This window comes from Microcaecilia unicolor, chromosome 3 (genome assembly GCF_901765095.1).
Source record: "Microcaecilia unicolor chromosome 3, aMicUni1.1, whole genome shotgun sequence".
In the NCBI taxonomy this organism is placed as follows: Eukaryota; Metazoa; Chordata; class Amphibia; order Gymnophiona; family Siphonopidae; genus Microcaecilia; species Microcaecilia unicolor.
Window position 1 is genome coordinate 255,839,948 of NC_044033.1, and position 116,708 is coordinate 255,956,655.

General features: G+C 46.9%; 2 protein-coding genes across 4 annotated transcripts; both read left to right on the top strand.

The window, feature by feature from the left end:
• Positions 1–5,581: 5,581 nt before the first annotated feature.
• POLD1 (DNA polymerase delta 1, catalytic subunit) lies at positions 5,582–88,616 on the top strand. 3 transcript variants are annotated; one of them, XM_030197967.1, is made up of 27 exons: positions 5,582–5,652; positions 18,303–18,508; positions 18,627–18,740; positions 19,973–20,113; positions 20,704–20,829; positions 21,918–22,086; positions 22,750–22,864; positions 23,440–23,569; positions 23,726–23,892; positions 24,119–24,223; positions 24,378–24,518; positions 25,382–25,492; positions 27,054–27,245; positions 27,744–27,832; positions 31,700–31,816; positions 32,012–32,125; positions 32,453–32,600; positions 36,715–36,810; positions 41,242–41,379; positions 68,912–69,087; positions 71,017–71,169; positions 73,063–73,165; positions 79,740–79,872; positions 86,127–86,240; positions 86,865–86,917; positions 87,149–87,246; positions 88,034–88,616. In XM_030197967.1, the coding sequence occupies exons 2-27, from the start codon at positions 18,316–18,318 to the stop codon at positions 88,128–88,130; spliced, it is 3,333 nt and encodes a 1,110-aa protein (XP_030053827.1). In that variant the 5' UTR covers positions 5,582–5,652; positions 18,303–18,315; the 3' UTR covers positions 88,131–88,616. The 3 variants fall into 3 exon arrangements, with proteins under 3 accessions (XP_030053827.1, XP_030053828.1, XP_030053826.1); XM_030197966.1 differs by lacking the exon at positions 5,582–5,652 and adding an exon at positions 5,803–5,943; XM_030197968.1 differs by lacking the exons at positions 5,582–5,652; positions 79,740–79,872; positions 86,865–86,917; positions 87,149–87,246; positions 88,034–88,616 and adding an exon at positions 5,787–5,943 and having other exon boundaries at positions 86,127–86,237.
• Positions 88,617–95,174: 6,558 nt separating this feature from the next.
• Positions 95,175–100,439, top strand: SPIB (Spi-B transcription factor). Its single transcript, XM_030197969.1, has 6 exons — positions 95,175–95,257; positions 95,947–95,974; positions 96,329–96,416; positions 98,093–98,295; positions 99,117–99,282; positions 99,383–100,439. Exons 1-6 carry the CDS (start codon positions 95,235–95,237, stop codon positions 99,700–99,702), a joined length of 828 nt encoding a protein of 275 aa, XP_030053829.1. The 5' UTR covers positions 95,175–95,234; the 3' UTR covers positions 99,703–100,439.
• The last annotated feature ends 16,269 nt before the right edge of the window (positions 100,440–116,708 follow it).

Here is a 116,708-nt window from a genome sequence, read left to right on the forward strand (position 1 = left end):
TTGGCATTATTCCTAAGTCAACCCTTTCTGCAACCTCAACTCCTGTCCTCTATTACCAAATAGGTAAGTGAAGTATCTAGAAATTGCCACCCTTCTAGCAGGTAAAAGTTTACACAGATGGTTACCTCTCCTGTAATAAAAATACACACACACATACTTTGAGGGAAAATCCAGAGTGAAAATCCCCCAAGTCTGTCCCATATTTATCCTGCTAGTTATAAAGGGTTTGCTCTGATAATGTTCTTTTGTTCAGGAGGGGAAAGGAGAAATTAGCGAGTGCAGTCACAGATGGACAGTTCAGCAATGTTGGAGACTTAAGGAAGGTATTAAGGTCATCTCACCCAACAATGGGACTGTCAAAGCTTGTAAATTCTGCCCCTAGGGCAATAAGCCCACCGCAAAGCTTTTAAAGTCCTGACCTTGGAAAATCCACAGAATTAACTTCACCACCAGAGTTTTAAAAGGAAGACTCCACCCCCTCCCCCCCCCCCCCCCCCCAGAGCTTGCTGGTATTCCACCGCATCTTACATCTTATCCCTGCCATTGAGGCAGATGTCACCCAAGTTGTTCTGGCCCTGCTGGTGTATTAATCCAAAATGTCGTCATCAGTGCAGGCAATGTTCCTTGGTGTGTAGGGTAAGCTTGTGCAATTGGAAGGCAGGGACCACAGCTCATGGCATGAGTCCTTTGTGCTGGGGGGAAGTGAAAGGGGCAGCCACACGAATAGTTTGCTTATTGGGGGTGGGGAGTGGGACAGATTCAACATTAGCACCCACAACATAGTTTGTTCTTGACATATTTGGAAAAACGAAATATGAAAGCGCAAAACCCCTTAGAGAAAAACTACACTGGCTCCCACTAAAAGAACGAATAGCGTTTAAAAGTTGCACCCTGGTCCATAAAATTATTCACGGAGAGGCCCCGGCCTCCATGTCAGACCTTATAGACTTACCAGCCAGTAACTCAAAAGGACAGCATGCACATTTTTAAATCTCCACTATCCCAGTTGCAAAGGAATTAAATATAAATCAACATATGCATCCAGCTTTTCCTATATAAGCACTCAATTATGGAACGCACTACCAAATGCCATAAAAACAATGCACAACCTAACAATTTTCCGAAAACTACTGAAAACCAACCTGTTCAAAAAGGCATAACACAATGATCCATCCTAAATATTAGACAACGAAACCTTTACCAAAACTAGACAAAACCAAACTCTTTACACTTGACTGCGTCAAATGAACGCTAACGCACTACCACTTAATTTCTCTTGCTGAAATGAACTTTTATATTTGACTAACTTTATTAGATATGAACTTTAATACTAGACTGTCTAGACCCAGACCCTGGAATATACCCAGCAGATAGGACTCAGACTGAATTTGAGATATTATCAGAAGATCCAAATCTCACTGCAAATTAGATATGTGCCCAAATGACCTTATGAAATCAGCCCCCCCCCCAACACTTTATAACAGATCTAATGAAATATGTGAATTTTATGCTACAAAATGGACTCTTCCCAAAGGAGAAAGGAAACATTTTACTCACTCCTATACCCAAAGATGCAAAGAAAAATGCGAGTGAATTAACAAATTATAGACCAGTAGCATCCATTCCCTTAATAACCAAAATAACAGAAGGAATGGTAACCAAACAACTCACAGACTATCTAAACAAGTTCTCAATACTACACGACTCCCAGTAAGGATTTCGTTCTAATCACAGTACTGAAACAGTACTAGTTACACTCATGACAAAATTCAAACAAACGATAGCAACCGGAAAGAATATATTACTTCTACAATTTGACATGTCAAGCGCCTTTGACATGGTTGATCATGGAATCCTACTACACATCCTTGAATACTTCGGTATCGGAGGAAATGTTCTTAAGTGGTTTAAAGGATTCCTAACCACACGCTCATACCAAGTGACATCAAATTCGATTACATCAGCTGCATGGACACCTGAATGTGGAGTTCCACAGGGATCTCCCCTCTCACCGACTATATTCAAGCTAATGATGACACCCTTGGCCAAACTACTATCAAACCAAAACCTCAACCCATACATTTACGCTGATGATGTAACGATCTACATCCCATTCAAACAAGACCTAAAAGAAATTTCAAACAACATCAACCAAAGCCTACATATCATACACTCCTGGGCAGATGCCTTTCATTTAAAACTCAACACAGAAAAAACCCAATGCCTAATATTCACCTCTGAACACAACACGAGCAAGTTTACCACCATCAACACACCAAAACTAAATCTACCAATTTCGGAAACCCTGAAAATTCTTGGAGTTACCATTGATCGGCACCTAACACTTGAGAATCACGTGAAAAACACAACCAAAAAGATGTTCCACTCAATGTGGAAATTAAAAAGAGTAAGACCATTCTTCACAAGGACCATCTTCCGTAATCTAGTACAATCATTAGTACTCAGTCATCTAGATTACTGCAATTCACTCTACGCTGGCTGCAAAGAGCAAATACTCAAAAAACTCCAAACAGCACAGAACACGGCAGCCAGACTCATATTTGGAAAATCAAAATATGAAAGTGCAAAACCCTTACGAGAGAAGCTACTCTGGCTCCCACTCAAAGAACGCATCACGTTCAAAGTATGTACCCTAGTACATAAAATCATCCATGGCGATGCCCCAGCCTACATTCCTGATAGACCTACCATCCAGGAATGCTAAAAAATCATCTCGCACATTCCTTAATCTTCATTTCCCTAACTGTAAAGGTCTAAAATACAAATTAATGCACGCATCAACCTTTTCCTATATGAGCACGCAATTCTGGAATGCACTGTCACGTAACCTAAAAGCGACGTATGAACTGACCAACTTCCATAAACTACTAAAGACCCATCTCTTCGACAAGATATACCACAAAGACCAAAACATGTGAAACTCCCACATATATCCAGAAATGTCAATAATGCCTTCTATTATACTAGCCGTTCAGCCCGTAAAAACGGGCTGGTAAAGGAAGGGGGGAGGGTTGAAAGGCCCCCCCCGGATAGGTTGCCGCCACCCCTCCACCCGGGCCGTGTACCTGGCTTCACTATTCAAACCGCCGGAACGCAGCACACAGCTCATCTGAGCTGCCGTCGGCCTTCCTTCTGCTCTGCGTGTGTTCCGCTTCTCTGCGTGTGTTCCGCCCTCGTGTGACGTAACGTCGGCGAGGGCGGGACACAGGCAGGTAAGGAAGGCCAACGGCAGCTCAGATGAGCTGTGTGCTGCGTTCCGGCGGTTTGAATAGTGAAGCCAGGTACCCGAGCCGGGTGGAGGGTGGGTGGCGGCGGCGACTCCTGGTGGGTGGGGGTAGCGGCAACCCTGGGGGGGGGTAGCGGTGGCGACGGCGGTTCCCTCACTCGCAGGTGCGCAGGTTCCCTCTCTGTCACGCCCCTGTCATCACGTATTGACGCGGGGGCGGGACAGAGAGGGTCTCTACTGCGCATTTGCGAGTGAGTACACCTCTTGCCATTTATATGTTTGATTACTATCATGTATTCCATTACCATGCAACCCCAAATCCTTCTGTAACACCAAATGTCTATTCTCGTCTCATTTCCACTATTCATGTTGTATTGTAAGCCACATTGAGCCTGCAAAGAGGTGGGAAATTGTGGGATACAAATGCAATAAATAAAATACAACACTACTCTGTATTTCTCATCCCGGAAATGGTGATCGCCACAACGGCATAATGTAAGCCACATTGAGCCTGCAACTAGGTGGGGAAATGTGGGATACAAATGCAACGAATAAATAAATAAATACTGTGCCAAAAACTGAAAACTCATCTATCTGGTCGATAATAAAAGGAGCTCATTGTGAACACTATCCACCCTGAAGACACATCTCTTCAATAGAGCCTACAAGAAGAACCCTTAAAGACACAAATCACCTCCTAAACTATCCTATCTAATACCATCTTCTCTAATTCCTCATCCATCTTCTGCGCACTTTTGATTGTATCCAATATCCTGTCATGATTTTGTCATAACAACACTCTGTAAGCCACATTGAGCCTGCAAATAGGTGGGAAAATGTGGGGTACAAATGCAATCAAACATATAGACGGCGAGTGACCGTACTCACTCGCAAATGCGCAGTAGAGACCTCTGCCCCGCCCCCACGTCAATACGTGATGACGGGGGGGGGGGGGGCGGAACACAGAGGGTCTGTACTGCGCATTGCTGAGGGAGGGACACCGTCGTCTAACGCTCCCCCCACCCGAGTCGCCGCCGCCACCCACCTTCTACCCGGTCGGGCCCTCGCTCCACTATTGAAACAGCGAGGGTCCGGGAACGCAGCACTGAGCTCTGCCGACGTCGGCCTTCGTTCTTCTTCTCTGCCTCTGTCCCGCCCTCGACGACGTTACGTCACACGAGGGCGGGACAGGTAGAGAAGAACGAAGGCTGACGTCGGCAGCTCAGCAGAGCTCAGTGCTGCGTTCCCGGACCCTCGCTGTTTCAATAGCGGAGCGAGGGCCCAGCCGGGTGGAAGGTGACGGCTCGGTGGGGGCAGCGGCGAACTCGGCGGTGGGGGCGGGCCTTTCAACCCCCCCCCTTCCTATAATAGCCCGTTTTTACGGGCTCAAAGTCTAGTAAATAAATAAATAAACACTATCCACCCTAAAAGGTTGTGATATCGAGTAAATAAGTGTATGTTTTTGTTTCTAATCATGCATCCAAAGGTTATATCATCCTTTCAAGAAATCTAGTTAATAATTTAACTTATTAGTGGAACGTAACCACGAGGCATGTTATGGTCACATTTTCAATATGGTAATACTAGGGCCCAGCTAAGGAACAGGTTATTTTGAGTTAGTCTTTACTGGACCAAACTTGCTTTCATTGTGCCATCATCATCAGGCTGGATAGGCAGTGTCTTAAAAGTTGGAGGATAAAGGATATATATGTATTTTTTTTTACATTTATATCCCACATTACCCCAAACAAACTCAGGTTCAATGTGGCTTACATTTGAAAATACAGTGAGACAATAATCGAATTCAGTTATATCATGGGAGCAAATAGATGGATATGTCTGAAACATTTAACAAAATAGAGATTAGCATATATATACCCAACTGGGCATTTAAAAGTCTGCCCTTTAATGATGCTGCAGGTTCAGAAATCTTTGTCCTAAGTATAGACAGTTATTCAAACATTATCACATGCATACACCACAACAGGCATCCAGACACACATTGTGAAAATAAAATTTGCATGAATTCAGGGAATAATCATCCCCTCCAGCTGACACAATGATTTACAACTTAGCCAATAAAACCAATTCTTCCTCCGTGTACATTAAATGTCACCAGCTATAAAGAACAACAAGGTGGACAGAGCAGCTGGTAGATTTGCTTGTTTTGTTTTGAGTGAACAGGGATGACGGCTGCGCGGAGGAGGGGGAAAGGGAGACTAACCTAATTGGTTTCAGCTTTTTGATGTCATCCCGGCCCCTACTGTCTAACCTCCCTGCTTGGAATATATGTTGACTGAGGGAAGCTATTGGAGCACCAGAATGAGGCTTGAAAGGAATATATCTTCGGAGAAGCTATTGGAAAACAAGAACGAGGCTTGGAATCCAGACAGAGAAGCTGAGAGGTAGGCTATCGGAGCACCGAAAGCAGATTTCAAATGGTTAAAGAGACGCTGGGAGAAAATTACAAAGGAATCACTGGCCGCAAATTGCTCGGGAGATTGGGGAAACAGTTGCCGCCGGCTGTTGTTGCGCTCCTCCTCCTGTGGCACGTAAGGCGGCGGTCCGACCCGACCTTGGAGACCAATCAGCGTGGCGTTGCCGTGGGAACGGGGGCGGGACGGGAAGAGCGCTCGCGCTCGCCTTGGCGGGAGAGTGGAAGGTGGCTGGAACTGGAAGTGAGGAAGGAGCTGGGGGTGAGTAGCAGAAAGTGATAAAGATGCAACATGATAGGAACGAGGAGAATTGTATTATATATTAAATATACACAAACGTACAAACACAGGGTGAGGCTATGAAACACACTGCGTGAGGGGGGATATGAGACACATAGATACAGCGTGGGTGATATGAGACGCACAGACACACACGCACAGGGTCCGGGGGATATAAGAACATAAGAGTAGCCATACTGAGTCAGACCAGTATCCTGTTTTTCCAAACAGTGGCCAAGCCAGGTCACAAGTACTTGGCAGAAACCCAAATCGTGGCAACATTCCATGTAGAACCCCAAAGAATGTATAATAATCCAAAACAGCGAAGATGACACAAAAGATCAAAAGGATGAAAAAAATGGGGAAAAGGGAGAAAAATGAAGAGCAACAAAAAAATGTGAAAGGCAGGAAAATAAAAAACAAAAACAAAAAATGAAGATATAACGAAAATAAAAAACAAAAAAAGGGGGGGACGACACAAGTAAGATAAAAATGGTTATATATTTATTGAGGTGATATGACTCGACACAGCTGTGTTTCGGCCCAACCGGCCTGCGTCAGGAGTCTGTTGCACCATATATGTATTCTCTGACAATATAAGTTCTTATAGAATATTCAATAAGGTTTAATTCAATGAACACTCTGCCTTTAAAAAGGCTGTGTGCGTGATGTAGCGATAATCGTTATAGAGAATACTAGTTCGAAAATTGTAACTCTATCTCGTTGAACAAAGTACCAAAGCTACTGGCGTTCGCTGGCAATCCTAAAGAGTGACGATTCCATTCAGAATGTCAAGAGTAGCAACATTCCATACTACAAATCCCAGGGCAAGCAGTTGCTTCCCCAAGTCTGTCTCAATAGCAGACTATGGACTTTTCCTCCAGGAATTTGTCCAAACCTTTTTTAAAACCAGATATGCTAACCGCTGTTACCTCATCCTCCGGCAAAGCGTTCCAGAGCTTAACTATTCGTTGAGTGAAAAAATATTTCCTCAGGGTGAGGGGGATATGAGACAATCACACCAGGGGTGTAGCCAGACAACACATTTTAGGTGGGCCTAGGCAAGAAGTGGGTGGGCACCAAGTGTTCTTCCTCCCCCAACCACCACCCAAAAAAATTTCAGCTGGTGGGAAAACGCTTCTTTCCATCTTGGCAGTCACCAACCTACTTAACACCGTCACTCCTACTATCGCTCCTACTATCAGATATGATCAGATACCGCATACAGTTCAAGCTTCTCCTACTAACCTACAAATGCACTCGATCTGCAGCCCCTCCTTACCTCTCTACCCTCATCTCCCCTTACGTCCCTACCCGTAACCTCCGCTCTCTAGACAAATCCCTCCTTTCAGTACCCTTCTCCACCACCGCCAACTCTAGGCTCCGCCCTTTCTGCCTCGCCTCACCCCATGCTTGGAACAAACTCCCTGAGCCCATACGCCAGGCCCCCTCCCTACCCATCTTCAAATCATTGCTCAAAGCCCACCTCTTCAATGTCGCTTTCGGCACCTAATCACAACACCTCTACTCAGGAAATCTAGACTACCCCTACTTGACATTTCGTCCTTTAGATTGTAAGCTCATTTGAGTAGGGACCGTCCTTAGTTGTTAATTTGTACAGCACTGCGTAACCCTAGTAGCGCTCTAGAAATGTTAAGTAGTAGTAGTCAGCAGCAGGCATGAGCTGAAAACTGAGCATGTGCAGGTGCTGGTATCATGGAGAGTAGAGTTTTCATTACCATCAGGGAGAAGTCTTTAGCTGGCAGAGCTTGGGATCCCCACCAGCTACCGCTAAACATGTGCTACTGTAGGGTGGGCCTGAGCCCCAAGTGGGTGGGCCCACCTGTGGCTATGCCACTTAGTCACACAGGGTGAGGGAGATATGAGACACAGACACATACACACAGGGTGAGGGGATTTGAGACACACGTATTTTCGGGGAGGGGATTATGAGTGCCTGTGGGTTTGTTTGTGTGGAGTCGTGAGCGGATATGAATAGGTATTGTTCATTCTGGAGGAGACAATCCACAAATGCATCTTTAATTACGAACAATTGGAAGAAAATTTAGAAGACAGGAATAGACTCACTCTCATCTGAGATCCTAAAAGAGCAATATTAGGGTTTTGAAGCTGTTCATCATCCTGGTTCTGAGAATCCTTAAACCCCAAATGCTGCAGATATACTGAAACAAAGATGATCCCAAGAAGCAACAAGGCAAACGACCCGCAAACTCCCTATGTGGAAAGAAACAAAGCAGATCAGTGGTAAATCCAAACAAATCTTTATTGCAGAATCTCATTCTAATAAAATGCCTGACACAGGCCATGTTTTGCCCAAAGGGGCTGCGTTAGGGGCTATACTGTAGTCTTTATCACCAAAATAACTAAATGTGTATTCAATGATTCCCACCATACACAACAGGGAACCAATTGAGTATGGTGCTAAGGCAGATTAAAAAACCCAGCACAATCTATTTCAAAGTGAAAGGATGGAAATTATTGAATACACCATTTAGTTATTTTGCTGATGAAGGTTACAGTATAACCTCTGACCCAGCCCCTTTAGGCAAAACACGGCCTGTGTCGGGCATTTTATAGATGAGATACTGCAATAAAGATTTATTTGGCTTTACCACTGATCTGCTTTGTTTATTTGAGCTGGCGGTAAGGGCTCCCGTGCTAACCCTACTACTACTTATCATTTCTAAAGCGCTACTAGACGTACGGAGCGCTGTACACTTGAACATGAAGAGACAGTCCCTGCTCGACAGAGTTTACAATCTAATTAGGACAGACAAACAGGACAAACAAGAGATAAGGGAATATTAAAGCAAGGATGATAAAATAAGGGTTCTGAACAAGTGAATAAGGGTTAGGAGTTAAAAGCAGCATCAAAAGGTGGGCTTTTAGCTTAGATTTGAAGACTGTCAGACATGGAGCTTGATGTACCAGCTCAGGAAGTCTATTCCAGGCATATGGTGCAGCAAGATAAAAGGAACGGAGTCTGGAGTTAGCAGTGGAGGAGAAGGTGCAGATAAGAGAGATTTACCCAGTGAACGGAGTTCCCGGGGAGGAATGTAGGGAGAGATGAGAGTGGAAAGGTACTGAGGAGCTGCAGAGTGAATGCACTTATAGGTCAATAAGAGAAGTTTGACATTGGCGGAATATTAGTCGTGTAGCAGAATTTTGAACAGATTGAAGAGGAGAGAGATGGCTAAGTGGGAGACCTGTGAGGAGCAAATTGCAATAGTCTAAGCGAGAGGTGATAAGAGTGTGGATGAGGGTTCTGGTAGTGTGCTCAGAAAGGAAAAGGCGAATTTTGGTGCTATTATAGAGAAAGAAATGACAGGTTTTAGCAGTCTGTTGAATATGTGCAGAGAAGGAGAGGAAGGAGTCGAAGATGACCCCAAGGTTACGACAGGAAGGATGAGCGTGTTATCCACAGAAATAGAGAATGGGGGAGGAGGAGAGGTTGGTTTAGGTGCGGCTCTGCCTGATTACCACCAGTTACAGTCCAGCACTACAAAAATTAATTTCTGTAGGGCCGAAAATGACGGCGCGGTATTGATGGGAAGTACCACTGGGCTGCTGTGGTAGCCTGGTGGTACTTCCGTTATAGCGAGCGGTAAGCCCTTACTTAGACATTCGTCTTGCTTTTTTTAATTATTTTTTTTCAGGATCTACTAGAAATCAAATTTTATTAAAGTTTCCTTTATTTCGCCATGTAAAGGCAAAGAGGATTTTTCAGTCCACTTTTCTGTATCAGGCTGCACACTTTGATTATCTTCCTTCTTTTCTTTAAGGATTTGTGGTTATCTTCAGCTTAGGAAGGCTCTTAAGAAATTTATTTTTAAAAAATTGTATTAATTTGTGGTAACAGGTTTTTTGTTTTTTTTTTAAAGTATTGTATAATCTGGTTTAAACATTGTAATTCTTGATGTTCAGTTTTTTTCTGCGAATTTAGGGCCCTGTTTACTAAGGTGCGTTAGAGTATTTAGCGCACACTAACTATGTAGGTGCCTATAGATATATTGTAGGCACCAGGGGCATAGCTACATGGGGCCACGGGGGCGTGGGCCCCCATAGAGTTGGCCCTGCCCCCCCCTGCCGCCAATCCCTTTGACCCCACCCTCCCGCCACCAACCCTCCCCCGCCACCGTCGGGTACCTTTGCTGGCGGGGGTCCCCAACCCCCGCCAGCCGAAGCCCTCCTCTCCGTACAACATGCAGGACATCACTCACAGAAACAGAAGCCTGCCCTTGCAGATCAGCAACAGGGCCGCGCCGGAGAAGAGGACTTCGGCTGGTGGGGGGTTGGGGACCCCCGCCAGCAAAGGTACCTGACGGCAGGGGAGTGGTGGCGGCGGCAGGAAGAGAGGGTCGAAAGGGTTGGCGCGGGGGGGGGGGGGTCAAAGGTGGTGGTGGCGGCAGGGAGGTAAAAAATGGTGGGGGGGTCGGCGGTGCCGGGTGGGGGGCTAAACCTCTGGTTCTGGACCCCCTTCCCGCCGAAGTCTGGCTACGCCTCTGGTAGGCACATACATGGTAACGCGTAAAAAACGTTAACGCGCCTATGACGCTGCTTTGTAAACAGGGTTGTTAGTTTTTTGTAGGTTATAAGACTGTAGTAAAAATTTTAGGAGTGATTATTATTATTATATCTCCCATTTTAATCTGTATTAAATCTGATTTAGAATTTTCTATCCATAAGTTAGTTTAAACTGGATTAATTTTCAAGTGATTAAAAGATATGCGTTTATAAATTCTATCAAAAGTCTCAGACAATTAACATCATTCAAATCGGAAAAAAAATCGGAAATAATAAGACAGTATCATCAGCATATGAAAAATATTTTATTGATATGATTTTAATTCTTATAGACCGCTAATTTCCCATAATCAGAGTTTCCTGCAATGTACATAGTAAACAAAACATAATTTACAAAAACATATTCTACAACCATAATTACAAAAAAATGAAAAATACTAAGTTGCACATAACCCCCCCCCCCCCTTTTTTTTTACAAAGCCGCATTCCATATCATCAAGCTGATCAATCCATAGACTGGTGGGTTGTGTCCATCTACCAGCAGGTGGAGATAGAGAGCAAACTTTTGCCTCCCTATATGTGGTCATGTGCTGCCGGAAACTCCTCAGTATGTTCTCTATCTCAGCAGGTGGTGGTCACACACAGCAGCAGCAGCTCTGGCTAGGCCTCCAAGCCTAATTTTTAGGTTTTGTTGAGTGCCTGGGGTTGAGGGCTCTTTTGAGCAAGTGCAAACCTGGTGGTGCCAGGTCCCTCCTTTTCTCCCCCCTCCCGCTGGCTCCGTTGAAAAAAAAAAAAAAAAAAAAAAATTTAAACGTCTTTAAAGGCGTTTATTTCGACGTTTATTTAAGCGTCTATTGCAGCTACTCACTGGGACACCAGGTCGTTACAACTCGGAGCGGACAGCAGGTAATTTTTACCTTTTTATAGCGGGCGGGGGTTCCCCGATTCTTCTCCTCGTGGCACATGGCGTCGGAGGGCGAGGGCGCAAAGGGTCGCTCCCCGGGTCGCTTGAGCGCTTCTAGAGGGGATGCGGGGGTCTTAAAGCCTGATTCGCCCTTGTTGGGTGGCAGTTTCGTGACCGATGAATGTCCCGGTCCTTCCTCCGGCGTGGCGGTTTTTCCCGCCATAAACGCCCATCCCCCGCTCCTCGCCTCCACCATTTTGGCCGGCCACGCGGCTCGGACGGCTTCTTCTTGGGCCGCCCTTGAGGTTGGAGACATTAATGCCATGAACGCCCTTAATTTGGGCGACGGCACAGAAGCGGCTAAAGTTAAGAGCCGTTCTTCCCGCGCGGCTCCTTCGCGGAGTTTCGCGCCGGACGCCATTTTGGATGCGCAGCAGGCCTCTCCCCCGCTGTTGCGAGCGCCGGTTGAGAGTGCGCCTAGGGCTGTTGCCCAGGCTGCGGAAGTGCACAGTCTGGGGGGTTTCTCCCCCGAGTTTGTTTTGCTGCTGCATCAGGCCTTCCTCATGCACAACGCTGCCCCCGCTCCCTCGTCTGGTAAAGAGGTTGAGGTTCCCAGAGGTAAACGCCCTCGGGTTGATTCCCAGGCCTTGGAGGAATTTGTCTCCTCCGATGTAGATGAGGGCAGCGTGTCTGAGGTCTCCCAACGGTCCTTTGCGGATTCCTTGGAGGAGACGGATCCCCGCTCGGATGGAGCGGATGACCCCTCTGCAGCGCGGCTTTTTCGCCCAGAGGATTTGCCCAACCTGTTGTTACAGGCCATGGACACTTTGAAGATTTCCTCTCCGGAGGACGTCTCTCCCTCAGCCCCTGTTGGCTCTGCCATTATGCTGGGGACGAAGCGCCCGCCTAGAACCTTCCACGTGCATGATGCCATGCACACCTTAATTTCGGCTCAATGGGATGTCCCAGAAGCGAGCCTTAAAGTGGCTAGGGCTATGTCCCGCCTCTATCCTTTGGCTGTGAGTGAACGTGAGGCCTATCTGTGGCCTACCGTGGATTCTTTAATCACTGCGGTGACTAAGAAAACGGCATTGCCGGTGGAAGGTGGCACGGCCCTAAAGGACGCCCAAGACAGGAGATTGGAGGCGGCCTTAAGGTCGTCCTTTGAGGCGGCTGCTTTAAGTTTGCAGGCCTCAGTTTGCGGCTCCTATGTGGCCAGGGCGTGCCTGACTATGGTGCAGCGGGCTTTCCCCTCGGATCATTCCTTGAGGGATGATTGGCCAGCCCTGGAATCGGGCTTAGCCTATTTGGCAGACTTGCTGTATGATGTCTTGAGAGCCTCAGCTAAAGGCATGGCTCAGACAGTCTCTGCGCGGCGGTGGCTTTGGCTGAAACATTGGTCTGCTGACCACGCCTCTAAATCCCGCCTGGCTAGGTTGCCTTTTAAAGGCAAGCTGCTCTTTGGGGTCGAGCTGGACAAAATCGTGACCGATCTCGGCACGTCTAAGGGCAAGAAGTTACCAGAGGTCAGGGCTCGGGCTAGTGCTCGTCCCGGTACCTCCAGAGGACGGTTTCAGGAAGCCCGTCGGTACCGCCCGGGCAGGTCGGGTTCTTCTGCCCCCTCTTCCTTTAAGAGGCATTTCTCCCCCAAGCAGCGTTCCTTTCGCAGAGACCGCCGTCCCGGAGGTGCTCCCTCCGGTCCTCCCCCAGGGTCTCGTACCCAATGACGGGGTCTTGGTCCACGCCCCAGTGCAGATTGGAGGACGGCTGTCCTCGTTTCTGGGCGAGTGGACCACAATAACTTCAGACGCTTGGGTGCTGGAAGTCATCAGAGACGGCTACAAGCTAGAGTTCTGCCGACCCTTAAGAGACGGGTTTGTACTCTCTCCCTGCAAGTCTCCGGTCAAAGCTGTGGCAGTGCAGCAGACTTTGGACAATCTGATCCGCCTGGGTGCGGTCGTTCCGGTGCCAGAAAGTCAGCTTGGCAAGGGGCGTTACTCCATTTACTTTGTGGTACCAAAGAAAGGAGGTTCTGTCCGGCCTATCCTCGACCTCAAAGGGGTCAATCGGGCCTTGAAAGTGCGGCACTTTCGCATGGAGACTCTCCGCTCTGTTATAGCGGCAGTGAAGGCAGGGGAGTACCTGGCATCCTTGGACATCAAGGAAGCGTACCTGCATATTCCCATCTGGCCTCCTCATCAACGCTTTCTGCGTTTTGCAGTCCTGGGACGACACTTCCAGTTCAGAGCCCTCCCGTTCGGGTTGGCTACTGCTCCGCGGACCTTTTCCAAAGTAATGGTGGTCATAGCGGCCTTCCTGCGAAAGGAAGGAGTACAAGTCCATCCTTATCTGGACGACTGGTTGATCCGAGCCCCCTCTTATGCAGAGTGCGGCAAAGCTGTGGACCGGGTAGTTGCTCTTTTGAGCTCCCTGGGATGGATCATCAACTGGGAGAAGAGCCAGCTGCGCCCGACTCAGTCCCTGGAGTATCTGGGAGTTCGATTCGACACCCAAGTGGGCAGAGTGTTCCTGCCAGACAATCGGATTGTCAAGCTTCAGGCTCAGGTGGACCAGTTCCTGGTAGCCTCTCCTCTTCGGGCTTGGGACTATGTGCAGCTGTTGGGCTCTATGACGGCCACGATGGAAGTAGTGCCCTGGGCCAGGGCTCATATGAGACCACTACAACACTCTCTGCTGCAGCGCTGGACTCCGATGTCGGAGGATTATGCGGTGCGTCTTCCCTTGGATCCAGCAGTGCGCAAGGCGCTGAGCTGGTGGATGCAGACAGACAAGTTGTCTGCGGGAATGCCTCTGGTGGCCCCAGAGTGGATTGTCGTCACGACGGACGCCTCATTGTCGGGCTGGGGAGCCCACTGCTTGGGAAGGACAGCGCAGGGGCTCTGGTCTCCTGCAGAGGCGAAGTGGTCTATCAACCTCCTGGAACTCAGAGCCATTCGGTTGGCGCTTTTGGAGTTCATCCCGGTACTGGTGCTGAAGCCTGTACGGGTACTGTCGGACAATGCCACGGCTGTGGCCTATGTCAACCGCCAGGGAGGTACCAAGAGCGCCCCTCTAGCCAAGGAGGCTATGAGTCTATGCCAGTGGGCGGAAGCGAACCTGGAACAGCTGTCAGCGGCCCACATTGCCGGAGTCATGAATGTCAAGGCGGACTTTCTCAGTCGCCATACCTTGGAGCCCGGAGAGTGGCAGCTATCTGCTTAGGCGTTCTTGGACATCACGAAGCGCTGGGGCCAGCCGAGCCTGGATTTGATGGCGTCATCGGCCAATTGCCAAGTGCCGCGCTTCTTCAGCAGAGGACGGGACCCTCGATCCCTGGGAGTAGATGCTCTTCTCCAACAATGGCCGACACAAGAGCTTCTCTATGTGTTCCCACCCTGGCCCATGTTGGACAGGGTCCTAGACCGGGTGGCAAAGCATCCCGGCAGGATAATCCTGGTGGGTCCGGATTGGCCCAGACGTCCCTGGTATGCGGACTTGATCAGGCTCTCAGTCGACGATCCTCTGCGGCTGCCAGTGGAGCAGGGCCTGTTACATCAGGGTCCCGTGGTGATGGAGGATCCCTCCCCCTTTGGTCTTACGGCCTGGCTATTGAGCGGCAGCGTCTGAGGAAGAAGGGCTTCTCAGACAAGGTCATCGCCACTATGCTGAGAGCGAGGAAACGCTCTACTTCTACTGCTTACGCCAGGGTTTGGCGTATCTTTGCAGCGTGGTGTGAAGCAGGCTCACTTTCTCCCTTCACTGCTCCAATTTCTTCAGTGTTGGCGTTCCTGCAAGAAGGTCTGGACAAAGGCCTGTCGCTCAGTTCCCTTAAGGTCCAGGTAGCGGCTCTGGCTTGCTTCAGGGGCCGCCTGAAGGGTGCTTCCCTGGCTTCCCAGCCAGATGTGGTGCGCTTTCTCAAGGGAGTTAATCACCTGCGCCCTCCTCTGCACTCAGTGGTGCCTGCGTGGAATCTCAACCTGGTGCTAAGAGCATTGCAGAAGCCGCCGTTCGAACCCTTGTCGAGGGCATCTCTGAAAGACCTGACGTTGAAAGCAGTCTTTTTGGTGGCTATCACTTCAGCCAAAAGAGTTTCCGAGCTCCAGGCGCTCTCATGTCGAGAGCCTTTTCTGCAGTTCACTGAGGCAGGAGTGACTATTCGCACAGTGCCTTCCTTTCTGCCCAAGATTGTTTCTCGCTTCCATGTGAATCAGCAGCTCTGTCTCCCTTCCTTTCGTAGGGAGGACTACCCAGAGGAGTACTCTGCTCTTAAATATCTGGATGTGAGACGAGTCATCATCAGATACTTGGAAGTGACCAATGATTTCCGGAAATCGGATCATCTGTTTGTCCTGTTTGCAGGTCCTCGTAGGGGTCTGCAGGCTGCTAAGCCTACAGTGGCAAGATGGGTCAAGGAAGCCATTGCAGCGGCTTATGTGGCCGCAGGGAAGGTGCCGCCTATCCAGCTGAAGGCTCACTCCACAAGAGCTCAGGCGGCCTCGATGGCAGAGGCCGGTTCCGTCTCCTTGGAAGAGATATGCAAGGCGGCAACTTGGGCTTCGGCCCATACATTCTCCAAGCATTACCGCTTGACTGTGGCTGCTCGGGCGGAGGCCCGGTTTGGAGCTTCAGTGTTGCGGTCAGGGATTTCTAGGTCCCGCCCTGGGTGAGTACTGCTTCGGTACATCCCACCAGTCTATGGATTGATCAGCTTGATGATATGGAAGGTAAAATTATGTATAATCATACCTGATAATTTTCTTTCCATTAATCATAGCTGATCAATCCATAGCCCCTCCCAGATATCTGTATTGTTTTATTCTGGTTGCATTTCAGGTTCAAGTTTACTCTTCAGTTACTTCAGAAAGACTTCGTGTTCAAGTTTTTTCACTTGGATTCTTCAAGAGTTAAGACGAGTTTGTGTTACAGTGAGCTGCTGCATTCCTCTCCCCTCCGTTTTACGGGGCTGGATTGAGACTTATAATTCTGCCGGCACTCCCTCCCGCTTCGTGCGGCTGTAGGGCAGTTTTGTACCCCTCCCGCTTCGGCGGTGTTCGGGTCAGTCAGCTCCTCCCGCGGTTGCGGTTGCAGGATAAGCCAGATCCCCCCGCATCGGCGGGTGTGGTGTCCCTCCCCCGCTCCGCGGGGATGAGCTGGACGGATTCCCCTCCCCCACTTGTGTGGGGATGAGCTGGGTTAATTCCCCTCCCCCGTTTCGGCGGTGGTGAGCTGGGCAGAGTGTCCCTTCGTGGGTGTAATTCTCTAAGTGCTGAGTCCTGCGGATGGAGCTTTGATATCGACATACTGAGGAGTTTCCGGCAGCACATGACCACATATAGGGAGGCAAAAGTTTGCTCTCTATCTCCACCTGCTGGTAGATGGACACAACCCACCAGTCTATGGATTGATCAGCTATGATTAATGGAAAGAAAATTATCAGGTATGATTATACATAATTTTACCTTAGCGGCTACTGGTGCGGTTATGACGATGTGGCCCATTCAAAGTGAATAGGCTGTGTCGGCATTACAACGCAGCTTTGTAAAAGGCGTGGGAAATTGAACATAGAACTACTGTAACTCAAAAAAAATATTACAGAATAAACAATTGTAATATTAAATTGCAAAAAAGAAGATTACAATTTTTTTTTAAATTTCAAATTAAATTGCAACATCTTACTAATCAAAATAATTACAGAAAATTACAAAAACACCTCAGGATTGTTAATCACACTTTTACGAAATAACAGATAATTGCTCACACTGGGAGGCCATTCCACGTACCCACCACCCTTTTCGTAAATAAATATTTCCTTAGATTATTCCTGAGTCTTTCCTCTTTCACCCTCATCTTCGTTCCAGAGCTTCCTTTCACTTGAATGAAGCCTACCTCCTATAGGTTTATACTTCAGAGATATTTTAATAATCTTGATGAATCCATCAAAGATGCTTTACACTAGTAACATGGTAACATAGTCAATGTCGGCAGATAAAGACCTGCACAACCCAACAAGAGTTGAATCTGGCACTTTTCACATGTTCCACTTCTTCACTGGCATATATGATCTCTAGCTCTCCCTGCTAATTTTGGAGCACAGATCATAGAATTCTGCCCGGCACCAGGTCCTACTTCTCAACTACTGGATTTGCCATTGAAGCCTATTCTAACCCCAATTCTGTCTGCCCAGCATTGGTCTTACTTCCCAACCTTTGGAACTGCCATCAAAGCTCACGCCAGCTATGAGGTCATTTAAATTTTGCCCCATCCTTGACCATCTTTAAATCTAGATTGAAAGCCCACCTCTTTAACATTGCTTTTGACTCGTAACCACTTGTATCCACTCGCCTCCACCTACCCTCCTCTCTTCTTTCCTCTACACATTAATTGATTTGTTTGCTTTATTTTTTTGTCTACTAGATTGTAAGCTCTTTGAGCAGGGACTGTCTTTCTTCTATGTTTGTGCCGCGCTGCGTACGCTTTGTAGCGCTGTAGAAATGCTAAATAGTAGTAGTAGTGCTCTAATTGGATTCCATCCTTTTTCTATATAATGATCCTCTGTGTTTACCCCACGCATTCTTGAGTTTCTTTTTGTCTTCACAACCTCCCTTGGGAGAGAATTCCAGGCATCCACCAGCCTTTCTTTAAAAAACTGTTTCCTGATGTTGCTCGAACTCTACCATCCTGCAACCTCAACTCATGACCTCCAGTTCTTCTGCTTTCCTGTCTCTGAAAATAATTAGTTTGCATATTAATACCTTTTTAAGTATTTAAAAGTTTTTTCATATCAAACCCTAAAATGCATTTAGGGTGGCACATCTGACTTGCTGGTAGCTTCTGCCTGAGTAAAGTCAGATTATGAATGTTGCACTCACAGCTGGGAATTGCATGTTTACAGACAGAGGACTTTGATGGATGAAAAGAGAAAGAAACTTGGCGGTGCTGGGGGGCCTCTAGCATCCCAGGTGAAGCGGCCCCGGGGGGACTGGGATGACGATGACGGGCCCTCTCAGTTTGAGGAGGAGCTGGCATTCCTGGATGAGGTTGAGGCAGAGATGGCCATGGAGCTGGAAGTGCAGCCGGCTCAGGAGGCGCTGCCTGTCAGTAAGTATGTATGGATGGCCTTTTGTGTGGTGTTTGCATACGTTCGTGACTGGATGCATCAAGGTTGCAACGACATAGCAATTATGCCAGCCCTTCCAGTTTTCTTCTTTGCCTCCAGGAAAACTCTTTTCACCTGCGTTGAATCCCAAGTGGCCAAGACCAACGCCTCCAACAATTGACCTGGACACAACTCCACTCTGCTTCCAGCAGCTTGAACTGGACCATTACATAGGTGAGTGCTGGTGTCTCTCCTTCTACCATGGGATGGCACCTGCGTTCGCTTTCTAACTGGACGTCATCTGGAGCGAGAGAGTGACATCCATAGAAAAAGTCAATGTCTCCTTCCCTGTTTGCAGGAACATATGCTGAAAACTGCCACAGAAGCAGGGATGAATTTAAGCCAGATTTAGACAGCGCCCAAAAACTAGAGTCCCATGTGTTGCTCAAGTCAGAGGAGACACCCCCCTCCCCCTCACAGTTCTCTTCCTGTTAGTGTCATAATCTTAAATCTCACCCTGGTCATCCATCTTCAGAAGTACCTAAACATCCCATGATATTCAGTACATCTAATAAAATTTGAACTTAACACAACCCAAAACTCCCGAGGGCAAATAGTGCAGCCTTATCTACAGTGTTTATTGATCCTGAAACAAGGCAGACTATTCTATGGGGATGGACCGCTGCCAGCTCCCTCTGTCCCCAAGAGGAGGAAGTAGATGCCGGCATGCTTGGAGAAGGGACGGGGTAGAGGGATGTGGAGCTGTGGCATAGATCCTGCAGGTGAGACTCCTGAGAAGGGCTTGCACGTGATGTAAGAAGTTGTGGGGGTAAGCAGGTAGATGGCACACAGAGGCAGGGCACGTGAAACATTTTTGGTTGGGGGAGTGGGCAGGATTTCATGGTTTCTGTCCTAGATGAGGTGTAGAACATTTTGAGGAACATTACTAGGATATCATGGTTCTATTTTAACAGAGTTTTTGTTACATTTGTACCCCGCGCTTTTCCACTTATGGCAGGCTCAATGCGGCTTACATGGGGCAATGGAGGGTTAAGTGACTTGCCCAGAGTCACAAGGAGCTGCCTGTGCCTGAAGTGGGAATCGAACTCAGTTCCCCAGGACCAAAGTCCACCACCCTAACCACTAGGCCACTCCTCCACCAGAGGGCATATGAAGCACTTTTTTTTGGGTGGGGGGGGATCTAATGATTTTGTTGTAGAATATTTGGAGGGACAGTGCTACAGTCTCATGGTTTTGTCTTATGACAGACAGTTGCAGTGAGTTTGCTTTAAACGCTGACTGCTTCTCTACCAGGGAGCAGTGTTAAGAGGCCTGATTGCATGCATGTACCACCAAGCTGTCATTTTCTCTGCTCTTCAGTAGGGGATGCATGCGTGTCACTGGCTCGGGGCAGTGCCAAGAGCTCATGTATATATCTCACAACTCATCTTCTGTCGTCCCTGCAGGATCTCATGTCCGTGGAATGCCTGGAGCCACGCAGGGTCCTGTCCCTATTATTCGAATGTTTGGACTCACCATGGAGGAAACCAGTGTCTGCTGTCATGTGCACGGCTTCGCTCCGTATTTCTATGTGCCTGCTCAGCTCGGTGAGAGAAAAGGAGATGGGTTTCAGCCCCTGGGGAGGGAGCAGCATTGGCAGGTTCGGCTTCTGGAGGAGAAGGGATAATACTGTCGTAGCCCCTGAGGAGGGAAAGAGTTCAGGTTCTGTGTGTGCTTGATCCTTAAGTTTTGTTCTTTTTGCTGTGAGGGGGAAGGAAGTGCCTGGCCAACGGGAAGGGAGAAAATGAATCCAGTTTGGTCCATGGAGTGGAATGAGAGATGGAGGAAACAGGGATCAGCATGTAAGGGAGGAGAGTTGTGGCTGATCCCTGCAAAGAAAGAGGAAGCAACAAATTTGGCCGGGGAAGGGGAAGTGGTGTATCCAGCTCTTGAGAGCAAGCTTTAGTTTGGTTCTTGGGAAGGGAACAGTTGTATTTTCATCTGTTAGGATGCTGAGAGAGAATGGGGATCAGTGTATTTAGCTCCTTGAAAGGGAGGGGAGTGGAGGTGGCATGCTCATACCCTTAGGGAGGGATGCCTTTCGGGTGTATTTGCTTACAGTCTTCTCATGATTGGTAGAAGAGGACACACAATCTCTTGTGGCTTCCATGTGAACGCCTCTTATCTCCATTCCCAGGGTTCAAGCCGGAGTATCTGAGTGACTTCCAGAAAGAGCTGAACAACGTGGTGATCCGAGACATGCGGTCTAACAAGGACAACATATCCCAAGCGGTGCTGGCCACAGAGATCTGCATGAAAGAGAGTGAGGTCAAAGAAGGACTGGCCACAGAGATGAGCACAAAAGAGAGCAAGAGAGAGTGGATCTGGCCATTGAGATAAGCATGAGAGAGAGAGAGCCATGGAGATTAGCTCTACAGGGCAGATCAGAGAGAAAGAGAGGAGCAACCATGGAGATCAAGAACAAGAGAGGATTAGAGGGTGGCCACAGTGATTAGTACATGAGAGATATGCTGGGCCACTCCATCCATGGAGATCTGCAATTTTATGTACTGTAGCCTTATGCTTTTATATTTTATGTGATTTTTTTTTTTTTTTACTGTGTTATACCTTTTAATTGAATGTGGATGTTTGGTTGTAAGCCACCCAGATTTGTAGATGGAGTAGGATATAAATTGAATAAATTAGATCAAGCAATGGAGAGAGAGGTTGGGTTAGCCATGGGGATCGGTGTGAGATAGAGACTGTCCACGGAGAGGGATAGAGGCTAGATCAGCCACAGAGATTAGTATATGAGAGAGGCTGGGACAGCCAGGGTGGTCAGTGTGAGAGAGGAGGTGTGAGGGCTGACCTTTGAGGTCATTTGAAAAAAGGAGGCAAGTAGTGGGGAAGGGAGAACTATGTGAGGGAGGTGGGGCCTGACAAGCAAATTGCTGAAAGGATGATAAGGCTGGCTGTGGGTATCTGCTTGAATGGCGAGGGTAGATCACCACGAAGATTAGCAGGAGAGACAGGGAGGGCTGGCTATGGAGATTAATATGAAGGAGAGAGGACAGGCCACAGAGATTAGCTGAAAGGGGACAGGAGTGGCCGCGATGATTAGCTTGAGGGAGGGAGTGAGGAGAGCTGACCAGTAAGATTTCTGTGAGAAAGAAAAGGAGGGCTGGCCATGTAGAAACACTCAAGAGAGTGTTGGTTGTCCTCAATTCCCTGTATCCAAGTAAACAAGTGCTGAATGCAGCCTCGCTTTCCTTAGATATGGCTGGCGCACCCCTCTTTCTGCTCCCTTTGCTAAGGGAAACATACTTTGCTTTCCTGTATTAATCCTAGCAGGTGAAGAGTGGTAGATTTGTGTCGACAGCACTTTTCTTATCTACGTCTCTGACTCTGCAGGTATATATGGCTACCATAAGAAGAAGCTATTGCCGTTCCTGAAGATCACCATGGCTCTACCTCGCCTTCTGGCGCCAGCCAAGCGTCTGCTGGAACAGGGTCTGCGCTGTGGCCCACTGCCTGTACACTGCTACCAAGCCTTTGAAGCCAACATCGACTTTGAGATCAGGTATCATGGGTTGGGTGGGTGAAAGGACTGCGTCTGTACGAGAGCAGGGTTCTGTATGCATAGACCACACCAAGCGTTACGATAGAGGCATGCATGCATTCCAGGAGCCTTCTGAAAGAGCCTCCTTCCCCCAGGTGGGAGAGGACAGACTTATTAATTTGCTATTCCGCTGAATATAGCAAGGTTTTAAAGTGGTTTACAATAGAAAGCAAGATAGAAAACCGTGGCAGTAATACATCGAAAAGGGAACTAAAGATGGCATCACATAATTCAAGGTAGGGTCCTAGAGGAAACCTCTCGTTTTAACCAGTCTATGTAGATAACCATCTGACTCCAATATCTTGAGCCCGATCCAGAAAATCCATATATAAGAACTTATCCCATTGACCATCCCTCACCCTGTATCCTGCTCCTGTTATGAATTAACTATCACGGTTGTTTTTTTCTTTCGGCATCATACATTTGGGTGTCTTGTTCGTGTAATGCACCCCAAGTTGCTTTGTGTCTCAGTTCTGATGTAGTTCATAATTTTGTCGGTCTGTCCTTATCTCCTCTGGATTTTATTTTATGGACTGTAAGCTGTCTTGTAGCCGTAACGAAAGGTGGTATAGCAGAATTTTAGGTAACTAAAATCTGTACCACTGATGCGTTGTGCTTTGGCAGATTTATGGTGGACACGGATGTTGTTGGATGCAACTGGATTGAGCTTCCTGCTGGTAAATATCGTCTGAGAAAGGAGCTTTCAAATGGAGACTCAAAGAAGGATGTACTTGGGAAGGTGAGTTAGTTTGGGGTGGGGTTGGAAGACATCTTAGAGTATGAATATTGGAGTGAGCTGGGGAGAGGGGGGGAAAGACCTCTCAGAAAAGTTGAGAATGTGGCATAGGGAGGAAGGTGACCATGGGCAAGATGGAGGTACAGTGAATGTAAGGAGAGCCCCAGGACAGAGAGAGGGGGGCATAAGATTTATTTTATTGATTAATGATTTTAGTCTGGGGACAGAGGCAAGGAAGGTGGTCTGGAGAGTGAGTTCAGGGGAAGCAGCATGGAGACAGCCACGGCAGGTGAAATTCCATGAAAATTTGGGGGGCATGGATGGTTATAGCTGTATTTACTCCTGTTCTTCTGGAATCTGCAAGAGGACCAAGGGCTGCTTCTAAACTCTTTCCTGCTGAAGAAAATCAGGAGTTTGCCCTGAAAGATAGAGTGCAAGGTCAGTATTAACTTCCAGCATGTGGTGAGAAAAGACGTTGGTCTGTTTAGGGATGACCCCGACCCTTCTTTCTCTTCCCTGCTCTTTGAGGGGTTGATTTTCTGTAGTGACCCCGCTTCTCTCTCTCTCTCTCTCCCCAGGTCTCGCTTTCTCAAATTGAGGTGGATGTGAGCTGGACAGATTTTATCAGCCACCCTGTGGAGGGGGAGTGGCAGAAAATTGCTCCTCTCCGTGTTCTCAGCTTTGATATTGAATGTGCTGGCAGGAAAGGTGATGCATGCCTCAGAGGAAGTGGTGGGGTGACGGCATTTGCTCTCTTTCTCCTCTCACATTCCCTGTCTCTCATTCTTCCCCTTTCTGTGTTTCATATTCTGCTGTCTGTGTGTTGTTCGCTTTCTTTCTTTCTCATATCATTGTCTCTTCCAGGAGTGTTCCCAGAGCCAGACAAGGACCCTGTGATACAGATCGCTACCATGGTGCTGCGCCAGGGAGAGCGCGACCCTTTCATCCGTAATGTGTTCACTCTGAACTCCTGTGCAAGCATTGTGGGCTCCCAGGTCCTCTGTTTCCAGCGAGAGGACGAGCTCCTGAAGGTCAGCCCATAGAGTGAAGGGTTTTGAGAATGAAAGGGAAAGTTCTTTCCTTAGAGTCCCTACCAGACCAGTCCAGAACAAGAACAGCGCATGGTTATTGGACATAACCCTCTTGTTCTGCACTGGTCTGGTAGGACTAAAGGAAAGAAATTTATCAGGCAAGACACAATTTTTCCTTGTTCCGGGGGGTCATTGTTGGCAGTTCAGATGGTCTTTTTCTTTCCAGGCCTGGGCAGATTTTGTGCGTGTCACTGATCCTGATATTCTGACTGGCTACAACATTCAGAACTTCGACATACCCTACCTGATAAATCGGGCCCAGACGTTAAAGGTAACTGCGCACACCAATCATCCATAATGCAGAGGAAAGGGAGAATGTGTGCGTGCATACCTCTGTCTGCGTTATATTCATTCTAACATGTGTCTGTCCAAGTCGTGCTCTTCGAAGTCTCAGTAAAGCTGTTTCTGTCTGCTTTCCTTGCCAGGTTTATACATTCCCATTCCTGGGCCGGATTCCATTGACAAGGTCAGTGGTTCGGGACTCTTCCTTCCAATCCAAGCAGATGGGCCGGCGAGAAAACAAAGTCATTAACACAGAGGGGCGTATTCAGTTCGACCTGCTGCAGGTAGTGTGACTTGTTAGCGGAGGAGGGAGGTGCAGTCCCTTGTGGAAGAGATTCTTTGTAGGCAGTAATAAATTTATTAATTCCTCAGTAGTGGCCAGCTTTATTTATTAACAGTTAGCGTGTCTTCCACAGGACCAATTTTATTTATATGAGCTCTGCTATGGATGGCAAGCACTATTAGTAAATGACTTATATTCCGCCTATGAAAATTTCCAAATGTGTTGCAAAAGTAACATCCCGTTTCTAGGAAAACTTGTAGAACAGTCTACGTTCAACTCAACGACTAGCTAGATCCGATGTCAGTCTAAATTCAAACCTGGTTATGAAAGGGAGATGGTCCTTCTATCCCTACTAGATGATCTTCAAAGAAACTAAGACCATGGATGTTGACTTGGGAGGTACCACAAGGATCGATACTGTCTCCTATTTTGCTTAATAGCTACCTCCAGTCACTAGCGGAGCTGATTCAGTCAATGGATACTCGATTCTACATCTACGTGGGTGACATGCACCTACTCATACCCGTTGAACCAGACCTACCTACTGCTCTGAATAAATGGCAATTCAGGCACCTTCCCACTCTTCTCCCCTTTGTGTTGAACAGCAGTAGCTGTGCACAGATTGAGGAGAAGGAGGGAATGTGTTGAACGCAGGAGCCCTTGCACATGCTCATGGACGCTTACCTTGAGCCAGAGGAGAGCGATGTCTGGGCAGGCACCATCATGATGGCATCACTGTGGCTGCATTTTCTGCTATCTGTGGAGAGAAATAGCTTTACCCTTTTCCCTTCCCTCTTCTTTGTAGCTCTTGCCTTGCTTCTCTTCTTGCTCTCACTCAGCCGTAGTTTCTCTTGTGTTGCTCAGGTGCTGTTGCGGGACTATAAGTTGCGTTCATATACGCTGAATGCGGTGAGTTATCACTTCCTGCAGGAGCAGAAGGAAGATGTGCAGCACTCCATTATCACTGACTTGCAGGTAAGTCCTGGAGAGCTGAGAGCAGATGCGTAAGTGCAGTAGAGGATAAGATATAGGCAATTGTAATATCAAGGAAGAAACTGAAGTAGGATTAGCCTAGGTAGAGAGGGGATAACCCTGGGGATGCGGCGAACATGGAGGGAGGCAGGGTAACTGTGGGAGATGGAACGCCAGGGAAGATGAGAGAGGCCTATGAAAGAGCAGAGGGTAGGATTGGTATGGGGTTATATGACACAGAGCGGAAGAGATGGAAGACTGAAGATGGATTAATAGTAAGGTGGGTAGTGCAGGCATATAAAATGAGGGAGGTAGATTTGGTGAGGATGTATAACTGTGTTTGTGGAGTGGTGTAGATGTATGAGACAGGACAAATTTACAACCACTGAAACCTCTACTGTTGACGAGACCATGTGGCAGATCGCTCTTGATACTGCTGAGGGAGTTGTTCACGGAAATCTCCGCCACACCTCCCTCTCCTCTGTCTGCCTCCTCGGGTTCTTCCTCGTTTTCCTCGTCCCCTGCCTAAAAGAGACCTCTCTGATCCTGAGGAACTGTCATCAGAGACACTGCGCTCTTCTTCATCGAAAGGCAGGGTTGTACTTTCTTTCTAGGTTTCCAACCAAGGATAAACCACTTTAAGTTCATAATCTTTTTCATCTCTTTGGATCCACTTTATAAAAATTGATTTAGATGGATACTTCTTATTAAGACTAGATTATTGATTTTAGTGTAAATCTATCTTTACTCTGTGATCCACTTTGAATCAAGTTTAAAGTGGAATAGAAGAACGACCATTGTAGACATAAGGGTAATATTTTGTTATTTCGTAAAATGTGTTTGGTGGTCGCACAGATGTATTCTCCAGTTTTGGGTGAAACCGGAGCCTGCACATTATTGGAGAAATTACTTACACTTGTTGGTGACTTGGGAGGCCAGGGATACGAAGGGCTCGCCTATGCATAAGAAACAGTTTTTGCTGGTTTGGGAGCCTTATTTACAAACCCTTCATCCACCGAGACGTGGCTTGATCAACAATCTGTAGATCCCAGTATGGATTAGATTTTGTCTGTTCCAGGTACTCTGCATTTCTTTTGGGATGGAGAAGGAGGGGGTGGTGGTGGGAGGAATACTTGACTTTGCGATGCAGGCTTAGAGGACTATAAGAGTACAAGCCTTCTGGAGCTGTTCGTTGGGTGATCTTTTGATTGGGACACGGAGGGTTTGGGAGACAGGGGGAAGAGGGGGGGGGGGAGAGAGAGGGCAGGATAAGTTTCTCTGGTGGGTGTTGTTGTAGAACACAAAACAAAAATGATGGTTATTTTATTCTGTTTATGGTTTGCTTTCTTTTCAATAAAAATTGTTTAAAAGTGGAATAGAATTCGCAGAATAGATTAGGTGGAGGGATATTAGGATGGAGAGCAGCTGCAAGGGTTTGATAGAGGAAGTGAGATAGTTGCAGGAGTGTGAGACAGGATATGGGAGGGTAGGTTAGGTGTGAGCTGCGGGTAGCTGGAATGTTTTGGAAGGGTGGAATTGGCTTACTTCCTCTGTTGGATTACAGAATGGTAATGAACAGACACGGCGTCGATTGGCTGTGTACTGCTTAAAAGATGCCTACCTCCCCCTGCGTCTGCTGGAGAAACTCATGTGTGTCATTAACTATATGGAGATGGCTCGTGTGACTGGCGTTCCCCTCAGTTACCTGCTCGCTCGTGGCCAGCAGATCAAGGTGGTGTCACAGCTTCTGAGACAGGTAAGTGAGCACTGGATGGATAACAGCTAAAAACCCTACTGAGAGGAAGGAAGTGAAGGAATTAGAGGTCCCCTTATCTCTACAGAGAGAAGAGGGGTCACCCCATAATATCCATACAGAAAGGGGGGGGGCTTGAGGAGTAAGAGATCCTCGCAACATCCATAGAGAGAGAGGGGCCTGAGGGATTAGAGTTCTCCGTAACATCCCTACAGAGAGAGGGAGGCCTGAAGGACGGGTCACCCCATAGCATCTCTACAGAGAGAAAGGGGGGCTTGAGGAGGGGTGGATCACCCCATAACATCTCTACAGAGGGAGGGGTCACCCCATAAAACCTCTACAGATAGAGAGGCTTGAGGGAGGGGTTAACCTGTAACATCTTTACAGAGAGAGAGAGCGAGGTCTGAGGGAGGGATCACCCCGTTACATCCCTCCGGAGAAAAGAGGGTAGCCTGAGGGAAGGGTCACCCTATACCTTGCTTATTCTTGTTTTTTTTGCAGGCCATGAAGCAAGATCTGGTCATGCCAGTGGTGAAGTCAGACGGAGGAGAGGATTACACAGGTGCTACAGTCATTGAACCTCTGAAAGGGTAAGGTGTGTTGCATGTCTCTAGGGTCTAAATGAGGAAGGTTTTCATGTCACAGGAGCAGAGAGGAACAGGGAGAGGTCTCAGCTACAAGAACTGATCGAACAGCTGGTACATGGCAAGAACCAACCAATTTTGGGTGCAACATGCAAAGGGTTTGATGTGGCTAGATGTAAAATATGTCTTGGAAATTGGCTTTAAATGTTTCACAACATGCAGAAACAGAAATTGACAGCAGATAAAGGCCATAGAGCCTATTCAGTCTGCCCATCTTACTGCTAAGCTTTACAATCCCATATTTAAAAGCACACTGAATTCACAGTAAACCTGGAGGACGCAATAAGGCATTCAGCAAACTGAAGAGTAGCAAATCTCCTGGACCGGATGGTATACATCCTAGGGTAGTGATAGAACTGAAAAATGAGCTTGCGGAGCTACTGTTAGTGATATGCAATTTATCCTTAAGATCGGGCATGGTACTGGAAGATTGGAGGGTGGCTAATGTAGCGCTTATTTTTAAAAAAGGTTCCAGGGGAGATCCGGGAAATTATAGACCGGTGAGTCTGACGGTGCTGGGGAAAATGGTAGAGGCTATTATTAAAAACAAAATTACAGAGCACATCCAAGGACATGGATTACTGAGACCGAGTCAGCACGGCTTTTGTGTGGGGAAATCTTGCCTGACCAATTTACTTCAATTCTTTGAAGGAGTAAACAAACATGTGGACAAATGGAACCGGTTGATATTGTGTGTCTGGATTTTCAAAAGGCGTTTGACAAGGTACCTCATGAAAGGCTACAGAGGAAATTGGAGGGTCATGGGATAAGAGGAAAAGTCCTGTTGTGGATTAAAAACTGGTTGAAGGATAGGAAACAGAGAGTGGGGTTAAATGGGCAGTATTCACAATGGAGAAGGGTAGTTAGTGGGGTTCCTCAGGGGTCAGTGCTAGGACCGCTGCTTTTTAATATATTTATAAATGTTTTAGAGATGGGAGTAACCAGCGAGGTAATTAAATTTGCTGATGACATAAAGTTATTCAAAGTCGTTAACTTGCGAGAGGATTGTGAAAAATTACAGAAGGACCTTACAAGACTGGGAGACTGGGCGGCTAAATGGCAGATGACGTTTAATGTGAACAAGTGCAAGGTGATGCATGTGGGGAAAAAGAACCTGAATTATAGTTACGTCATGCAAGGTTCCACGTTAGGAGTTACGGACCAAGAAAGGGATCTGGGTGTCGTCGTTGATAATACACTGAAACCTTCTGCTCAGTGTTCTGCTGCGGCTAGAAAAGCAAATAGAATGTTGGGTATTATTAGGAAAGGTATGGAGAACAGGTGTGAGGATGTTATAATGCCGTTGTATCGCTCCATGGTGCAACCGCACCTTGAGTATTGTGTTCAATTCTGGTCGCCGCATCTCAAGAAAGATATGGTAGAACTGGAAAAGGTGCAGCGAAGGGCGACAGAAATGATAGCGGGGTTGGGACGACTTCCCTATGAAGAAAGATTAAGGAGGCTAGGGCTTTTCAGCTTGGAGAAGAGACGGCTGAGAGGGAGACATGATAGAGGTATATAAAATAATGAGTGGAGTGGAACAGGTGGATGTGAAGCATCTGTTCGCGCTTTCCAAAAATACTAGAACTAGGGGGCATGCGATGAAACTACAGTGTAGTAAATTTAAACAAATAGGAGAGAGTTTTTCTTCACCCAACGCATAGTTAGACTCAGGAATTCGTTGCCAGAGAACGTAGTGAAGGCGGCTAGCTTGGCAGAGTTTAAAAAGGGGTTGGACGGTTTCCTGAAGGACAAGTCCATAAACCGCTACTAAATGGACTTGGGAAAAATCCACAATTTCGGGAGTAACATGTATAAAATGTTTGTACGTTTGGGTAGCTTGCCAGGTGCCCTTGACCTGGATTGGCCGCTGTTGGGGACAGGGTGCTGGGCTCGATGGACCTTTGGTCTTTTCCCAGTATGGCATTACTTATGTACTTATGGATTTCGGAAAGCTCTGGAACCTCCAAGCACTTCCGGAGGCCCCATCACGACCTCACTGCCTGTTGCCCTGAAAGGACGCTTGGAACCGGCCCCATGACCTGGCCGATACCTGCGCAGCTCCCTCAGGCGTCCCCGACCCGCTGAACGGGGAGCTGAGCAGGATCTAACTTGTTGAGAATTTGCTGAAGCTGATTATTCAAAGCATGTTTTACTGCCGCCCGCACTTCCACTGTCCATTCGGAACACACTGAGGGCAATGCCAGAGCAGAGTCCGTCGCCATCTTGGACTCTCCACTTAAACACCAGGGGACCCGGGAGCAGAGAATATCGGTGACCTCCCCGCTCCATGACACCATGTGATCTTTGTGAGTTCTCTTTTTAATCTAAGGGGAAAGGGAAATGGGACTTGATATACCGCCTTTCTGTGGTTTTTGCAACTACATTCAAAGCAGTTTACATAGTATATACAGGTCCTTATTTGTACCTGGGGCAATGAAGTGTTTAGTCCCCACCCAATCTCTCTTCTTCAGATAATGGAGTTCTTCCCCCTTTTCCTTCACACTCCTTTACTTGTGTATATTTCATTCACTTATCCCCTCCTACACTTGTCAAGGAACGTGTAGCCACCCACTGGGGTTACCCTGCAACCATTTAGAGGGTCTATCCCCAGTACAACTCAGGTCTGCCTCCACCTGCTGCTTGTGCTCTACATTAGCACTCTACTGCCACCGATTGGGTCTCAACTGCCTCTGGGCGAGTCTCCCGCTCTCCAATTATCCCCAGTGATTTCTAGGTTACAAGAGCCACACTCCTAGTGGTCCCACAGTTCCCAGAAAGCACTTACAGACCCAGCACACAAACCACCAGGATTCTTTTATCAGTCCAGACAGGCAGAACGAACAAACAATTGTGTTTATTCTGAGAACTTGGAACAGTGGACAAAAATGTGCAAATAGCAAACAGTAACAGGTAAGTGAAAAAATGGATCAATTAGAAAACTAACTAAATATCTATATACTGTCTAAATAGTGCCTGGGACATATAATTCACCAAGCCTCTGCAAAGAGATCGATCTTTCTTTCCTCCCGGCTAAGACGGAAGGTAAAATCAGTACACTCTAAAGGAAATGAGCTCTTGGGCCAATCAAGAGCCCAGTCAACAAAGTTTGAAAGTATACTGCTGCTTGTTTCCTGCTTATGTTAAAGAAAAAGAACATTCAATTCCCTATAACAGCTTTACAGCAAAGAAACACTACCTGCTAGCCAAAGAGAGAAAATATACTTCAGGACATAATTAAAATAGGAAAATGTCTAATACATTTTACTGGCGTAAAACACACTTTCTTCACAACTCTACTCTTTTTAAATAAATATTGTAAACCACCTAGATGGCATGTTCGTATGACAGTATAGTAAATCATAATAAACTTGAAACCCTGAAGTAACTTCTGCTCTCCTGCATGGTTCATTATACAAGTTTACTGCTGATTGGACAAGTCAAGTGTCTCTCCCATAGCCTCCTTGAGTCCAGTTCTACAGGTATTGCTTCTCCATCTGAGAGAGCAGCTGGAGGAGGCCAGAGAGTTTCTTCTGCAGAGGAGCAACAGTGATCATTCAACTTTTCTCCATAAGTCCTTGTGTAGAGATCTCCTTTTGAAATCTCCCCAGGCAGATTCATCTGCTTCTAAGATAGTGCAGAGTGTATGGCTATAAACCTAACTACGTCGTGTGTGCCTATGGGATTTCAGTTTGCACTCCTGTCAGTACCAAGCCCAGCATGCCTGGGCTTGGTACTATCAAAATTGTCTTCAAGAGAATATGATCACCAGGGAGCTGAAATGAACATGAGGTCCTGTGTGTGTGTCTGCAGGTACTATGATGTGCCCATTGCTACACTGGATTTCTCTTCGCTGTACCCCTCCATCATGATGGCTCATAACCTGTGTTACACCACCCTGCTACAGACAGGCTCCATCGAGAAATACGAGTAAGTGAAGACTGACGATGCCCCTCCCATCCCCACTTCATACTCAGTGCTAGTGAGTGAAAACTGTCTTTAGCCCCTCCCCTCCCCATTTCATACTTGATGCTAGTGAGTGAGGGGAGGCTGTCTCTCTAGCCTCTCCCCTCCCCATTTGTTACTCTACATGATCTCTCTCCTCTCCTTGCTTTGTTCTTCCAGTTTGTCCCCCAACGACTTTATCAAAACTCCTACCGGAGACCACTTTGTTAAGAGCACAGTGAGGAAGGGGCTGCTCCCTGAAATCTTGGAAAATCTGCTTATTGCTCGCAAGAGGTGAGACTAGATAAAGAGGTTGTCCACATTGAGTGAGGATCTAAGACTCATATCTGTGAGGGGGGGAAGAGGTGTGACTTGGGTAGGGGTGGGGATCTGACCTTGGAGGGCTGGGGAGGAGGACAGGCAGATGCAAATGGTAGAGTGGGGGATCTAGCAGTAGTGTCTGTGGAGTGTGTGGGGGTGGGGGTGGGGAGTGACTTTAATAGAGGTAAGGTTGTATCCCAGGGTCTGAGAACTGTACAGATCTGAGAGAGGTGCCCCCCCCCCCCCCCCCCCCCAGTAGTTGCTCTTTGTTCTGTTTGATTTTTCTCTCCTCCGCAATAGGGCAAAGACGGAGCTGAAGAAGGAGCAGGATCCCTTTAAACAGAAGGTGTTGGATGGACGCCAGCTGGCTCTTAAAGTTAGCGCAAACTCTGTGTACGGCTTCACGGGGGCCCAGGTGGGCAAGCTGCCCTGCCTGGAGATCTCTCAGGTGAGCATGTGCTAAAATAGTGCAGGAGAATGACTGCTTGTGGGAGGTGGGGAGCAGCAAAGGACACCTCAGATGTTTTGCAGGGGATTTCCTGCCACCCCCCAACGTCCTCTTTGGGTCTTTCAGGGTAGGGGTTTAAGTTTTCTGCCACTTCAGTTTATTGTGATCTCTGCAGAACTGCGTTGTCAGGCCTGCTGCGACCTCCTTCTTTGTTCTGGATCCCATTTTGTCTCTTCTGTACTTCAGCTTTCTTTCATGCTGTGTATACACACAGATCATAACGTAACACCCTGTGAAGGCATCAGGAGGGTCAGACTCTTTGCTTCTGACCTGTGGCTGAATGCACACAGCTCAGTGCTTTTAGGAAGTAGAAATTCAAAACCCAGAAGAGGAACTGGATGGAAAAGTCCCTGTACCTTCTGTCCCTTTTTTACAAAACAAGTCCCTTTGTCAAGCCAGAATAAAGAAGCTGCCTTCACTCCTGTTCCTTGCTGAGGCAGGGAACTGGAACCGAATCAAACCCGCACCTTGCAGGCTGTTTTCCACATGGGAGGAGTACAGGTCACTGCACACAATACCTTCCTTTCATCCAGATCAGCACATAGGAGGGGAAAACCGCAGAACACAGGCACACACGCGAGCGAGTGAGCAGGGAGAGGCAGAAACGAGAGAAAAATTCTCAAAGTGCAGAAAAAAAAAATACTAAGAAGGAAGCAGAGTGTGAAGGTAGCTCAGGGAGATAGAAAGACTTAAAAACAAATGTACTTTGTAATGCCTTTTCCTCTCTCCCCAATTTTAAGTGCCTAGAAATTTTGCCCTGGTGTCTGATGTGTTTGTGCTTCAGATATTCTTCCAGAATGGTCAGGTACCATCAGACTCGTAATGAGTTTAAGCAATTTTATGGCTGAAATTCACGGAGACTCAAAATGGAAGGGAGCAGGTGTTGCAAGGGGAGGAGGTGGTGTAGCTAAATAGTAGTAGTAGTAGTAGCTGACAGGAATCTGGGTGTGCATAGATTTACCTGTGTGACCCGCTGAGCGAAAAGGTGGTACCAAAAACTGAGATCCCCAAAATTCAACTCCCTCCTGACTTCAAAGCAGCCCTTCACCAAAATGAAGCAGGAGCCTTAAGGCTTGACAGGAAAAATGTGAATAGAGTGACAGTATATAAATATATACGTGTCCCACTGATCAAAAGGTACCAAAACAGAGGGAAAGGCTATAAAAGTTTGGAGAGGTTTGGGCAACTTCCTATTTTGAAATTTGATCACAGTCTATACAAAACGTCAAAATGTTATCCGTAACTTCCTGTGGATTACAGAGCTATAGATGTTTTAAGTTTGCTAATTTTCAAATGCGTTTTTCGAAAAACATACTTTTTTTTTTATTGATAAATGTTTATCAAAAAGACATAATATAGTCCATACCTGAGGCTGAAATTTTTGTAGGATTTTGCAGTTGATATCTCTTTTTTTTCTGGTATAAATAAATCAAATATCCCATTTTTGGTACCTTTTTCCTCAGTGGGTCACGTATATATTTATATATTGTCACTCTATTTAAATTTTTCTTGTCGAGCCTTTTTTTTGGCAAAGAGGTGATTTGAAGTCAGGAAAGAGTGGCGTTTTTGGGGACCTCAGTTTTTGACAAGTAGACTTAGATGGAAGTACTGTTTAAAGTTTACAATTTTTGTCTGTAATTGTTGGAATTCTGTCCATGTTCTTTAAATTGCAATCTGCGTTGAACCTGATTTCAGGTCTACATGAAGAAGAAATGCTATGTTACAGGTGCTAGGAGCAACACTTGCCTCTGGCATTTTTAGTCTTTGGGGACCGTCGGGGGGGGGGGGGGAAGTAAGTCGCAGACAGTGTTGGGCCCAGACTTTGCTGTGTGAGCTTGCCCATGGGGGGGCTGTTCTTTCCTGCCCTGAGCTGCCTTTGCATCAGAAGCATCATGGCCGCCGCCTTCCCTCACATCATGGCTCTGATTTCCGTCAGGCTGTGTGCGTAGTTCCGCTAGGCAGTGATAGCGTTGTTTTGGCGAACGTTAAGGTGGCAATTCTATAAATTGGTGCCAAGATTTAGACGCCCCAATGCGATGAACTTAGTGCCAGTTTTATAACGGTATATTGATTCCAAGATTGCATTATAGAATTGTAGGGGCACCAGCCGTTAACGCTAAGTCAGTGGCCATTGTAGACAATACACTGAAATCTTCTGTCCAGTGTGGAGCGGCCAAAAAAGCAAACATGATGCTAGGAATTATTAGGAGAGAGATGCAAAATAAGACCAAGAATCTGTATCACTCCATGGTGTGACCTCACCTTGAGTACTGCTTTCAGTTCTGGTTGCCGTATCTTAAAAAAAGATATAGCGGAATTAGAAAAGGTTGAAAGAAGAGCGACCAAAATGATAAAGGGGATGGAACTTCTCTTGTATGAGGAAAGGCTAAAGAGGTTAGGGCTCTTTAGCTTGGAAAAGAGACGGCTGAGGGGAGATACGATTGAGGTCTATAAAACCCTGAGTGATGTAGAACGGGTAAAAGTGAATCTTTCAAAAAGTACAAAGACCAGGGGGCACTCGATGAAATTACATGGAAGTACTTTTAAAGCAAATATAAAATGTTTGGCTGACAGCTCTCCTCAGCAATGTCTTTCCGCACCATGAGGTGAAGACACATCCTCCTGGTATACTGATCCCTTGGGGAGGGGGAAAGGGACAGGCTTAACACTTGCATACTTGTTATACATACCACCTGTCACGAAACGCCTAGCCTCCCGCCTGGGGTTACCCTGCAGTCTCTTAGAGGGTGTCTCTCCAGCACAGTTCAGGTCCGCCTGCACCTGCTGCTTTTGCTCTACACTAGCACCCTTCTCTCACCGACTGGGTCACATCTACCTCTGGGCGAGTCTCCGGCTCTCCAATTATCCCCAGTGATTTCTAGGTTACTGGAGCCACACTCCCAGTGGTCCCACATTTCCCAGAAAGCACTCACAAACCCAACACACAAACCACCAGGATTCTTTATCAGTCCAGACAACAAGGGCGAACAGTTATGTTTATTCTCTTTAAAAATATTGATCAGTGGAACAAAATAGTGCAATTGGCAAACAATAAGCAGGTAACTGAAATATGGATCAGTTTTAACACTAACTAAACACTTGCATACTTCCTAGAAAGTACCTGGGGAGATCAGGACATATATCTGTTCATAGAGCTTCAGCAAAAGAGATCTGTCCTTGTCCCGGGCTGAAACTGAAGCAACAGCCAGCATCTGCTGGGTAATTTCAAAACTCCAGGCCAATTAGAGCCCAGAACAGTCAAGTTTCAATTAAAAACTGGTTTCTTCACACCACCATTGCACCATCTGCTGGGACTGCAGGATGTGAAGGGGGATGGGTCAAGTCTTTGTATTCCCCCTCCTCCTCTTGTGGCTGTCCTTAAGCGTGCTCTGGATCCAGACTCCTCAGCAGCACTCTGTGTGTGATGACATCTTGGATAAAAAAGCTTAACAGGACAAGCTTGGCTTTTCCCTGATGAGGCAAGCAGTGTCCCCTCTTCCACAGTCCAACCAGCTACACTGCTAAAACCTCATCCTTACTTGCTGGTCTACAGTAATTGGTCTGAAAGCTTTGAGGATCAGAAGTGCTCCCCTCCTGTCTCTTTCATTTCTTTCCCTGCCTCTTTCTTGTTTTCTCCGCCATAGCTATTTAACCCAGGTCCTATCTTCTGTGCCTCTTTGCTTTTCTTTCTTATATCTTTCTCTGTCAATCCCCGCTCTCTCTCCATCTCCCCACCCTGTTTCTGATGGCAGCTGCTAACGGAGGTCACCTTTAGTAGGCCTGCTGTTTGGTAATAGACGAACAGTTTCCTGCCTTGTTTCACTGGCTGTTTGCTATAAAGAGTCTGCTGAAGCTGGGGAGGGGAGCTTGGAGGAAGGAGATGAAACATTGCATCAGGAGTAAATGGTTCAAAGTTTACCTCTCTCCCTTTGCCACTTATGATGCCCCATTTTAAGACTGGGGTGCATGGAGTGTCCTTTACTGAGACAGGTCCCTGCCCGTATTGCTGTCCATTTCCTTTGGCCTGACAACACCTTTCTGCCTTCTCTTGTAGAGTGTTACAGGATTTGGGCGGCAAATGATTGAGAAAACCAAGCAGCTGGTGGAGTCCAAGTACACCCTTGCCAATGGATTCAAAGCCGATGCCAAGGTATGGGGCAGACTTACCCTCCTGAGGAATAGCCTGCAGGTGCACTCTCAGATAACTATCTCCTGTGTTTGTTGGTGAGAGAGGGCAAGACAGCTGGGGGCAATTTCTGAACAAGTTCTCTCCTCAGAGTGACTCATCCAGAGTTCTCTCTGAATTTAATTAAACACTTCTTTGTCGTCCATCCTAGACTCTAGGACTGTTTACAGTGACAGGAGAGGTGATAATATTTTATGAGGTTTTAAGCAATATTTAGGTATTAGAAGGGCGTCGAATGAAAACTCCAACAAAATGTTCATTAAACCTAAGAGAATGTACTATCCACCCAGCCCAAACCACACCCCAGAATACCCCTCATCAAAGGGTCAAGGGCCATGGATTTGATAAATCACCTTTCTGTGGGTGCAACCAAAGTGGTTTACACATATTATATACAGGTATGTTTTCTGTCCCTAGTCGACTCATAGTCTAAGTCTTGCCCAGGGTCACAAGGAGCTGCAGTGGAAATCGAACCTAGTTCCCCCGTTCTCAGTCCACTGCACTAACCGTTAAGCTACTTCTTCACTCCTGACAAAGACATATTGATCTCAACACAATAAAGATCAGTGTCTATTCCCTCCACCCCCCGGCACAGCTACAACCTCAGTCACAACATGGTAAAATTATGACTTACCTGCAGCTATTTTTTTTTCCTTTAGTAGCAGCAGATGAATCCAGGAACTGGTGGGTTGTGTCCATCTACCAGCAGGTGGAGTTAGAGATTACAAAGCTGAAGACAGTGATACCAGATGGCCAGCTCCTTCTTCAACCAGTATATGTCACATCACAAAGCAGAAACATCAAATCACAGGCTATAAACCTTCCTCATGAAACAATAAAAACAGAAAACAACTGGTCAAACTGCATACAGGTCTACAGACTTATCATTCTTGAACTTTTCTCTTTTTTTCTTCTGTTTGTCCTTTTTTTTCTTTCTTTTTAACCAGGAGAAAACACTCTAGGAAACAGCAAGTGTGGCGGAACGCGGGTGGCATCCTGGATTCATCTGCTGCTAGTAAAGGAAAGAAAATTATCTGCAGGCAAGTCATAATTTTTTTTTACCGTCCTTAGCCTTAGCAGCAGATGAATCCAGGAACTGGTGGGATGTACCAAAGGAATCCCTAAAGAGGGTGGGCCGCCGCCGTCCCAAAAGAAGCATCAGACTGAGCGGCCACATCCACCTTGTAGTGCTTAGCAAAAGGGAAGCCCAAGTAACTGCCTGACGGATCTGATCTAGAGACAGCACCCCCAGTTTCCGCCCACAAAGCCGACTGCAATCTCGTGGAATGCGCCTTTACCACCTCCGGCGGAGCGCAGCCCAGCAACAGGTAAGCGGAGACAATAGCCTCCTTGATCCAACAAGAAATTGTCGCTTTCGACGCCATGTTGCCTCTAAGGGAACATCTAGGAGGACAAAGAGATGATCCGAATGTCTGAAATCATTGGTATCTCGCAAATATCTGAGAAGAACTCTCCAAACATCCAGAAGGCGCAGCGTCGCATATTCAGAGGGATCCTCCTTCCAAGAGGAAGGATGAAAGGCTGATTGAGATGAAATAACGAAACTACTTTAGGCAAAAAGGAAGACACTGTACGCAAAGTAATTCTAGCATCAGAAAAAAAAGAAGAAAAGGGTCTTGACAGGACAAGGCCTGACTCAAGAAACCCTGCGGTCCGACGAGATGGCCACCAAAAGTACCACCAGAGTAAGATTTTTCACCGAAACCTTTTGCAGTGGCTCAGAAGGCTCAGAACCAGATTAAGACTCCCAGGAGGACAAGGGTGTCGCAGAGGAGGGCGACCCCTCTGAAGAACCGCACCACATCGGGATGTGAGGTCAAGACCCCAGCACCCACCCCGGAAACGGGCTAAAGCAGCTACCTGCTCCCGAAGGGAATTATAAGTGAGGCACATGTGCAACCCTTCCTGCAGAAAGGCGAGCAGCTGTGCCACAAATGCCTGGGACTCACACCAAGCTTCAAAGATGCGTTACACCCAAGCATAAGCCATGGAAGTGGACCGCTTGCAAGCACGCAACAAGGTCGCAATCACCACATTGGAATCACCCTTTTTTCTCAACCGCGACCATTCAAGAGCCATGCTGTAAGACCAAAGCAGGAGGGATCCTCCATCTGAACCGGTCTCTGGATCAGAAGATCGGGTGAGACTGGGAGATGTACCAGATCTGTGTACCACGGGTGTCGAGGTCAATCTGGGGCAATCAGAACCACCCGCCCTTGATGGCCTGCGATCCTGAGAATTAGTTGGTTGATCAGATGCCATGGAGGAAAAACATAAAGAAGGTCCTCCTTCGGCCAGGGTTGCAGCATGTATAGAATGTTTGTACGTTTGGGAAGCTTGCCAGGTGCCCTTGGCCTGGATTGGCCGCTGTCGTGGACAGGATGCTGGGCTCAATGGACCCTTGGTCTTTTCCCAGTGTGGCATTACTTATGTACTTAGAGCATCCAGCCCTGCTGAGCCGGGCGCCTATTGATGACTAAAAAACCTTGGCATGTTTGCATTTTGAAGAGACGCCATCAGATCCATCTCTGGTGTTCCCCATTTACGACGAATCCGACGAAACACCATCTCCGACAGCTCCCACTCTGCCGGATCCAGGTGATGACGGCTGAGAAAATCTGTGTGCACATTGCACTGACCCGCAATGTGTGAGCCACAGACAGCAAAGGAATGCAGGACAGCCCATTCCATAAGGCGAGCTGCCTCAGCCGCTAAGACCCAACTCTGGGTCCCGCCCTGCCGGTTGATATATGCCACAGCAGTCTTGTTGTCCGACAACACTCGAACAGGCTTGTTCAGGCAGATCTGGAAGACTAGCGAGGTGTTTCGGACTGCCCGCAGTTCTAGAAGGTTGATCGGACACGCCGCAAGCCCTAGCAGCGTAGGAACTACAGATAGCAGCCTGAAGGGAAAGCGCTGAAACTTCAAAAGCACGCTTAAAGGAAACCTCCTGTCGCTGATTCTGCATGTCCTTCAAGGCTACCCCACCCTCTACAGGAAGGGTGGTCTTCTTAGTAACAGCCGTGACCAAGGCGTCCACTCTAGGGGGGACAAGGTTCCCGCCTGATCTGGAGCAACAGGGTAAAGATGGGACATAGCTTTGGCAACCTTTAAGCTCCCCTCAGGATCAGCCAACTGGGCTAAAATAAGTTCTTGGATGGCAGCATGCACAGGAAAAGTATTGGAGTACTTTTGAGTGCTAACCATCTTGGAATTGACTGCAGCCTCTGCTTGTGCATTGGAATTCTCAATATTTAAGGCTTCCAAAGCCTGACAGGGAAGGCAACTCATCCCAACGAAAAAGATGGACTGCAGAAGGATCATCAGACTCCTCCTGGGGAATCTCACCGTCTTCCAACTCATCCATTCAGGAAGGACATAAGGACCCTCCCCCTACCGAGCCCGTCACCACTGAGGGGGGCCCAGAAAAAAGTCCAGCCGACCCCGCATCTGACGCAGCAGCAATCTGCTGCCATTTCAATGCTGGATCCACCAGAAGAGGGAGCAAAGGCCCTTCCGACCTGGGAACCGTGGACCCTAGGAGAAGGGTAGGGGAACTGTGAATGCTTGATGCAGAAGGAGGACAAAATCCGGGGAGAAAAAAATCCCCTGCCCTGAGTCCCCGAAAGTCCACCAGCAAAACTGGCAAGCAGCACACCAGGAGAAGCAATACTTCCTACAGACGCCACTTGCAGGGTTAGGAGCAGGCTGCGACTCCCCTGCCGCCAGCAAGTGCGCTGCGGTAACTGCCATTCCCACGCACCCCAGAAAAAAGCTGTCAAAATATCCGGAGCGAAGGTCAGACCCCTACGCCCAGTGGGAGCTCCGAGGGAAGGCTGCTGGATGGCCAACGCTGAAGACCAGACAGAGAGTGCAGGGGAACCACTGAGCCGCTGTCAGCCAGGTAGTGCTCCAGAGTGCTTTGCTGGTTCTTTTTCTCCCTCTTGCCTTGAACTATCTTTTTTTTTTTTTTTTTTTTTTTTTTTTTTTTTTCAGTGAGGAAGGCTACAGCTTAGGATCAAAGACAGGGAGAAATGGATCCACTGGGTGAGGCAGGGACCCAGAGAACTAAGTATGCCTCCAAAGCTGATCACCAGACCAGACACTCCTCCAGGCTCAACTGGCTCAAAAGGCCCAGCAGCTGATCCAGGAGACAAATCTAGGAGCTGCTGAGATACCCGTCTACCACCTGCTGGAGATACTGGTTGAAGGAGGAGCTGGTCATCTGGTATCAGTGCCTTCAGCTTGTAATCTCTGTCTCCACCTGCTGGTAGATGGATACAACCCACAATTTCTTGGATTCATCTGCTGCTAAGGCTAAGGAAACTCTGGTTATAACGTCTCTTCCTTTTCTCTCCCTGGGGCATTGGACAGGTAATTTATGGAGACACAGATTCAGTGATGTGTAAACTGGGTGTGCAGTCGGTGGCAGAAGCTATGGAGATTGGACAAGAGGCAGCAGAGTGGGTGTCCAGCCACTTCACACCACCCATCAAGCTGGAGTTTGAGAAGGTGAGAGTGTGTCACAAGTGTCTTCTTTTTTTTTTTTTAATTTATAGAAGATTTTATTAATCATTGCATAGGATAACCAGTCCAAACTCAATGAGAGAAAGTACACTTCCTCAGCGACCCTCCAGACCGGTCAAGACACGTGGGTTATGTACTCCTACCAGCAGAGGGAGACTGAGAAAACACTGAGCTTTGAACACTGACTATATAACCTGTGCAGTACATACGGTAGCTAGTATTTTCTCAGTCTCAGCAGAGGTAGAAGGACAACCTGTGCAGTCTTCAATAGTCTGGTGAGGTAGTTTTGATTTTAGGGATTAAAGATTTTGGGTTTCTTTCAAGAGATTTCTATCCTTTAAGTACCCTGTACGTGGTTTGCCAAGAAAAAAAAAAAGTGCTTCGGGGCCCTGGGTCCAGTGGGGCCCAGTAGTTCCCCCTGGGGTGTCACACCTGTTTGTCGGGTCCCTCCCCCTGTGCTGCTCTCCAGTACTGTGTTACTGGCAGCTTTGTGCCTCGGCTGCTTTCTGTGTACTGTAGTCTTGAGAGCCTTACAATTTTCAGCTGCCAGAATTGTCTTCTGTCTCTTTAAGGGAGATATATTTATTTATTTGGTGCGGAACGAACGGGAGTTCATTTCCGTCCTAGGAGCGAGAAAGCAGTGCTTTTGGGGCTTGCCTGACCTTGGGGCCGGTACGGGGTAGCGCTGCCTTTGCCTTTGAACTTATGGCGGGAAAACTCCTCCGTTGTTGCGCGTGCTCGCGCCGGTGCATCGAATCGCCGGGCGGTCAGTGTCGTCTTTGCGGAGAACCTAAACGTTTGGAGGCAGTTCCCCCCGAGTTAACCGCGGAAGTCCCGGCGGTATCGGCGTCCCCTTTGTCAGCAGCAACTCAGTCAGGCCCGGTGGCGGCGCTTTCGGTGGGAACGGCCGCCATTTTGAATTCAGCGCATTCCGCAGATTCAGCTGTGGTTGAGCCAGTTGCCTCCGTTGTGGCACAGAAAGTGGCTAATGAGGGTCCAGGAGGGGTTGGCTTTCCTCCAGAGTTTGTGTGGACTCTTTTTCAGGCTTGGAAATCGGTCCCCCCCCCCAGGGAGTGGAGGGGGTTAGTCCCATGCTGCCTAAAAGACCTCGGCTAGAGTGGACAGAGGACGAGGAATGTCTGTCTCAGGTGGGCATGGAAGGCCCGTTTAGTGATGGGGGCGAGTCTGAGGGTTTTGAGGGTCCGGTAGATCCGGTGGACTCTCTTCCTGGGGAAGATCCCTCAGGATTTTTCATAAGGATGAGCTTTCGGAGCTCATTGATCAGGTCACATCTACCCTTAAATTTAATCCTGAGGTGGCTTCAGGTGAATCTGGGCAGGATACTTTGGTGAAAGGAATTCAGCATAGAGCACGGACCTTTCCTATGAACAAGGATCTCCGGGAGATGATTACCCAGGAGTGGGGTTCGCCAGATTCGCCGTGTAAGGTTTCTAAAGCAATGGCGAGACTTTATCCCTGCCGCAGGAGGATAGAGATTCCTTTAAGGCTCCTACGGTAGATGCAGTGGTTACAGCGGTTACTAAAGCGACGGCTATTCCAGTAGATTGCGGGGCCGCACTCCGTGAACCCCAAGATAGGAGGTTGGAAGCATTTCTTAAGCGAAGCTTCAACTTGTCGGCGCTAGCTCTCCAGGCCTCAGTGTGTGGGGGCCTGGTGGCACGGGCATGTTTTCGCTGGGCCGAGAAGCTCCTGGATGATCCCGGGGAGATTGGAACCTCGGGGTTACAGGATTTAGCCAAGTTGGAGATGGGTTCGTCCTTTTTGTCCGATGCACTGTATGATTTGTTTCGTGCGTCGGCCAAAAATATGGCTGTTAGTGGGAGCGCGTAGGGCTCTCTGGTTGAGAGGTTGGGTCGCGGATGCGGCCTCTAAGGCTAAGTTGTGTTCTCTCCCCTTCAAGGGTTCTAGGCTTTTTGGCGAAGAGTTGGATAAGTTAGTGAAAGGCCTTAGTGAGGCCAAGGTGCCTCGGCTCCCGGATTTTCGTCCCAAGCTGGGAGTTAGGGGTAATTCCTCTCGAGGCCGACTTAGTGAGGCTCGACGGTATAGGCCTGGTAGGTTTAGTGGGGCTTCTAGAGGTCAGTTTTTCCAGCACACCCAGTCCTTTCGCGGGAGTCGTCGCAGAGGCTGGGGCTCGTTCGGGGGAGGTCAGACCTCGGGGCGGCTTGCCCAATGAAGGTGTGCGGACCCAGGCTCTGGTGCGTGTAGGGGCTCGGCTGAGTCAGTTTTACCAGAACTGGGTCCACATCACATCAGATCAGTGGGTTCTCGAAGTGGTTCGAGATGGTTATGCCCTGGAGTTTGAGACCTCTCCGCCCGAACGGTTTCTGGAGTCCCCTTGTCACTCGAAGCTCAAGAGAGCAGCAGTACGGGACATGTTGTGTTGTCTTCTCAGTCTGGGAGCAGTGGTTTCTGTTTCGCCCGCTCAGCAACGCTCGGGGTGTTACTCTATTTACTTTGTGGTGCCAAAGAAGGAGGATGCCTTTCGGCCTATTTTAGATCTAAAGAGAGTCAATGCGGCGCTCAAAGTTCCCTCTTTTCACATGGAGACGTTGCGGTCGGTCATTGTTGCGGTCCGGCAGGGAGAGTTTCTAACTTCACTGGACTTGACAGAGGCTTATCTTCACATTCCCATTCGAGCGGCGCACCAGCGTTTTCTTCGCTTTGCAGTTTTAGGGAAGCACTTTCAGTTTTGTGCCCTGCCCTTCGGTCTGGCAACAGCTCCCCGCACCTTTTCCAAAGTCATGGTGGTGGTGGCGGCAGCTTTGCGCCGGCAGGGCATTTTGGTGCACCCATATCTGGACGATTGGTTGATTCGGGCCAAGTCCCGGGCGGAGAGCGAGGTGGCGACGTCGCGAGTGGTACAGTTTCTCCAGTCTCTGGGCTGGGTGGTGAATTTCAGCAAGAGTCATTTGGTACCGTCGCAGTCTCTGGAGTATCTGGGCGTTCTCTTCGATACGAGGTCGGGTCGAGTGGTTTTGCCGCCCCCAAGAATCCGCAAGTTGCAGGACCTGATTCGGCGATTTCTTGCACTGTCGTCACCGACGGCCCGGTCTTACCTGCAAGTTCTGGGGATGATGGCGGCGACCATAGAAGTAGTTCCTTGGGCCAGGGCGCACATGCGTCAGCTTCAGTCCTCTCTACTCAGTCGGTGGGCTCCCCTGTCGCAGGAGTTGGAGGTGCGTCTGCCGATGTCGGCGGTTGTCCGCCGCAGCCTCCGTTGGTGGCTCAGAACTTGCAATCTGGAGAAGGGAGTGCCGTTGGAGTCCCCTCAGTGGGTGGTTCTTGTCACAGACGCCAGCCTGCTAGGATGGGGAGCGCATTGTCTCGGTCAGGTAGCTCAGGGGCGGTGGTCCATCAACCGGTTGGAGACTCGGGCCATTCGGTTGGCACTTCAGTGTTTTTAGTCAATGCTTCTCCACAAGGCAGTCAGAGTGCTCTGCGACAACGCTACAGCCGTGGCCTATGTCAATCGTCAAGGGGGCACAAAGAGTCAGGCGGTCGCGGAGGAGGCGGCCCTGTTATTCCAATGGGCGGAAGGTACTACTACTACTACTTAACATTTCTAAAGCGCTACTAGGGTTACGCAGCGCTGTACAAAATAAACAAGGAGGACGGTCCCTGCTCAAATGAGCTTACAATCTAAAGAACGAAATGTCAAGTTGTGCAGTCTAGATTTCCTGGGTAGAGGTGTAGAGGTTAGGTGCCGCAGGCGACATTGAAGAGGTGGGCTTTAAGCAGAGATTTGAAGATGGGGAGGGAAGGGGGCCTGACGTATGGGCTCGGGGAGTTTGTTCCACTCGTGGGGTGAGGCAAGGCAGAAAGGGTGGAGCCTGGAGTTGGCGGTGGTGGAGAAGGGTACTGAAAGGAGGGATTTGTCTTGAGAGCGGAGGTTACGGGTAGGAACGTAAGGGGAGATGAGGGTTGAGAGGTAAGGAGGGGCTGCAGATCGAGTACATTTGTAGGTTAGTAGGAGAAGCTTGAATTGAATGCGGTACCTGATCGGAAGCCAATGAAGTGACTTGAGGAGAGGGGTGATGTGAGTGTACCGGTTCAGGCGGAAGATAAGACGTGCAGCAGAGTTCTGAACGGACTGAAGGGGGGATAGGTGGCTAAGTGGGAGACCAGTGAGGAGTAGGTTGCAGTAGTCAAGGCGAGTGGTAACAAGAGAGTGGATGAGAGTTCGGGTGGTGTGCTCAGAGAGGAAAGGGCGGATTTTGCTAATGTTATAGAGGAAGAAGCGACAGGTCTTGGCTAACTGCTGGATGTGCGCAGAGAAGGAGAGGGAGGAGTCGAAGATGACACCGAGGTTGCGGGCAGATGAGACGGGGACGATGAGGGTGTTATCAACTGAGATAGAGAGTGGAGGTAGAGGAGAAGTGGGTTTGGGTGGGAGGACAAGAAGTTTGGTCTTGGCCATGTTCAGTTTCAGGTGGCGGTTGGACATCCAGGCAGCAATGTCGGATAAGCAGGCCGATACTTTGGCCTGGGTTTCCGCAGTGATGTCAGGTGTGGAGAGAGAAAGCTGGGTGTCGTCGGCATAAAGATGATACTGGAAGCCATGAGACGAGATCAGGGAGCCCAGGGAAGAGGTGTAGATAGAGAAAAGAAGGGGGTCCAAGGACAGAACCCTGAGGGACTCCAACAGAGAGCGGGATAGGGGTGGAGGAAGAGCCATGAGAGTGTTCTCTGAAGGTACGATGGGAGAGATAAGAGGAGAGCCAGGAGAGGACAGAGCCCTGGAACCCAAAAGAGGACAGTGTGTCAAGAAGTAAGTTGTGATTGACAGTGTCAAAAGCGGCGGATAGGTCGAGGAGAATGAGGATGGAGTAATGACCTTTGGATTTGGCGAGGAACAGGTCATTACAGACTTTGGATAATGCCGTTTCTGTCGAGTGAAGTGGGCGAAAGCCAGATTGAAGCGGATCAAGGATGGTATGAGAGGCGAGAAAATCAATGCAACGGCTGTGAACGGTGCGTTCAAGTATTTTGGAGAGGAAGGGTAGGAGGGAGATGGGGCGGTAGTTGGAGGGACAGGTAGGGTCAAGTGAAGGTTTTTTGAGGAGAGGTGTGACAGCATGCTTGAAGGTGTCAGGGACAGTCGCGGTGGAGAGAGAGAGGTTGAGGATATGACAGATGGGAGGGGTGATAGTAGGAGAGATGGTGATAAGTAAGTTGGTGGGGATGGGGTCTGAGGAACAGGTGGTGGATTTCGAGGAGGAGAGAAGATGGGCGGTTTCCTCTTCAGTGATATCAGGAAAGGAGGAGAAGGAGGCCTGGGTTGATTGGTTGAGGGAGTGGGTGATAGGATGAAGAGGAGGAGAAGGTTTAGTGGTGAATTCGAGGTTGATCTTCTAGACCTTGTCGTGGAAGTAGTCAGCCAGTGATTGAGGAGAGAGTGAGGGGGGGGGGGGGAGCGGAGGGCACTTTAGGAGGGAGTTGAGGGTGGCGAAGAGACGACGAGGGTTAGAGCTGAGGGAGTTAGTCAAGTGAGTGTAGTAGTCCTGTTTGGCGAGGAATAGGGAGGACTGGAAAGAGGATAGCATGAATTTGTAGTGAATGAAGTCAGTATGGGTGCGAGATTTCCTCCATAGGCGTTCAGCCGATCGGGAGCAGGAGCGAAGGTAAAGGGTGCAAGGGTTAAGCCAGGGCTGGGGATTAGTGCGCCTTGTGGGACGGGAAACAGACGGTGCAAGGGTGTCTAGGGCGGAGGAGAGAGTGGCATTGTACTTGGAAACAGCCTTGTCGACGGACTCGGAGGACGTGATGGACGGGAAGAGATCGGAGATACTAGCGGATAAGGTGGGGGGGTCAACAGCCTGGAGATTCCTGGAGGTAGTGGTGAGTGTTGGGCGGGACTGATGGGGAGGGTGATGAAGTGTGAATGTGATCAGGTGATGGTCAGAAATGGGAAGAGCAGAGACGCAGAGATTAGAGGGCGAGCAGGTAGAGGAGAGAACGAGATCAAGACAGTGTCCAGATTTGTGAGTAGGGGTGGTGGAGCTCAGTTGGAGGTTGAAGGAGGAAGTTAGGGTGAGGAATTGAGAAGCGTATGGGTCGGATGGGTTGTCAGTGTGTATGTTGAAGTCACCAAGAATGAGGGATGGGGATGAGGGCTCAAGAAAAACGGAGAGCCAGGCATCGAAATCAGTAAGGAAGGAAGGGAGGGACTTATCAGGGGGGCGGTAGATGACTGCAACTCAGAGAGGCAGCGGGTAGAATAGATGGATGGAATGGACTTCAGAGGATGAGAAGCAGTGAGACTGTGGTAGGAGAAGGGGTTGAAAACTGCAGGAGGGCGAAAGTAGTAGGCCAACGCCGCCACCGCGGCTAGCTGTGCGGGGCGAATGGGAGAAAAGGTAGCCTCCGTGGCAAAGGGCTGCGACTGAGGCAGAGTCGTCGGGGGTGAGCCAGGTTTCGGTTAGGGCGAGCAGATGGAGGGAATGGGAGATGAAGAGATCATGAGTGAAGGTAAGTTTGTTGCAGATTGAGTGGGCATTCCACAGGGCACACGAGAAGGGGAAGGAGGAAGGGGGGAGGAGGGGAATGGAGATGAGATTGGAGGTATCGCGGGAACGTTTGCATAGATGAGACGAGGACATGGGTTGTGGACCTGGGTTGGGATTGATGTCTCCCGCGGATAGCAGGAGATGGAGCAAGAGAGAGCGGAGAAGGGTGGGGGAGGTAGGGCGCCGAAGGCGGAATGCGCAGAGGAGGAATGGGGAAGGGTTCATGGCAGGAAGGAGGTGTTGGAGGTTGAGAGCTAGGAAGGAGGAGGAGGACAGTAGGGATGGTGAGGTGGAGGGGGATAGGGGTAGGTAGGGTATTGCAGTAGTGGGCAGGACGGGGGGGGATGGGTAGTGAGTTTGTGTGGTAGACAGCGGAGGGAGGGGGAAGAGATTGGGGAGGGATAGGGCGAGGAATAGAATGTGAAAGGGGGCCATAGGTAGTGACAGAGGTAGGGAGTGAGTGAGCAGGCAAGTTGGACAAGCTGGTGGGGTGGAGCCAGCTGATGCAGATGGACTGGAAGCTGGATCAGGCGGGCAGGAGCAAGCTAGTGCAGATGGACTGGATTGAGCAGGGGAAGCTGGATCAGGCTGACTGGAGCAAGCAGGATTAGGTGGGCTGGAACAGCAGGAGCAGAAGGCTGGAGAGCTGGATCAGGGTGACTGGAGCAAGCAGGGTTAGGCAGGCTGGAACGGCAGGAGCAGGTGGCTGGAACTAGCAGGAAGAACTGGTTCCGACGGAGGTTGGAGCAGATGGACTGGGACGAGCAGGAAGAGCTGGATCAGGCGGGCTGGAGCAAGCTGGGTTAGGCGGGCTGGAACAGCTGGAGAAGCTGGAACAGGCGGACTGGATCAGGCGGGCTGGAACAGCTGGAGAGGCTGGAACGAGCAGGGAGAAGCTGGATCAGGCGGACTGGAGCAAGCTGGATTAGGTGGGCTGGAACAGCAGGAGCAGGTGGCTGTCATACCGGGGTACAAATTATATCGTAGTGATAGGGTGAATCGGATTGGTGGAGGGGTAGCATTGTATATTAACGAGAGCCTTGAATCAAATAGATTGAAAATTCTGCAGGAAACAAAACACTCCTTGGAATCACTGTGGATTGAAATTCCATGTGCAAAGGGGAAAAGGATAGTGATAGGAGTGTACTACCGTCCGCCTGGCCAGGACGAACAGACGGATGCGGAAATGTTAAAGGAAATCAGGGACGCAAACAAACTGGGCAACACAATAATAATGGGGGATTTCAATTACCCGCATATAGACTGGGTTAATGTAACATCTGTACACGCAAGGGACATAAGATTTCTTGATGAAATCAAGGACAGCTTCATGGAACAGCTAGTTCAGGAGCCGACAAGAGAAGGAAAAATACTAGACTTAGTCCTTAGTGGTGCTCATGATCTAGTGCAGGGGGTAACGATACGAGGGCCGCTTGATAACAGTGATCATAATATGATCGGTTTTGATATTGGCATTGAAGGAAGTGAAACTAGGAAATCAAGTACGCTAGCGTTTAACTATAGAAAAGGTGATTACGACAAAATGAGAAAAATGGTGAAAAAAAGACTGAAAGGAGCAGCTCGCAGAGTAAAAAACTTGCATCAGGCGTGGATGCTGTTTAAAAACACCATCCTGGAGGTTCAGGACAAATATATTCCACGTATTAGAAAAAAGGGAAAAAAGACTAAACGTCAGCCGGCGTGGCTAAACAGTAAGATAAAGGAAATCATTAGAGCCAAAAAACAATCCTTCAGAAAGTGGAGAAGAGAACCAACTGAAAGTAACAGGATAGATCATAAGGAATGCCAAGCCAAATGCAAAGCGGAGATAAGGAGGGCAAAAAAGGACTTTGAGAAGAAATTAGCGTTGGAAGCAAAAATACATAGTAAAAATTTTTTTAGATACATTAAAAGCAGGAAACCGGCCAAAGAGTCGGTTGGGCTGCTGGACGAAAATGGTGTTAAAGGGGCGATCAAGGAGGACAAAGCCGTAGCGGAGAAATTAAATGAATTCTTTGCTTCGGTCTTCACCGAGGAGGATTTGGGGGGGACACCGGTGCCGGAAAGAATATTTGAAGCGGGGGAGTCGGAGAAACTAAACAAATTCTCTGTAACCTTGGAGGATGTAATGGGTCAGTTCAGCAAGCTGAAGAGTAGTAAATCACCGGGACCTGATGGTATTCATCCCAGAGTATTAATAGAACTAAAAAATGAACTTGCGGAGCTACTGTTAGAAATATGCAATCTGTCCCTAAAATCGAGTGTAGTACCGGAAGACTGGAGGGTAGCCAATGTTACTCCGATTTTTAAGAAGGGTTCCAGAGGAGATCCGGGAAATTATAGACCGGTGAGTCTGACGTCGGTGCCGGGCAAGATGGTGGAGGCTATTATTAAGAATAAAATTGCAGAGCATATACAAAAACATGGACTGATGAGACAAAGTCAACACGGATTTAGTGAAGGGAAGTCTTGCCTCACCAATCTAATGCATTTTTTTGAGGGGGTAAGCAAACATGTGGACAATGGGGAGCCGGTTGATATTGTATATCTGGATTTTCAGAAGGCGTTTGACAAAGTGCCGCACGAAAGACTCCTGAAGAAATTGCAGAGTCATGGAATCGGAGGTAGGGTATTATTATGGATTAAGAACTGGTTGAAAGATAGGAAGCAGAGAGTAGGATTGCGTGGCCAGTATTCTCAGTGGAGGAGGGTAGTTAGTGGGGTCCCGCAGGGGTCTGTGCTGGGTCCGTTGCTTTTTAATGTATTTATAAATGACCTAGAGATGGGAATAACTAGTGAGGTAATTAAATTCGCCGATGACACAAAATTATTCAGGGTCGTCAAGTCGCAGGAGGAATGTGAACGATTACAGGAGGACCTTGCGAGACTGGGAGAATGGGCGTGCAAGTGGCAGATGAAGTTCAATGTTGACAAGTGCAAAGTGATGCATGTGGGTAAGAGGAACCCGAATTATAGCTACGTCTTGCAAGGTTCCGCGTTAGGAGTTACGGATCAAGAAAGGGATCTGGGTGTCGTCGTCGATGATACGCTGAAACCTTCTGCTCAGTGTGCTTCTGCGGCTAGGAAAGCAAATAGAATGTTGGGTGTTATTAGGAAGGGTATGGAGTCCAGGTGTGCGGATGTTATAATGCCGTTGTATCGCTCCATGGTGCGACCGCACCTGGAGTATTGTGTTCAGTACTGGTCTCCGTATCTCAAAAAAGATATAGTAGAATTGGAAAAGGTACAGCGAAGGGCGACGAAAATGATAGTGGGGATGGGACGACTTTCCTATGAAGAGAGGCTGAGAAGGCTAGGGCTTTTCAGCTTGGAGAAGAGACGGCTGAGGGGAGATATGATAGAAGTGTATAAAATAATGAGTGGAATGGATCGGGTGGATGTGAAGCGACTGTTCACGCTATCCAAAAATAATAGGACTAGAGGGCATGAGTTGAAGCTACAGTGTGGTAAATTTAAAACGAATCGGAGAAAATTTTTCTTCACCCAACGTGTAATTAGACTCTGGAATTCGTTGCCGGAGAACGTGGTACGGGCGGTTAGCTTGACGGAGTTTAAAAAGGGGTTAGATAGATTCCTAAAGGACAAGTCCATAGACCGCTATTAAATGGACTTGGAAAAATTCCGCATTTTTAGGTATAACTTGTCTGGAATGTTTTTACGTTTGGGGAGCGTGCCAGGTGCCCTTGACCTGGATTGGCCACTGTCGGTGACAGGATGCTGGGCTAGATGGACCTTTGGTCTTTCCCAGTATGGCACTACTTATGTACTTATGAACAAGCAGGAAGAGCTGGATCCGACGGAGTCTGGAGCAGATGGACTGGGACGAGCAGGAAGAGCTGGATCCAACAGAGGCTGGAGCAGGTGGACGGGGATGAGCAGGGGAGCTGGATCAAGCGGGTTGGAGCAATCTGGATTAGGCGGGCTGGAACAGCTGGAGAAGCTGGAACGAGCAGGGAGAAGCTGGATCAGGCGGACAACAGCTGGAGCAGGTGGCTGGAGCAAGCAGGAAGAAGCTGGATCCGACGGACTGGAACAGGGTGCAGATAGACTGGAACGAGCAGGGAGAAGCTGGATCAGATGGCGTGGAATAAGCTGGATCAGGCGGGCTGGACCAAGCTGGAGCAGGCAGGAAGAAACTGGATCCGACGGACTGGAACAGGGTGGTGGAGATGGACTGGAACGAGCAGGGAGAGGCTGGATCAGATGGAGTGGAACAAGCTGGACGAGCTGGGTCAGGCGGGCTGGACCAAGCTGGAGCAGATGGCTGTAGTAAGCAGGGAGGCTGGAAAAGCTGGGTCAGCAAAGTGGAGCGAGCTGGAGCAGGCAGATGGAGCAGATGGAACAGAGCAGGCAGGCAGATGGAGCAGATGAGGCAGGCGGATGGGTCAGAGCAGGCAGGAGGGAAGAGCCGGGCCTACGGACTGGGATAAGGTGGGGCTGAAGGACTGTCTCCCACGGTCTCTGCCCCTGCCTGGTCGGCCCGACGCACAGGATGCTGGATCGCCCCAAAGCCACTGCAGACGCTGGATTGGTGGGCTGGAACGGGCCGGGGCTGGTGGACTCTCCTGTCGGCTCTGCGAAGCCCAGGCGTCTCGGTCCCGTGGTCCGCACTGCAATATGTGCCCAGGCCGTTCCGGCCGGGGAGTGCGGCGGCAGTGACAGGACCACGGTCGACCAGTGCGGCAGACTACTACCAGCCACGTACGTGGGGGGATTTAGTTGATTGGAGTAGACTGGTGTGAAAGTGAGCCTATCCAGACCATTATAGGCAAGGGAGCCGTGCTGATTAATCTCTGTTTCCCAGTTCAGCGCTGCCGTCATCCAGTACACTCAACACAGTGCATGCAAGTCTTTAAGCAGCTGCACTGAGGTTTGATAGATTAGTAGTGTTTCCTTTATTCTGCACAGCCGTCATCCGGTTTACTCAAACAGCTTGCAAGTTCAGAACTGCTGCAAGGAGGTTTGATAGGCTAGGAGTGAAAGTGAGCCTATCTAGTCCTTTGTAAGCAGTGAAGCCTCACTGCAGCGTGATCGTGACCAACCTGGCCTCAGCTGTTTCGGTGTGTCTCCGGTCCAGGGATGCTCAGGTGGGTCTCCAGTCGCTCCCGATCCGTCCAGGGGTCTGTGGCTTGGTTTCCAATCACCAGGCAACTTCCGCTGTTTTTCTCTAACCGGCCCGCTGTCTCGACGTCAGCATCTCTCCACTCTGGCGTCCCAAGGCCCCTATCGGTCCAAGGAAGCATCAACCACCACAGCAGCTTCTCGTGAAGGCCGTCGGTCGGCGAGACTGGTCGATCTCGGCCAAGCTTGACCAGTTCGGTCTGGGACGCTGCAGGTCGACAGCACCGGCAGTTAGACAACTCCGGTCGGCCTCGGAAGCTCTCGCTCGATCACTTCGGAGTGCTGCGAGGTCGAGCCGTCCTTCGGCCTCGAATCTGCCCCGCTCCGGCTTCAGCTTAGCTCGGGTGGTTAGACTGACCTGGGTAGTTCAGCTAGGCCCAGGTGGACTTGTCCGGTCGGGGGTGCGTCGCGGCCTCGTGGTGTACAGCAAACGGGTCACCTCGGCCGGTCTCGGGCTCAGTGAGGTCGCTCGGCTGTTCCCAATCGGCTCTGGGTCAGCCCCGGTCCAATTCAGTCCGGTTGTGGACGGCGTTGGATGGTCCAGGTAGGTCTCTTTCTTTGGACCTGAGGAGCTCCTTGCCTGAGCTCCTTACCTGTCGGCCATCTTAAACATACCATCTTCAGGCGCTCTCGGCGGCTCATGTGGCTGGGGTGGACAACATGGACGCAGATTTTTTTGAGCCGGCATACTCTGGATCCCGGAGAGTGGTCTCTACATCGGTCGGTTTTCGGCCGAATTGTGTCAGTCTGGGGTCTGCCAGTTATGGATCTGATGGCCACAGCGCGCAATGCCCAAGTTCCAAGGTTTTTCAGTCGTCGGAGAGATCCGCAAGCGGAGGGTCTCGACACTCTGCTGTTACCCTGGCCGCAGGGATTGCTGTATGTGTTTCCTCCGTGGCCGTTGGTAGGTCGAGTAATCCAGCGCATCGAGTGGCACTCAGGATGGGTGATTTTGATAGCTCCGAACTGGCCGCGTCGACCGTGGTACGGAGATCTGGTGCGATTGGCGGTCGCAGAGCCCCTTCAGTTGTCGGAAACAGTACTCTTGTGTCAAGGCCCGATAGTTATGCCAGACCCGGCTCGGTTCTCGCTTATGGCTTGGCTCTTGAGAGGCATAGGTTGAGGAAGAAAGGGTTTTCTGCCAGAGTCATTGATACACAATGTTGAATTCCCGCAGAACCTCCACCATTGGCGTATGTTTGGGTTTGGAGATTGTTTGAGCACTGGTGTGCAGAGCAGACAGTGATGCCTTTTCGTTCCTCGGTGGCGGAGGTCTTGGAATTTTTGCAGGATGGTTTGGACAGGGGTCTGGCCTTGGCTACCTTGAAGGTTCAGGTGGCAGCTTTGTCGTGTTTTCGGGGGAAGGTTCAGGGGAAGTCCATAGCTTCTATTCCTGAGGTTGTTCGTTTTTTGAAAGGTGTGAAGTTGTTGCGGCCGCCTCGTCAGCGGTTGGTTCCCCCGTGGGATTTGAATCTCGTTTTAGATGCCTTAGTCAGACCTCCATTTGAACCTTTGGTTGCGGCTTCGTGCAAAGATCTTTCCTTGAAGGCGGTCTTTTTGGTGGCTATTACCTCAGCTCGGAGAGTCTCGGAATTGCAGGCTTTGTTGTGTAGAGAGCCCTTTCTGTCTTTTTCCAAGGAAAAGGTGTCTTTGAGGCCGGTGCCTTCCTTTTTGCACAAGGTGGTTTCAGAGTTTCATGTTAATCAGGTCATTTCGTTGCCTGTTTTAGGTAACTTGGCGGGAGATTTGGAGCAGCGTCGGCTGGCGAAGTTAGATGTTCGGCGCATCTTGCGGTGTTATCTGTCTAGAACGCAGGCGTTCAGAGCGTCGGATCGTTTGTTTGTGCTTCATGGTGGCCCTAAAAAGGGTGCAGCGGCATCCAAGGCGACGATAGCAAGATGGTTGAAGGAGGCGATTGCGTCGGCCTATTTGGTGAAGGGCCGTGAGGTTCCTAAGGTATTTTCTGCTCATTCTACCAGGGCGGTTGCGGCCTCTTGGGCGGAGAATAGTATGATTCCCCCTTCAGATATTTGTCGGGCGGCAGTTTGGTCTTCGTTTAATTCGTTTGTGAAGCATTATAGGATTGATGTGCATGCGAAGGAAGAGGCGAGTTTTGGAGCAGCAGTGTTGACCTCTGGCCTTCGTAGGTCCCGCCCATAAGGTGTTTACTGCTTTGGTACGTCCCACGCGTCTTGACCAGTCTGGAGGGTCTAGAGGAAGGTGAAATTAGATCTTACCTGCTAATTTTCTTTCCTCTAGACCCTCCAGACCGGTCAAGGACCCGCCCAGGTATACTGTAGGCCAGGAGGTAGGTTTCTGTTGCCATCTCTTGGCAGCTGATGATTGTCGTAATTTCAGACTCTTGTTACCAGTTTTTGGTTAGTGTGGGTCTGGTGCAGGTGTGGCGTTTCAGGAAGTCCACCTGTGGAAGCACGAAATGACAGTATCTACAATGCAATGAAAGGAACAGTGAATGTTCTTGCAGTTGGCGGAAGCCATGTACAGGGTTGCTGGTTAAAGTTAAAGTTGTGTTTTTTGTTGCTCTGCTTTGTGAGTGTTATACTGGCTACTGTATGTACTGCACAGGTTATATAGTCAGTGTTCAAAGCTCAGTGTTTTCTCAGTCTCCCTCTGCTGGTAGGAGTACATAACCCACGCGTCTTGACCGGCCTGGAGGGTCTAGAGGAAAGAAAATTAGCAGGTAAGATCTAATTTCACCTTTCGTAACACAGTATGATTCTAACATTGGGTATCTAGCAAAAGAACGCACCATCACCAACGCAATGCTTTAACAGTAGATTATGTTACTTCCAACATTTTTAATTTTATACAACAGTTCCTCCCTCCCTTCACCCGCCTTGACCCTCCCCCCCCCCAACCCCCTCTACCCCCCGTCTTCCCATCCTTATCAGTAAACACTGCTAAAACTACATTTGTTATCCAGTTCCTTTTGTGTGCTTTAAAAAGGGGGCCAATATCTTTTGCCATTTTGGCAAATTTCTCCCTGTCACCGCAGTCAGTCTCTCCATCTCACATATGTAACTCACTTTAGTAAGCCAACCACTCATTGAGGGTACTTGTGGCATTTTCCAATTTCGGGCCAAGTGGACTCGGGCCGCCACCAGGGAATATCTTACCAATCCCCTCTGATCAGATGTAATGCCCTCAGGTCTCTGTCCTAATAAAAAGATCAAAGGATGCCACCGCACAGAACTGCTGAGTCATACCTGAAGTCGGGAGTGCACACCCCTCCAATAGGCCTGTGCCTTAGGACATAGCCACCAGATGTGTCCCATAGTCCCCTCCCCCCCCACAGTTCCTCCAGCAGCCCTTTGAAACCTGTGTAAACATATGGTGTAATCTAACCGGGGTCAGGTACCATCTATAGAATACCTTTACAGCATTCTCCTGCATGTCCACTGAACGAGAGACCCGCAACAGACTCCTCTCTAAGGTCAGCCAGCCTGTCTCCGGTAACGAAAACTGTAGCTCCTGTTCCCACCGTTTTCTATGCAATATGGACGTTTTGGAGCCTTTCACTAAGTAAGTGTACAATTTAGAAATCAATCCTTTCGTGCCCTTGGGGTCCACACACACCTCCTCCAACAGGTGAGTATCCCGTTTCAGGCATCCCATGTACGCCTTCCCTTTCAAAAAATGTTGTAGTTGCAAGTGGGCGTATCGGTCCCCCCCGTGAAAGACCAAAGTCAATCGCAAGGGTCTCGAAGGGTACAATAGTCTCCCCCACATGTAATTGTCCAAACCCGCCTCCGCCCATTTACAGAATGTAGTGTTTCCTGTACCCGGGGTAAACAGAGGATTATCCACTATCGGGGCCAGTCCTGACACCAAAGGTTGCTGCTGAGGAAACAGAAGGTCCCAATAGTAAAAAGTAGCCTGTACTGTAGGTGGGAATTTATCCACCCTACCTCTATGATTACCTGCGTTCCACATTAGGTGTCCCAACTTACGAGAACCCACCAGATTTTGTTCAATGTCAACCCACAGCTTGTGGTCCTCTCGTCTAAACCAATCTACTGCCGCCATGGACTGTGCTGCACAATAATACCATTGAAGGTTGGGCACCCCCAACCCTCCCTCCTGTCTACTCTTGTATAACAGGGCTCAAGGCAGCCGTGGTCATTGCTGATTCCATACGAATCTAATCAAAATATCTTGCATCCCAGACAGAAAGGCTCTAGATAACCGCAGGGGGAGTACCTGAAATAAATACAGGAGCCGTGGTAAAACATTCATTTTTATCGCCGCTATCCTCCCAAACCAGGAGAGACCCATAGCCTTCCATCTATCCAGATCTCTCTGCACTTCCCTCTTGAGGACTGGGTAATTGGCAGCAAACAGCTCAGATAACTTGCCTGTGATCTGCACCCCAAGATACCTAATTGCATTACTCTCCCACTTGAAAGCGAAGGACGACCTCAAGGTGTCCATCAGGTTCGGGGGAATTGCAACCGCCATTCCCGTTGATTTGCTGGCATTCAATTTATATCCCGACACCCTCGCATAATCTTCTATCACTCTCATGAGATTAGGGAGAGAGGTCAGCGGTTTTGTTAAGGTCAGGAGAACGTCGTCAGCAAATAGAGCAATTTTGTATTCTCGGGCACCCACTCTAACTACAGCAATATCATCATTATATCGGATCGTCGCCGCCAGAGGTTCCATCGCCAGGGCGAACAGTAACGGGGATGATGGGCACCCTTGCCACGTCCCACGCCCAAGTGGAAACGCCGCAGAGTGCCCTCCGTTCACTCTGACACAGGCTGTCGGCGATGAATTTAATGCCTGAACCCAGGCTCGATATTGCTGACCAATCCCTGCTCTATGCATGACCTTATCCAGGTATCCCCAGTGGACCCGATCAAACGCTTTTTCAGCATCCAACCCAAGCAGTACCACTGGTCTAGCTTTTGTCTGCGCGGCGTAAAGTAGGTCCACTGTCCTTCTGATGTTATCCATAGCTTGGCGTTGGGCTATAAAGCCCACCTGATCCGGATGTATTAAGCTAGGAAGCACTCTACCCAGGCGATTCGCCATCACTTTAACCAGTATTTTCACGTCAGAGTTAAGTATCGAAATTGGGTGATATGAGGCACAGTCAGTTTTGTCTTTACCTGATTTTGGTATCACGGCCACCCATGCCTCCAGCATTGTCTTAGGGAGAGGCGCTCCCTCTGTCACCGAGTTCATGATCATTGCCAAGTAAGGTGCCAGTACTCCCACGTATGCTTTGTAAAACTCGTTCGTGAAGCCATCTAGTCCCGGCACCTTCCCTGTCAGAAGCTCTTTTACAACCCGCTTAATCTCGTCCACCCCCACTGGCTCCTCAAGTTCCCGTCTCTGAGAGTCGGACAAGGTCGGCAGACCCCTGTCCGCCAGGTAGTCCTCTATTGTCTCAGTCTGTACGGAAGCATCCTCCTTACAGTGGTGGAAATAAGTATTTGATCCCTTGCTGATTTTGTAAGTTTGCCCACTGACAAAGACATGAGCAGCCCATAATTGAAGGGTAGGTTATTGGTAACAGTGAGAGATAGCACATCACAAATTAAATCCGGAAAATCACATTGTGGAAAGTATATGAATTTATTTGCATTCTGCAGAGGGAAATAAGTATTTAATCCCTCTGGCAAACAAGACCTAATACTTGGTGGCAAAACCCTTGTTGGCAAGCACAGCGGTCAGACGTCTTCTGTAGTTGATGATGAGGTTTGCACACATGTCAGGAGGAATTTTGGTCCACTCCTCTTTGCAGATCATCTCTAAATCATTAAGAGTTCTGGGCTGTCGCTTGGCAACTCGCAGCTTCAGCTCCCTCCATAAGTTTTCAATGGGATTAAGGTCTGGTGACTGGCTAGGCCACTCCATGACCCTAATGTGCTTCTTCCTGAGCCACTCCTTTGTTGCCTTGGCTGTATGTTTTGGGTCATTGTCGTGCTGGAAGACCCAGCCACGACCCATTTTTAAGGCCCTGGCGGAGGGAAGGAGGTTGTCACTCAGAATTGTACGGTACATGGCCCCATCCATTCTCCCATTGATGCGGTGAAGTAGTCCTGTGCCCTTAGCAGAGAAACACCCCCAAAACATAACATTTCCACCTCCATGCTTGACAGTGGGGACGGTGTTCTTTGGGTCATAGGCAGCATTTCTCTTCCTCCAAACACGGCGAGTTGAGTTCATGCCAAAGAGCTCAATTTTTGTCTCATCTGACCACAGCACCTTCTCCCAATCACTCTCGGCATCATCCAGGTGTTCACTGGCAAACTTCAGACGGGCCGTCACATGTGCCTTCCGGAGCAGGGGGACCTTGCGGGCACTGCAGGATTGCAATCCGTTATGTCGTAATGTGTTACCAATGGTTTTCGTGGTGACAGTAGTCCCAGCTGCCTTGAGATCATTGACAAGTTCCCCCCTTGTAGTTGTAGGCTGATTTCTAACCTTCCTCATGATCAAGGATACCCCACGAGGTGAGATTTTGCGTGGAGCCCCAGATCTTTGTCGATTGACAGTCATTTTGTACTTCTTCCATTTTCTTACTATGGCACCAACAGTTGTCTCCTTCTCGCCCAGCGTCTTACTGATGGTTTTGTAGCCCATTCCAGCCTTGTGCAGGTGTATGATCTTGTCCCTGACATCCTTAGACAGCTCCTTGCTCTTGGCCATTTTGTAGAGGTTAGAGTCTGACTGATTCACTGAGTCTGTGGACAGGTGTCTTTCATACAGGTGACCATTGCCGACAGCTGTCTGTCATGCAGGTAACGAGTTGATTTGGAGCATCTACCTGGTCTGTAGGGGCCAGATCTCTTACTGGTTGGTGGGGGATCAAATACTTATTTCCCTCTGCAGAATGCAAATAAATTCATATACTTTCCACAATGTGATTTTCCGGATTTAATTTGTGATGTGCTATCTCTCACTGTTACCAATAACCTACCCTTCAATTATGGGCTGCTCATGTCTTTGTCAGTGGGCAAACTTACAAAATCAGCAAGGGATCAAATACTTATTTCCACCACTGTATATAAAGTCTCATAGTATTGGGCAAAGCATTTCCTGATCTGTTCGGATCTATTTAGCATTCCTCCCTTACCGTCCTTAACTCTCATGATTTGCCGGTCTGACCTCAACTTTCTTAATTTGGCTGCTAACAGTCTGCCTGGCTTATTGGTACCCTCATAATAAATTTGCTTTACCCTTGCATGTACAAACTTCAAACTGTCCTCGTGCAACGAGGCAATCTCAAGCCTCTTGTCTTTAAGCTTTCGGTAGTCGGACACCGACCCCATGACCCAATATCTGGTCTCCAAGGCCCTCACCCTGTCCATACATTGAATCAATCGTGCTTTATGGGCCCGGGCTTTCTGACCTGCACATTTCATAAAATATCCCCTAGATACTGCCTTAAAGGCATCCCACACTATTCCTAGGGACGGTCCCGAGTCCACATTGAGGTCGAAATATTCTAACATAACAGGGATAAATCCAGCCACAATTTCTGGGTCTCGTAGCAAGCTATTATTAAATGTCCATCTTTTTTTCTTTCTCCTCCTCTCGCAAGGAGGGGAGCACCATCCAGGCAGGGGCATGATCAGAAATAGTGGTGGAGCCTATACCCGAGTTCCCTCCCCCCTCTGACAATGTTTTATCAAGGAAAATATAATCCAATCTTGAGTAAGAAAGGTGTACAGGGGAGTAATAGGTATAGTCACGTCCTCTAGAATGCCCCTGTCTCCACACATCATACATACCCATTTCTTGTACAAGTTTTTGCAACCCTCGAGAGTTCCTACAGTCCACCGAAGCAGGCGGTGCCGATCTATCCAGACTTGGTTGCATAGTAGCGTTAAAGTCTCCCGCCACTAACACTTTACCTACGGCGAAGGATTGCAACTCTCTCAGGAGGCGCAAGAAAAAACCCTCCTGCCCTTCATTTGGAGCGTAAACGTTAGCCAAAGTATATTCTTCCTGCTCCAGCAATACATGCAGAAAAAGAAATCTACCCTCCCTGTCCCTTTTCTGGTGCAGAACCTGCATCTGGACATCCTTATGGACTAATATAGCCACCCCCCTCTTTTTTGCACCCGATTCATCTGAGGCACACACCACATGCGGGTACTGCTTAGATATCAGTAACCCTTCATATTTCTTTAGCAGATGGGTTTCTTGCAAAAATACTACATGCGGGTTCAGCAGCCGCAATTCCTGCTGTAGGGCGTGTCTTTTATAAGGCGAGTTCAGACCCTTTATATTATAAGTAAGGAACTTAAGATCCGCCATATGTCAAACTCTGATCTACACTGAGCTTTGAAGGAAGACCCCAATTCCTCCCCATCTGCCCCACCCCCACCCAGTCCCCCGATCCCTCCCTCCCGACCCCCCCCCCCTTCTCCCCCCCCCCCCCCCCTCCACTGAAAATCCACCAACCACCAGCCAGCGCTTTGTAGCGCTACCTGGGACCTAGAGGAATGTGACCTCCTTAACCAAATTTATAATAACAATACAAACTATAACATAAAGAAGGATGACCACTCAGACCCCCCAACTCCACAACCCACCCTGCATAAACATTCACATAGATGACTCTGACCACCCAACCAGTAAGGCACTCAAAATCTCCTCTCCCCCCGACATCTGTTCACTGAAATTCTTAAAAAGAAAATTGTCTCCGGAACCCGAGAAACCACCAATCATTGCATCCCACCAGTCTTTCAGGTCTTGGAGCTTGCAGCCTTTGCAGTTTTCTCCACACGCTTCCACCGCTGGAACCGAGCTTTCATTGCAGGCGCTATCTCCGTCGGTAAAGATGCCATCTGGGTCAGTCCTGCTTCATGCAGTCGTTTCCACGCGTCACCCACGCTGCGGCATCTGAGCTGCTCTCCGTTGAGGATAAAACATATAGCAAACAGGAAAGCCCATCTGTAGGAGATTTTCTCTTTGGTCAGCACTTCTATGACCGACTTCATTGCTCGTCTCAGACTTAGGGTGAACAGTGAAAGATCTTGATATATCGCCACTCGGGCTCCATTAAATTCCAAACCAGAGGTCTGACGCGCCATTTGCCTGATCTGATCCTTACACGTGTATGAAGCAAAGCGCACCACTATGTCTCTTGGCCTATTTTCGCGTGGTTGGCCCAGCGCTCTGTGAGCTCTTTCTATGCCCATCTCATTGGAGTTAAATTCAGGGCCCATCATATGGGCACAGAGAGCACGCACCACTGCTGGGACATTTTCTTTGTCTCCGTTCTCCGGGATGCCCCGGAATCGAAGGTTTTGTCTGCGCCCCCGATTCTCAAGGTCATCCAGCTTATAGTGAAAGTCCTCAGCCTGCTCACCCAATTTTTTAAGGAGTTGCTCTACCTCCTCGTTTTTCTCTTGCTGCTCGTCTGCCCGCTCTTCTAGGGCCTCCACCTTGCCTCCCAGCTCTCTCAAGTCCACACTGAGAGCATCCACGTGCTCCAAAATCTCTTCTTTAGACGCACGAATCTCGGTCCTCATTACCTCGAAACATTTTGTGAAATCCTGCGGGAGGTCCTGCACAGAAGCAGACTCACTCCGCTCCTCATGGGAAGATGCTGACCCCAATTCCGACACTCTCCGCGCCTTCAGAGAAGCATGGCGAACCAGGCCCCGATCCGTCTCTCGTGGAGGGCCGTTCGTTTTCGCGCTGCAGGGCGCCGCTTTTTTTATTCATGTTGCGGCTCCAGGTCGAACGCTAGACCTTACAGTCACTTTAAACTCCGGGAGGTGGTGGAAACGAAAACGGTAACGGAATTCAAACATGCGTGGGATAAACATAAAGGAATCCTGCTCATAAGGAATGGATCCTAGGGAGCTTAGACGAGATTGGGTGGCAAAGCCGGTGGCGGGAGACGGAGATGGTGCTGGGCAGACTTATACAGTCTGTGCCAGAGCTGATGGTGGGAGGCGGGACTGGTGGTTTGGAGGCGGGGATAGTGCTGGGCAGACTTATACGGTCTGTGCCAGAACCAGTGGTGGGAGGTGGGGCTGGTGGTTAGGAGGCGGGGATAGTGCTGGGCAGACTTATACGATCTGTGCCCGGAAAAGGACAGGTACAAATCAAGGTAAGGTATACACAAAAAGTAGCACATGTGAGTTTATCTTGTTGGGCAGACTGGATGGACCATGCAGGTCTTTTTCTGCCGTCATCTACTATGTTACTAGGTAGTTTTTGAAGTCGGATGGCAGCTTATTGAAGGTGAGTTGGCACGGAGCTGCGGGGCTAAGCAGCCATTCAGTCGCGTGACGTCACTTCCTCCGTCCCACAAGTGTCGTCTTCTTACAGTCATTTAAGCTGAAGATAGAGGTGACCTTTTTGTGGCAGATACCACTGTTCTCATGATGATAGTGCTCTGGCTCTTCCCTATAGGTGTACATCCCTCGCCTACTGGTGAATAGGAAGCTCTCGGTCCTTTCCCTGCAGATGTAATTTCCATGTCTGCTCTTTAATAAACAGCAATTTTTCCTTTCCATCCAGGTGCATTTTCTATCTCTTGGTTAATAACAAGCCCTCTGCCCTTACCCTGAAGGTGTATTTTCCATATCGGCTGATTAATAAACAGCCCTCAGCCTTTTCCCTGCAGGTCAGTGGCGTAGCCAGACATGACATTTTGGGTGGGGCCAGAGCTAATATGGGTGGGCACCATGGGGTTGATATTCAACTGCTGGTAGGCTGTGCAGTTAAAGCCTGCTGCCAGTGCTGAACCAGGAAATTCAATGTTGCGCCCTATCCGGCAATCGGCATTGAATTTCTGGTTTTATTTTTGGCCGCTGGAACTTAAAACGGTTAACAGATATTCAGCGCTAAATAGTTAAGGTCCTATCTTTAGACAGGACTGCTATTTATGCAGTACTATTTAACTGCTTAACTCAGCACTGACCATCGGCACTAACTGGCTAAAACGGGCGACATAGCTGGTTAGCCGCTATGTGCTAGCCGCAAATATTTAGCAGAAATTACTGGCTATCTTCCGCTGAATATTTGCGGTTAGCCAGTTAAATGATATTTAAGTGGTCAGTGGGTGTTGCTGACTGGTTAAATAGCACTGAATATTGTGGGGGTATGTATATATAAATAATGCCTTAGAATGCTCTTGATGATGGATATCTAAGCAAATAGTCTGCCCAACAGCTGTCCTGCATCAACATAAATAAAGAACAACAACAACCAAGAAAGTGCCAACCAAGGGATATTTATGAAAAATATCAATACAAAGGTCAACTAAAATGATATACAGTTCATAGGATCTATTTTTTTTTTTAAAAAGGTATCAAGACTCGATGCAGTCCTGTGTTTTGGTGCATGGGGCATCTGCCTCAGGAGTCTCAACTTTAGTCGGACGTGTAAGTCCTTTGTACTGTTAAAGGACAGATATGAACACAACACAATCAAACAGCCACCCACACTATTAGGCTGTTTAGGCCAGTTACACAATAAATGACCAAAAATTAGAAATTGACCTGTAGCCTGGCATAAGCAGTGGCCTTCCCTTCCCTACTCCCCTATCCCTCCCTATAACCCAACATCAACACTGCCCTTCCCTACTCCCCCATCCCTCCCTGTAGCCCGGCATCAGTACTACCATTTCCTACCCCACACCACTCCCTGTACTCCAGCATCAGCCCTGCCCTTTCCAATCTCCCACCCCCAACCAGAAACACGTCAACATGAAATATAAAACTTTTTTTTTTTAACCTGGGGATTGCAGAGCCCAAGCCCACCAAAATGAAATTATAAAACTTTTTTTTAATCACCATTATACATATAACTGTTTTGTTTAACCTGACCAGTGCAAAGCCCTCCCCAACCAACCCCCCACCCCAGCAATCCAACTTTACACAGAAATTTTTTTTTTTTTTTTTTTTACCACCTGGGTAGCACTTCCCTGCAGAGTCTACTATAGTACCCCCTGATGAGGCCCTGAAGCAGTGTGCTGGAGAGTAGGCTTGACGGGGGGGGGGGGGGGATGCCGCACTTCTAGCCTCTGCTCCTGCCCCCATGCACCTGTACGGCACTGCTGCTTCCACTGTGCAGCAAAATCGGCCCACGAAGTTGTTTATTTGGAGCTCTGGCGCTGCTTGTTTTTAACTTAGCTTCTGCCCTCCCCCCCCCCCCCCCCCCCCCCCCCAGTGCTGTGCCATGCTGCTGGAGAAATATGGATCAGCCCCAGACGCTGAACCCGGTGTCTGGGGCTGATGAGTGTCCAAATTTCTTCAGCAGCATGGCACAGCATGACTGGAGAGGGGGGCAGCTGCTAAGTTTAAAAAAGCAGTGCCGAGCTCCAAACAAATAACTTCCCTGGCCGATTTTGCTGCATTTCTTTTCTCCAGCGGCACAGCGGAGGAGGGAGCAGCATTTAAGTTTAAAAAAAAAGCAGTGCCTGAGCTCCAAAACTTCCTGCCCTGGGCTAATTTTGCTGCAGAGCAGGAGCAATGCCTTACCATTCCTCCATGGGGAACTTTAAGCAGAGCAGACTTGGCATATAGGTAAGTTTGTAATGAAGGGTCCTCCCCCTCCCAAATCCCAACTCGACTTCAGGGCAGCCCAAAGAGCAGCAAAAACGTAGCTCTGCAGCTGTGCGTATGTGCAGGGTAATCAGTTTATAAAGCACCTGATTGGTGCAGAGGCTGAGACAGAGTGGGCCTGAGCTGAGATTGGGCGGGCCTAGGCCCATCCAGGCCCACCCGTAGCTACGCCCCTGCTGCAGGTGTATTTTCCATATCTGTTTATTAATAAGAAGCCCTTTGCCCCTTCCTGCAGGTATATTTTCCATATTTCTTGATTAATAAGAAGGTTTCTGTCTTTTCCCTCTGGATGTAGTTTCCATATCTGCTGGTTAATAAGAACTCTGTCCTTTCCCTGCAGGAGTATTTTCCATATCTGCTGATAAATAACCATCTCTGTCTTTCCCTGCAGGTGTATTTTCCATATCTGCTGATTAATAAGAAGCCCTTTCCCCTTTCCTGCAGGTCCATTTTCAATATCTGCTAATTAATAATAAGCCCTCTTGTTCAATCCAGATGTAGTTTCCACATCTGGTTTAATAAGCCCTCTATCCTTTCCCTGCAGGTGTATTTTCCATATCTGTTGATTAATAAGAAACCTTCTGTCCTTTCCCTGCAGGTGTATTTTTGTATCTGCTGATTAATCAAAGCCCTCTGTCCTTTCCCTGCAGGTGTATTTTCTGTATCTGCTGATTAATAAACATTGCTCTCTCCTTTTTCTGCAAGTGGTTTTTCCATATCAGCTGAGTAATAAGAAGCCCTCTTGCTTTTTTCCTAATGATGTATTTCTCATATCTGCTGATTTAATAAGAAGCCTTTTACCTTTTCCCTACAGGTATATTTTCCATATCTGCTGATTAATAAACAACCCTCTGTCCTTTCCCTGCAGGTGTATTTTCCAAATCAGCGGATTAATAAGAAGCCCTCTTGCTTCCCTCCAGATGTATTTTCCATATCTGCTGATTTAATAAGAAGCCTTTTACCCTTTCCATGCAGGTGTATTTTCCATATCTGCTGATTTAATAAGAAGCCTTTTACCCTTTCCATGCAGGTGTATTTTCTGTATCTGCTGATCAATAAAGGCCCTCTGTCCTTTCCCTGCAGGTGTATTTCCCAAATCTGCTGATTTAATAAGAAATCCTCTGCAGGTGGAATTTACATATATGTTAAGTAATAAACAGCCCTATTTCCTTTCCCTGCAGGTGTATTTTCCATATATGCTGATGATTAAGAAGCCATTGGCCTTTTCCATCTGAATGTATTTTCCACGTGTGCTGATTTAATAAGAAGCCTTCTGTCGTTTCCCTGCAGGTATATTTTCCATATATGCTGATTAATAAGAAGCCGTCTGCCTTTTCCCTCTGAATGTATTTTCCATATATGTTGATTAATAAACATTGGTTCTGATTCCCTGCAGGTGTATTTTTCATATCTGCTGATTTAATAAGAACCGTTCTGTTCTTTCCCTGCAGGTGTATTTTCCATATCTGCTGATTAATGAGGATCCCTTGCCTTTTCCCTAAGGATATGTTTTTCATATGTGCTGATTAATATGAAGCCCTCTGCCTTTTCCCTCCGGATGTATTTTCCATATCTGCTGATTTAATAAACAGCCCTCTGCCCTTTCCTGCAGGTGTATTTTCCATATCTTCTGATTTAATAAGAAACCTTCTGTCCTTTACCTGTAGGTATATTTTCCATATCTGCTGATTAATAAGTAGCTCTCTGTCCATTTCCTGCAGGTGTATTTTCTGTATCTGCTGATTAAAAAGAAACCCTGTTCCCTTTCCTACAGGTATATTTTCAATATCTGCTGATTAATAAGAAGCAGTCTTGCTTTTTCTCTCCAGATTTATTTTCCACATCTGCTTATTTAATAATAAGCCTGCTGTCCTTTCCCTGCAGGTGCATTTTTTCATATCTACTGATTAATAAATAATGCTCTGTCTTTTCCCTGCAGGTGTATTTTCCATATCAGCTGTTTAAGAAGAAGCCTTCTTGCTTTTTCCCTCCTGATGTATTTCTCATATCTGCTGATTTAATAAAAAGCCTTTTATCCTTTCCCTGCAGGTGTATTTTCCATATCTACTGATTAATAAATAATGCTCTGTCTTTTCCCTGCAGGTGTATTTTCCATATCTGCTGATTAATAAGAAGCCCTCTGCCTTTTCCCTCCAACTGTATTTTCCATATCTGCTGATTAATAAAAGGCATCTATCCTTTACCTGCAGTTGTGTTTTCCATATAGGATGATAAATAAACACCCTCTTCCTTTCCCTGCAGGTGTTGTATTTTCCATATCGGCTGAATAATACGAATCCCTCTCACATTTTCTCTTCAGATTTATTTTCCATATCTGCTGATTTAATAAACAGCCCTCTGCCCTTTCCTGCAGGTGTATTTTCCATATCTTCTGATTTAATAAGAAACCTTCTGTCCTTTACCTGTAGGTATATTTTCCATATCTGCTGATTAATAAGTAGCTCTCTGTCCATTTCCTGCAGGTGTATTTTCTGTATCTGCTGATTAAAAAGAAACCCTGTTCCCTTTCCTACAGGTATATTTTCAATATCTGCTGATTAATAAGAAGCAGTCTTGCTTTTTCTCTCCAGATTTATTTTCCACATCTGCTTATTTAATAATAAGCCTGCTGTCCTTTCCCTGCAGGTGCATTTTTCCATATCTACTGATTAATAAATAATGCTCTGTCTTTTCCCTGCAGGTGTATTTTCCATATCAGCTGTTTAAGAAGAAGCCTTCTTGCTTTTTCCCTCCTGATGTATTTCTCATATCTGCTGATTTAATAAAAAGCCTTTTATCCTTTCCCTGCAGGTGTATTTTCCATATCTGCTGATTAATAAGAAGCCCTCTGCCTTTTCCCTCCAACTGTATTTTCCATATCTGCTGATTAATAAAAGGCATCTATCCTTTACCTGCAGTTGTGTTTTCCATATAGGATGATAAATAAACACCCTCTTCCTTTCCCTGCAGGTGTTGTATTTTCCATATCGGCTGAATAATACGAATCCCTCTCACATTTTCTCTTCAGATTTATTTTCCATATCTGCTGATTTAATAACTACTACTACTTATCATTTCTATAGCGCTACAAGGCATACGCAGCGCTGTACACCATACACAAAAAGACAGTCCCTGCTCAAAGAGCTTACAATCTAGATTCTGTCCTTTCCCTGCTGATGTATTTTCCATGTCTGATGATTAATAAGAAGCCCTCTGCCTTTTTTCTCCAAATGTATTTTCCACACCTGCTGATTAATAAACATTGCTCTGTCCTTTCCCTGCCAGGTGTATTTTCCATATCTACTGATTAATAAGAAGCGATACGCTGGCCTGTACTTCTCCTCCAGCTCTAATACCCATGATAAGATGGATTGCAAGGGAATTGAGACTGTACGCAGAGACAATTGCCCCCTAGTGGCCAATCTGATTAACACCTGCCTGCAGAAGATTCTCATTGACAGGTAATGTTGCTCGGTAGGAAGATATCATGCTTTCATGTCAGTACCCATGTTTGATCATGCCCACCTTTAGTAATTCACTTATCCCTTATTTGTCCTGTTTGAGTTAGATTGTAAGCTCTCTCGAGCAGGGACTGTCTCTTCATGTCCAGTGTACAGCGCTGCGAACGTCTCTAGTGCTATAGAAATGATAAGTAGTAGTAATCTTTGGGAATCTGGAATCTTGCTACTCTTTGGGATTTTGGAATCTTGCTACTCTTTGTCCTTTTCCCTTATTTGCTACTCTTTGGGATTCTGGAATCTTGCTACTCTTTGTCCTTTTCCCTTATCTTGTTACACTTTGGGATTCCGGAATCTTGCTACTCTTTGTCCTTTTCCCTTATTTGTCCTGTTTGCCTTTTCTGATTAGATTGTAAGCTCTGTCAAGCAGGGACTGCCTCTTCATGTCCCGTGTACAGCTCTGCGTATGTCTAGTAGTACTATAGAAATGATAAGTAGTAGTCTTTGAGATTCCGGAATCTTGCTACTCTTTGTCCTTTTCCCTTATTTGCTACTCTTTGGAATTCTGCATGGAATCTTGCTACCCTTTGTCCTTATTCCTTACATGTCCTATTTGTCTATCCTGATTAGATTGTAAGCTTTGTCAAGCAGGGACTATCTCTTCATGTCCAGCGTACAGCGCTGCTTACGTCTAGTAGCGCTATTGAAATGATAAGTAGTGGTAGTAGATAACTGAGGAAGATGCAAGTTTAACTGAGGAATGTGCAAGGAGTAAAACCTCTTCAAACTCTATTTTTTTTTTTTTTTAGCAAAAACGAACCAGAGGGATGGATGAGGCCAAAGTTCTTTCCAAAATGTTTTCTCTAATTGGTTAAACGTTGAGAAATCAGACTGCTGTGCCTAGAGCTGCAACACAGAAAGGCCTGAGCTAAATCTAGAATCCCATCCCTTCCCCTTTCTGTGCCATTAACAATTTTATACAAAGAAAACAGGAACTGGGGTGGGTGGGTGAGGGGTAGCGCTATAGGGTTACCACCGAACTTCTTAACACATGATGAGGTGCCTGAGGTGGGGGAGGGGACTTCTATACAAGTTATTAAAGACATTTCTAAGAAGATATAAGAACACTGATAACTCAAAAATAGTTAAAGTGGGGGAAAACAATGCAGAGGAGGAACGGAACTCAGCAGCCTCAAGTGTGATTTTTTTTTTTTTGGCTGGATTTGAATTTGGTAAGATGGGGAGCGTGGCACATATAATTTTCACGATGAGTTCAGGCACTGGGAGCAGCAAGGTGGAAAGCACATGGTATCCGACAGTGGAGATGGGCACAGGTTGGGAATAGAGGAGCCTGGAGAGAGAAACAGAGGTAATGAGCTCTAAGAAGGTAGAATTTGCAAAGGAGGAGTAAAATGGTTGTACCAACCGATATCACAGGTGTAGCTGTGGAGACAGCATTTAGCATATCCACTATCTTCTCAGTAAAAAAATATTTTATTATTTACTTCCCCCACCCCAATACCTGAAATGATGATTGTCCGTGAATGTCTTGTATGAAAAATTTCACTTTTCCTGTACCTTATTGTCATGCCCTGTCCCTGCTTCTCAGTACATTTTGAGTGTCATAAGCCTTTGACCATGGAACAAATGATAGAAACCTCTTCCTGGACTGTCTGTACCCTGACCCACAGAGTAGGCCTGCATGTGGGCACAGGGCTTACCAAATTCCTTTCCGGGAGTCATTAAAGAGAAGATGATCATTTACTGGGGCCTTAAGCAAGCAAGTGTTATAATTGGGTAACAGGTAGTGGTATTAGACAAATGTTTAAAAAAAAAAAACAACTAACAATTCTGATTACAAAATAGAATTGGTGTTGGTCTTCTGCCTTTGGGCTACACTGCTTGATTATGATCGGCACCTTTGAATTTCAGAGACCCCCTGGGTGCTGTGGAACATGCCAAGGACGTGATATCGGATCTGCTCTGCAATCGTATTGATATCTCTCAGCTGGTGATCACGAAGGAATTAACGAGGACAGCAGACGAATATGCAGGAAAACAGGCTCACGTGGAGCTGGCTGAGAGGTAGGGTCTGAGGCTGGCACAGCGCCAGTGCAGAGAGAGACAGAACCCAGTGTGGCACAAATACAGAGAGACAGGACCCAGTGTATTAAAATTACTTCCATGCAATTTCATTGAGCGCCCCCTGGTCTTTATACTTTTTGAATGATTGAAAAATCGATTCACCTCCACCTATTCCACACCAGTCAGGATTTTGTAGACCTCAATAATATCCCCCCTCAGCCGTCTCTTTCAAGCTGAAGAGCCCTAATCTCTTTAGCCTTTCCTCATACGGGAGCAGTTCCATCCCATTTATCATTTTGGTTGCTCTTCTTTGAACCTGTTCTAATTCCGCTATATCTTTTTTGAGATACAGCGACCAGAATTGAACACAGTACTCAAGGTGCGGTCGCACCATAGAGTGACATTTTGCATCCCTCTCCTAATAATTCCTAGCATCCTGTTTGCTTTTTTGGCCACCGCCACACACTGGGCAGAAGATTTCAGCGTATTGTCTACAATGACACCTGGTTCTTTTTCTTGAGTGGTGACTTCTAAAGTGAACCCTAGCATCAGATAAGTATGATTTGGCTTATTTGTCCCAATGTGCATCACTTTGCGTTTGTCCACATTGAATTTCATCTGCCATTTGGATGCCCAGCCTTCCAGTTTCCTAAGTTCCTTCTGCAATTTTTCACAATCTGCATGCATTTTGACAACTTTGAATAGTTTTGTGTCATCTGCAAATTTAATCATCTCTCTTGTCATTCCGATTTCCAGATCCTTTATAAATATGTTAAGTAGCACCGGTCCCAGTACTGATCCCTGTGGCACTCCACTCTTCACCCTCCTCCATTGAGAGAAATGGCCATTTAACCCTACCCTCTGTTTTCTATTCATCAATTAATAACTAATCCACAGAAGGACATTGCCTCCTATCCCATGACTTTTTAAATTTTCTCAGCAATCTCTCATGAGGTACTTCGTCAAAAGCTTTCTGAAAATCTAGATACACTACATCGACCGACTGACATCAGTGGGCTGACAGGTCTGCTGTAGTGTTACTGCCTACCTCAGAGCGGCCTGCAGCCAGTGAGCTGTGACCGAGGGGAAGACCAGAAATATCTTGTCCCACCCAGAGGCAGCAGCTGGAGATAAACACTGCCTCCACTTCCTTTCCCCGCTCAGCACTTTTTCCACTTTGCTGCCGTTGCTGTGTGTGCTCACTGGGGCCTTTTCTTACGACACCCTGGGGTCCGAGGCAGCACATCTCCCCTGGGCTTTGCCCCCCCCCCCCTTTTTTTTCAGTGCTGAAATTACTTTTGAGCACAGGGCTGAGGTGTCCACAGTTGGATAATACAAAAACGGCAGTTTCAAAGCTTTAGGTAGTGGCAATTGCATGTCAGCTTTTCTGTCCCATTTCCAGCTGTGGCTGCCTTGTGTGGGAGAGGGCACAGGAACAGAAAATGAACGAATATGTATTGTATGTTTTATTCCATTTTAGGTGGGTGCAGTCACGACCCTCTCCCTCCTCACAGTCACAAGCTCACAGCTGCACAATGGAATCCGATTCACACTGCTCTGCTGGTTCTGTGTGTTACAGAGCTGATGAAGCGTGAAATTGTGACACAGATGTGTGTCTGCTCTGAGGGAAGGAGATGTACCACCATGTGTACAAACACACATGTAATGTCATAACACATTAGGTGTTACAGTGTAGAAGGGGGGATGGCGGGAAAGGCCCCAGAGGACTCGCAGTAAAGAGCCTCTGGCTCCAGTTTGCTTCTTATCCTGTGAGACCTTTTCTGTTCCACATTCATTTGGGAAGGGGGGGGGGGGTGATTCTCTGTTTGATGCTGTCTCACTTCCTTCAGCAGCTCTTCTCTGACCTATTTCTCTTCACTTTTTTTCTTCTAGGATGCGAAAGCGAGACCCAGGAAGTGCTCCGAACTTGGGTGACCGTGTTCCTTATGTGATCATTGGAGCCGCCAAGGGCGTTGCGGCCTATATGAAATCAGAGGTAAGCAGTGTACCTAACCGTCAGTCCCCCCCCTTCCACACCTTCAGACTTTCTCTCCTCTCTTTCTCTGTCTGGCGCTCTCCCTCTCAATTCCTTTCTCTGTCACTCCTTCTTCCTCCCTCTCAATTCCTTTCTCTTGTCACTCCTCTCTTCCCCTTTTTTCTCTGTCACTCTTCCCTTCTTTCCTGACTCTCTTCCCCCTCCCTCTCAATTCCTCTCTCTCTGTCACTTTTCCCTTCTTTCCTGACTTTCTTCCCCCTCCCTTTCAATAACTCTCTTCCTCTGTCACTCTTCTCTTCTTTCCTGACTCTCTTTCTCTTCCCCTTTCCTGTCTCTGTCTTCCTTTCATTTCGTTATCTCTCCTGAATAAGGGGTAGTGCATACATGTTATTTATAATTGTGGGCTTTCCAGGAGCTGAGCAATCAGACTTTCAGTCCCCAGACCTCCCTTGGTTTGTCCCGTTCTTGTTTTATGCAGGCCTGGATTTATGTTCATGGACCAAATTGGGAGGACGATAAGGGGGAGCAGTGGGCCCTTCCTTTGCACTGGGGGAGAGAGGGGGCAGTGATGGACCCTTCTACTGCACATTGGGGGAGGGGTGGTGGGCCTTTCCATTGCACTTAGTGATGCATGGAGGAGTGATGGGACTCTTCCACTGCACTTTAGGGGGAGGGGTAGTGGACTCTACAATTGATTTTTGGGAATGGGAGTCGTGGGACCATTCCACTGCATATGGGGAGGGGTGCATAGAGAACTGGTGAGCTCTTCCTCTATTCTTGGAGGGGAGCACTATGGGTAAAATTAGCAGGCCCTTCTTCTGCACCCATTGGTGGGGTGGGGAGGATAGCAATGGGGGAGAAGAATGCACAGCTAATTACAGTGCTGTGAGAAATGAGGGAGAGTGGTGTCTTGCCGGCACTCAGCTGTCTGTCTGGAGAGCATTCAGTGAGGGATCCTATAGCTGTGGGATGCTAGAGGAGCATAAGGCCTTGACCCATCTCTCACTTCTGCTATTTCTCTTTGAGAGAAAGTTATTTTCACCAGTGAGAGCAGTCACCTCAGACGTACAGAGCGTCTGTATGTGTTAGTAAATGCTAGACAGAGCGGTTTCAATGTTGGTAATTATGCCTGCACTATTTGGAGGTGTTTCTGGGGGAGAGGAGGGAGCAGGCAATGAAATAACGCAAAACAAATCTATGTACAGTGGACACATTACTCAGAGAGAAAGCAGGTGTGGATCTCTGTGATAAGAAAGAAAGGAAAATTGCCCACATAGTTTTACTATCATTATTGTCGCAATCCCTGAAAGTAAAAATGTATCCATGTAAAATTCAGTAAAGCCAAAAATATATAAAAACAAACAACAAAACAAAAACGAGCCATATTAGAAAAAAGTCAAAATTACGAGCAAGAGAAAAACAGGAGGGTAAAAATTTCCTTGACTGAGCGGCACTGGGTTTTTCTAGATATGAGGGTGGCTGGAGGGGTCAGAGAGAGGAGACGCTCAGCGGGGTGTGCGTGAGCGAGAAGGGAACTGGGACATGCAGGATTTTGGGAGGTGTTGTGATAGTGAAGGATGGAGATGTAAAGGGTAAATTAGGAACACTTAACTTTCCCCCACATTGGATACCTGTTAGATCCTGGATTCTGTCCCCCAAACATTATTCCCTCTCCTTCCTCAGATTCTGAACCTCACCTGAAACTCCCTTTTGCTCACTTTCCCCTTCACCGTTGACCGGCAGGGGGAAGACAGCCACACTGATGGGAGGTGTCATCATGACAGCTCTCTCATAGCCCTTTGAAAGGTTTCCCAAAACATGCATGGGTATTCCCGAGCTAACACCAAGTCCTCTCTTACTCTCTCCTTAGTTTTGTCTTCCAGCTCCTCATGGACACCTGTTAACTCTCCCGCTTCTCCTCACAACTCACTTCAGCAGACCAAACCATTCAAAAGAAAAGTAAAGGGGAAAGAATGCTAGAGAAAGTAAGAGTGCGTAACCTTGAAACCCCTCAAGTATCCACAGATTCCTGACCGCTTGGCACACCATCCTCTCTCCTTGCAGTAGGCTTAAATCTGGCACCCTCGGGAGTAAACTCTGCATGGCAGACCTGATGCAAAACCCATACTAGCCCCCATCGCCTCGGAAGCAACTCCAGCGTGACTCTGCACAACTTTACAGTCGCTCCTTAACTCCTGCTCTGCCCTGGGTAGCTCCTCTATCCCCTGGCTGCTGAAACTGCGACCCCTCTGTGCCAGAATTGGGGCCAAGATGAGCCTGTTATAAGCTTCCCCACCTCCTGTGCTGCTTTACATGCTACTCCTGCTCACAAGGCTTCCCAGACTCCGCAGTGGCCCGACAGTAGTCAGCGAAACTGCACCTAGGAAAGTCCAAGCCTATTAAAGGGCAGCACATTCTAACAAAGGAAGATACAGCAAAACAATCAGTCTCCTCTGCTGGACCAGAGTGACTGATGGCCCTCTGTCAGAAGGCGCAAAGTCTGGAGTTGGCAGTAGTGGAGAAGGGAACAGATAAGAAGGATTTATCCATGAAGCGGTGTGCACGGGAAGGGGTGTAGGGAAGGACGAGTGTGGAGAGATACTGGGGAGCAGCAGAGTGAGTACATTTATAGGTTAGTAGAAGAAGTTTGAACAGGATGCGAAAACGGATAGGGAGCCAGTGAAGCGACTTGAGGAGAGGGGTAGTATGAGTAAAGCGACCCTGGCGGAAGACGAGACGGGCAGCAGAGTTTTGAACCGACTGGAGAGGGGAGAGGTGACTAAGTGGGAGGCCAGCAAGAAGCAGATTGCAGTAGTCTAAGCGAGAGGTGACAAGGGTGTGGATGAGGGTTTTGATAGAGTGCTCGGAAAGAAAGGGGCGGATTTTACGGATGTTGTAGAGACTTTCCAAGGCGCTGTCAATGCAGACTACAGCGATTGCAACCAATAAACAAAATGTCAGTGCTATTTCTTTAGTCTCTTAGCACACCGAAGGAAACACTTGCTTTACCAGTCCATCAGTTCATTCAGGATCTCTAACTCAAAATTTGACAGATGCTGCTCAAAACCTAAGTGACCTCCAGGCGCATCTCTGAGCTTACTACTACTACTATTACTACTTATTTCTATAGTGCTACTAGACAGCGCTATACACTTGAACATGAAGAGACAGTCCCTGCTGGACAGAGCTTACAATCTAATTAGGACAGAAAAACAGGACAAATAAGGAAGAAGGACAAAGGGTAGCAAGATTCCATCTAGAATCCCAAAGAGTAGCAAGATTCCGGAATCCCAAAGAGTAGCAAATAAGGGGAAAAGAACAAAGAGTAGCAAGATTCCGGAATCCCAAAGACGACTACTACCTATCATTTCTATAGCGGTACTAGATGTACAAAGCACTGTACGCTGGACATGAAGAGACAGTCCCCGCTCGACAGCTTACAATCTAATAGGACAGACAGACCACAAAACCTGTGTAGCCAGTGCACATAAAAGCTAAACCAGTTTTCCTGCCCTTCAAGAATTATCCTACAAAAGATATCTGCAATTAAAATCCAAATGTTCATGTTTTTCCCTATTAAATAGTATAAATTTTATACTACCATGGGGATAATATTGAAATCCAGTTACCCCCACCACCTGTTTTATAACGGCGAGTAAGCATCTAATTATGTTTAATAAAATGGGTATAGAACGTTTCACATAGGCAGCCTGCAATAAAATTACCCTGGACATGGCTAAACATACACATATATAGGCCCCGCGTGAGCTGGGGGGGTCCCTGGGGTTGATGGCAGAGTCCTAGAGCTCAGAATTTCAGAAGTGTGCACATACGTTTTAAGAGAGAATTGATGCACTCTAAGTAGCTGGTTGGTTTTCATTTTTATATTTTTCAAACTGTCTCCCTGGCCCTTGGGAGTGACGGCCGTGGTACAGCATGTGTGGATTATATGTGTTAAATGACCTGATTCAGTGAGGTGTGCACAGGGTAGAGGGAGAGGTTTCTGGGGGCTTTGTCAGTGCATCGTTCCCCGCACTCAAGCTTCAAAAATAACAGCCTCCAAAGTTTCTGGCTGTCAGATCTAAGCGTCGTGGTGTGGCTGCAGCTGCAGGTGCTCCTGGCCACAGAATCCTGTCACTGAGATCAGCCAAGCGGTTCCAAAATGCCTCCCCCCCTGCCCCCCCCCCCCCCCCCCTCATGCAGGCTGTTCTGTGTCTTCATGTGCAGAGTCTGACTTTTTATGTGCACATACCTTTTTACCTGTTGTCTGCGTCTTCCCATCGCAGCTGCTGTGCTGGGAGTAGGATGCAGTTCATGAGTTCCCATCCTCCCTTCAGGCGATATGAGCCCAGAGAAGAGGAGCAATACTTGGCTTAGAAATATGGAAAGATTATTTTGATGTTGGTGACAGGAAGAGGGGGAAGAGTTGAGCAAAAGAATGTATATTTAAATTTGCAGAGTAATAAAACTGATCACAGACAGTGGCTTCAGTGCAGTGGCATCTCTAGACAGAAATATTTGGGGTGGCAACAGGGAGCCAAGCCAGGTAAAAGGAGGGGGGGCAAGCCAAAGTAACATCCCTTAGCGTCCCTCTGGACCGGCCCAGAGCTTGACTGATGGGTTGTGAACGCCTTCCAGCAGGTGGAGACTGAGAATTCTGACTCAATGAGAGCCAATAGGAGCCTTAGCTAGCTACAAGAATCCAGTATTCTCAGTCTCCAGCAGAAACTGATAAGGCATTTTTAAGGCCTCCAGTAGTGGGTGCAGTGGTCTCGGCGGTCACCAAACGTAATACGGTGCCGGTAGATGGTGGTACGGCCTTTAAGGACGTCCAGGATCGCCATCTGGAGGCGTTACTCAAAAGTAGTTTCGATGTGTCAGCCTTAATATTTAGGGTGGCAAAAGGTAGGCAAGCCAGGTAAAGGGGGCGGGGGCAAGCCAAAGTAAAATTTTTCATACATGATAGTGATCCCCATAAAGAATCCCTCCAGCTAGTATCAGCCACCCAGAAAAGTAGCATTGTAAAATGACAGCATTATTTCAGTAATTCTTCTACATGGTAGAGAAGTGTGGATTCCACACGACAGACCAGACCTAGTTATGTGATACTAGGTTTTATATTCTGCTACAACCTACATAGTTCAGAGTGGATTACAAAAAAAAAAAAGACCAAACCATAACGTTCAGGAATCACATAAGAAAAACACAACGAAACCACAAGTTATAAGACAGATTTGAAAGACCACGTTTATCAAAAAAGAACGTTTTTAAATCTGAAAGCTAAGGTAATGACTACAAGACTTTTAGAGGTAACCCTTTCCATATTGATACCATCTGATATTGTAAAAATGCAGAGTGCTATTTGCTTGACTTCAATTTCGTTGCTTCTAGAAATTGCAATAATAGTTGGTCCCCTAGTATTGTATCTCAAAGTGGTACTATGGAGTAACATTAACAAATGCATCATGTAAGAAGGAACCTCTCTAGTCAAGATCTTAAAACCATAACACACTCATAAATAAAAAACAAAAAAAAACATAACACAATTTAGTGCAACCTAGAATAATAACTTGGAACTGAATCAAATTTGGTTAGACAATAAATCCCAACTACAATGTGTTGAGCAGTCTGTAGTCTATTTAACAAGGTCTTAGAGCAACCTATCAAAGCAAGGTTGCAATAGTCAAATGGAGCCAGCAAAAACAATGAATCTGCTGGAGGGAGACTTTTTGGCCAATCCTTACACCACAAAGCAGTGTGGGAGTTATGGTCCCCAATGCTATCCATTGAAATCCATGCTGCAGGTCCCATAATGCATGAGTACAGGACTAAAATCTCCCTGTTTGAACTGGGTAACTTGACAACTCTGAGAATCTCGGTATAAACCCTGAACCTTCAGATTTGTAACACAAATCGCAGTACCCAACAATGGATGTAGGAAAAGGATGGGCAACCACAATCCTTGAGGACCACAGTCCAGTCAGGTTTTCGAGATTTCCACAGTGAATATCCATGAAATTGATTGCATGAGCTGCTTCCACTGTATGCAAATAGATCTCATGGATATTCATTTTCCTCATCGTTTTCCTCTCCATCCTTCCTACGCCCATCTCCCTATGTTCATTCCCTTCTACACAATCCCTCCTATTACTTACTTATTCATCAACCACATTATTATTATGTTTTCTACAATTTGTACAATCTTCTTAAAGACCTTGTTATTTCTTTTTTACTTGTCACTATGTAAGCCGCATTGAGCCTGCCATGTGTGGGAAAGCGCGGGGTACAAATGTAATAAATAAATAGAAAACCTGACTGGGTTGTGGCCCTCAAGGACCTTGGTTGGCCACCCCTGATCAAGGGTCTTTCCCCATACAACTCACAATACAAAAATATTCAAATTGCAAAATATAAATAAAGCAGACGTAAGTTTCTACTGTAAAACTGACAGTTTCCATTTGCTAAATTAAAAAATAAAATTATTTCTGTTAGGGGCAGGATGCTAAATGAGATGCAGCAGGGCACAGCTCTTATGAAGGGGAGTGAAAGTAGTGACTAAATTTTATGTTCTCAGGATCCCATTTATGTGTTGGAGAATAATATCCCCATCGACACACAATATTACCTGGAGCAGCAGCTGGCCAAACCCCTCCTTCGAGTCTTCGAGCCAATCCTGGGGGATGCCAAAGCGGAGACAATTCTGCTGAGTGAGTCCAGCTCCCTAAACATTTTCACCCTTCTGCTTCTGCTGCCTGTCCTCACACTGATGGGTGCTCTGTTCCCTTTCTCTCCGCATACTGATGGCTTTCATGGTTCCCCCCACCCCCCTTCTCCATAGTCAAGCAGGATGAACTGGTCCCACTTGTGGATAATGTCATTGGGTGGCACAGAAAAGCACTCGAGCAGCCTTTAGCAGTCTACCTCCACAATTCAAATCGCATACGTCCAACTCTGCCACTGTCTCCATGACTTCAGTTATCAGGTTTGCTCGAAACAGCAAATTCCCCGCACCCTGTTTTTTTTATCATTCAAAAGCGTCAGGCAGAAAGTCGTTCATTCTTGAATTGGCCCGCTCTTTCTTATGCAGCGGAATGGATTGAGAGTGGAAGTTTCAGAGTCTGAACATGGGGCTCTGGACTTAAAGCCTGACTTTAGTGCCGGGCAAAAAAAGAATAAAATTACGGAACACATAGACAAACATGGTTTAATGGGACAGAGTCAGCATGGGTTCAGCCAAGGGAAGTCTTGCCTCACCAATTTGCTTCATTTCTTTGAAGGAAAGGTGAGCCGGCTGATGTAGTGTATCTGAATTTTCAGAAAGCTTTTACAAAGTTCCTCATGAGAGACTCCCGAGAAAAGTAATGAGTCATGGGATAGGAGGCAATGTTTTGGTGTGGATTAGGAATTGGTTTTTGGACAAAAGACAGAGGGTAGGGTTAAATGGCCATTTTTCTCAATGGAGGAGGGTGAACAGTGAAGTGTCAGAGATCTGTACTGGGACCGGTGCTATTTAACATATTTATAAATGATCTGGAAATTGGAACGATGACTGAGGTAATTAAATTTCCAGATGACGCCAAACTATTCAAGGTTGTTAAAATACGAGCGGACTGAAAAATTGCAGGAAGACTTTTGGAAACTGGAAGACTGGGCATCCAATGTGCGTGTCGTAGACAGTATTCTGAAATCTTCTGCCCAATGTGCAGCGGTGGCCAAAAAAACAAACAGGATGCTAGGAATTATTAGGAGAGGGGTGCAAAATAAGACCAAAAATGTTATAATGCATCTGTATCGCTTCATAGTGCGACCTCACCTTGACGTTCAGTTCTGATTGCCGTATCTAAAAAAAATATATAGTGGAATTAGAAAAGGTTCAAAGAAGAGCAACCAAAATGATAAAGGGGATTGAACTCTTCAACTTGGAAATGAGACGACCGGGGGGGAGGGGGAGATATGATTGAGGTCTATAAAATCCTAAGTGGTGTAAAACGGATAAAAGTGAATCGATTTTTCACTCTTTCAGAAAGTACAAATACCAGGGGACACTCGGTGAGATTACATTGACATACTTTTAAAACAAATAGGAAATATTTTTAACTCAAAGAATAATCAAGCTCTGGAACTCTTTGCTGGAGGATGTAACAACAGCAGTTAGCATATCTAGGTTTAAAAAAGGTTTGGACAAGTTCCTGGAGGAAAAGTCCATAGTCTGTTATTAAGATAGACATGGGGGAAGCAACTGCTTGCCCTGGGATTGGTACATTGAAATGTTGCTACTATTTGGGTTTCTGCCAGGTACTTGTGACCTGGATTGGCCACTGTTGGAAGCAGGATACTGGTTAGATGGACCATTGGTCTGACCCAGTATGGCTATTCTTATGTTTTTAAGCTGCAGTCCATCAGCACAGTCTCTTACAACAACAATACAATACAGTCTAAGGCTTATTGACTGCCCAATCCCAACAGGAGGTTCAGAGCTGTTTACAATCAAAATTTAACTAATACAATCATTGGGAATTATAGTTCAAGTACAAAATAAATAAATTTACCCCCCCCCCCCCCAATAAATCCTATTCTTTTACAAAAAACAATTGTTCTAGAAGAAAAGTTTTTAATTTTTAATGAAATGATAGATGATTTCATTCCTCTCTGATAGTCACAGGTATATTATTCCATGCATAGGTTGCTTGATACGAGAATAAAGCATTAAATAAATGTTTTTAACCCTGACGAGGGTTGTCTCACTGATGAGGTTTCCACCTTCAATGTCAATGGCCAACCAATCTATGCTACTGTCGAGAGACTTCAGTGAAGATTTCCGTCGATGCCATTGCCCTGACAAGGGTTGTCTCACTGATGAGGTTTCCACCTTCAATGTCAATGGCCAACCAATCTATGCTACTGTCGAGAGACTTCAGTGAAGATTTCCGTCGATGCCATTGCCCTGACAAGGGTTGTCTCACTGATGAGGTCTTCAATGTCAATGGCCAACCAATCTATGAGAGAGAGTTTCTGTGGTGTCAGTGCCTTCCATACAAGAAGACTACTACTATGATTTATTTCTGCAGTGCTGCTACAGAAGTGATGGTGCGATCATGCAGCTGGCGTTCTTGGCCGATGATGGAGTTTTAAACAAAAAGTTAGTAGACTCAAAAGAGGATTCCAACCGAATCCTTCATGCATTCGTTCTTCGTATTCCTGTGCCTTTCCCTCTTTCTCGCTGGGCCTTGTCTCTGGCTCAGCTTCCCTTGGTATATCCTTGTTAAGGTGGACTGGATTTAAGGATAACTGGAGGTCTCTCCTATATATTCCTTCACATACCCATAAGGGAAGATTCTGTGGCACTTACAATCAATTCCATTGGCTAATAGAATAAATAAGAAAGAGAGGGAGTTTCATTTGTTATGGGAATGGTTAAAAATAACATGGTATGACCAGGAAAATAAAGGGTTAAGTTTTAAAAGTTGCTGAAAAAAGGTGGCTTTTAGACTAGATTTGAATAGGCCAAAGAGGGGTGCATGGTGTAGCAGCATGATGGAAAGAACAGAGGTTGGTGATGGTTGAAAAAGACTAAGATAAAATGTTCAAACTACTAGAAATTACACCCCCCACCCTCTTGTTAAAGTTGGAATTCATGTCCACTTCCCAGAAGGTGGAGATCTTCATTCCTAACAGGAAAAATGTTTCAGCAAGACAGTATACAAACTGTAGAGTTGTCTGACTGTCACTGTGCAAGGTTTCCTCAAGTTGTTAGGTTTAGTGGTACTTCCTCTGGCTGGGTTCCACATGAGAGAGTTCCATTGGTAAGTTCCCAGTTGGGTGAGTTCTCAGAGAATTGCAGTCATGAAATGCAGATGACCAGTTTGCCCTGGCAATTCATAACGTCAAGAACAAACAAACAAGCAACAGGATTGGAGGATCCACCTACCATCACATGAAGTTCTCCTCACCACTAGGCTAAGCACCAGTAGCCAAGAACTGCGTACTTGGAAACATCAACTTTCTAGAGCTTATGTCCATAAGGTTAGCCCCTTTACAACTCAATTATGATTTTGTTTAAAAAAAAAAAATGAAGTATTTTTCTTCACTTAGCCATAGTATATGATTTGACAGGACCTTAGCTGAGGGCTGTCTTTCTGGTGCCTACCGTGAGTGTACAGAAAACGTTTTCAGGCATCTAACCTATGCTAAGACACCCTCTGTATATATATTGTGCCATACAGTGACATCACCCACATGTGGGAATCTTTGTCTTGTCCATGAAGAACTTCACTTTCAGGTAACAAACTTTTTCTTTTCAGAGTGATGGGTGTCCTGGTTCCCCTCCTCACGCTGATGGGTGTCCTGGTTCCCCTCCTCACGCTGATGGGTGTCCTGGTTCCCCTCCTCACGCTGATGGGTGTCCTGGTTCCCCTCCTCACGCTGATGGGTGTCCTGGTTCCCCTCCTCACGCTGATGGGTGTCCTGGTTCCCCTCCTCACGCTGATGGGTGTCCTGGTTCTCCTCCTCCTCTCATGCTGATGGGTGTCCTGGTTCTCCTCCTCCTCTCATGCTGATGGGTGTCCTGGTTCTCCTCCTCCTCTCATGCTGATGGGTGTCCTGGTTCTCCTCCTCCTCTCATGCTGATGGGTGTCCTGGTTCTCCTCCTCCTCTCATGCTGATGGGTGTCCTGGTTCCGCTCCTCACACTGATGGGTGTCCTGGTTCCGCTCCTCACACTGATGGGTGTCCTGGTTCCCCTCCTCACGCTGATGGGTGTCCTGGTTCCCCTCCTCACGCTGATGGGTGTCCTGGTTCTCCTCTTCACCTCATACTGATGGGTGTCCTGGTTCTCCTCTTCTTCTCACGCTGATGGGTGTCCTGGTTCTCCTCTTCACCTCATACTGATGGGTGTCCTGGTTCTCCTCTTCACCTCATACTGATGGGTGTCCTGGTTCTCCTCCTCCTCTCATGCTGATGGGTGTCCTGGTTCTCCTCCTCCTCTCATGCTGATGGGTGTCCTGGTTCTCCTCTTCACCTCATGCTGATGGGTGTCCTGGTTCTCCTCCTCCTCTCATGCTGATGGGTGTCCTGGTTCTCCTCTTCACCTCATGCTGATGGGTGTCCTGGTTCTCCTCTTCACCTCATGCTGATGGGTGTCCTGGTTCTCCTCTTCACCTCATGCTGATGGGTGTCCTGGTTCTCCTCTTCACCTCATGCTGATGGGTGTCCTGGTTCTCCTCTTCACCTCATGCTGATGGGTGTCCTGGTTCTCCTCTTCTTCTCATGCTGATGGGTGTCCTGGTTCTCCTCTTCTTCTCATGCTGATGGGTGTCCTGGTTCTCTTCTTCTCATGCTGATGGGTGTCCTGGTTCTCCTCTTCTCATGCTGATGGGTGTCCTGGTTCTCCTCTTCTTCTCATGCTGATGGGTGTCCTGGTTCTCCTCTTCTTCTCATGCTGATGGGTGTCCTGGTTCTTCTCATGCTGATGGGTGTCCTGGTTCTCCTTTTCTTCTCATGCTGATGGGTGTCCTGGTTCTCCTCTTCACCTCATACTGATGGGTGTCCTGGTTCTCCTCTTCACCTCATGCTGATGGGTGTCCTGGTTCTCCTCTTCACCTCATACTGATGGGTGTCCTGGTTCTCCTCTTCACCTCATACTGATGGGTGTCCTGGTTCTCCTCTTCACCTCATACTGATGGGTGTCCTGGTTCTCCTCTTCACCTCATACTGATGGGTGTCCTGGTTCTCCTCCTCCTCTCATGCTGATGGGTGTCCTGGTTCTCCTCTTCACCTCATGCTGATGGGTGTCCTGGTTCTCCTCTTCACCTCATGCTGATGGGTGTCCTGGTTCTCCTCTTCTTCTCATGCTGATGGGTGTCCTGGTTCTCCTCTTCACCTCATACTGATGGGTGTCCTGGTTCTCCTCTTCACCTCATGCTGATGGGTGTCCTGGTTCTCCTCTTCTTCTCATGCTGATGGGTGTCCTGGTTCTCCTCTTCTTCTCATGCTGATGGGTGTCCTGGTTCTCCTCTTCTTCTCATGCTGATGGGTGTCCTGGTTCTCTTCTTCTCATGCTGATGGGTGTCCTGGTTCTCCTCTTCTTCTCATGCTGATGGATGTCCTGGTTCTCCTCTTCTCATGCTGATGGGTGTCCTGGTTCTCCTCTTCTTCTCATGCTGATGGGTGTCCTGGTTCTCCTCTTCTTCTCATGCTGATGGGTGTCCTGGTTCTCCTCTTCTTCTCATGCTGATGGGTGTCCTGGTTCTCCTCTTCACCTCATACTGATGGGTGTCCTGGTTCTCCTCTTCTTCTCATGCTGATGGGTGTCCTGGTTCTCCTCTTCTTCTCATGCTGATGGGTGTCCTGGTTCTCCTCTTCACCTCATACTGATGGGTGTCCTGGTTCTCCTCTTCTTCTCATGCTGATGGGTGTCCTGGTTCTCCTCTTCACCTCACGCTGATGGGTGTCCTGGTTCTCCTCTTCTTCTCACGCTGATGGGTGTCCTGGTTCCCCTCCTCACCTCACGCTGATGGGTGTCCTGGTTCCCCTCCTCACCTCACGCTGATGGGTGTCCTGGTTCTCCTCTTCACCTCATGCTGATGGGTGTCCTGGTTCTCCTCATGCTGATGGGTGTCCTGGTTCTCCTCTTCTTCTCACGCTGATGGGTGTCCTGTTCTCCTCCTCTTCTCACGCTGATGGGTGTCCTGGTTCTCCTCTTCTTCTCACGCTGATGGGTGTCCTGGTTCCCCTCCTCACGCTGATGGGTGTCCTGGTTCTCCTCTTCACCTCACGCTGATGGGTGTCCTGGTTCTCCTCCTCTTCTCCCCTCCTCACGCGGATGGATGTCGTGGTTCCCCTCCTCATGCGGATGGGTGTCGTGGTTCCCCTCCTCATGTGGATGGGTGTCGTGGTTCCCCTTCTCACGCTGATGGGTGTCCTGGTTTCCCTCTTCTCATACTGATTTCCATCTTTCTTTGCAGAAGGGGAGCACACTCGCTGTAAGACAGTACTGACCTCCAAGGTAGGAGGTCTGATGGCATTTGCCAAGAAGCGGAGCACCTGTATCAACTGCAAAGCTGTCCTGAGTGACAATAGTGAGTTTGAGCCTGTAGAAACAGTACTGTGTGTTGCTATTTTTGCCATAGCCCTGGTAGGAGAGAGATGATCTCTTGTCTTGGTATTATCCAGATGTTTAGGTCTCATCTCCAGCCTTTCTTTCAACCCTTTTGAACTGCGCTTTGTGTTGTGGCTCCTCCAGGCTCTCACACTTAGAGAGAGAGTTAATTTGGAGGTGAATCAGGTTCTCCCTTCCTGCTTTAACTGGGTTTTCTTCTCTTACAAAACTCTTTCCTCTCTGCCCCCAGTCTAGCATAAGTAAGAGAGGAGACTGTGATTGGAAATGTGACAAGGGGCTGGGAAATGGCTGTCATACAGAGAGATGGACACTTGAAGCCCTGATATAAAATCACAACTCCTAGGAATGTTGTCTTTATATATTTTATTTATTATTTATTTATTTATTAGGATTTATTTACCGCTTTTTTGAAGGAGTTCACTCAAGGCGGTGTATATATATATATACACACGCACCCCCTGGTGTGTTACCTACTCTTCACAAACCAGAAATATAATATGCCCCTCCCCTTAATACAGTGATGTGGATAGTGCCCCGCCCTCCTGCCCCATCTCCTAATATCTCCTATCTGTGTGATTAACAGGTGCTCTCTGTAATTACTGCAGACAGAAGGAGTCGGAGCTGTACCAGAAGGAGGTGAGCCATTAGGATTTTCTGCATCTCTTCCTAGGCGACACGAGGAGCGTGGTGGGAACACCCTTAGGGTCTCTTCTTCCTTATATGTAAACCGCTTTGAATATAGTTGCAAAAACCTCAGAAAGGCGGTATATCAAGTCCCATTTCCCTTTCCCTAGGGCAACTGACAAGGGCAGTCACTGGGGGGCCTTTAGTAACCTCTGCAACCCTGTCCCTGCTTTTCCCTGTCAGATTTCACACCTGGGCTTGCTGGAAGAGAAGTTCTCCCGTCTCTGGACACAGTGCCAACGGTGCCAAGGCAGTTTACATGAAGATGTGCTGTGTACTAGGTATGCTGTGATGAGGCAGGTGTATGTGACAGCAGCAGGTACTTGTGGTGTACCTGCCCTGTGGGGGGGGGGGGTGTGTGTGTATAAAGCTTGCACTGCCGATGTTTCTGATTAATGCAAAGTATACAAATAAAACAGTTAATGACAGAAGCACTGGGCTCCTTTATCTCTGGTTCTCTGGGGAGCAGAACCAGATCTGCTAACAGATGATACAGAGATTCTTATGTCTGCAGCACCCAGGGCCCTGCCTTATCTCTCCTGCATGGAAGGATAGGGACGGGAGGGTGTCTCACGATTCCCCTCTAGGGGAGGGGGGGGGACAGGTGGTGTACATGGGCAGGCTGTGGGAAAAGGATAAGCCGTGGTCACTGAGTGCTAAAGTCCATGGGAGCACAGAGCTCCGCTGACAGCCCTGAGAACTTTATGGTGGCTGGATTGCCATGCTGGTTATCTCATTCTCCGAGTCCTGGTGTTTTACAATGTTTGTAAACCTGTGTGCAGGTGCTTGGGGGGGGGGGGGGGGAGGAGGGGGGGAGTGGCTGCTGGACGTGATTCCAGGAGTATGGCAGGTGCTGGTGACGGCTGTGCTGTGGGGGAGATGCAAGTCTCTTTACACTGTTCCCATGACAAAGGCTTCCCTTAGGTCTGTGCCTTCCAGTGTGTGGCTGGATTTCCTGGGCAGGTGACCTGGACGGACTGTGTATCCCTCACAGTGGCCTATCTGTACCCTCTCTGAGTCTCGTGCGTCTGCACTAACACCTAGCTTTTTCCTCCTTGTTTCCTCCAGCCGGGACTGTCCCATTTTCTACATGCGCAAGAAGGTGCAGAAGGATCTAGAAGACCAGGAGAAGCTTATGCAACGCTTCGGAGCTCCAGCATGGTGATGGCTTCATGGTGGCAATGTGAGGAAGGGTTGTGTCCTGTATGCATGCACCCACACCTCTGCACCTTGAGCACTAGAACGTGCCATGCACTTCATGTGCCCTGTACTTGGTACAGATCAGTTCCACCAGGATCATGTACCGGTCCCTCTGCTGCAGTGCCTGGCTGATTGTATATCAACACAGAGGAATGACAGATGCCGCATCAAAGTCCTAACTATGGCCATGCCAGAAGACAGAATGTATAAGAGTGCAGGGATCAGTCAGGAGGGGTTATAACACACTGGTGAAAGGAGAGACACAACTCCAAAGTGGTAAATGTGACCCGGGGATAGTCCCGGGGTGCTCGATTTCAGCATTTTAGTGCTGGCTTCTTATCAAAGCTTCAGCTCTCATTTTGTGCTCCCTTCTGGGTGTGGCTGATGGACTGCCTGCAACTCAGCGTCTTTTGTAATGTTTTCTATCTGTAATAAAGATTTTGTATATTTTTCCAATGTGCTGCGAGCATTTCTAATTTATGGGTTGCATTTGCATCGCCAAATAAAGAGCAAGTGATAAGATCCTGCTGTGTCCTCACAGATGGTATCCTGGGTATAGCTGATAGGTCTGAGCTGTGCAGACTCTGTCACGCCTGCACTGGGTTTGTTAATGTAGGGAATGTGTGTTGTCTGGGAGAGGAAAATGCAAACTCCCTTACGCCTGCACTGATGCTGTTAATGCAAGGTAATGTGTGTCTGGGGGTTGGAGTTTATGTAAGCTGTTAACAAGGCAGACCATTCACCTACTGGACCACTGTTGCATCGGGAGTTTGACCTTTTGACTGGTTGTCTCTTTTTTTTCCCAACAAAATGTATAGAAGTAGGTGCATCACAAAAAGACCAGAATAAGAGTGGACACAAACTAAAAACAACCAACAAACAGATCTCTGGCTCTATCGTGAAAGCTGACATGTTTCGTTGACAGGCTGCAACAGGGTTAATAACCGAATGTAAGCAGCAGCCAGCATTGGATTTTGCTTTTTTTTTTTTTTTAATGACACATCACAGTGATGTTTTAGCTACTCAAGGGACAAGACTTGGGGCTGGTCATAGCTGATGGTCTTAAGGTGTAATTAAAGTCTGGAATTCATTGCCAAAGAATGTGGTAAAAGCAGTTAGCTTAGCGGGGTTTAAAAAAGGTTTAGATAGCTTGGACTTGGGAAAATCCACTGTTTATTTCTGGGATAAGCAGCTTAAAATATATTGTACTGTTTTGGGACCTTGCCAGGTACCTGTGACCTGGATTGGCCACTGTTGGAAACAGGATACTGGGCTTGGTGGACCTTTTGTCTGTCCCAGTATGGCAACACTTATGTACTTATGTAGGTAGAAAAGCTGATGGCAAAAACCAGAAGGATACTTGAGTGTTGAGTGAGAAAAATGTACAGCAAGAAAAAGGAGATGATAGTATCTCTGGATAAGTTTTTGATAATACCTCATTTGAAGTACAGTATGCAGTACTAGAGACCCACACCTCCAAAAGGTATAACCAGGGTCATAGTTACCTGATGTTAGGGTCAGCACTCGAAAAAGATCTAGGTGTCATTGTAGACAATACGCCAAAATCTTCTGCCCAGTGTGTGGCGGCAGTAAAAAAAAAAAACAAGCAGGATACTAGGAATTATTAGGTAAGGGATTCAAAATAAGACCAAGAATATTATAATGCCTCTGTATTGCTCCATGGCGTAACCTCGCCTTGTGTATTGTGTTCAGTTCTGGTTGCTGTATCTCAAAATAAGATATAGTGGAATTAGAAAAGGTTCAAAGAAGACTGACCAAAATGATAAAGGGGATGGAACTCCTCTCCTATGTGGAAAGGCTAAAGAGGTTAGGGCTCTTCAGCTTGGAAACGAGATGACTGAGGGGAGATATGATTGAGGTCTATAAAATCCTGAGTAGAATGGGTAAAAGTGAATCACTTGTTAACTCTTTCAAAAAGTACAAAGACCAGGGGGACACTCAATGAAATTACATGGAAATATTTTTTCACTGAATGAATAGTTAAGCTCTGAAATTAATTGCCAGAGAATGTGGTAATGGCAGTTAGCGTATCTGGGTTTAAAAAAGGCCTGGTCAAGTTCCTGGAGGAAAAATCCATAGTCTATTATTGAGACAGACACGAGGAAGCAACTGCTTGTCCTGGGATTGGTAGCATGGAATTTTGCTACTAGGGTTTCTACCAGGTACTTATGATGTGCATTGGCCACTGTTGGAAGCAGGGTACTGGGCTAGATGGACCATTGGTCTGACCCAGTATGGCTGTTCTTACGTAGGATGGAATTGGTCCAGGTAGGCAGCTACTGAAATATTCTTTGCCATAAAGCATATGGGAACAGATGTAATCATCTCAAGATGTATACTTTGGAAGAAAGGTGGAAGAGATAGGCTAGAGATAATATCTCCTGGACTTCAGGGGCATCATCTTTGTTAAAATGGGAGCGTTCTTAAAGGAAGTGCTGGCAGGGGACAAAACTAAAAGCATTCAATAGTAAGGACGATGACTCTTCAAGTTTGGAAAGAAAGGGAAGGGGAAAAGAATTAGCATTGTATGAAGGGATGTGAGCCAAAATAGCACAAGGAAGAAAATCTATGAAACCTGAAATATGCAGTGAAAGTGACCAGGATGGCTATGCTCAAAGTGGAAGAAAAGATAACGGGGGAAGAAAAGCAAGGTGACGACTTTCTCCAGTTACGTTAATGAAAGGAGAAAGAGCTGACGAGATAGTAGGACACGGAGGAAAAGCAGCAACTTGTCTTCAGCTGCATTAGTGCTAGGAGAAATACTACTACTATTTAGCATTTCTATAGCGCTACAAGGCGTATGTGGCGCTGCACAAACATAGAAGAAAGACAGTCCCTGCTCAAAGAGCTTACAATCTAATAGACAAAAATAAAGTAAGCAAATCAAATCAATTAATGTGTACAGGAAGGAGGAGGGTAGGTGGAGGCGAGTGGCTACAAGTGGTTATGAGTCAAAAGCAATGTTAAAGAGGTGGGCTTTCAGTCTAGATTTAAAGGTGGCCAAGGATGGGGCAAGACGTAGGGGCTCAGAAAGTTTATTCCAGGCGTAGGGTGCAGCGAGACAGAAGGCGCGAAGTCTGGAGTTGGCAGTAGTGGAGAAGGGAACAGATAAGAAGGATTTATCCATGGAGCAGAGTGCACGGGAAGGGGTGTAGGGAAGGACGAGTGTGGAGAGATACTGGGGAGCAGCAGAGTGAGTACATTTATAGGTTAGTAGAAGAAGTTTGAACAGGATGCGAAAACGGATAGGGAGCCAGTGAAGCGACTTGAGGAGAGTGGTAGTATGAGTAAAGCGACCCTGGCGGAAGACGAGACGGGTAGCAGAGTTTTGAACCGATTGGAGAGGTGACTAAGTGGGAGGCCAGCAAGAAGCAGATTGCAGTAGTCTAAATGAGGTGACAAGGGTGTGGATGAGGGTTTTGGTAGAGTGCTCGGAAAGAAAGGGGTGGATTTTACGGATGTTGTAAAGAAAGAAACGACAGGTCTTTGCAATCTGCTGGATATGAGCAGAGAAGGAGAGAGAAGAGTCAAAGGTGACTCCAAGGTAGCTGAGGAGACAGCTAACTTGGGATTAAATGTTGAACACAGAGGGGAAAAAAAATGCTGGAAGAGGAGAATGAAAAAGCACAAACACTAAACAAATACTTCTGTTCGTTAATCCTCAAAGAAAGGGCTGTAGAAGATAGTGGTCAGCTACTGTATATGGGAAAGGAGATGTATCACTCTAGATAGAAAGGACAGGAGCTAGCAAAACTTGACTGGGGGCAAAGTCCTGGGGCCAGATGGGTTTTACATTGCCAGACCTAAGAGAGTTCTGGTCAATCCAGTGTAAGATCCATGTCAAAAGATGCCTGGAGATGGGTGGTCCCAAAGGAATAGAGAAAGTTTACGAAAGTGGCAACAGGAAGGAGGCTGAACAGTACAGGCCAGTATTAGTGGTGGGGAAATAATGGAGACTCTACGGAAGAAAAGGATAGTAAAGCATCTACAGTCCAGTGGGTTGCAGGATCTGAGATAGCATGGTTTTACAAGAAGTATATTGTGTCTGATGAATCGAGTGCTGCATTGCATGGAGAAATATCTACTAGAGGCTGCATTTATTCCAGGGCTAGTCCACATAATATTTGAAAAACAAATGTGCATAGTTCAAAGGTGATTCTGGCATTTATTGGAAGCTAATGCAGTTTTATAGGCAGAAGTGAGGCCTTTTCAAAACGTGATACCTTGTAGATAAGTCTGGCAGCTTTGGTGAGGCTTTGTGAATTATATGTCCTGACCTTCCCAGGTACTGTTATAATTGATCCATATTTCAGTTTCCTGTTATTGTTTCCTGATTTTTGCACCTTTTTTGTTCATTGTTCCAGTGTTACCCATGTTACTATGTTTAAAAGAAGCTGAAAGGATTGGCCGCAAAGGTTAGGACTTTAAACAGGTGTGGATATTGATTGAAAATACCATCATGGAAGCCCAGACCTGATGTATTCCATGTATTAAGAAAGGTGGAAAGAAGAGCAAACGACAGCCAGCCTATGAGGAAAGGCTAAAGCAGCTAGGCTTCTTCAACTTGGAGAAAAGATGGCTGAAGGGAGATATGATAGAGGTCTATAAAATAATGAGTGGAGTGGAACGAGTAGACATGAATCGCTTGTTTACTCTTTCCAAAAATGACTAGGGGGCAGACAATGAAGCTACAAAGTAGTACATTTAAAACGAATTCGAGAAAATATTTCTTCACTCAGCTTGTAATTAAACTCTGGAATTTGTTGCCAGAGACTGTAGTAAAAGTGGTTAGCTTAGCAGGGTTTAAAAAGGTTTGGATGCCTTCCTAAAAAAAAGGCCATAGACCATTGTTAAAATTGACTTGGGGAAAATTCACTGCTTATTTTTAGGATAAGCAGCATAAAATGTATTGTGCTGTTTTGGGATCTTGCCAGGTACTTGTGACCTGGATTGGCCACTGTTGGAAACAGGATGCTGGGCTTGATGGACCTTTGGTCTGTCCCAGTATGGCAACAGTTATGTGGTTAGAAAGTGAATTGAAAGAGGCTATTAGATCCAAAAGAGAATCCTTCAAAGAATGGAAAAAGAATCTGAGTGAAGAAAATAAAAAGCAATTTGCATAAGCAATGTCAAGCTAGATTTAACGCACTGATAAAGAAGGCTAAAAGAGAATATAAAGGAAACCTTGCCTGGAGACAAAACCTCAGGGTAACAACTTTTTCAGGTACATCAGAAGTAGAAAGCCTGTGAGGTAATCCATGGGACCATTAAATTATAAAGGGGCACTTGGGGAGGAGGACAGGGTCATAGTGGAGAGATTGAATGAATTCTTTGCTTTGGTCTTTACAGAAGAAAATGTAAGAGATCTACATCTTCAATGACACCCAGATCTTTTTCTTGGGTGCTGACCCCCCAGCTTGACCCTAGCATCAGGTAACTATGATTCAGATTATTCTTCCCAATGTGCATCACTTTGAATTTGTCCACATTAAATTTCATCTGCCATTTGGATGTCCAATCTTCCAGTTTCCTAAGGTCTTCCTGCAATTTTTCACAATCCACATGCATTTTTTGAATAGTTTTGTGTCGCCTGCAAATGTAATCACCTCACTTGTCATTCCATTTTCTAGATCATTTATAAATATGTTAAATAGCACTGGTCCCAGTACAGATAGCTGGGGCACTTCTCCGGCATCAAGTTCCAGAGCTTAACTATTCTTTGAGTGAAAAAATATTTTGTCCTATTTGTTTTAAAAGTATTTCCATTTAATTTCATTTAGTGTCCCCTCGTCTTTTTACCTTTTGAAAGAGTGAAAAATCGATTCTACACCACTCAGGATTTCGGCAGTGGTCGTGCTGTTGTACCTGGGGGTCAGTGATGTGGCGTCTTGATTAAAGATTTTTGCATTAATTGAAAACATTAATGTTGATTAAGCAACAGCTCTATACCTAACCCACTATTCACCTCTTCAGAACCCATGTTTGAATCATTGCTATAATAGAGAACACCATAATCCCTTATTTGCCCTGTTTGTCTGTCTTGATTACCTTGTAAGCTCTGTGGAGCAGGTACTGTCTCTTGCATATTTGTGTTCACCGCTATAAAAATGATAAATAATTTTAGTGATATTGCCTGGGGTCTGTAGCACTGATCTTGGATGGGTCTCATGCTTCTTATGTGCTCTCAGACTTTGCACACTCGTGTTCACATGTCTATTCGTGTCTGCAGGGTGTGTGTATGTATATGTGGTGTTGGGAGGTGGGCTTTGAGAGGGGGCTGAGTGATCCTTTTCTTTCTCTGGTATCCCTCTTTTGTTTTTCTCTCTCATGTTCTCTCTAAGGCTGTCCTGGTGTCTTATCTTGCATCACAGTGATTTTGTGGTATATAACACTTGTCAGCCCATTTCCTATGGTAGTAGGCTGTGGGTTTCTCACCCCGCTCGCTTCTTTCCACCTGTTAAAAAGTCTTGTGCTTCTATTTGTGTACTAGACATTGCGACACTGAAAGGGGCTCCACTTGGTTCTTTTATTTCTGTTGTTTGTGTAATTATTGTGGTGCTGTGGATGTGTTGGGAGTTGTCTGTCAGGGCTAGCGTACAGTTCTCTATCAAACGAAAGATCCTGCCAACTACACCAGCTCAATCAATGACTACTTTTACCTGATGGGGATGCAGTTTGCAGATAGCCCATTGTAGTCATGATGTAAAGAATGTTTAATAGAAGAATGATGAATTATTTATTTATTGTATTTATTGGGCTCTGCTTGGAGATATGAGTTAGTTGAGAGGGGCACTGGAGCTGCTCTGCCTTTTTTTTTTTTTTCTGTCTTGCTTGCTTCTGTCTTCTGTATTGTGCAATCACAGGGCTCCACCCTCTCTCTCTTTGCAAGGGGAATTCTGTTCTGAAATCACTGGGTCACTCCCCCCCCCCACCCCACCCCCTCAGGGGGCTGGTATATAAAGGGTTGCTTGTGGCAGTCAGTCTTCCTGTGCCTGGGCTAGAGAAAGTTCAGAGCGACCCCGGAGCTGGTACAGGACCCAGTGCAGACATGCTCAATCTGGATTCTCTACAGTAAGGAGCAGGGGCAGGGTATTGACATCATTTGGGAAAAGGAGCTGGGGCATGAGAGGTGCCCAGGCGTACAGCTGCTGATCACCTCATCTAGGCAACTTGAACAGAGGGTTAAGGGAGGGACTGGAGTGATGCCAGTGTTTTCTGAATGTGCAGCTCAGAGATGGGGTGAATGATGGTGTGAGAAGTGTGTGATCAGTAGGCTGTGGGTCTGTGCCAGCTGCCTGGCCTCTGACCCCCAACAGTCAGGGTCCTGCCAAGACCTGTGATGTGTGTTTCAAGCCCACAGGGTGGGTGCAGATCATGTCTAGTGCCAATAGGGTGGGTGTACATCCTTTCCGGTGCCCGCAAGGTGGGCTCGGACCCTTAAATTGCTCAGTAGGTATCTTGGCTCGGTATTGGATGTTCCCTGGTAGGAGATATTGTTAGAGCAGAGAGCTGCCCATGCTGGGATGCTGCTCTTCACTCCCCCTCTTAATCATATGCAAAGTGGGTCTCTTGGGAGGAAGGGGCACAGGTCCCTCCCCCGCCTGCATGTGACTCTGACTCCTGTGGCCCATGGTCCCCAGTGTGTGTCTGTGGTGGGATGGGGGGGGGAGGGTCCCAGTCATAGAAGTAGGCTTAGGGGAGGGGGGAAGAAAGCAGGTTCCCCACATCTTAATGTTTCCCTCCTATCTCTCTCATCCTAGGTACGAGAGTACACATGGAAATTCCTCGGTGAGTCTCATGATCTCCCACAACCCTCCCCCTCTCTTCTCTCTAGCTGCCCCTCGCCCTCCTGTCTGGCTGTCTCTCACACACACACCTCCTTGACTCTCTTCATCCCCTTTTTCTCTGCCCCCTCCCTTTTCCCAAGAGTTGAGCCCTAAACTCTCTCATTACCCCTTTATTAACGTGAGTGGTGGGCCTGCACCCTGAAACTGTCTTTCTCACCTGGCAGTCTCATGTGTGACTTACTCCCACTACAGGGGGGATTCACTGATGATGTGGAGGGTTTGGTAGAGTGGAGGGTTCCCAGGCAATGGGATGTCTGGGGCTGGGGTCTGAGGCTCACCCTGTCTCTCTTTACAGTGCCCTGATAATGTTATGTATGAGGTGGACTCCTTCATCAGACACCCCAGCAGTGTCACATCCCACATCAACACCATGGAACCATCAGGTAGGAATGGTCAGTGTTTCTCTCCTCCCTTTCCCCATCTGTGCAAATAGCACTCCCTCATCTTTCCCCAACTCTCCTCCTCCATGCAGGTAAGGCTGTCCTTGTCAACCATCTCTCCTCCTATTCTGATCAGGTAGGGATGTCTCTCTCCCCCATCTCTCCTCTTCTTGACATGTAGGACTGTCTCAGTCCCCCATCTGTCCTCCACCTCTGGACAGGTAAAGAGCTCTCTTTCATTTCTTCCTTGTGCCTGCACATTACTCCTTCCCACCCCCACCATGGTACTCAATCACACACACACAGCATTTACAGATTTCACATACTTTTAATCATAAGCACTTACAACAGACATTCCTGAAGTTGTATTCAAGTCCTCAGAGGAAAACAGCACAAATAGGTTTTTTTAAAACAGAATTTAACATGCAGTGATCCCCCCCCCCCCCCCCGCCCCCGCCCAATCAGATGCATGTGGCTCCTGGGGCCTCGTAAATAATTCTGAGCATTAGTTGTACAGTCGGCAGGTGTGGTAGAACCTAAATAATTTCTGTTTCTCTTTCTCTGGTATCTTAATTTGTCTCTACAGGTTTATTTTTCTAATCTGTGGTCTCTTATTTTATGCTTTTCTCTCTTCTCTTTGGGAAATGTGTCTCTTCTCTCTCAGTACAGGAGGAAATGCATTTCTGCTTCCCTTTCTCTGGTCTTGCATTGCAGACAGACTCTGACATCTCAGGGTTTCCAGCTCAGTTTGTGTCTGCAGGTTTCTAGTTCTAATTTGTGGTCTCTTATTCTGTTTCTCTCTCTCTTCTCTTTGGGAAATGTCTCTTCTCTGTCAGGATTTTGCTCAGTAAGGAGGAAATGCATTTCTGCTTCTCTTTCTCTGCTCTTGCATTGCAGACAGACTCTGACATCTCGGGGGTGGGGGGTTGTTTCTATTTTGTGGTCCCTTATTCTCTGTTTTTCTCTTTGGGAAATGTGTCTCTGATTTCTTTGGATTTTGCTCACTACAGGAGGAAATGCATTTCTGGCTTCTCTTTCTCTGCTCTCACAGCGGTTTACAATAATAATAGTAAAAAACGTTAACAGAAAACAACTCCATTTAGGATAAAGAAAAGTTAAACCCCAGCCTCATGCCAAGGATGCATCAGTCCACACAGGCCAACCCAACCTTCCTGTTCAACAACTGCAAAAGCAGGCTGAAAGAAGTAGGATTTTAGAAACAGACCTTGTGAGGGTGTGAATAAGTGTGATCAAGGTGTAATTTCTATGTAAGAATCTGTCACAGTCCAACTGCTTCTCTTAAAGTATTTAGGTTGTTGGCTGGGTAGGGTCGCGTGGTTGCTGTGACAAACGCCCTCCTCTCTGTGAGGTGAAAGGGTGGGAATGGAGCCACATGAAAATCAGAGGGCTCTGGATTTGCAAAATTTCCTTCTGCTGGTGGACTCTGACCTGCTCAGACACAATGAAACCTGTGTCTGCTCTGCCCCATTCTTTGCCGGCTGCTCTCTGATTACTGCACTCTTGTTTTTTGCTGTCCCTCTGCTCAGTACTAACAGGGAGCCACAGGGGTGTTGGCAGGTCACTTGCATGGCTCTGGGACAGTGTTGAGGGGTGCTGTGGGGTGGTGCAGACCTGTGATGACCCTGGTTTGGCCACGATGTCTCTTCTTTCTTTCACAGACATTTTCTGGACTTGGCTGGAACCTCAGGATTCTGGTTATGAGAGTTATGACAGCAGCCACCTCACGCCTCTGCAGAATGTACAAGTATCTGGTCTGCATGGGACCTACCCCCCTTTCTCTCAGGACCACGTGGATATCCAGGAGAGTGGCGTCCCGGCACAGTCACCGTACCCCCTGCTGGATGAGGAGCTCAGTGCCCAGGTGAGCGGGCGGGGGAGACCTACTGCACTCCCCCCTCCTGTGGTCTGTGGGGTGCTTGCCCACAGGCCAATGACAGCGGATAATCCTAATCCATGCTCTGTTCCTTGCGTTGCTCTTCCTCCCATGTAGTGAGTGTGCAAGGTCTCAGTTAATCCATGAGCACTAGGGGCTGTAGGTGAGGTTAAGGCTCCTATGTTGTTTATTTATTTAAAACAAAAAAAATCCCCTACCTCACTGGTAAAAAAATTTGATAGAAAAAACATAATCAGGAGGCTGGCGGCAAATTCAAGGGAGCGACAGCCCTAACCCGAGTCCCCGAGGAAAGTTAAGGTCAAACCCGCGGCGTCGGGGTCACTGTTACATTTCAGGGGAGAGCGGTCTGTTCTTCACAACTATTGAGCGATTCGATCATCGGAGCCCTTGGCGTCTGGTTTCACCGGTGCGGGGGCTCATGAGATAAGTGAAAGTTTTTCATGTTTTATTTGATATGTCATTTATGCTGCCTGAGTTGGTTAATTGCAGTGCATTTGTTCGGTTAGCTTTCATGGGGGACACGATTGTACTTAGCTCAAAATAGCACATGATTGCACAAGAATTAGCACAATAGTCAGTGAGTGACCCAGTGAATGAAGTGCAATGTTTCACCTGTTCGTGGGTGTTTAAATTTCTGAGGGTGCTCCTCTGTCATTGTTAGATTCGGTACATTCTCCTATTTATTTCTTTAAAATGTTCTGGTCACCCAATTACTATGTTCCTTAGAGTCCTGCAGGCTGTTTTTTTAAGCCCATCCCAACTGCTAATGTCTCTGTTCTCCTTTCCAGCCGTATAATCCCTATTTGCAGTACATGATTCCTGGTGGCATCCTTCCCAGCCCTTCCCTCTCATCTGAGGAAGACTATATGAATCTGGAGAGCCCAGCGCTGGAGGTGTCCGACAGTGAATCCGATGAGAACCTTTCTCCAGCAGAGACCTCTGGCTACGACTCAGGTAAAGCTCTGTGGAGGAGGGGTCGTGGGACATGAGGGCAGTGAGGTAGAACAGGGAACAGGTTTCATGCTCTGGGTGACCTCTGCTCTGCCCCCTGCAGGTGTACGCAAGAAGGTGCGTCTCTATCGGTTCCTGCTGGAGTTGCTGCAGCGTGGGGACATGCGGGACTGTATCTGGTGGGTGGATCGCGAGCACGGGACCTTCCAGTTCTCCTCCAAGTACAAGGAACAGCTCGCTCACCGCTGGGGCCAACAGAAGGGCAACCGGAAACGCATGACCTACCAGAAGCTGGCAAGGGCCCTGCGCAATTATGGCAAGACAGGCGAGATCCGTAAAGTGAAGAAGAAGCTGACCTACCAGTTTGACAGTGTGCTGCTAGGGGTCAGGGCTGGGGAGCCTCGAGGGCAGCTGCTTTCCTAATGACTGTGCGGGGGACAGGAGAGCAGCCCATGCCTTGCACACAGGAGTTTTATCTTTGGGGCTGGGGTGGACAGATGTCACAGTGCCTGTGTCACACAGACTGAAGTCACAGATGTTGCACCCATGAAAGGCTGCCTGAACATTTCCAGCTCCTACCAGGGTCTGCAGAGCAGTGCTGGCCGACCCCTCTCTGGCTTTAGCAGGAGCCTCGAATACCTGCTGGATTCCTTAAAAGACAAGCTCAGAGCATCAGCGGTGCCTTGAAACATCTGTAGGGCGTGTGAGACTGTTTTTGATTCTCTGGGGTGCTGGAGGCTCTGATGCTTCTGGTTGTAAATACCTAAAGTAGAAATTGGGGTATCATCTGACAGGGCTGAACTTGGACATGGGGTGAGTTATAGGGCCTGATTCATTTCAGCTACCAGGGTGGGAAAATGGTTTCTTCTCTGTCTGGGGGCAGGGGTAAGAGGGTGTACAGAACATCTGCTCTTCTAGGGCAGTTTCTTCTCATTTTGTACAGTTTCTTTCTAATAATTATGCAGAAAAGAATAAAGAATAATTTGATTATAAGGTATGAGGTGTGTAGATGGGACAAATGCCCAGGGCCTGCTGACTTACTCTGCATGAGCAGAACATCTTCCTCTGACCTGTGCCTTGGAGAGAGACCACTGTCACATCAGCACATTCATCAGGTTTCAACAGGCCAATCCCCGTCTTGCACAGAACAGCTAAGTGAACAAAAAAAAAAAGTCTTATTTACTTTGTTGTATGATTGGCTCCTGGTGTTGGGACTGTGATCTAGGATTAAAAAAACAAAAGGCAAACCAGAGCTTGACAACTGACCTTGGAGAGTAGACAGGGAGATGCATCCCTGTACCGACCTCTACTAACCAGTGTCCCCTGGACCTGATCACTAGCACCATCCTAGTAAATGCACAAAAAGAAAAACAGAGCACTGACGGGAGGGGTGGGTGGGTGGGTGTGTAGGTAGGGAGGGGGTGGGGTGGGGTGGGGGCAGAGGTCATCAACATGGGCTGCTGTTAAGACGGGCTATTTTACCATAGGTCCCATTTTATGAAGTGACACTAGTTACTAATAACTTGGGTTAACAATAAAAAGATCTTAATGGCAGCCCACATTGATAACTTCCCCCCTTAATTAAAGAAAGAAGAAAGGTCTCTAGAAATGACTGCTATATGTAATAAAAGTGAGCCAAGTCTAACAATCAAGCCATTGTGATATCACTGATGAGGTTGCCTCTCATTGGTGGAATGAGGCATTATGACATCACAATCTTAGCTCTGTTTACCAGACACTGAAACTCTTCACACTAAAGAGGAGAGTTATCAATATGGGTTAAGACGGGTTATTTTACCACTAACTTGGGAATTTTACTACAGGTCCATTTTATACAATGAGACCTAGTTACTGAAAACTGGGGTTAACAATGAAATAACACATCTTAAGGGTAGCCCACATGATAACTTCCCCCTTAATTAAAGAAATGTCTCTAGAAAGTGAAATCTCTGCTACATGTAATAAAAGTGAGCCATCTCAGACAATCAAGCCATTGTGACATCATTGATGAGGTTGGCTCTTATTGGTGGAATGAGGCATTCTGACATCATAATATCAGAACTGAGTCAAGTATAGGGCAATCAAGCTATTGTGACATCACTGATGAGGTTGGCTCTCATTGGTGGAATGAGGCATTATGACATCACAGCTCTGGTTACCAGACACTGAAACTATTCACACTGGGGGGGGGGGGGGGGGGGGGTTCAACATGGGCTAATGTTAAGACGGGTTATTTTACCACAAACTCAGGCTATTTTACTATAGGTCCATTTTATGCAATGAAACCCAACTACTAAAAACTGGGGTTAACAATGAAATAACACTTCTTAAGGGTAGCCCACATTGATAACTTCCCCCTTAATTAAAGAAATGTCTCTAGAAAGTGAAATCACTGCTACATGTAATAAAAGTGAGCCAAGGATGGAGTCGGTCCAGAGGGCAGCTACGAAATTAGTAAGCGGTCTTGAATGCAAAAATTATAGGGACAGGCTTATGAACCTCAACATGTATACGCTGGAAGAGAGGAGACATGATAGAAACGTTTAAATATCTCAAATGAAGGAGAGCTCTGGAATGAGGGGGCATATGACAAAGATAAGAGGGAATAGGCTTAGGAGTAACCTAAGGAAGTATTATTTTACAGAAAGGGTGATGGAGGCGTGGAATGGCCTCCCGGTGGAGGTGGTGGAGTCGAGGACTGTTCCAAAATTTAAAAAGGCATGGGATAAGCATGTGGGATCGCTTAGGAACAGGAAGAATTAGGGGTTACAGAGGATGGGCAGACTGGATGGGTCATGTGGCCTTTTATCTGCCGTCATATTTCTATGTCTCAGACAAGCCATTGTGACATCACTGATGAGGTTGTCTCTTATTGGTGGAATGAGGTATTATGACATCACAATCTCAGCACTGAAACTCTTCACACTAAGGAAGGAAGTTATCAACATGGGCCACCATTAAGACGGGTTATTTTACCACTAACTGGGGCTATCTTAGAACAGGATCCCATTTTATGCAATGAGACTAGTTACTAATAACTGGGGTTAACATTAAAATAACACATTTTAATGGGAGCCCATGTGGATACCCCCCCCCCCCCAAAAGAGTTGCTTGCTTGCAGGATCCAGCTGCTGGACTGTGAGCATACAGGAAATATCCCGGTATTGTTGCTCTGTCCACTGGTGAAACACATGTTATTCTACAGAACACCACAAGGTGTCAGCACTACACCACAGTAGCTGAAGCTGGAGCGTTTGTGCCACCTGGTGGTTTTACAAGAGAATGCAATCCTTTTCAAAGAGAAGGGAAGAGAAATTGGTCTTTATCTATAGAGAAACCTTTTTGCTGAACTAACTTAATACATTTCTTGACTAAACGTCAGAGTGCACTACTCAGGCCTATATTCTAAGCAGTTATCTGCATAGCAGCACCTATGGACAAAAGTGGTGCTGATTGAGGCCAATAAGCAATTTTCAGTGACGTTATCCTGACAGCTTATTACAGACCACCTCAGTGCAATCCCAATAGTGCCAGGGTGGTCTGTGGGCAGAGTGAGAGAGAGAAATCCCTGGAGTTATCCAGAGCTTTTCAGTCCATAACCACATAATTACCCAGCTAAAGTTAGGACAGTAAAAAGGAGTTTCTAACTGTGTTTGAACAGCACTATCTCTGTTTAATCTGCTGCAGTGGACAGGATTTACAAACACTGATTTATTTATTTATTTTATTTGTTACATTTGTATCCCACATTTTCCCACCTATTTGTAGGCTCAATGTGGCTTACATGGTACCAGAGAGGTTTGCAGACTCTGGGGTAAACAAATACAAAGTGATGTTATGGTAGGATAAGGTTCATGTGGTAAGACCACATAAAGGAATCATACAATAGGAAAGTTGAGTAATGTCCATTACATACTTTAGTGTTGTTGTGTTGCAGAGGTCAGGCATTTATGTTGGATTGGTAGGGTATGCCTCTTTAAACGGGTGAGTTTTTAGAGTTTTCCTGAAGTGTAGGTAGTCATACGTAGTTTTGAAAAAGGTTAAGAATAGCTGATCACCTCAGCTATTCTTAACTTTTTTCAAAACTATGCATTATTGCAGCTTACCTCTGCTATATATAAAATTAAAAACAAATCTCAATGATGGGATTATTCTCAGGTCCAAGGCTCTCCATGTATGTTATGTAAAGTCTCAAATAAGCACAGAGGAGTCATAGGTGTAAGGGGTAAAGTCTGGGATAAGCACAGAGGAGTCTTAGGTGGGAGGATTAAAGTCTGGGAGAAGAGGACAGGAGTCTGAGGTTTGAGGGGTAAAGTCTGGGATAAGCACAGAGAATCATTACCCCCCACATTTCTTAGTTACCAAGCATTAGCCAAAGCTTATAAGTACATAAGTAATGCCATACTGGGAAAAGACCAAAGGTCCATCGAGCCCAGCATCCTGTCCCTGACAGTGGCCAATCCAGGTCAAGGGCACCTGGCAAGCTACCCAAACGTACAAACATTTTATACAAGTTATTCCCGAAATTGTGGATTTTTCCCAAGTCCATTTAATAGCGGTCTATGGACTTGTCCTTTAGGAAACCGTCCAACCCCTTTTTAAACTCTGCCAAGCTAACCGCCTTCACTACGTTCTCCATAGATTGTAGATTATTTCTCATACTTTCCACTCCCGGGGTGTCCTGCTCTGTTTCTAATCTCTGTGTTATAAACCAAAAGGCCTATTCTTCCTTCTAACCCTCTGGCAATATCGCTCACAAATGTATTGAACAGAATTGGCTCAGGCAGGATCTCAGAGACCCTCTGTCTCTTTCTTCTGAGTGAATTCCTTTTGCCAGCACAGGAAACCTTAAAATAACTTTCCATCTTTCAAGGAAAAAAGAATAGAGGCAGCCTCAGCAGTAAATTTTACCTAGGTTTTATGGGCAACAACTTCATAGATATTAAAAAAAAAACCCTGTAAATCATTCATACTCAGCTCTGTACAATTCAGAAATTATAGTGAAAAAATCATTAGAAACAGAAGCATAACTACACCGTCTAATAAAATGTTCTATTACGTATTGTGTTGACATTGTAAGTAGTAACTATGCCATACTTAAAACGCAGTCTCTGTAGCCGCTTCTCCTCTCGCCTGTCACGTTGCTGCGCTCCGGGGTCTTACTCCAGGGGCAGTGACGTGGAGGCGAGAGGAGGAGCGGCTGCAGAGACTGCGTTTTAAGACTCGGGCATTTGCGAATGATTTGGGCTGGGTTTAAAAACATTTATTTTTTTTTTTTCATTTGAATATTTTTACTGATGTAGTCACCTATGGCTCATGTTTGATATATTTTTACTGTACACCGCCTTGAGTGAATCCCTTCAAAAAGGTGGTAAATAAAGCCTAATAAATAAATCCTAAATAATAATTCTCACCACCAACGTTCTAATGTGGGACTGCCTGTATCCGTGGCTCCTGGAGTTGCTGAGCTAGGCTCCGTAGCCAGGATGACGTCACTGACAGCTGATTCCCAGGCAGGGGGAGGAGTAGGGAAACACACGGAGCGTGTTTCCCTACTCCTCCCCCTGCCTGGGAATCAGCTGTCAGTGTGCCGCTCCCTGCCACTTTGGAGCAAGTGGCAGGGAGCGGCGCATCAAAAAACTACAAGAGCAGCACCACAGAACCCCCCCCCCCCTCGGTGCATCACCCAAGCGCCCCCCGGCACATTAAACACCCCCCCCCCGAGGCACATCAAACACCCCCCCCCCCGGGGGCACATCAACCCCCTCGCCACCCACAGCTGCCACTGGTAATGCTGTCCAGCCACTGCTGCTTCTCCTGTTGAGCCGCAGCAGCTGCTACAAAAAGAAAAAAAAAACATAAATGTTTTTAAACCCAGCCCAAATCATTCGCAAATGCCCGAGTCTTAAAACACAATCTCTGCAGCCGCTCCTCCTTTCGCCTCCACGTCACTGCCCCTGGAGTAAGACCCCGGAGCGCAGCAATGTGACAGGCGAGAGGAGGAGCGGCTACAGAGACTGCGTTTTAAGACTCGGGCATCTGCAAATGATTTGGGCTGGGTTTAAAAACATTTATCACTTTTTTTCTTTTTGTAGCGGCTGCTGCTGCTCAACAGAAGCAGCAGCGGCCGGACAGCATTACCACTGGCAGCTGCGGGTGGCAAGGGGGTTGGATGCGCCGGGGGGGGGGGGGGGAGGGGAGGGTCGCTGGACATGGGCAGCTGGAGGGGGGGAGGGGAGGGTCGCTGGACATGGATGGCTGGAAGGGGAGCAGGGGAGAGGGAGGTGGGGAGGGGATCCTCAGACCAGAGAGGTGGGGTGGGGAGGGGGGCCCTGAGAGAGGAGGGTGGGGGCTCACACTCACTCACTGTCTCTCACATACACTCTCTCTGACACACTCCCTGTCTATCACACTCTATTTCTCTGTCACACACACACACACACACACACACACACACACACACACACTGTCTGTCTCTCTCATTCTCTCTCTGACACACACACTCCATCTCTCTCACACACTCTCTCTCAAACATACACACTCGGAGGAAAACCTTGCTAGCACCCGTTTCATTTGTGTCAGAAACGGGCCTTTTTTACTAGTAAATAATAAATACCTGTTTTAACTGAAGACATGGTCCATCAAAGCACAGATCAGAGGGCATTTTAGAGCAGGACAGGCAGTGACCTTTATAGTTTCTGTTCTGACAGTCAGCTTCAAAGGACTTTGGACTGGGATAAGAGCCATCCTCTGAGGGGCTGTAGGTTCTAATCCCATTATGAGAAGGTTTTTGCTTACTGTAAACTCCAATCAGAAGGAGCTGTTGGTTTAGAAACCAACTTAGAAAATTTTAAGAAAGACACACTAGTTCACTCTTGCTTTTTGGAGGTTTAGATGGATAAATTACACTTCCGTATCCCCTTCATTTCATGGGAGATAATTGTGTTCTTTCCTTCTCTGTTTGATTTTAATCTTGGTTAGGGTAAAATTTAAACTTTTGCTGAACCATTACACACTGCAAACCCTTTTGTTAGATGTATTCTCAAGGGATGTCTGTACTTGTTTTAAAGCCAAATCCAGGAAAAAGAGATGTGACAGGGAATAAGAAACAGCACAATAGCCTATGAGATAATTGGTACCTCAGCAGAGCTGATCCCCCTTTGTTATAAGGGGTGTGGATTCAAATCATTTGGTCCAGTGGGAAATATTCCCCCTTTTGATCTTCTCATTAAATAGATGGCTTTATTTAAAAAAAAATCAAGAAAACAAGAGGTGTAAGGGGGAGAAAAATAAAGTAAACCTTATTGGGATATCGGTGGCCTGATGGGCTATATAATTAAAGTTAAAATAAGAGATATATAAATCCTTTTATTTACTAGATGATGACAGGTAAAAGACCTGTACTGGTCCATCCAGTCTGCCCAACAAGATAAACTCATAGCATAAGGTATGATGTGATACTACATATGCATACTTGATCTTGATTTTGTGGAGTAGAAATCTTTATATAGTTTAAAACCAATTCAGAGAATGAAGAACTATAAGGGGGAGAGAGAGAAAAAAAGGACACAGTAGCTCACTGGTGTGGTCCAGTAGGACATGTTCTTGCTTTAAAACCAAGGAAGAAGAAGAATGAGGTGGAGGTAGCCTTGTGAGAAGTGTGTATGTTTTGGAAAGACAGAGTTGCCAGTTCATACTCCTTTCAATAAATGTCTATTTATTTCAAAAATCAAATCAGGGAACTAGAGGTATAAAGTGGAGAAAATTCAACCAGCACCTGTCAAGTTAGGGGTGGCATAGTGTGAAGTACACCTGCTTTTAGAACAAAGGGTTGTGAGTTCAAATCCTTTCAGTGAATAAATGTCTTTATTTATTTGGAAAAAATCAAAGAAATTAGAGGTATAAGGTGTTGGCAATTCAACCAACCTGCTGTCAAGTTAGTGGTGGTCTAGTGGGACATACACCTGTTTTTAAAGGGTTGTGAGTTCAAATCCTTTGGGAATGTTAGAGTTTAATCAGAGGACAGGTGAGGCAAAAAGAAGTCAGTCCTTTTGCTTGGTGAGTTGAAATCCAGCCACACCCAGTTCACCCTTGCTGGGACTTAAACCAGCAGCTTCTGGATCACAGCCCTCTGGTGGCCCACTCTAGCTGAGCTAGGCTAGAACCTGTGACCTTCTGTGCTGGATCATAGTCTTTTTGGCTTTGGTCCCACCTAGCTCTAGCGCTAGGCCTTCTCTACTTTGATTCCACCTAACTCTGGCTGAGCTAGGCTAGAACCCTTGCCCTTCTAGATCACAGCCCTTTAGCTACTGAGTCACCACTCAGCCAGCTACTTAGGTGTTCTTGAACCAGCCAGCTTGGTGTTACTAACCCAGCACCCAACCCTTGGGCCAGCCAGGCTTTCACACTACTATATTTTCAGAACTTATATTTTACCTTCTCTTGGCTGGAAGCCCTGCAGAACACACAAGAACATCAGGGTAGAGGCACAGAGCTAAGACGAGACCACTTATTCTCAGGCTGGAAGTTCAAACCCCAATACCAATTTTATTTTTAAATTTGTTGGTTGTGATCTTTATATTACTGGCTAAATCCAGAGGTCAATATTCCATCCTCATTCTTCTTGATCTTTCCGCTGCTTTTGACACTGTCGATCACAGCATACTTCTCGATACCCTGTCCTCACTTGGATTCCAGGGCTCTGTCCTTTCCTGGTTCTCTTCCTACCTCTCCCTCCGCACCTTTAGTGTTCACTCTGGTGGATCCTCTTCTACTTCTATCCCTCTGCCTGTCGGTGTACCTCAGGGTTCTGTTCTTGGTCCCCTCCTCTTTTCTATCTACACTTCTTCCCTTGGTTCATTAATCTCATCCCATGGCTTTTCCTACCACCTCTATGCTGATGACTCCCAAATCTACCTTTCTACCCCTGATATCTCACCTTGCATCCAAACCAAAGTTTCAGCGTGCTTGTCTGACATTGCTGCCTGGATGTCTCAACGCCACCTGAAATTAAATATGACCAAAACCGAGCTTCTCATTTTCCCCCCCAAACCCACCTCCCCGCTCCCCCCGTTTTCTATTTCTGTTGATGGCTCTCTCATTCTCCCTGTCTCCTCAGCTCGAAACCTTGGGGTCATCTTTGACTCTTCTCTCTCCTTCTCTGCTCATATCCAGCAGACCGCCAAGACCTGTCGTTTCCTTCTTTACAACATCCGTAAAATCCGCCCCTTTCTTTCCGAGCACTCTACCAAAACCCTCATCCACACCCTTGTCACCTCTCGTTTAGACTACTGCAATCTGCTTCTTGCTGGCCTCCCACTTAGTCACCTCTCCCCTCTCCAGTCGGTTCAAAACTCTGCTGCCCGTCTCATCTTCCGCCAGGGTCGCTTTACTCATACTACCCCTCTCCTCAAGACCCTTCACTGGCTCCCTATCCGTTTTCGCATCCTGTTCAAACTTCTTCTACTAACCTATAAATGTATTCACTCTGCTGCTCCCCAGTATCTCTCCACACTCGTCCTTCCCTACACCCCTTCCCGTGCACTCCGCTCCATGGATAAATCCTTCTTATCTGTTCCCTTCTCCACTACTGCCAACTCCAGACTTCGCGCCTTCTATCTCGCTGCACCCTACGCCTGGAATAAACTTCCTGAGCCCCTACGTCTTGCCCCATCCTTGGCCACCTTTAAATCTAGACTGAAAACCCACCTCTTTAACATTGCTTTTGACTCGTAACCACTTGTAACCACTCGCCTCCACCTACCCTCCTCTCTTCCTTCCCGTTCACATTAATTGATTTGATTTGCTTACTTTATTTATTTTTTGTCTATTAGATTGTAAGCTCTTTGAGCAGGGACTGTCTTTCTTCTATGTTTGTACAGCGCTGCGTATGCCTTGTAGCGCTATAGAAATGCTAAATAGTAGTAATAGTAGTAGTAGTATAGGCAGAAATCAATAAAATTAATGCTTCTAGCCCTCACTGCTTCTCCCTCAGGAGTATCAGAGAGACTCCTCAGAAAATTAAAAAGTCATGGGATAGGAAGCAACATCCTTTTGTGAATTAGGAGTTGGGGTTACTGGACAGAAAACAGAGGGTGAATAGTGGAGTGCTGCAGGGATCTGTACTGGGACTGGTGCTATTTAACATATTTATAAATTATCTTAAAAACAGAACGACGACTGAGATGATTAAATTTGCAGATGATGCAAAACTATTCAAAGTTGTCAAAACACATGCAAACTGTGTAAAATTACAGGAAGACCTTAGAAAACTGGAAGACTGGGCATCCAAATGGCAGATGAAATTTAATGTGCACAAAGCAAAGAGATGCACTTGGAAAAAATAACCCAAATCATAGTTACCTGATGCTCAGGTCCACCTTGGGGGTCAGCACTCAAGAAAAAGATCTAGCTATCATTGTAGACAATACGCTGAAATCTTCTACACAGTGTGCGGCGGTGGACAAAAAACAAACAAACAGGATGCTAGGAATTATTAGGAAAAGGATGCAAAATAAGACCAAGAATATTATAATGCCTCTGTATCACTCCATGGTGTGACCTCTTAAGTATTGCGTTCCATTCTGGTCACCGTATCCCAAAAAAGAAATAATGGAATTAGAAAACGTTCAAAGAAGAGACGGCTGAAGGGAGATATGATTGAGGTCTACAAAATCGTGAGTGGTGTAGAATGAGTAGAAGTAAATCGATTTTTTACTCATTCCAATAGTACAAAGACTACGGGACACTCGAGGGAGTTACATGGAAATACTTTTAAAACAAATAGGAGGAAATATTTTTTCACTCAAAGAATAGTTAAAGCTCGTTGCTGGAGGATGTGGTAACAGCAGTTTGCATATCTGGGTTTAAAAAAGGTTTGAATAAGTTCCTGGAGGAAAAGCCCATAGTCTGTTATTGAGATGAACATGGGGAAGCCACTACTTGTCCTGGGAATGGTAGCATGGACTGTTGCTACGGATTGTGGATGCTGGAACCCAGGAGGGAAGGGTCGATGCTGGATCTATTGCTCACGAATGAAGTGTTTCCAATATCCGGGTCAGTGCCCACCTATGTAATAGTGATCATCACACCATATGGTTTGAAATAAGGGCGAAGGCGGAGTGCATATGCACAAAACTCAAAGTACTGGATTTCAGACGTACTGATTTTGATAAAATGGGGGAATATCTGAAGAAGGAGCTGTTGGTGTGGGAAGGCATACAAGAAGTGGAAAATCAGTGGTCAAAGCTAAAGGCTGCTATAAATATGGTGACTGATCTTTATGCGAGGAAAGTAAACAAAAACAAGAGAAGCAGGAAGCCCCATGTGGTTCTCCAAACAAGTAGCTGAAAAAATAAGAGCAAAAGAGACTTTGTTCAAGAAATACAAAAGAACTCAACGATAGGATCACGGAAAAGATTATTGGATTAAAAGAGATGCGAAGAGGGAAATATGGCTAGCGAAAGTGCAAGCGGGAAGTAAAAATGGCTATAGAGAGGTGACAAGACATTTTTCAGATATTTTGGAGAAAGGAGAAGAGATAGGAATGGAATTGCGAGACTGAAAGATAATGAGAATGGTTATGTGGAGAATGAGGATAAAACGAATGTGCTAAACAATTATATCTGTTCAGTGTTCACAGAGGAAAATCCTGGAGAAGGACCATGGTTGGCTGCCGAGGGAATGTCTGGAAATGGAGTGGATACTGCGCCGTTTACGGACGAGTTTATAAACAGCTATTATCAAGAAATGTATTAAGTTATGTCCAATAAAAAAGGTATCATCTTATTTTCTTTTCCATGTTTTATTTTGTTTGATTTCTATTGATAACCTTAAGAGTGAACTAACACGGCTACCACACTCCTCTACTTAAACAGCTGGAGAATCTGAAGGTGGACAAAACTATGGAGCAGGATGGGATACATCCCAGGATACTGAGCACTGCATATTAAAAAACAAAAAATGATATATTGTGTTCATGATTAAGTGTACGAGTGTACTGGTGGAAATTGTATGTATAGCAATCTATACCCCAGTTGGAAATATTGGAACCCTAATAGTACTATATTAGTTAAAATTTAATGCCAAGAAATGCAGAGTAATGCACTTGGGGTGCAGAAACCTAAAACAGAGATACCAAATAGGAGGGGAGAGATTAGTAAGCTCGACTCAGGACAGAGACCTTGGGGTGTTGGTGTCGGAGGATCTGAAGGTGAAGAAACAATGTGACAAGGCGACCGCCGTGGCCAAAAGGATGCTAGGCTGCGTAGAGAGGGACATAACCAGCAGAAGAAAGGAGGTGTTGATGCCCCTCGAGTACCCACTTGGGAGTATTGTGTTCAGTTTTGGAGGCCGTATCTTGCTAAAGATGTAAAAAGACTGGAAGTGGTGCAAAGAAAAGCTACAAAAATGGTATGGGATTTGCGTTGCAAACCGTATGAGAGACTTGCTGACCTGAACATGTATACCTTGGAGGAAAGGAGAGACAGGGTGTTAGAACTAGAGGACATGAATTGAGGTTGAAGGGGGGCAGACTCAGGAGTAATGTCAGAAAGTATTTTTTCACGGAGAGGGTGGTGGATATGTGGAATGCCCTCCCATGGGAGGTGGTGGAGATGAAAATGGTAATGGAATTCAAACGTGCGTGGGATAAACACAAAGGAATCCTGTTTAGAAGGAATGGATCCACAGAATCTTAGCGGAGATTGGGTGGCGACACCGGTAATTGGGAAGCAAAACCGGTGATGGGCAGACTTCTATGGTCTACGCCCTGATCATGACTGAATAGATATGGACGGGCTGGAGTGTAAATTTTAAGGGGCTTCATCGTTAGCTTCAGCATTTAGTACAAGAACAGTGTTGGGCAGACTTCTACGGTCTGTGCCCTGAGAATGGCAAGGACAAATCAAACTCAGGTATACATATAAAATATCACGTACCATGTAAAATGAGTTTATCTTGTTGGGCTGACTGGATGGTCTGTACAGGTCTTTATCTGTCGTCATTTACTATGTTATGTTACTATGCCAGGTACTTGTGACCTGAATTGGCCACTGTTGGAAAAAGGATAATGTATGGCTATTCTTATTAGGAATAGGAGATTCCACCCCACCCCCCTTACAAAAATAATGATCTCTCACCTTGCAGTACTCCGAACTCCAGGTTCAGATGTGTTAAGGAAGAGATCAGCCTCATCCACTGCTTCACTTTACCTCCATTCTGATCCTTGTCCACAAGAGGACAGCACTGAATAGGTCTGATGTTAATACCGTGCTTCCTAGAACAATTGCGCCCTCTTGTGGTCAAAGACAATCATAGCGGAATGAAAAATTAAACGAAATGAACTAACTAGAGGAAAACTCGTATATGGGGAAGAAGATTTCAACCTTTAATATTGACTATAACCAAATCCAGCACTCAACACCTGGCCCACAGAGGTTTCTTTTATCCATCATTCAACAATAACCTTGCACAAATCCTGGCACAAGGTAAAAGCGGCAGCAGAGAAATCAGAGATCCTGACAGCTTTTGGGTGACACAATAGTGGGGAAGAGGCATGGAGAGGGGGTTAACGGAATAGCCCAACAGGTCCATTTGTAGCTATTGGGTTCAAAGTTATTTATTCTATGTTATTGCATTTTATTTAAGAAAGCTTGGCATACCATCAAACTGCGCAAAGTGCCCCTAGGTGGTTAGAGAATAAAATATATCCTAAAACTTATCACATAGATTCACTTTCCTATCCTGAAAACATTTTGGCTGCAGGTGGGAACCCCAAATGGTCTCAAGAAAACTGGCCGACATGCACTGCCGTAGGGTAAAAACGAAAACAAAACAAAACAAAAAGTCTCCACGCTCAAAACCAAGGATGAAGAGAAACTAGCTGCTTGCTATCCCACCAGTGACCACAGGAGGGCGGCACGTCTATAAGAATCAGTGCTACGGAAGTACTCAGTGCTGCCCTCCGGTGACCATTAATGAGGAGCAACTCAAACAAAAATCACCCTTAACTCACATCTTCAACACCCCCTGCCAGTGACCAAACATAAACATGGCAGCATGGCAGCACAGCTCCACAGATCACCGACACTGGCAGAGGCCCCTGAAACCCCCACATTCCAAGGCTGCCTGTGTTGCCAGGTGGCGGTTTTACCGCCCAATTGGGCAGATTTCCGCGACCCGCAGCGGGAAAATTTTGCCTGCGGCGGGTTGCGGTTTTTTGGGCTTCTTTTTTTTCTTTTCCGCGGTTTTCAGGCGGTTTTTTCGGCCGCGGGGGCGGGGTTAATGACGTTTTGGGCGGGGCCGATGATGGGGGAGGCGTGGCCAATGACAGCGAGGGCGGGGTTGATGACGGCGGGGGCGGGGTGATGACGCAGGGGTGGGGGTGTCAGGGGCGGGGTTTGAGTTTGGGCGGGTTTTGGGCTGTTTTTAGGCTGGATTGGGTGGGAAAAAAAAATTTCCACCTGGCAACCTGTACATATCAGGGGGTGTGGGATGGACAGGGGGCAATAACTCAGGTACAGAGGCTGCCTCCCAATTCCATCTGCTTACCCTGGGGTGTCAGATGGGAGATTCTTTTAACTTATGGCAACAGGTGCAAAGCCCTTCTATTCTAAATATACAGCCTAAGAACTCTTAGCTGCAGTTTAAGCACTCTGCAGGGCCATTGCCCTGTCTGCACTATGCCATTAAACGATGGATACTGAGTAAAGAGAAGCCCTTCCTGATAACACAGTCCTGGGCTAGCGATGGATAGCACAGGAAGGTCTGGTGTGTGTATCTTTAAACATGATATTCTTTGTGTGTTCCCTACAGAGTGATAATGGGAATGCTAAGCTCAAGCAGTGTTTTTGATATAATCAATGACCAAAACTTGTGTGATAGCCACAGTTACATCATTGAGTTACATCAGGGTCAGTGTGTGACAGCTGTCGTAGATTGAGGTTCCGATAGGACATGGCCCCTATAGGTGATTTTGCTCCTCTACTTTAGCTGTACCAGCCAGGACACAAAGCCTTAGACTAGAGGCCAGCCAAAACTAAGATTGCCAGCAAAAGTGTGTGAAGGCTTTTGGCCGAAACTGCAGAAATTGAAACCTCAAGTTTGGTTGTGTGAATGTGAACCAGTGAGGGCTACTGGGGATTGTCAGAATCTGCAGTCTGCATCTTTCTGCTAAACCCACAGTATCCAAGTCAGAATATAATAATTTAAATAATGAAAGACCATATTTTACCTCCAAGCAAAATAGCTTCTGCACACAGGGTGTTTTTACAGTAGCTGATTTTGCATCACACTCAGAGTGCCAGCTGACATCATTACTTCACAGAGAGGCTAATTCCTAAGGAGCTGATCATCCCAAATTTACAGACAAATTCCTGCTAAACTTTTCTATCAAAAGTATTTACAGTATTCGGGGCACTCGATTTACTATATACATTATTGTGCAAGATCCTAACTGCATTACTTGCAATCACAGTACAAAAAAAAAAAGACTGCAAACAGCAGCCCCCCACCCCCTCGGACTACCTTACAATCCATGATGGTCTAGTGATGTAGTCAGGGCAGGAGCGATGCCCCAGTTGCAGCAGCCATTTTCAGAGCAGAGCTGGAATGGGCAGGATTGCTCCTGACCCACCTACACCCCCAGGGATTGTAAAATAGGCCCCGGGGTGGGGGGTGGGAGACAAATGGGACAAAGCACAAATTTTCAGCTTCCACTTTAAACATATGGCCATTTTTGGCTGAAAAAATAAAGTGGCCAAAAATTAAAGCAACCTTTCAGCCAAAGCCGAAACTAGGCAGAAAAAGGATTTGGGGCTAGGCCATATGAAACTGAAATTTGGTCTGCCTCTACCCCAGACCCCACTGGACAATCTGACTTCAGTCTCCCCTCAGAACTGGCAGGACCTGCAGACCAGCACCATCCCAAATGTCACAACCCACCAGACTTCTCTAAATGTTGCACAGTGATGGTCACTCTGGGCTCAAATCCCGGCAACAGCCACAAGAACAGTTAGAGACAGGCACCCTTGTCTCAGCCAGAGAATGAGTATAGGCTGAGGTTTATTTATGCAGAGGAAGAGCAACTTGGCTCTTTCACTTTGCCTAGGAATATGGAAATATTTTTTCGCTCAACAACTAGTTAAGCTATGGTACTTACGCGGATGACATCGCCATCTACGTTCCTTTCAAAAAAGACTTAGCTGAAATAGCTGCCACCATCTGTCTTGGATTACAAACTGTACGTGCCTGGGGGAACTCCTTTAAATTGGAGCTCGACACAGAGAAAACTCATTGCCTTCTACTCACATCACCTTACACCAAGTACAATCCTACCACCTTAACTGCACCTGGGCTTGACCTGCCAATCTCTGCGTCTCTGAAAATTCTAGGAGTAATACTTGACAGAAATCTAACTCTGGTAGAACACACTAATGCAGCCGTCAAAAAGGTGTTCTTCTCTCTTTGGAAACTGAAACATGTAAAACCTTTTTCCCTAGAGAAGTATTCTGCAATTTAGGGCAGTCTCTTGTTCTGAGTCATCTTGATTACTGCAATGGTATCTATGCAGGGTGTATGGAACTACTTCTTAAAAAATTACAGACTGTAGTTCGATTTCGTCTTCAAACCTGAGTTCGATTTCGTCTTCAAACCTGAGTTCGATTTCGTCTTCAAACCTGAGTTCGATTTCGTCTTCAAACCTGGCTAGGCAGATCTGTGCAGTGGCATCCCTTAATTTTCTTGCTGGGCCAGAGACCCATGGGCTTAACGGGTAACCAATGGTTTATGATGAGAGGGGTCCTGCAGGCAGCTCGTATAAACCTGGCAAGAAGTTGGAAATCCCCGCTAGTACCCTCATTGGTGGGTTGGATTACAAAGGTGCATTATATATGTGAGATGGAGAGACTGACGGCAGTAAAAAAGAAAACCCTGCCAAAGTGGGAAAATGTGTGGAGATCTTTTTTGAATGCTTGTTCTGGATAATTGGTTGATTGAATTGCAAGGGTGGGAGGGGGGGAGGCAGGGGTGGAGGGCGGGGGAAGGGGGGATTAAGGACTCATAGGGTAGTAGAATAGGGATCTTATAATTTTAAAAACTGTTAAATCCTGAAGTAATATTGGACGATAGAATAGTGCTGTTATCTTTTGCCATTGTAAGGTATTTTGATATATTCACTACAGAATTGTTATGGTGTGAAATGTAGTGCATTGTTCTTGGTTTGCTTTGTCTTAATGACATCTAATAAAGACTTCTATAAATTAAAAAAAAAAAAAATTACAGACTGCCCAAAACACCGCTGCAAGATTGATCTATGGTAAATCGAAGTTCGTCAGCTCCAGACCATTACGTGAAAAACTGCACTGGTTACCTGTTAAGGATCATATAACATTTAAAATTTGTGCCCTGGTGCACAAAATCCTTTACGGTGA

Bases quoted from the DNA above. Each gene is read 5' to 3' on its own strand.
- POLD1 (XM_030197967.1), top strand. From the start codon at position 18,316: ATGGATGAAAAGAGAAAGAAACTTGGCGGTGCTGGGGGGCCTCTAGCA. The intron at 73,166-79,739 runs GTAAGCAGTGTA...TTATGTTCTCAG, and splicing joins CGGCCTATATGAAATCAGAG to GATCCCATTTATGTGTTGGA. The intron at 79,873-86,126 runs GTGAGTCCAGCT...CTTTCTTTGCAG, and splicing joins AGCGGAGACAATTCTGCTGA to AAGGGGAGCACACTCGCTGT.
- SPIB (XM_030197969.1), top strand. From the start codon at position 95,235: ATGCTCAATCTGGATTCTCTACA. The intron at 95,975-96,328 runs GTGAGTCTCATG...CTCTCTTTACAG, and splicing joins GTACACATGGAAATTCCTCG to TGCCCTGATAATGTTATGTA. The intron at 96,417-98,092 runs GTAGGAATGGTC...TTTCTTTCACAG, and splicing joins CAACACCATGGAACCATCAG to ACATTTTCTGGACTTGGCTG.